The sequence below is a fragment of the Aythya fuligula genome, chromosome 5 (assembly GCF_009819795.1).
Source record: "Aythya fuligula isolate bAytFul2 chromosome 5, bAytFul2.pri, whole genome shotgun sequence".
Classification (NCBI taxonomy): Eukaryota; Metazoa; Chordata; class Aves; order Anseriformes; family Anatidae; genus Aythya; species Aythya fuligula.
Window position 1 is genome coordinate 10,847,301 of NC_045563.1, and position 142,907 is coordinate 10,990,207.

At 44.8% G+C, this 142,907-nt stretch overlaps 2 protein-coding genes across 3 annotated transcripts; one reads left to right on the forward strand and one right to left on the reverse strand.

Annotated features, from left to right (window-relative positions):
- Positions 1 to 17,839: 17,839 nt before the first annotated feature.
- On the forward strand, positions 17,840 to 112,025 carry CDC42BPB (CDC42 binding protein kinase beta). Of its 2 annotated transcripts, XM_032188912.1 has the most exons (37): positions 17,840 to 18,089; positions 45,109 to 45,200; positions 56,395 to 56,478; positions 59,938 to 60,033; positions 64,786 to 64,934; positions 68,369 to 68,462; positions 69,793 to 69,993; positions 71,887 to 72,135; positions 73,556 to 73,635; positions 74,645 to 74,811; positions 74,914 to 75,033; positions 77,072 to 77,205; positions 78,889 to 79,131; positions 80,644 to 80,754; positions 81,217 to 81,461; positions 81,637 to 81,742; positions 82,344 to 82,468; positions 83,399 to 83,504; positions 84,998 to 85,146; positions 85,627 to 85,721; positions 85,809 to 85,888; positions 88,526 to 88,615; positions 89,052 to 89,126; positions 89,535 to 89,640; positions 92,035 to 92,171; positions 92,756 to 92,895; positions 94,456 to 94,537; positions 97,952 to 98,168; positions 98,541 to 98,603; positions 102,118 to 102,714; positions 105,848 to 105,945; positions 106,048 to 106,132; positions 106,275 to 106,395; positions 106,485 to 106,602; positions 107,737 to 107,845; positions 107,938 to 108,008; positions 110,272 to 112,025. In XM_032188912.1, the coding sequence occupies exons 1-37, from the start codon at positions 17,912 to 17,914 to the stop codon at positions 110,401 to 110,403; spliced, it is 5,145 nt and encodes a 1,714-aa protein (XP_032044803.1). In that variant the 5' UTR covers positions 17,840 to 17,911; the 3' UTR covers positions 110,404 to 112,025. The 2 variants fall into 2 exon arrangements, with proteins under 2 accessions (XP_032044803.1, XP_032044804.1); XM_032188913.1 differs by lacking the exon at positions 89,052 to 89,126.
- Positions 112,026 to 116,219: 4,194 nt separating this feature from the next.
- AMN (amnion associated transmembrane protein) lies at positions 116,220 to 132,735 on the reverse strand. The gene is made up of 12 exons (XM_032189459.1): positions 132,693 to 132,735; positions 130,254 to 130,372; positions 130,078 to 130,122; positions 123,230 to 123,317; positions 121,989 to 122,224; positions 120,630 to 120,767; positions 120,417 to 120,519; positions 119,551 to 119,633; positions 119,092 to 119,278; positions 118,361 to 118,535; positions 116,446 to 116,548; positions 116,220 to 116,330 (listed from the first exon to the last, which is right to left on the reverse strand). The coding sequence occupies exons 1-12, from the start codon at positions 132,733 to 132,735 to the stop codon at positions 116,220 to 116,222; spliced, it is 1,431 nt and encodes a 476-aa protein (XP_032045350.1).
- Positions 132,736 to 142,907: the final 10,172 nt, after the last annotated feature.

A 142,907-nucleotide genomic window follows, 5' to 3' on the forward strand; every position in this document is an offset into this window, starting at 1 on the left:
CTGCTGGGGTGATTTATGAGCTGGTTTATGGGCACAGGCATGCAGCAGTGATTGCCCTCTCCTCTCTGCAGCGCAAGGCAGGCTGCAGCTGGCAGCATCCCAAGGGCTGGAGGCTCTGCTGAGGTCCCTATGGTGGGACCGTGATGGGGTCCTCCTCCAGCACAGCACTTGGCCCCGTGGGCACAGGAGACACGTCCTGGCCTCTCATGGGCAGCCAGGGCTTGAAAAATGATATTTGCAAGGCAGCTGCAATGTTCAAGGCGTCAGAGCTGCAGGGATGAGGGTTTATAAATGCTGCTGCTGGCTACAGCTTCACAATCAGAGGTCCTGGGGAAACAAGGGGTTTTGTCTGGAATTAACGTTTGGGGCTTGCTTTATGGTTCCAAGTCAATATGCTGAAATGCTTTGCAAAAGAGTGTCAGGAAAAAAAAAAAAGGCTCTGCAGACCAGTCATGCATTTAAAAAGCCTCATCCGTCAGGGGACTAAAGCCAAGTAATAATCCACTCAGCTCTCACTTAATTTAGGCTCGCTTTTAGAACAAAATGTGGAAAAGCATCAGAATACGTGGACTGCATTAGACGATCCAAGACCTCTGACTGCACAGGTCGCAGGCTGCAGCCCTTGCAGAGGCAGGGTTACGCGGCTGAACTCTGTGTCACTGCATCAGTCCGTGCTCCGTTTAGGCCAAGGATGAGCTGCTGTACCAAATGTAATTACCATCAGCACTACTCCCCTGGTTATTTAATACTGTTATTTGACTTATTGTGATGATTTTCAGCCTCATGAGAGCCTCTCTCTACTCCTCCCCTGACTTGTCCCCGTAAAAGGATCCCCACCCCAAGGCAAGGAGCAGGTGGGCTCTCCTCTGAGGATCACACTGCGATGCTGCAAATGGAGGGAGGTGTCAGCATCCCGATAAAATATAAGAAGTTGCCCAGGACAGACATGCTCCTCATGCAGGGAACAGAGCTGGCAAGTGTGGGGTTCTGGCCATCAGCACTGACCCTTTATTCAGAGGGGCAGCCGATGACAGCGCCGTGAGGAGCATTGGGCTGTGCCTTTTTCACTGGTTTCCATGGAAAACGCTGTCACGGGGGGGGTATGGGTTCATGTCAGGGGAAAAAAAGCCGAAAGATTGGTGGGAGAAGGTGGATCGTGGGGGTGCTGCAGGGAAGGAGCTGGTGGGGGTGCAGGGTGCCTCGGTGGAGGTGGGCTTCCACTCGCTGGCTGCCTGCGCTCAGGTGTGGCTGCCCCAGCACAGTGGGGTGGCAGGGCTGTGGTTATCAGCACCCACCCTTGCGAAGGCCCCTCAGGGGTCTGCCTCACCCCCAGGAACCCCCATCCCTCAGCCCCCACCACCCCAAGCCGGACCCCGCACCCCTGGGTCCCCCCGGAGCCAGGCACAGCCCCAAGCACATGTCACTAGAGGGCACTCGGGTTATTTTTTCCAGCAAGGCTGCGGTATTAATATTCCTAACATGCGCCCTGCTCCTGGAGCGGAGCGGCGATGTTCTCCTGTGGGGATGGGGAGGACTTTTGGGGGGCTGTTATGGAGCGGGACGGCAGCGCCTGCGTGCCACGGGGATGCTGATGGCAGCTGTGGTGTGCCCTGCGTGCCACCAGCCCTGCTCCTGCGTGCCAGCCTTCCTGCGGGTCCTGGGGGAGCCCAGCAGAAGGAGAGGAGCCCCAAACCCAGGCTTTCAGCAAGTGCTGGCTGCAGCGAGCTGAGCTTCAAGCAGAGCAAGAGCACGGCACCGCCAGCACTCGCTGCTGGGGCTGCAGGGGGCTCTGGGGCTGCGACAAATTCCCTGATGGCTCCAGCAGCGCCGGCTGAGCCCCCGGAGCAGCCGTCTGGGAGAAGCACCCGCTGCAGCCTCGGCCTCACCGCGAGCCCCCAGCCCTCGCCAGGAGCAGCGTGTGCCTCTCTCCTCCAGCTGGGCACGTTCCCCTCTCGCAAATGACGTCTCATTAGCTATAATGCCTCGTAAGCCGCAACTGGTATTCAAATCAAAGAGAAGGAGCGTATTTTCCCTTATTTACTGCCACTTTATTTGTACTGGAGGAGCAGCTAGAGGCTCTGATTGGGACCCCCGTGTGCAAGACGTAATGAAAAGATGGTCCCTGCCCCAAAGAGCTTCCGGCTTAATTACCGAACAAGAGACAACAGATGGATGCCCCATACAGACAGGGAGGAGCTCAAGGTAACAGGGAGACAATTATGATTAGCTTAATAAGCCACGGTCACAGTACAACAGCTGCCTGCCATTGTCACTAATTGTCACTCCGCTTGCTATGAAAGAATTTTTTCAGTTTAATCAAGAAACATGCTCCATCACCCAAGGGGCAGAAAGCCCAGGTATTTCCCTCCGCCTCACATCTCACTTCTCTGTGAAACCATCCTCCTGAGCCCACAGATCCAGGACATGTTGCTTCAACAGCAGAACTTGTGCAGGGCTCTCCCTGCCCCTGCTGCCTCCATCCTGGCCCTGGGACCTGGCACCAGTTCCTGCCCCTCCGCTCCCATTCCTGTGTGGCCTCGCGGTGAGTTGCTGGAGGAGCTGCAAAGCATCGTGCCAGCAGGACAAGGAGCAAGCAGCAGGAGCAGGAACTGCTGCTGGAGGTCTGGTGCTGTTCCACTACAGCCTGGCGGCTGAGCCCAGCACTCTTTGTCTCTGTCAGTCTCTTTCTCCTCGCTGTGGCTCAGCCATGCTGTAGGTATCCGCTTCCAGCATCTTTCATGTGCTCCGACACTGTGACTGTCGTAGCAAAAGACCAAACTGCTGGCCCTTTCACGGCTGAAGTAACCGTCAGGTTTTAAGTGGTGTTTAATTCAGTGCTGCTCCCAGCTGTAGCTTTCTGGAGTAGCCGTTTTCCATGTCTGCTTCTCCCGGGAGAGTTGCACTTTCTGCATGTCTACCCAGGCCTGGTCTCAGATTAAGTCCAGGCTGCAGCAGGCACCAACGCCCTGCGCTCCCCATGTTGTGGCCATCGTCCCTTCCCCTCACTGTGAGGAGCCTCAGACCGTCCCATCTCCCCTCCCCACATCACACACCCCACCTCAGCCTGGAAATAATGACCCATGGAGCCGTGCCCTGGAGCAGAGGCTCTGGGGCACCCCAAGAATTGCAGCCGTGTGCCTGCAGGGCTGTGCCAGCTCTGGGTAGCATCTCTGCTTCACACCAGGCTTGCTCTTAGCAAAGGGACAGAGCAATGAGCTATTTATTGCCCTTGCTGGCCACAGGCTATGGCTTTGCAGAGAGCTCAGCCCATCCTCCCTCACCTCCGCACAGCCACCGAGCTGGAGGATCAGACCGTGCCTGCCCACACAGCCACCAAATGCCACAGGCAGATGTTGGGTAGGTCTGGCTGTATCCTGCCTCGAAAAGCTGTTTTGGGGCACTTTGGTTTGTTTGTAGCTTCTTAAGAGCAAGAATCAAGCCCCTTTTCCCTTGCCCCTCAGATCACTCTGCATCTTTGGATACTCTCATCCATGCAGGAGTGGACTAATTGTCCAGGCTGCTTGCCTAGATACATCACTTCTGTTAGAGCAGCAAGCTGCCAGGTTTATGAGCATTAATAGCTCCATATTTATTCCACTATCACAAAAAATATAATACAAACACTCAAAGATTTTATGGTAGCTGTTGCTGAATCATTGCAGAGTGGAATAACTTCATTAAAAATTAGCCCGTCATGTTTGCCTTCTTGGTTATCCAGGGTTGTATTTCTTCCCTTTCCCAACTGGTAAGTATCAACATGACAGGTACAAGCAAGACAGGGGATTAAGGGCGAGCGTAATTTTAAAATAAAACCTTCTGTGCTGAAAACTGGCAACTGTATGGCAGTCAATCTGCTGCTGCTCCTTTCCCTCAGTTGAAGTGGGTATAAGTCACGAGAAAAGGAGGATGCCACAGGACATAGCAGTGCACTCAGTGCAGCCAAGGCCACTGAAGGAGATCTCTTGGGGCCTCGTAGAACTCAATGGTTGGAAGTTATTTCCCCATACACGTTTTGCACCACATGTCCTTGCAGCTGAAGTACCAATGAAGTGTGCCTAAGCAATGATACTCTGCCAGGATGGAGCTTGGTGCTCCTCAGCCTTTCTGCAGCTCTGCTGAGGGGAGTGGTTACAGAAGCTCTGGAAGTCTGTTGGTTTTCTCTACCCTGGGAATGCGGAGCTCATTGCGTTGCCAGCCAGCCCAGCAAAAAGGTGAGAGGCATCACGGGCAGCTAAAGGCGAGTCAGCACAGATTTTGCAGAGGTCAAAAATGCTTGAACCAGTCCTCAGAGTGAGACAGTATTCCCAAAAGACAAATGTCGTCAAATATATCCCCCCCCAAACCAACATAAACATGTATGAGAAAGAAGATACTGTTCTTTCTGAAGGATGCAGTAATCTATTTGAGACAGGGCTTGATGAAGCAGCGCTTCGGTGCCTTATTTACAATGATGAGACAGACGATGTGAAATGATGAGAAGTCTTGCATAACTAATTCACTGCAATGCTTCAAAGCTGTTAGTGGGATGATAGTACGAGAAAATAGAGTGGATATTTTGTGCCAAGATTTTTAAAAAGCACTTCATAAGGAGAAAAGTTAAAGATTAATTAACTATTGGCTGTGTTATGATAGTGGAATAAAGCAGCCACTTAGATAGACAACTGGCTTAAAACAGCTTATGAGGGGAGGCTGGGACATGAGCAAACCAGCAAGCATTTGATTTTAAGACTTTAATAATCTGTAATGTCTTGTATTTTTAAATTACTAGCTTGGAATATGAAATATTAGTTACCAAAATCTGCAGGTTAAGACAACAGTCAGGGATTTAATAAGTAGGAAGGGAACTGGTCTGCATGCAAGGCAGTTCTGTTCTGAAAGGCAATTGTGAGAATTACAAACTGGAATTTTTTGCATGGTTATATTTCATGTACAAGCAAGTGACATCTCTGTAACCACCTGCTTTGCAAACTGAACTGGAGATCCATGAGCATCAGTGGGAATATTTGTAGAGTCGGGTGCTTCTCAAAGTGAATCAGGGCATCAGTCCCTGACCCCAAGCCAATAAAGGAGAGATGTGCTTTAATGTTGATGACTAATGTGGAACAATAAATCAGGGAGAAATGCCAAGCTGCAAATAGCACTGTCATGCAATGCACTGCCAAGTATTTGGGAGTCCTATTCAGAAAAGTTTTGAGCTCATCAGCATTGTATGTAGCTGCAATAAAACTGGGAGAAATAAAGACATCGCTGGTGGTATTGAATGCAGAATCTGCGCCATATGGTCAGTGGTAAGTGCATTTTGCTGAGATTACAGCATGAAACGAGAGCAGTAGTTCCATAAATACTGTTTTAGGACTGGGCTAAATCTCATGAGGTATGGTAGGCTTATATGCTGCTCTTCCATTTAAGGGATCTTTAAGATGCAGTAAACATATGTTTCGTATAGGGTAGGCTGCTCAGGAATTTGACTGTTCTGGCTAGCGTGGTTTTGTCTGGGTACTGTTTGAGGCTGAGTGACAGGGGCTGGGAGGCAGAGAAGAAACTCACAGGCCATGCAGAAACAGGCACAAGAAGAGATATTAAAAATACAGCTTTTGCAGTGGGGGAGGAGAGTGGAGCTTGTGTGTCTCCGTCTGTGCCCAGCCTGAACCACAACAGCTGTGCTTTTGGATCAGGGCACTGCCTGAGAGTCCTTCAGGGCTGTAGGCAGCAAAACCATCTTAGGCTGTCTTGATTCCTGTGCTCTGGAAGGGCTGGCTGTGTCTCTAGTATCGGGGTCTGCCTCTCCCGGGTGTTGCAGTTAGATCTCGCAGTCCTTGAAGAGCAGGTTCCTATGTTCTCACACTCTCATTTTTTCCCTTTCTCCAAACTGGGCATGCAATTTAGGTCACTGCCAACCCTTCCATTATTGTTTCAAACCTCCAAGCCAATAAAAATAGCTCGTAAAGGCTTTCATTTTATCTCCACCACCCATTTTTCAGTAATTCAGCAGGAACAGCCTGTGCCCTGCTGCCTTGCTAGTCCTAAGTTTCCCAAGTGTCTTTCACATCTTCTTCAACATTTCTTGGGAAAACAGGTTGGCTGTCTGGAAAACAGCTGCTCGCTCTTCACCTTTGCCCACCTCTCTGTTGAGGAGCTCATTAAAGAGTTCCCTCTGTCTTTCTGCAGATGAATTCCTCATAACTAAAAGCTCCTGCTTTGTTCCTTAATGGCCATTTGCTATCTTCCCTTCACTGCCACCCTTAAAAATGCTCGCATACTGCTAGGACTTCTACTCTGCCCTGTCATCTCCAGCAAGCCACAAAATAAATGCTTTTGCTTTGTCCTATCAGACTTTTGCCCTCCCTTTTGGCCTTATCATGTTCCTTTGCCAGAGACTGAACTGGATTTTGAATGCAAATTATCCATCATGCTGCATGTTGATCTTCAGTTGCTTTTGTGCCACCCTCACCAAACATTCCCTGTCTTGTTTATATCTGGAGACGCTAACATCCTTCATAACTCTCCTACAACGCTCAGTCAAAACCCCAAGCTCTTCTTAGCATTTCTGTGATGTCCCTATCTAGAGCTGGGTTCCTCAAAGCCTCTGTGGTATTTCTACAGCTGTCCTTCATCTGGTTCTTCATCATGGAGGTATTTCTGTTATCAGCATTCCTACAAGCCCCTGTCAGAGCTCCCCGACGCCTGGTGTTCTGGTTGTTTCTTTTGTCAGCCTGAGTTCCTTAGCAACCTGTCTTCTGGTTATATGTCAGTCTTTCCCCCTGCACCAGCAATTACTGCACTCGATTTCTACCAAATTTGGCAAAAGCACAGAAATAGCAAAGACACTGTCTGCCTGCAAGTTCCGTGGAAATGGGTGATTTAGTAAAGCAGAGAGGTTCTGTTTTTGTACCTTCCCAGAGAGAGGGGCAAGCCAGGCTCCAGCCCTCTCCTACCGCCTGGCAAGCAGCACGGCCTGCCCAGCCTGCCAGGATGAGAACCCAAAACAGGTAGGTGGGAGACAGGAGGGGAACTGGGAGTATTGTGACTAGCCAGGAGGAAGTGGTAAATGCTTTGGCACGTTGCAAGGCTGGAGGATACAGGCACGGGAAGGGTGGGTACTCCAGCTGGAGAGCTGGAGGGGGGGCAGAGCTGGCTATGCTGCTGCGGAAATGCTGCAGACGACAAGCAGAGGAACGAGCATTAGTGTGTGAATCCAGGCCACACATCCACTGGGAAATGTTTCCTGTGTTCTGCTGCTCCCGAATCCTTTCTATCTTGGATCAATATTGACTAACTGGTTGAGGTGATTAATAGCGACCTGGGCTCTGGAGTTGCATGCAGCCAGACCACAGCTAGCTGGGCTTGTTCCCTCATAAGTATTCATAGCACAAAGACTCTTTTACCGTCTGATTGGTTTCTTCCTCTATTTTAGCACCGCAGTTCTCTTGCCCATTTCTTTCAACAACCTTGAGAAAGCTGTGAGATGTCAGTACAGTTCATAGACTTCACAGACTGCTATTTTATCACTCACTTCAGCAGTGACTACTGACAAAGCAGATACCACGCTCTCTTTTGTGTCCTGAAACAGCAAATTTATTTGCTGAGGGCTTCCAAACCAAGTGACTGCTAATAACCCAGGCTCACTATAACACATGCTCACACTGCGTATTAGCTAACTTTCTTCTATAAAACAGTGGGTTCACTCATATTTAAAATACAGACTTCCAGCTCCCTTAACTTTTGTATGGCTATAATACTCCTCTAGTTGTGATGACTTATTTTGGAGGCAACATGACCTATATCAGATCAAAACAATGTATGTTCCAAGTATTTAGTCCTTTTCACATCATAAGCCACTTGATCACGTTATAGCTAGTACTTTCCCAAGGTATATATGACTTTCTTACAAATCAGTTGTTTTATAAGAAAGAGATATTAAGCATATGCCCAGCCCATAGTCTAAAGGACCACAAGATTGCTTCTTAGCTGGCACCGTCCTTCAGTGTGACGGGGAAGGAGTCTGCTAGCAAAACTCATGGAAGTTTAGCTGTGTGCCCATGGGAACACAAAAACCCTTCTGCATGGTCATGCAATAACTAGAAAGGGCCATTTAAACACAATTACAGCTCATACTTTGTAATGAATGAGCCCACAGCCCTGCCTCAAGGTAGTGAAAATGAAGTAAACATTCACTGAAGCCTAAGGAGTTACTCTCCAGGGGAAATCCAGTAGGCAGGAGGAGACGCAGGCAGAACAGGAAAAGGTGTTAACTCGCAAGACATCTGGGCTTAACCTGAGCCAACTGCATAAAAATGTCACATCCTGTCCCATGCGGACAGGACAGCTGCTCACAGCAGCACCAACAAGCCAGAGGGACACGGCCAGTCTGACCAGGCCATGCCTTGGCAGGTCGGGGCCTGCTGCAAAACGCCGTATCTGCTGACATGGTGCTGGTGTAAAAATCCTTGGAAAGGTGTCCAGGGCTCAGCATGGCTCTGACTTGGGCTGCTGCCCTGTATCCCAGTGTGTGCCACCACACAACGCTGTCCTTGTGCTTTGAGGGGGCTCCAGCAGGATCCTGGAACAGAAGCTGCATGTTGCCTCGTGCAGCAATGGCTGCTCCTCTAGCAGGCTCTCTCAAGTCAAATGGTTTTGGAGGAACATTGACGGGTGTATAATACCAGTGAGACTGACAAGGTGGTTAGCATAGCACACTCTTCTTTATATTCAGAGCAGAGGATGTATTGGCCCTGCTGAGCAGTGGCTCATCTGGTTGTCTAACTCCGAAGCTTGGCTCCAGGGGCGATGTCCTCTCAAATCCTGCAAAAAAGCCACTTTCTCCCAGAAAAGATGACAGTTACGTGAGCCAGCAATGTGCCCTTGCTGCAAAAAGGGGCTGCATTAGGCAAAGTATCACCAGCAGGTCAAGAGAGGTGACCCTTCCCTCTGCTCAGCACTGGTAAAGCTGCACCTGGGGTGCTGTGCCTGGTTCTGGTCCTCCAGTATAAGGGACCTGGGCACACTGCAGAGTGCAACTGGAGGCTGCCAAGGTGCTGGAGGGCCTGGAGCACCTCTCCTGTGAGGGGAGGCTGAGGGAGCTGGGGCTGGTCAGTCTGGAGAAGAGGGAGGCTTGGGGTGGGATCTTACCCATGTCTGTAAATACATTGGGAGGGTGCAAAGAGCCAGGCTCTTTTTGGTGGTGTCCAGTGCCAGGACAAGAGGCTTTATGCACACACTGGAGACCATGTGGACTCCAGAGGGCCCCGCCAACCTCAGCCATTCTGCGGTTCTGTGATGCTGTACTGCAAGCAGCAAAAAAATCATGCATAATACCTAGACTCCCAGCACTGTCAAAAAGGTGACCTCGACTTTCTATTACGACAATGAGTGATTACATTTGGAAGCCGTCCCTGAGATTCTGCTTGAGCTGAAGCCTGCTGTGAGTACTTTGCATTTACTCTTAGAAACTACGCCCAGCTGGATGGTTCAGGGAAAAAAATGTATTTAAATTAGGCTTGTGGATTTGCATCTTAATCGTGTTATCATGATTAAGTAGTACCTCGATGTTACCTGAGGCAAACATAGGCTACACACCTAAATGAAACCTGAAATAGTCAACCCCCTTCTGCTTTACATATATTATGTCAGTTCAGATTTTCACATCCGCAGGGCAATTCATAGATTGGCAAGTGGCATCTTAACGATTGAAAGAGACAGCCTTGCCCAGGACAGGCACCAATTAATTACAGTAGCGATGGATGCTTCAAAATAATGTGTCCTGTTCCTGGACTACCACAAAATTAAATTTAGGCCTTGTCCTACTCCCAGCAAAATCAATAGCAGGGTCAGCTGGACATCAGTGGATTTCAATGAAGTTATGACAATTTCTACCAGCTGAAGATCTGCCCTGGGGAGTTTAGTTATTGACATCGTGAGCCTCTGCAGTTTGCTGCTGACTCCAATGAAGCAATGACAATTTATTGTAGCTGTGGATCTGTCCCCCTCCTGCTTAACGTCAGGAAGAGAAGAAGCCTCTCTTTAACCATTAATCCTCTTAGAAAGAGCAATCATGACTGCATGCTCTTCTGGGTTGTGCAGCCTGAGCACTCCGCCTGTGGCGATGGCCACTGAAGAGTCATCATTTCTGCACTCAGAGACGTCCCTGTTTCCCCATCACAGCTAACAGACTCGGAACAACAAGTAATAACCACCGCAGCTGCCTCCTCGGTCGCTGTGTGCCTGCCCATACATCTTGCAAGGGGGAAGCAGCTCTCTGAACCCGTGATTGCTTGCTGAATCCCTCCCTCCTGCTCCTCCCACAGTACTTGATGGCCAGAGGACTTCCAAGCCAAGAATTCGGGCTCCTGGTACCATATCATAGTCATTACTTGCTCTTTTGTCACTGAAAACAGGGCTTTGGTAAAGCATGTGTGAAGCAATAAAGTGTATGTGTGACATTGTCACACACAGGATCAGACACTGACTCAACCCCACGTTAGCAGGAATTGCACCCACACCCAAAACGGAGAGACTGCAACACTGTGTTTAGTCATGTCTGCAAGTTAAAACCCCACAGACGCAGCTCCTTATGGCCTGTAGATTGTTTCAGCATTGTACAGAGACAACCATACAGAGCATCTAAAAAGAAAAAAAAAAAGATAACGTGGGGACAGCAAGACGGCATTTTATTATCGAGTGGTTGAGGGCTGATGACTGCAGAGCCAGCTGGAGGCCAGTGCAGAACTAGAAGTTGTCCTTTCCTTCTCCTTTGCCAAAGTTAGTGAGCAAAGCTGGCTGCTACTTGTTCTGGGAGGGGGTGAATGCACTCCCACAAGCACCACCAGCCGCCACACAACCCCCAACCCGAATTAGCTGGTGCGTGTCCAGCTCTTCAGGGTCTCTCCTGACTTTTAGTCTCCCCTTCTCCTCCATTTCGGAAGGCAGTGTGACACCCATAGACCCTGCAGAGTCCCACTGGGTGCCACCAGCATCTACCAGAGGATGAGCAGCTCATCACCACTCCCTGTGAGGAGGCAGCTGTGAGGAGGGCAGTCAGGCCAGGCCAGCACTCACATTCACCTGCGGTGCTACAAAGTTTGGGTCTTTTCTGAATCACTGTCAATATTGCTAGAAATTGTGGAAACTGCTGGCATAATGTGTGAGATGGGGGGCTTCCGCACAGCTTTGTGAACACCAGGTAAGCCAGAAGCCAAAGGTAGCAGCATTGGTGTAAATCCAGCCTGTAATGGTGCAGCTAGGATCAGCCTACAGCTGGGGTGAATGCTTTGTTAGAGCAAATGAATAGGAGCAAAATGTCTTTTTCGCACATTGTCAGAAAAAAAGTCATTTTGTTTTTGGAAGAGGCTCTATTGAACAGGAAAGTGAGATTTACCCAGAGATGCCTTTCAGGGTATTTGATACTGAAGATAGTACAGTTATTTTATTCACTGCCCCAGGATACTGTGAATAAATTGAAGCCATTTTGGTCCCACCTCTGCCTTTCTGAACAGTGCCTGGAAATTCATAATAAAACACCAGCAGCCAAAGGTGGTTTGCCAGGTCACCATTACCGAAGAAGTAGAAGTGTTTTCTGCACACTATCTCCTGCTGCTTTTTGGACATTGTATAACTGTATTTTTTTCCTGAATGCTATTTAAGCTCTGCCTCTTATAAAACAGATTGGAATCCGTGTTTTTTTTTTTTTCTGATTTCAACTTCTCATTACCAAAAAAATAAAATATTATCTATGGATTCTCCATTGTGGAGAGGGAACCAGGGAAGAGAATACAGTAGAATTCACTTTATTATTATTATTATTATTATTATTATTATTATTATTATTATTATTATTATTATTACTTTGATTATACATTTTCTGAAAATCAAAGAGCACTCTGTCATAGAAGAATGAAGTATGTACTAAAGTAACGTTACTTAAAATGCAAAAATATTTCATTCAAAGCAGACTAGTTCTTTTCCTTGTAGGTAGATTTAGTTGTGCTTATCTCCATGGGAACACTGCTATTAAAGTCAATGACAGATTTTTAAAGGTACAGAAGAGAAGACAGACTGAAGAAGTTTTTCTTTTTTTTTTTTTTCCTATAGTCATTCCTCTCAAGACATTAAAAAAATAAAATAATAAAATGCAACATTAATTTAAAATGCAATATGGAAAACACTGCTACTCTCAGCAACCCAAGGGAACTAATCCTACAGATTAGCTAAGAAAAAGGATCACATTTCCTTTTTGCATATATCACCTAAAATTCCTCTTATTCTCCATGAGGAACAATACTACTTTGTGCTTGGCTGAACCATGGTGCCAGTGTATCTAGCAAAATAAATCATTAAATAAAAACCCACAAAACAAAACAGGATAATCTTGGTACAGCATCTACTCAGGCGCAAAAAATTGCCTCTAGCAACATGATGCTTTTCACACTTCAAACAAAGATTGATCTGACTGAGTCTGGCAGATGTGAGGTTGCAGTAACACAATACTATTAAATGACAAAAATGGCAACTATACAGATAGCAAAACGTGGTGCTGCTACTTGCAAGATGTTGTAATTGTTGACAAGTACTTCTTGTTGTTGTTGTTGTTTTTTATCATCCCTACTGCTTCCACCTCCTTTGAAGATCCCTGAAGTAGCATGAGTCTAACTGGTTTTTGTTTTGTTTTGCCAGTCTTTCAACATTATCACGTGCCTAAGCAGACTAAATCATGGAGCCATTGCTTTTCTTGGGATATTGTGGACTTGAAATCAGAACTGAAATAAAATTGAGCTGTTGTGTTGCCTCAATGCGGTGATGACATTCTGTTCCAGATGTCCGCAACAATGACCTCATCTAAAACTGCAATTCCCTGACACTTCAGTCATTTTCAGACAAATTCTGGAAAAAAAAAAAAAAAAAAAAAAAAAAAAGAAAGAAAGAAAGAAAGAAAAAAAAAGAACAAGTGGCCTCATAATGATTTTGATGGAAACAGCTGCCCACTTCAGTTAATGCTACTCTCAAGACGTGAATGGAATGAGAAGCTGGTTAATTTGATGTGATCCATTTCAGGCTCCTTGTATTAAACTGCCTGTAATTAGGAAACATACTGATCAATACCCATGATGGTTTCCTGAAATAGCAGCAGGGAGGCAAGTTCCCTTCTTTCAGGTGAACTTTAAATAGACATAAATTACCAAGAAAGAAAACAATATGAGCAAGAAAAAATATCGAGGAGGAAAAAATATGTTTGGGAACCTGCTGCATCTAGACTGGAAGAAGTGACAGGTTTGTATGGTTTCTGAGCCTGTGACAGCTTCTTGCTCATTAAATCCATCAAAGCAAACCAGGCAGAAGTGATGTATCCCTAAAAGAATCTACCAATACATCCAAGGATTTTTTTCTTCTTTATTTTTTTTTTCTCTTTAAGAAAGCACCCACCAAGTGCAAAATCTTAGGTGAGATTGGTGCGCCTCACCTTCACTTCAAAATATTGTGTTATACTATGACTGAATTCTAGGTATGTAGAAGAGCAAAGCAGAAGCACTGCCAGCAAATGCACTTAATGGCAGAATGCACTTAGTAGAAGGTGGCCTGCCAAATGGCTTTGCTGCTATTTTTTTTTTTTATTATTGTTATGAGAAAGCATTTTAGTGAAAATTGGAAACGAACAGACTCTCAGCTCTTCCCAGCACTTCTTCATGAGCAACTTCCCTTTCTTTCCTCCCACTTCACTCATCATCATGTGCGAAGACAAGAGCATCTGTGAAATCCCCTTGCTAAACTAGTCCATTAGCAGTGAGCTGAAGCAGACAGAGCTCCCTGGAAGATGAAGCAGAGTTCTAGCATCCGTCATCCTACCAAGAGACTTCGCCTTGAGAAATCTTGTGCTCACTTCTCACCATCACTAACCCCACACAGTCTCCAATGGCGACTTAGCTGTTGTTTTTAATATCGAGTATCTTACCTCAGTGCTCAGGCTCACATGATGAAATGTCATCAAAGACAGCCCCCACTGATAGATTATTTTTGGCTCCCAGTCTGGATGACAGCTGTAGATTCACACTGCTTTTGGCAATAAGGAATTTTTTAGAGTATTGCCAAATACAAACAGTGATGGAAAGGTGACAGTTTCCTAAAAAATAATTCCAGGAAGGAAACTCTACGATAACAAGAAGAAATAAACCAGTCATGTTGTTCTTAGTCAGATTTAACTCTTTCTTATATTCTACTTTTGAAATTTTATTACTATGAGCTTTCTATGATTTCAATTTAATTTTATTTTGTATTCTGAATCCTTGGAAAACTCTCTTGCCTCACATTAGTAAGCTTCTCTCTCAGCGAGAAATTCCATCTAATTTTCTTAATGAGTAGAATATATTTACGTCTTCTAGCTAGGTTTTCTAGCTGTTCAGAATCTCCCCTTTGCTAATTAATGTAAAAACGATTGAAATAAAAAGCAAATAAAGTTTGCAACTTGATATTTTTTCCTCTTTACCTAGAATTCTGTCTGAATGTGACAAAGTAGGTATTTGTGATGCCTTCACTTTTTTTTTTTTTTTTTTTTTAGCATGAAGGCCTTAATTTTTAATGAGAAATATTTGCAATTTCTGTCTGTAGACTTCCCTATTTCTTTATTCTTCTCAATTCCAAACTGATCTGTGGGTGGATTTTCCTGAAGTCATAAAGCAGTGACACAGCTATTTCCTGTTGCCGTCAAAATTCTGTAACAGAATTTCTCCCTTTAGTAGTTACTAAGTTACCTGGAGAACAGCCAAAAAGAAAAAAAAAAAAAGAAAAAAAGAAAAAAAGAAAAAAAGAAAAAAAAAAAAAAAAAGGAGAGGAAAGAGACTTAAGTTGATTAGTTCTGAAGGAACTTTTTGGTAGCCATATGGACTTTTTTCCTTCAGTTCTGCAAATCTGCAACGATTTCAGAAAATATATGTGAGAACTCTTTTGCTTACATTTTGTCTAACCAGAAAAAAAAAAAAAAGAAAAAAAAAGAAAAAAAAAAGAAAAAAAAAAAAAAAGAGGATCTTAAAAATCAGAACAGTTCCAGAAAAGGGGGCTGTATTTTTCCACTAAAATATACCACAGGAAAAAGGAACCAGTAAGATGGATCATTTAATTCATTTTAGCCAGATCACACTTATTTTTAGTATATGGAGTTGGCACACATGAGTAACAGAAGTAGAATACCTTCAGCTACATTTTCAAGCTTACATACATTTTTAATAAGTATACCAAAAGTCACTTTTCAGCTAGGTAGTTTTTTTGCAACTGCAAACCTTGCTGTGAAAATCCAGCTTTGTTTACAATACACAAAACTTGTAACCCTTCACAAGATTTTTTGAAATCTTTCAGCTAATTCTGAAATAACTACGGTACCACTCAAATACCTTTTCACATGTGGGTTCTATACACTAAACCTTCCATAGTTGTTAAAGCAGGCTTCAATATCATCTGCCATCCATCTGCTGTCTTCCCAGCATAGGACCTGATTCGTCAGTGGTCGGTGTAAGTCAGGAATAGTTCTTGAAATCCCTGAATCCTGCTAATGTAGAGCAGACCAAGAGGACTGGTAGGCAGAGAACAGCTCTGTCTTCATCGGGCTGCAGTTTCCTTTATACACTCTTTCTTGCTGAAGAAGGTTGTGATAATCACCATCTGCAGGAACAGATAAGAAGGGGAAAAAACAGATAACTTTCTCTTGTATTATTGTAACAAACTACTGGATCTTTAGAACTCTGCTCCATTACCCTGATAAGCTGTCCAAAAATGAGTCTCCAAAGTGGTAATAAGTGGAAAATGCTAAACTCTCATTTTAAATAAAACAGTAACACCAGGAAAAAAAAAAAAAAAAAGAAAAAAAAAAAGGATTATTAATATGCTAAGAATCCTGCAAATTAATGCATCTATGATATTAAACAGTTTGAGGTCAGGTGAAACAACTGTAACCAGGGAGAAACATAGAGGGAGAACAGTGAAAACTTGTGAAAGAATATGCTGTAATTTTTTTTTTAATCCACTGTGGCTTTTCTTTGTTTTAAAATTATATGTTCTCAGTGAAAAAACAATGATTCACAGTATCCTCTACTGAACTGCATTTTTTAGAATTAACAAGTCCCAACATGCCTATACCTTTTTGATCCAGGTAGTAGGTCCAAATGCACAGCATGCTGTTATTATGACCCAAATAGCTTTCAGATACAATAGGTATTCGGTGTCAAAGAAATATCAGACATGCCTGAGGGGCAACAGCTCCTGAAAACAGTATTTCCATAGTCACCTGCTGGACCTCTGTCATGTTGGCAGCAATACCTTCTGCTCCGTAATGCTCTGTCTAGCTCTGTCTGGCTGTGCTCCTGAACTTTTGAAAAGGGCAGCTCCCTGGATGAAGCACTGGCTGGGGCTGACCCTCAAGGTGATGGTCGAGATCATTCGGGTCTTTCAACAACCTCACACATCAGTTTCTGACCACGAAGAATGCCAGCAACTGCAACTTCTGCTATGCAAACTCCTGCCCAGCTCCAGCTCCTGGAGGCAGGAGGTTTGCTAGCTCTGGCAGACCCAGCGCAGAGCTGCCTCCCATCTCCATGTGATGATTTCAGGATGGAAATGAGGAGACCTTTCTTCTGAGAAAGAGCAATGAGGCATCAGAACAGGTTGCCCAGGGAGGTGGTGGAGTCACCATCCCTTGAGGTGTTTCAGGAGAGGTTGGATGTGGTGCTTAGGGACATGGTTTAGCGGGTGACATTGGTGGCAGGGGGATGGTTGGACCAGATGATCTTGGAGGTCTCCTCCAGCCTTAATGATTGTATGATTTTCAGCACACCTCGCTCCATCTAATCACCCGGGGAGACGAGCTAAGCAGAGGCATCCTTCCCAGTGTAGTTTTGCATCGGGACCTGACCGGCCACATTCCTAGAGAGGTAAACTCCCATCACGCTATTCAGCATCTTGCCTGGAGGTGCTGCAATCTCCAGAGAGAACAGTTCTCAGAATAAATTGAAATGCAATATATATATATATATATATATATATGTACATATTAAAAAAAAAAAAAAGGCACTTCATAAAGCTTGAGAGCCTTGCACCCAGCTCCTTCAGGTGAGCACGAGCAGTTGCTAACACACAGGTCTGTGCTCACCCTGCTGCCTCAACCACCAGCAAGGCACGGGGGCTGCCAGAGCTGCCTGGTGACAAGAGGGGTGACACCAGGGGGTGACACCAGGGGGATAACATCAGGGATGGACACCAGGGGTGACCCCAGGGATGGACCCCATGGGGTGACACCAGCCCAGTGGGGCAGCAGCTGCCCCCTGGGGGAAGCCGTAGCCTGGCAGAGCCCAGCTCACCCCCCAGACCCCCGCAGCCTCCCAGCAGTGCAGGGACCCCCTTAAAATCCCTCCAGCACCATGCCACGGCGTGGCGAAAGTGCTGCGCAGCCCCTTTAACCCCGTGGCGAATCTGCGGGGACGAACCCAAAGCCCGGACACCCCCACCCCAGCTACGGCGCGGCGCAGGGCCCAGTCCCCCCTCCCTCCCCTCCCTCCCCTCCGTGCGCCGCGCTCGGGGCGTGTCCGGGGAGGAGCCGAGCGGCGCCGGAGATTGCCGAGCGGAGTCGAGCGGCGCCGGAGATTGCCGAGCACCTCCGGAGATTGCCGAGCGCCGCCGGAGATTGCCGAGCGGGCGCGGCCCTTCCCTTCCCGCCGCCGGGGCGAGGCCGGAGCGGGAGCGGCCGGGGCGCGGCCCATGGAGCGGCCGCGCCTGAGGCGGAGCCCGCGGAAGGAGCCGCTCGGCCCCGGCGCGGCCGTGAGGAGGAGGCGGAGGCGGCGGGGCTGAGCTGAGCTGAGGAGACACGGCCGGGCCCCGTCTGTGTGTGTGTGGGGTGTGTGTGTGTGTGTGAGGGGGGGACGCCGGGCGGCTCGGCACCATGTCGGCCAAGGTGCGGCTGAAGCGGCTGGAGCAGCTGGTGCTGGACGGGCCGCAGCGCCACGACAGCGTGCTGAGCGTGGAGACCCTGCTCGACCTCCTGGTCGGCGTCTACGCCGAGTGCAGCCGCGACTCGCCGCTCCGCAGGGACCGATACGTCTCCGACTTCCTCGAGTGGGGTGAGCCCGGCGCCGGGGGGAGGCTGAGGGGAGAGGAGAGAGGGGAGGGTCCCCCCCCGGGGGTGCTGGGCCTCCACAGCCCCTCACGGCAGGGCTGGGCCTCGCCCCTTATATACACCCCCCCCCCTCAATATACCCTATGTCCATGGTGCTGTGGGCTCTGGGGGTGAGGCTGAGGGTGGAAGCTGGCCTGCTGGCTGCGGGGAGCCCCCCCCCGGTGCTTGCTGTGATCAGTTCGTGCTCAATCGGGCCCTGGTTTGTTCAGCTGGGGAGGCTGGGAGGCATAATGCACGGTGAAGGTGGCTGGATTGCCCCGTGGAGCGAGAGCTGGGAGGAGAGAGCCTCGCTCACGAGCGCGGTGTCCCGTTCGTCAGCTGTTCCGTGGCTGTACGGCTAATTGGGCTCTTAAGGATATCTGGTAAGAAAAAAAAAAATAATAATAATAAAAAAAAACAAACAACAAAAAACACAAAGGATTTCCTGCGGGAGGGGGGAAGGGCGATTCGCTTCAGGAGATGCAAATGTGTGTCGTGGTCCTGCCGGCCACAGCACCGGGAGGGAGGGACAGCTGGTTCTCCTTAATTTCTGTGGGGACCACCACTCTTTGTGTCACACTAACAAACTAAGAGGATTCACTTCCTGGACTCTTCTATTGACGTCAGTAATGCGATTGCCAACTGAATAATTAACCACTCGATCACATCTGCCCTGCAAGGCTGCAGCCAGGGGAGCATCGATTATTTGTTTTGTTGGGGGAGCTTTGTACGTCTCCTGCAAAGTGCAGGCTGGTTTTGAACTTGTTTTTGAGCTGGTCGATTGAACGAGCGAGCATCTAAGGGCTATAAACCGTGTTGGAGCAGGGCACGGTGCTACTTTTAGGGTAAAACTCAAGGGCAGGATTTGGGGCAGGCCAAAGAGCGGTTCGCTTTTCCTGTAGCACTGTTGGTGGCTGGGTCTTACAGCTTGATTCCCGTGTTGTCATTTTCCGTGTGATGGAGAGTCCAATTATCTAATTGTTTATAAAATTGCTTTTCCAAATCCTATTTATTGTGTTCATTGAATGTGAAAAGGTTACTGACTTGGTGAAAAGTATATCTCGCAATGAAAACAGTGTGCAGCTCTCTCTGCAGCGTGGGATTACCCTAGTATAACAAAGTGCCTATTCAATAAATAATTGAAATGTATGTGAGCTACCATCTGGTGCTGCAGAGTGGGGATAAAAGTTTATAATCCAGTCTCTCCGAGGTAAGGGGATGGGCCTAAATCTGCACTGCTGTGTATTTGGGTTCCATCAGCGAGGAATGCCCTTAAAAGCAATTAAAGGCCATCCCGTGTGTTCCTCCCTTTCCTTCAAGCTGTTGCAAGCAAGTCAATGGCAACGAGGAGACACCTTTTATCTGTGTCCTAATGCCCTCACAGTATGGTTCCACTGACAAGGAACTTGGTTCTGCCTGCAGCTAATAAGGAAGCTATCATGCCAAACACGCTAATCTTCCTCATGTCATGATGTGCAGTGCTAATTACAGCCTGCTTCTCTGTTAGGAGACAGGCCGGATTGATGTGCACAGGTTCTGCGCGCTGTTATGTGTCTGTGGCAGCATGAGAGTGCAGCTAAATATTTGGCAAATACTTTGAAGATTAGCGTGTTTCTTTATCGACGGGAGACAGGAGGAATTTCCTTCTGACAAAATGGAGACTTAGCGCCCACAATGGAAATCAGCCGCGTAGGTATGAAGGGTGAATTAAGCCGAGCAGTCTAACAAGCAGCCCTGTGCTATTTTGGGCTTAAAACTAGGCACGAGGCATCAGACGTGCAGAATTCCCCCCAAATGGTTAAGTGGAATTGTTTGCACTCCTGGCTGCCAAGAGGAAGCTGAGTTCAGGCACGGGTAGGTGAGGCAGAGGTTTTTTATCCTGGCTGCGGGGATGCAGAGGAGATGTTAGGGCGTGGAGTGCGGCTGCTGGGCCTGGGGACCGCTCTTCTCTGAGGGCAGCGCAGCGCTGCTCGGCTCCTGGAGCTGGTGGCTGCGAGTGGGGAGTCCGGAACCAAGCCCCACGTTCATCCCGTGAGCCTTGTGCCAGCTTCTGGTCAACACCTGCAGCAGCTCTGCACCTCGAGCAGAGCCCGGGGAGCCTGGGGTGATCGATCTCATTGCTTCTGTCCTGTAAACCTGGCTGCTGCTCCCTGGCAGTCCTGCCACGGGCTTGTTTCTTCCCAATCTTCTTCCTATTTGCTAACCAGAGAGGAGTGCAGGGTGTGGCCGTTTGCCCAGGGGCAGCTTGTGGCTTCCATCTCTTCAGCAATGTAGGAAGAATCTGCCATTTTAACCTTGGCAGTTGTTGCTTTCCCATGGCGAGCAGAGCTTTGAATATCCTAGAGTTTTTTTCCCCTGTACCAGAAGTATAACGCGCATATTTTCATGCCGCGTATCTCGGAAGAAGAGCGAGCTGAGCTACAAGCGAGGGTTTTGAAAGTCATTTTCTTCCAGTTCCTCGTGTTTATAACTCCTGTTGAGTAAGGCCTCGCCGCTGTATTGTTTGTATAATAGATACTGAAACGCCGCTCGGTGTTCTTGCTGGGAGCTGACTCCCAGTCTCTCACGGCAGCCCGGTGTCTTACATGTTCAGCACGAATTCGCCAGATCTGCGCGTGGTGTCATTTAAGCTGTTGCTGCGTGTGCTGCTTCTGGAGTGAGAGCTGATGAGGAATCTGCACAGCCAGCCCTGTTTATTCTAGCTCTGCTTCCTCGTTCCCCTCCGAAAGTCCTCGGTGAAGCTGGCCTGCTGCTGCCCTCGTGCCTCTGGGGCCAAATTCCTTGATCATCTCTGCAGGTCCTCGTAGCCCGGTGGGGCTGGCATCCTGGGAGGCACTGGGTCTGGGCAGGCTCACGGTGCCCTGGGAAGCCCATAAAGCCACCTGCGTGGCCCTACAAGCCTGTGGCCCTATTTCCTTGGCTGAAGCTGCCCAGACCCGCTGGTGAGGACTACCTGAGACTGTCAGCAAGCACAGAGGAGGGTTTGTGTGGCCTTTGGGCTTCCCTGGTGGATCACACTGCGCGCTGGTGCTCATGGTGCAAGTGGTGAGGTCTGTGTGCTGCTGAGCGTCCTCCTGAGGGACTTTTCCTGCAGCCAGTGCACCCCTTTCCCTGTTCTGCACGGCGAGGAGAGCTGTGGGGGTGGTGAGCTGGCACAGCTCAGGTCTCCTGCATCTCCTGGGGTCTCTCAGGAGACGCATCACCTGCCCCGTGGCTTTCAGGCACAGCGTGTTCCTCTGCACGGAGCCCGTTCTTCCCTCGTGCTGAGGGATCTCAGTCTTTCCTAATTCAACGCCGGCTGTACGGGAGCCCCAGGATGGCTGCTCCCAGGGCTCTCAGCACGGCGTTGGTGCTCATCTGACATCACCTTGTTTTGCAGGAGTTATCTCAGCGGGCTGTGGCTGCTGCTCGCTGCCCCTTGCTCCCAGCCAGCCGGGACTGGCACAACCGGCTGCTCCCTTCCCCAGCAGCTTCTGTCACGGTTTGCAGTGGGTAGGCAAGCGTGTTCGGCGCAGAGCCTAACAGGAACGGGCCTTATTTGTATTCCGAGAGCTCTTGGTGCCGCACAGCCTCTCGCCCCAGCCTTTGTTTCCCCTGGCTGTGTTCCGTGCCGCTGGCGCAGGGCAGGACGGCGCGCATCCCCACGTGGCTCGCCCGGCCTTGTCTCGCTCCCGGACTGTGCACCGGCCAGCTTTCCCTGTGAGATCACCTCCAAGCCCGTGTCAGAGTAGCCTGATGTGAAAGGCAGTGTTTGTTCTCCCCAAAATGGGCACACGGGGTGCCCCCGTGGGCTGCTCCTGCTGCTAATGCATGTTGGCCTTCTGCAGCCCCGCTCGGTGCGAGGTTGCTGCCCTCTGAGGCTGCTGTTCTGCTTTTGTTTTATTTTTCTCTGTGTTGCTGCTGTTGGTTTGGCCTTGTTTTTGCTTGTTTGTTTGTTTTTCCCCAGAAGAACTGACTTGGAGGGGGCCTGAAGCTGCGGGGAAAACAAAGAGGACTGCGGACGATTAGCAGGAGGAGGCCAGCTGGGCACCTGCTGCCAAGCCCTTGAAGACAGCCTGGTGGAACAGGCAGGCAGCGGGTGCTGCCCTAACAGCAGCGTGCTCCTGCTCGGGGGGAAAACGTGCGTGCAGCACGCTCAGAGCAACCTCTCTAGCCCAGCCTCAAGCTGCCGCTTTTGGGTGCGTGCCTCTTACGTTTGGGGCTGGGCCACAGGTGGGAAGCTGACGGGAGGGATGACCAGAAGGGTGCTGCCGTGCTGCTGGGGCTGTGATTCACGGCCTCGGGTCGCTGCAGGGACTGGTGCGTCAAGTTCTGCGCCTCGCTGCTGGTGGGGGCTAAGCCAGGAGGCTGGGACTGGGCTTTCCTTGTCCTCCCAGCTCCGCTAAGGGAGGCATGGTGACATGTAATGGGTGAAGTGAGAGGCTCGTGGAGCGGACTTTGTGTCAGAGGAGCTTGGAGCCTGTTCTCTCAGCTTGAAGGCGGTTGTATTCAGGTGTGTGGATGTGGACCTGAGGAAAATTCACGCTTCCTCAGCCTACGTTAGAGCAGCTTTGAAGCTTGCTGCGGGGTAGATGTAGTCCTCTGACTGCCGCAGACACTGACGTATGGGAAAATGCCCTGGGTAAGGGTGAGGGCACAACGTGTGGCTGATGTGGTGCTAGCAGGGGAGGCAGAAGCTGTCCTGAAGTGTTTTGAGATGACCTTATGAGAGCTGTCAGACTTTGAGCACTGCTTGTGAGGATCTTTTCTATGGCATATTTGGGTTATACCAGGAAAAGGTATCAGTTAAGAACACGGTGTGCTTCTTGACTTGAGGTCTGTTGGTTTAAATTCCTCTTGTTCTCTTGACCGCTTCTCCCCACGCCCCCATCTGCAGCAAACGCAGAAAGAAAGCCAGGAGGTGACCCCAGCCTCTCCTAGCCTCTGCCAGCAGGAGCTATGCAGCCTCTGATAAGCCTCCTGGGCACCAGAAGGTCAGCTTGCTTGGGTAGGAAGATAGCTGATGGCCGAGAAGTCTGAATTTCAGTCTGTGGCCCAAGTCCCTCTTCTTCCATGGGACCAACAAAGCCGTTGTGGCCCCTTGTGCTGGAGGTAGCAGCACGAGGGCGTGGGTGAGGGCCCATTGGGGCAGAGCGAAGCTACAGCTGCCTTGCAGAGGTTCTGGAAAGGCCAGTGGTGGTGGTGGCCACGGTTCCTTTGTGCACACTGCAGTGTGGATGCAGCTGGAGCCCTTTCCTGTTCCCCGAAGGCTTTCCTGTGGTCGGAGATGGGGCGCTGCAGCCGGGATCGCCTGGGTAAGGAAGCCTTTGACGGTCAGCTGGCAGGCACGCGCTGGCATGATCGCCGAGCCCTGATTTCCAGCGGTCTCTGCTGTCGAGTAAACAGTTTCTTTTCCTTTACAAAATGGAGGTTAGGATTAATTCATGGTAGAGCAGCAAAAACTGCCACGTTAGCTTTGCTAGCGTTGTAGTCAGGGCTAGTGATCTGAAGGCCTGAGGTTCAAAGCTTGCTGCTGTGTGCACGATGTTACAGTGCATCTCTTCTAATCTGCAATTTTTAGATTGGGTAGAATATCTTTAGAATATCTTCTGATGACTTTTTCTGTCCTATTTTATTCCGTGAGACGCTGGCATTGGATGCTGAAGGCGTGTTTTGACAGCGTGAAAGTAGTGTGGTTTGGAGGCTGGGACGCACATTGGCATGAGCTGTTGAAACGACAGCCATCCTGGGCAGAGCTGCTCTTTTGTCCCATAGAAGGAAGTCAGCGTTGCTTTTGTCCTGGGGATGGATAAAGTTGCTAGTAACGAGCAGCCGTCTACCGAGGGCTTGAGGAATTGTCCTTTGTTGAAGGCTGTGACCTATTTTCTAGTTAGATTCTGTTGAAAAGTCAGGACGAGGTAGGTAAGTCATTGCTAAATCTGTCTTCATGGGGAGGATGTGCAGCCTGTGCTTTCTCACTCGTCTTACATGGCAACACACAGAGCGCAGAAGTCGGGTTTCATAAGCATCCTTACATTCAACATTTCTCAGAACTGTTTCATTGAGAAAGATGAAAATCAGTTGCAATTCCTTTTTGCAGGTAATATTAAGCTAAAGTATTTTGCCAAGAAATATTTCATTTGCATCATTAAAACTCCTGTGGCTGGCACCGGTTTTGCGCTCTCGGTGCGGAGAAACTGCTCGGGTGGTGGTTTAGTCAGCACATTCAGCGCAGCGAGCCCTTATCATCTGAAGCTGAACCAACCTTTTTTCTTCCAAATAATTCACATGGGAGAGTGAGTCAGTTGCTTTTACACCTACGAGAAACAAATGGCTTCAGCTGTGAGTCAGAACTGAAGAGACTCGTTTCGTTGGCTTTTTTTAGCAAGTTGATTCTGCTTTATGGATATGTTTTAATGCATTGGTTTCCAGAAGTGCTGATCTATAGCCGAGATCAGGTGGGAATGTTAAACTGCTGTAGGTCCTTCACACTTAGGAGGCTTGCATTTTGCTCCTTGCTTGCAACTTGAGGTGGTTCATGCAAGTTGTTGGGTGGCTGTTACCAAAAGGAAGACTTGTAAGACTTCCCCAAGCAATTGCGAATGTATCAGAGCCGTTAACTGCGTATAGTGCCCGGGATTCAGAGTAACTTACCCGTGTCGGAAAAGATGAATAGGGTGATGAACCACGAGCAAGTTTGTTTGGGAAAGTGGAAAGGACTTCTTAAAGCTTTTTACTAGATTCTTGCCTTGATAATGCTTCAAACGGAGTTGAGGTTCGTTTTCTAAGTCTTTTGCAAGGTTCACTTGAGAATTCCAATCCAGTCTTGATGTAGTTGCCAAAGAGCTTGTATCACACTTACTAATACATCTGACTGAAGCTGTAGCATTAAAAAAAAAAAAAAAGGTGACTTGATTTAAAAAGCTTTTTGAGGTCTAAGAATTTCCAAGTGCATTTGGTCTGTGGCTCAACGTGATCTGTTCTTTTTAACTGTCTCCTAATACTAAAATCTTCCACTCAATTTTTTCACCAGCGTATGCAGATCGCCAGAGTGCAAGCTTTTATTTATAAGGACCTTTGTTCCCTGCAATGACTACAGCTTTCTGCAGTAGGAAGCTGCACGCTGTTTTCTTAAGCCCTGATTTTGCATAGAGCTCAGTAATCGTGTCTGTAGATGTACTTAGGGTGCACTCAGCTTAACGTGTGCATCCCTCTGTGCCAGTTGAGGCCTTAGGCACCCTCGAGTGCCTGAGATCTTAATTTCTGCCGTTCTTGTCATCAGGGTCTTAGGGCTGCAACCTGTGGTTACTGAACCATGGCCTAAAGCTGCAAACGTGATAGTGCCTCTGGACGCCCAGCCTCTCTAAAAGTCTGAGCTTTGGGATATGGTGGGGGTGTCTTCACTGAGCATTGGATAATAAAAATGTGTGGAGTTCGTTCATCAGGTGTGCATTAATGAAGGCTGAGATGCTGTCCTTACCTTGCCTTCCTGAAGTGCCACTAAGGACCGAATATATTTAGCTGCCTTTCCCAAAACAGCCAAGAGAACTGCTCAGAAGCAGGGTCAGTTCCAGATATATTCCAAATTCTTTTCACATTTCTAACCGTTCTCCCACATAAAAATAAGCAACGACGGTTGCTCTGTGAAGTCCAACTTGAAATGTATTTATGTCAGTTTAGGGAGAGATGCATATCTGGCATTTTTAGAAAAGTCTATAAAAAAAAAATCTGTCTGGATATTTAATCCAACTTAAACATGGGCTATTTTGTTCCAGTTCCCATCACAAATTTCAATGAAAGATAAAATAATAACGAAGATGAAACCAGTCTTAAACTCATGTAAGTTTATACGTGGAAGTCAGCCTTAAGGCAGCTGTTCTGGCAGTATTGGGACTGCGTAGGTTGAAGGATGTGGATCCATGCCCTTTATGTGTAACTTTCCTCAAAGTACAGCAGCCGTGACAGGATGTGTTTTTATGTCTTTGTTACCTGTACAGCTTCAAATTTGCCCTGCTGTTACAGCATGACTTCTCCTTTCTTAATTTTGCACGTTCTTTCCCCAAAGTTGGCTTCTTCGTGGAGCTTTTCCGTGTGCCCCCGGTTCTCTTGCTGCCGTGTGACTTGGATTATCAGTGCTGAGAGCCGGAGCGCTCCGAGTGTCCCTTATTTTCCTGTAATTAAGGCAGAGTAGAAACAGCAGGAGGGTGACTTCAGGCACGAGATCCTATTAGCATTTTGAAATATGTTCCCAAGGGTTTGCTTTTTAGGATGCAAGGGGAAGCTTTAAATTGAGCTCTTCTTGTCATAGGGTCAGTCGTTCTGCACCAGCCCTAAATTTTGTGCCTGCTGGCGATACTCTCCTTGTCTGGCATTTGTGCCAGGGGATGGACACGTATGGTGCGTGCTCTGCAGGCTCCTGGCTGCTCCCGGACTGGAGCCGAAGAGGAGTAGCATGGGCATTTTTTTGTGTATTCCTGAGGAAGATGGATGTGTTGAAGACTTTAAATAAAGGACTGGGGTTGCTGTTACGTAGTGTGCCATCATTTGAACTGTGTCAATGAGTAAGATGGGAGTGTAATTTCTGTTTGGATTCTGTTTTTTCGCTCACAGTTCTTTAAGGCAAGGGTGGGAGCTCACCGTGCCCTATCAGTGGTTCCTTTTAGGATGACTTTGCTGCCCTGGAGCTCTCTACAGTTTCTCACCCAAAAAAGGAAGCTCTGCTGTTGTGATTCAGAACCTCACCCGATTTGACTTATTACAGGGGGCAGGGAGGAGAACAAATTACACGTGCAAATGGCTAAAAGTGATCTGAAGGTCCTAAAGAAATAACTGCTAGCTGGCAGCCACTGGCTGTTGGGTTATAAAACAGGGGCAAAGGCTAGAGTTCATGGTAGGTGATCTTTCCATCTTTTTATGACTAATATGGTGTTTTTCCTGAATTGACAGCGTATCATCTTTCGGAACAGGCTTCCTGGGAAGCTGCAGATAAGTTAGCCTCTTGTGTCACAGGAAAGAAGCACAAAACCTTTCCTTCCAGACCAGCCTTAACTAGGAAAATGTCTTAGCAGCATGCTGTGGTGTTGCTGCACAGAGGAGTTCAGTTTTTTCTTCTTACGTAAGTGAAGATTTGCATTGCTAGTAAGCTCAGCCTTGGGTTTCCCGGACACTCAGTCCAAATTTAAGTTTGGAATACTGACAATATCGAATTGTTTTCAAACTGTGGTTTCTGCTGCCTGGGTACTTCAGATAAAATCATACAAGGCAGTGTGCAGTGGAGATGCCTCACCGGAGACTGTGTGAGGCCCATGGACTGTCTTCATCTTGCTCTTAGAAGCTTTTACTGGTTATTAAGGCAACTGAGCTGTGGCTGTGGCTCTGTGCTTCGTCTTGAGAGGTGGCAGGATTGACTGGGTTGGGCGTAGTGCTGTGCCAGCAAGGCTCAACCCACTCGTGTCTATACCCATGGCTGGAAATAAGCAGCTTGTGTGCACCCTGACATTGACTGCGTGTGATGTGAACTCTAAAAGTTTAAAAACAAACAAAAAAAAAACAAAAAAAAAAAACACTAACAGTGGGAGAATTCATTAAAAATATTTTTAGCAGTGGAGAATCTTTCAGTGCTCTTAGGAAAGTGCCTTGCAGGGATTACCTTCAACGTTAAAAGTGCACGTGTACCTGAGTGGCTCACGCCTGGAGCAGAAGTGTCCTGGTGGACTTGGACAGAATCAGAGCTGCAGGTACTGCGGTTACAAGCTTCCTGTTCTCGCAGGTAGCATTAAACATGGCAAAGGTTTTGTTTAATGTTTCAGGCCCTTCTGGAGGGTGGGGATGGCAGAGATTACATTCTCTATACTTAGCCATTTGCATACCAGAGTTATTTTTCCTTCACCCTGTGAACCTCACAAAGTTCAGTGCAGGCACAAAGTCTCACACTGCAGAACTGTAAAAGCTGGGGAACGACCAGCCGGGGAGCAGCCTTGCAGAAAAAGGTCTGGGGATCCTGGTAAACACTGAGCTGAGACAGGCAGTGGTGCATCGCTGCAGGAACGGGGGCTGCCTCTGTGCTGGACTGTGCCAGGAGGTTGAGGGAAGTGGTTGTTCCCTTTACAGCACTTGTGAGGCCAGCTGGGGACTGCTGTGGCTACTTCTGGGCTTCCCAACACAGAAAACACATGAGCAAACTCAAGTCTTGGAGAAAGCTGGGGCTCAAAACACACGATGTGCACAGAAAGGCTGTGAGACCCGGGCTGGGTGAGCCTGGAGAAAGGGCATCCAGCCCCCAGGAGGAGGGAGGATGAGGAGACAGACCCCTGGGAGCACAGCAGTGGTGGACAGGGGCATTCCCCCAGCAGCTGGATGGGCTTTGGACAGGGACCTGGAGAGCTGGCAGAGCCCCCATCCTGCAAGGTCCCCAACCCACAGCTGGACCAGGCTCTGAGCAACCTGCCTGAACTTTGACGTTACCTCGCTTCTGAGTAGGGGGCTGGACTCGGCTCTCCAGAGGTCCCTTCCAAGCTAAAATTATCCCAGTTCTGTATTACTGATTTATTTTTTCCCCCACATTAGTAAATTTATTTAACATCATGGCTGCTTGAACACAAAAGAGTTGTTCTTCAGGCCTTTCAGAATGAAAACAGAAATAAATGAAATCCTTTTTTTTGTTGTTGTTGGCAGATAAAGTAGTTCAAACAACTTGTATGAATGTACCATTCATTTTTTTTTTTGTAATTTAAAGTGTTTACCATGATGGGTTGGCTTTTTACCATGTAGACTGAATACAAGTATTGACAAACTTTTAACTAAATTTTAGGCTTGTAAATGATGAGAAACTGAACTAATTTTTGTCTGTGGTGTTCTGCCATTTACTTAATAAAAGGAACAGCTTCCTTGTTCCTGGAACAGAGTTACCAGAACAGGTTTTAAGAACTTTGAACCTATGTTTTATGTCAATTGCTTTTCTGAGAGTACGGTTTCCTTATGTCTAGCTGTTAGTCTTGATAGCAGCTAAAGGATTTTAAAGTCTTGTCGCGTGTAGCTATGAGAAGCCTGCGAGCCCTACGTGGGCATGAAGATTACAGGTTTAGCTGTTCTGCTGGCTGTGAGAGCTGTATCAAAGGGATCTGTCTGTCGTATTCTTCTATCTGACCAAGCTAACAACAGGATGAAATCCACCTTAAAGCTGTAAAGATGTCCCCTTGTTTTAGTTTTCCTTTGTAAAATAAAAACCTGTAAAACTTGCATGAAGTTGGACTTAAAGTATGTTTTTCAGTGCCGATACTCTCAGTGGTAGTGCATCAGCAAACCAAAACCCACAATAACAGCTTCAGTGTTAAAATCATATCACTGTACGGAAAATAGCACGGTAAGTACTGTTGGTGGGAAGGATAACAATGTGTAAAGGAGACAGAAAACAAGAACTGATTCCTTTATTAGTAGTGTGTCGTAAGTGGTGTTGGAGTGTACTAAGTGATGCTTGACTTTCCATACAGTGAACTTATGTCCATGTTTATGAGTTGGTTGCTTACAGCTGGGAATCTTCCCCAGCTCACAGGAACATGACGGGATTTCTCAAAATACCCGTGGTTCCTGAGTGCCTGGGAGCCTGGCAGGCATCCCGATCAGCGCTATGTGGGTGTCGGGGGCATTCCCTGACGGCGCTGCGTGCTGCGATGTGATGCTCCATTACCCTTCTGGGGCAGGGGCTGTGCATGTACGTGAGCAATTGATGCTGTGTGTTAATCTTCTAGAAGAACCTTTTAAAAGTCTTGTGTGGCTGTTTCAGATGCCGTGGTTCAGTTCTCAGCTGTGCTCGTGTTTGATGCACAGAAGTGGTTCGCAATGTTCCAGTTTCAATGTACAGCTTCTCTGCCGGGATGTACCTGCACACTGTGCAGATACCCTGGGAAAAAACACGAGTGAAGTAATGACAATAACATTTTCTGTGCCAGCTCTTGCTGCATAAAACTGCTGAGAAATGTCATCTTCCTCCCCTCTTGCCCTTGATTTCCTCTTCTGTTTCATTGCTGGGAATTTGTATTTCTTGTTTACTCTTTGCATTTAGAGCAGCTGCCTTGCAGGGATGTCTATGAAACAGCCCCGCACGCTCATGTCATGGCTGTAAGCGTGCTTGGCCTCGCCGATTGTATCATCACACATTGGTGCTGATGGCTCTTACTTTGAGTGCGTGCATGGTCGCCACAGCAGAAAACAATACAAAGACTTCCCTGGCAAATGTGCCCCAGTAATTCATCTTCAGAGCTCTCTGTGGAGCTCTAAAATGGGTGACAGCTGGTGGAAGATAATGGATTATCTTTCTGCAAGATAGAAGCATGGGCAAGACCTACTTCTTACTCCAATCTCCTTGCCCTCATCTCTCCCTTCCCCCTCGTGTCCCATATAACACTTAAGAAGCCGTCCTCTCTATTTTCTGAGGGGTTTAGGTGGGGAGCGTTGTTATGGCTTTTGTGTAAATGATTCGTTGGCAAGGAAATAAATTTAGCTGTGTGTAACAATTCATGGAAGAGGAAATCAACGCTGTCTACTTGCAATCTTTTAACACTTGTCCAGAAATAGATTGCTGAGGAGTCGGAGTGTTTGAATGAGAAATTGCAGTGTTAGAATCAAAATAAGCAGGTACCTCCATTAGAAAGGGCTGGGGAAAGCACGCTCAGTCTGTGGGTCAGTATGCTACAAACAGTGGTCAGCCCAACCATCTTTATCACTTTGGGAAGTACCAGGTGGTCTGGACTTTAAGGAAAATCTTAAACTGAGGTGATGTGCTAAACCATCTGATAAACGAGACTTTGAAGGGGTGAGATGAGACCGGTGGTACTCAGAAATAGGTAATGACTGAAAGATTCTTACTAGGCTTCTGAGGTTTTTTGGTGTGCTGTGATTTGTTCGTGTAACAAGGCTGAGGTACCAAAATGACTTCTTATTTCTTTGAAAATGCGTTTCTTATAGGGCAGTCCTTCAGAAAAGACCAACTTCTTAGATGTTGACTTCACGCAGTACAGCTGTAAATGTTCCTGGCGTCCCTTCTTCCCTTAAGATAAAGCTGAGCAGACAGGCAGGGGTGAGCTGCTGACAGCAAGCACACAAACTGCTCAGCTCTTAGGAAACAGTTCATGAAACAGTTCGACACAGCTGCTCCCGGTGCTTATTTTTAAAGACCTAATAGAGCTAGGTTTTTAAAATGATGCTGATAGGAACTTTTTTAAAAAAATCAAGTTATTAAGGATAAAGATCTAAGCTTCAAGAAGCTACGATAAAAGTAAAAATTGCCTGGCTGCTAGGGTATAAGCTTTACCAGAAGAGTAGTCCTCAAGACTTGAAGTCCTTTGCAGGGGGGTTGAGGAACAAAGATGAGCTTTATAAGTCCATTCTTCCTTCCGCTCAGTGTGCCATGGTATCTCTTCAGAGATCAGTGTCATAGCCTTGTGGTATGTACCTGTCTGTAAGAGCGAGATTGGAGCTTTTATGTTATTTCAAAAGCTGTGAAACTGTCAACAGATTGAAAACAGCACTGGTGAGACTCATGTCCTTGCTGGATTCGCAGTGGCAACCTGCAGATGGGATGGCGTGTTACCAGATGAGCAGTTCCGTGCATCTCTTTCACGTAGGGTAAAAAAGGAGATGGTAACTGGTATAAACACTGAGAATCACAGAGATGGAAAAATAAAATATTAAAGATTATACCTCTTCCAGATTTCTTTCCATTAGAAACTTCCAGATCTGTTTACGGAACAAAAGGGTTACGTGGCCTCAGCTCCGCAGCGCTAGCATCAAAAATGAGAGCCTGAGCTGCAGTATCAGGGCTGCAAAGTTTGAAAATCTTTAGAAGATTGTGGTTTGGGACTGAATGCTTTCTTGAAGTGAGTCAATACAAGTGGAAAAAATTACTTAAGAACTAAAACAATCACTGAATGGGCAAAGTAGCCAGGGTTTATTTAGATGACATTGGAGATAAATTAGTAAAGGAAAATATTAAATTCCGTGTGGAAAAAGAGGGGAAAGGAATGGGGTATTGCTAAAATGTCATATAAAGAAAGAGAAAGCCAACCATTTGGTTTTTCTCTGCGTAAATAGTTGACTTCAGTGTCTATGCTAGTTTGCCCTTACTTCACAACATCTTAAAATATTTTGAAGACTGGCTGAAATTCCTTCTTGTTCTTCTGCTTGTGGTCTTGTCTTCTGCTTATGTTCTCCTCGGAGCCCACAGTCTTTGTCAGATCTCTGGAAGGAAGTTAATGTGTCTGTGCTGTTTCCTACTCTGGAAATGTTTCTGTGAGCCCAGCTACACGGGTAGGGCTCCCCAGCTGCGTCTGTGCTGACCTGCAGGTGCTCACCCTGCTCCTGCACTGGAGCACGCAAGGTTTGGGTTGTTATTTTCAACTATTTGTAAATGAAGAGGTTGAGAGCCACCAAAATAAAGACTGCAGTGTAAATAAAGATTTGAGATTCCCAGCCTAGCACAGGCTTGTTCTGGACATCCAGTACCTGATTTTGCATTTTCAAGATCAAACCCAAATCTAGATGGGTTGTAAGTGGGGATGGCAAGGCAATTCTCTGCTTAAATGTGTTGAAGTAAATCTTAGGGCAAAAGGATTTGGGATGCAGTGCTCGCTAAACAAAGAAGCCATGAGAATAATCTTTTAAATTCAAGTAAAGGGGAGAGTTGAAAACAGAAAAGTGGCATTTGAAAAGATAAGCTAGAAGCAGAATGTTCTTTCAGATGCTGTTTCTGTCATTAAAGCTTGTGGGGCTGATCCTTAATTGATAGGTCTGCCTTGAAAAGGTGAGGAGCAAGGCATAAAGGAATGGCATAAATAATTACAGCTGAGTGCGATGATTGAAATTCTTTTTCCTTTTTTAACGGATGTAACTTTGGTATCAGCTAAGGACGACAAACAGATTTTCGTTTCCTACTGGCTTCAAGCATACACAAGCAAGAGGGCTGACAGCCTGCTCGGAGACTGACCGAAATCATGAGACTGAATGGAGAATTCCTGAAAAATAACACAGCAAAGATCTTAAGAAAAGACAGGGGTAAAAACACTAAAATGCAAAAGTCTGTGTTTTTTTGGCACATGCATTATAAAAGGAAAGTTTATTCAGTGTATTGCGTGTAAATTGTGAAGAAGAAAGTTGTGTGGGGGTAGGTGCCAGAAATGTACGGTGTGGGGTAGAGAAGAAAGAAAATCTTCCTGACTGTACTAGAGAGAGCTAAACTTAGAAGGCCTGGGGACTCTGAAATGTCTCTTGAACAAGGCATGGTGTTCTTCTCTTTAGATCCTTGTTCTGTAGGCTTTGCATATGTATGATATGGTAAAGCTCTTCAGTTCTAAGACAGTCAGACTAAAAAAATTCACTTTAACTCCAGGATTTGATTTCTCTGCCTATCTGGTTTAAAGGACGATGAGAAATTTTGAGCTTGTGTTAAATGGGATGTGTCTAATGTTTTATCCAAAATGTTTTCTTTCAGAGCTCTTTAACAAGTATTCAGAAACAAACAAAAACAAATAAAACCTGCAATTCTGCAGGCTTCTCAGTTTTCTGTTGTCAACTTTTGCCTTTTTTGAACCATGAGCACTTAACTAAAAACCCCTGTACTGTTTGTTAGTGGTCCACCTGCATTCCTGGAGATCAACACCTAAAGCCAGATGTAGCATCTCCTTATGTATTTCCATTAATTTTTCCCTGTGATATCCAGGCTTCTCAGTCTTCCCTGTAGCATATGGGATGCCTGGGGACAGCTGTAGACAAGCTTTAAAACGTGCTGAGTCCGAATTGGACATTAAGGAAAAGGTGCTTGGCGGAATCAGAAGTGGTGCTCTTCCCAAGTAACTTATGCAAATAATTGATATTATTTACAAAAGATAAATATTGTCTTCTTCGGGGGAGAATAGTATTGGGGGGAGAGGATATGGGAGTGTTGTGTCAGAGGAACGCATCTTAAGGCTTAAAGATGCAGAGAAGGTTTTCATCGTGCCTTGCAAGTCTAGAAGAGTTGTGCTCACCCCTTTCCGCTGCTGTTACTGGTGCTCTTCGCCACGTCCAGACAGAGGTGTTGAAGCGTGGAGAGCCTGGGGTTTGTGTAGCTCTGCCACCAGCGAGACATTACAGTCTGAGCTTAAATACTGGCCAGTTGTGCTTCAGAGCAAGAAGGGCTCCGGTTGCAGAGTTCGTGTCCCAGGGACAGCATGTTGGGCTGTGGGGTTAGTGTAAAAAGCAGGTGAAGAAGAAAAGCTATCTATAAATAGTAAAAAAGCCTCTCTGAACCTTTCACTACAATGCAAAGCAAGTCTTAGCAAGAGACTTTTTAGTATTCTCCTCAGATTTAAAGGTAATCCCCCTCTTCTCTGCTTTGGAGAAACTTGAGGTACTCGCCCCTGGCTCCAGCAGTTGCTTGGCACACGTCTTTGTTGCCTTTGCGTGCAGCAAAAGTTTGACTTCCACTGACCTCTTAATGAGGTCCGGGGTTCTAAGGACGTTCTGAACCGGGGTGAGTAATGTTGGAGAAAATGTCCTGAACGTTGCTGCCGTGGAGAAGGAAGTGGGAGGACCAGAAAGCTGTGCCACACCTGTGCTTCACCGAGGTGCTGTCGTCTGCGCTCTTTGTATTGGAGGGCACGTCAGGGTGGTTCTGTGGTAGCACAGCGGCCTTGAGCCATCAGAAACAAAACCAACCCAAGCCAGGTGCAGCTCGGCAGCACTGAAAGCTGGATCTGGTGCCTCGTCCCCTGGGTCTTTGCTTTCCCTGATGATTGTGTTGGTCTGGATGAGAACTGAAGTGTGGCAAAAAGTGTCACTGCGATCCCACTGCTCCCTCACCCAGCCTTGCGTGCAGTGCCAGGGCTGCTGGATGGAAGGATGGTTCAGCTCATCTCAGACTGTGCTATTTCAGATGATGACCTCTGAAAAAATACCCTGCAACCCTTCCTTTTACTTGCTTGTCCTGCTGTATTGGCCCAGACCCTATACAATGGTGTCACTGAATGGCAGTGCTAATTCAGTTTGCTCAACTACCTGGAAATGTTTCCTGGGAGCTCAGCTTTCTGCTGGGTTAGGGAGCAGAATCGGATGGGTGAGCCCTGACCTGCCAAATTTGTTCCAGCTAACACAGGGAGGAGAGCAGGGCTGGGCAACTGCCCCTCTGGGTGCAGGGCTCTGGGATTGCCTCACTAACTGCACTGAGCTGCACCTGAAATTCACTCTAAATTTATAGGCATAGAAAAGCGGTACCTGTAAGGTGAATTTCTCTTCTGTTACTGCCAATGTGTGTGTGGGGGTGCTTTGTCAAGAAGAGCTTATTAATAGAAATGTCAAACCTTTATAATAAGAGAGGTGGCATGATAGAGAACCAAAGTAATGTATGAATTTTGCTGTTATATAATGTATATGTGAAGTTTTTGGTTACTTGAGAGCGGCTTGTGTATATCCGGAGAAAACAAACGATAAGTATATTTACTGTAAATAATTGATAAAATGCTCCTTGTCGTGGTAGATTTTCCCTTTAAAATGAAATAAAGCCTGCAGTTGGAGAGCTCAAACTTTGCTCGTGTGATGATGTAAGGGTTGTTTCTTAACGTGAATGTGTAAGCTTCTATCACAGTGTGGTCATCAGATTGGAATTTTTATTTCTTAGGAGGGTGTGCGAGAGACTGGGTTCTGATGCAATTTAGTTAGACTCACCGTTGAAATTTGGGAGAGCTCAAATTTGAGATTTTCTTAATCTTTAGTCTGAGACCATCAGAAAAATAAGTGAGAATGCCAAAGGGTTTTTCTGAGTAGTCATAACCTACAAAGTATTCTACAAAACTTACTCTTAACTGCTTTTTAGATCATTCATCATGCAGGAAAATCAGTGGATTTTAGAAATATTTACAACTTTGTTATGGAATGAGGGAGATTGAATCACTGATATTTTACTGTTTGGAACTAGTTGCTCGCACCGAAACATGAAACATTTTTTTCCATTACTGCTGAGCTTCAGTATGCGATCTCAGTTTGCTGCAGCTTCAATCGCCTCTCCCAGCACCTGCAAAATCTGGCCTCGGAGCGCAGCACCATTCAGGTACCTAAACAAATAAAGCTGTATTGTGTTCTGTAGTGTTTGCTGTCGCCCTTTCCTTACAGCGTTTTGACGTGCGTCTTGGAAGACCCCATCCCCATGTGCTGCAGGGTGGCCGGGAGCAGCCTGGAGTACCCAAAAATGGCCATTTTGTCCCCGCAGCCTCTTCCTGCGGCCTGCCGCTGGTGCTGCAGCTGTGTGTGAGTCACAGGGGGCAGGAGGGGATGGATGGACAAGGCAGCTTTCGCCTGGAAACGTTTCCTGGTTCGACGTGCCACGTGAGCACTGCGATGAGCCAGGCAATGAAAGCAGAGCACTGGTGGGAAGGAGGGACTCCTCCGGCGGCAGAATGGGTTTCCTGGATTAAAGCGGTCGTGCAACCCCCCCGTCAGTTGTCTCAGACGTCTGGGAGGTCAGGGAGTTAGTGTCTGGGAAAGGCTCATTCAGAGAGCTTGTGTGACTCGGCGTGCGTGTGTTTTCTGGGCTGGATCTGATCCTCCTGAGGAAAACAAAGTGAAGATGAAGCTTAAGAAGGTGTTGGTATTAACAGCTGGTTAAGAGCAGAGCAGATACTTTATTGTGGAATGGTGATCTTTTCCTCGTATTTCTTTACAATGTTTAAAAGGAAGGAAAACACCATGCTTGAAAACCTCATGAAATTCAAGTATGAAGCAAAATGCAGTCTTTCAGTCTCCTCAGAAAATCACAGCGTGCAGACATTACTGGGCTGCTGCACAGCAGATCAGTCGGTGAAGTCTCTAAGGCTGAGGAGGCCGACAGGCTGCCCGCGGATCCATCTGTGTGCTGGGAGAGCTGGGACCCTCAGCCAAAGGTTAGGGGGTCAGCAGGGCCTCCCTTCTCCCAAACTGCCAAAGCTTGGAAAGAGATGCGAAAGGTGGGCCTACAGACTGCAGTCAGGAACATGATTTCTCCAGGAGCTTTATAATTCTCATAAGAGGGTTGGGACAGGCCTTAGTCTCTCACGCTACTGACTTTTTGTTTGTTTTGTTTTGAAATGCCCTGGTTATTACTCACGCAGGTGCAGGTTTTATTGCTTGGAATGTGGCACCCGGTGTAGAAAGGTCTGTCTGTGCCCCGATACGTGTTACACATGGTGAAGCTGCACCAAGCCTTTGTGGATGTGAAGTCTCTTTAGGTTTCCCAAACTAAATGCTCTGCCCAACCATGTATTTCTTCAGTTTTAGCACTGACAGTTCCATCTGCCAGCATAAACTTTGGTACTGGAAAGACCCCTGCCTGATCTGTCGTGTTGGCATATGCCGTTACCTTTAGGTCTGATTTGCGTGCGGTTTTTGTTTTACCTGACCGTTATTTTTCCATAGGTGAGCTACTGCCTTTATCTCTCTCTATATCTGTAGCAGACGGTCGCTGGGTGTTTGCTCTTGCACGTGTAAGCCAGGGCGTATTTCCCCTGTGGCCTGCGAGAGCTCAGGTGCTGTCTGGCTCTCCGAGGAGCACGGCTGCGCTGGCAGGGGTGGTGCTGGCAGTGCCTCCCGTCACTTGGACCTCGGTGTGCTCCTCGGTACTCGTCTGTGCAAACCTCGAGTGTTCTCCTTGGTGTTCGTTCCCTGTAAGCACGAGAGGCGGTGAATGGGCCAGCAGGGCAGCGAGCCAGCTCCTAAGTGCTCCTGGTGGCATTCAGCAGCGAGCTGGCAGTGGGAGCGATTGCTGCCCGTGGAGCCCTTCTATGTGCTGCTTGCTTTTGGGGCTCGCCGCACAAAAACTGCGCTGAATGAATCGCAGCGACCACGGGTGAGGTTTCAAGGTAAATGCCTGGCTCTTCAGCCAGCAAGTGCAGTGATACTAATGGGATCAGGACCAGTGCTGCTGCTCTGTTTTTTTCTTCAGAGCACTTCCCGATGCCATTACCCTTTAGCAAGGAGGATAAAGCGAAAACCTTTACATCTTTCTTGTAGATAGTTATCCCAAACGAGTATACAAACCCTAAATGCCAGGATTAGTGCTGTGACTGATGAAGCCCCTCCTGCAGCATCCTGCAGAAGCTCTGCAACGCACAGTTCTGGTTCATGCCCCAAAGTGATGACTGTTTTGTCCATGTAAGTCTTTGAGGATTTTGCATGTGACTGTGTAACCCAAATCAGTCCAGGTGCCACCAAGGTACCTGACTGTAGGTGTCCAAGCACTCTGTTTTATGTATGTCGGAAGCCTTTCGGAAAACAAAGCAAACTCCCTAATTACAGCCCTGTAACTTTGTGCGCTCCATCTTCAGGAAAGAGTTTCTTTTGTGTGCTGGTTTTCAGTTTCATAACCCAATCTTAAATTCCTTAATAAACTCACTGCTTATTAATTCTCCTGAAAAGTACTGGCAGTCGGCCTCAAGGAGGTTCAGGCTTCCTTGATGTGTTAGCACAGGTATTTATGACGAAGTGCTGCCCAGCCAGGCTCGCCAAGTCCTGGTGGCCTTGCTGGGGGACCGAGGGGCCTGGCAGCGTGCGGAGCAGCAGGAGGCTGTTCTGCGAGGGCTGTGAATGCCCCACCGTGGGTAAGCAGCTTCGCTTCGCAGGTGTTCAATCCAGTGGAGCTTGTGCTCGTTGATAACCAAAGTCTTGCACCACTGGATTTGTTTGGCTAATGAATGTTGAGTGAGCGATGAAGGCTCAGATCACTGAGCTGGAGCCAGGCAGAGTAAGCGATGTGTGTGTGTTAGAGATGTGGGAGGGAGGGAGGGCATGGCAGGGGTGAAACGCCCAGCAGAAAATGGCAGAGAACACAAAATGTGCCACCTCTGTCTGTAAGGAGCAGAGCTTTGTACAGCACAAGTTTGGCTTCCCATCTATTTGCGATCTACCTCCTTTCCTTGCCCTTCCTACTGTACTGCCTTCCCTTTCCTGACGCTCCTTTCCTTCCCTCCGACGTGTCAGTGTCCCCTGCTGTACCTACAGCTCCCTCCGTGACCAGGGCCAGCGAGGTGTGTCTGCTCTGCAGCTCAGTGTGTGCTCATTGCCCAGCTGTACACCTGCGGCAGCCTTTCCCATCGTGGGATGACACTGTGGGCATCTTTCCTATCACCACTGGTGTTTATAGAACTTGGTATCTTTGGAGAAGTTAATATCCCCTTTACCAAACCTCATTAAGTGTCTTAACAGGGATCAGAAGTTGCTGAGGAGGAGGACTGGGCTCGGATTGCCAAGCAGCGTGCTCACATACCGTATTTCCTTAGGAAAGCAGCCTGACAAAAGGCACTCACAGGGCTGGCTGATAAGAGGAAACACTGCACAGGAAAAGGGAGGCAAGGATCTGTAACTGGAAGAAACGAAGGCTGGAGTCAACAAAGGATGGAGGAATTAGCAGAAATTTACACCTCTAAAATAGAGGGAAAATCACACAATCAAGCGGCGAGAGGATGGTACTGCTTTAAAAGGCGAAAGTGTGGGTTGTGGCAGGTACTTATCAGCCCCGGGAAGCTGGTTGGGGCTACCTGGGTGTGGGTATCTCTCAAGACAGGTCGACGAGCGCTAACTTGTTGAACCTGTCAGCCTGCTGTTTTAGCAGCAATATCACAGGAATGCTGCTGCTTTGAGGAGGGTGCACAAAGGGCAAACGAGTTGCTTGATTTCTAGAGCCTAAGTTAGGAGGTGGTGGAGGGAGATGGTAAAACTCGCTTCTCTTTCATGTGCTTTCTCCAAAGAAAGCATCTTAAATGAAATATTGGATCTGCCTGATGGCACTGTGGCTCCACAGACAATTACCTGCGACATCTTCTGTTGTTGTTTTTTTTTTTGACATTAATATTTTGCAATTCACACGGTTTCCTACCGTGATGTTTTGTGCAGGGAGTGAGTAGATAAAGGGAGTGTGATGGCAGATGAGTTTCTGTGGAACAGATGGTTTGGACATGCCTTCTGGGCAGGTCTACCTGAACGTTATCATCTCGTTATATAATGGCTTAAAACCCAAAGCACTCACAAGATCAGTTCTGAACTGCGAAGCTCTGGTGCAGGGCAGTCTGCTATAGGGATAGGCTGTCCAGGGAGGTTGTGGGATCTCTGTCCTTGGAGGTGTTTGAGACCTGACCAGAAAAAAAAGCAGCATACCCATACCCTGCTCTGAAGTAAATAGAGATTGTGACCTGAGCGAGGAGGTTGGTCTAGAGACCTCCCGAGGTCCCTTTCAGCCTGAGTTGTCCTGTGTTTCTGTGTGTTAGTTCCTTACAGTTGTCACATTTATTTGAAGCTTGAGGTTGCCAATTACAACAAAACATCAGATGTTCCTGAACATTTGGCAGTTTCTACTCGGTGATTTTTGTGAGTCTGAATTTCTGGGATCTTGCACTGCCAAACAAAACATGCACCAGTCCTCAAATCAGAGCTGCTGGACTACTCCACTGAAGCAGGAGTTATCACAAACCCAGGGTAGTTTTGTTGTCCGCTCCAACATAAAGGTACAAGCTGCTCTGATTTTGGGCAGTAAATTATTAACACAGTCTACACAGTTCAGAATTTGAACAGAAAGTACAAATCCAAAACATATGTCAATGGTTTTTGCTTTTAACCACATTCTAGCTTGGAGAAGGTTGCCCTATTATTTTTGAGCAGGATGTTGACAGTACTGCACCATCCTTCCCCGAACCTGCATTTGGAAATGAAATCTTGCGTGTGCTTCTGACCTTGGTGGTGGTAGCAGAGCACAGGGCACCTTGGCTGTCACATCGCATCATCGCTGCTGTCCTTTCCTGCAGCTTCTGGGCCTTCGGAAACCATTCCACCTGGAAATGTCTTCTGTCAGGTGGAATAACACAAAGTGACTGCGGTGTAGATGTACACAAGAGACCTAAATCACAAAGCTATTTACCTATGACTGGGCTTCAAATTACATTTTCAAATTATTCAAATTGATGTTTCCTTTCTGCGCAAACAAAACATCCTAGTCCCATCTATCAGGCAAAGAGGAGAATGATTGGAATATAATTTGTTTGTGGGTGGAGAATTTATGCCTTTCGTACATACCTTGGTTTTCAGTGAAGAAATAAATGTTGGCATTTGGCTTCCATTTGTGAATATTGATCAAAACATAGACCATTAATGTTTTGTAATACAATTCTTGAAAGCAGACGTTTCTTGGCTCCTTAAAAATTAGTTTTTGTTGTTTTTTTTCCTGTGTGGCCTTATGGAAAACACCCGTCTTCCAAGCAAGTGCAAATACAATAATGCAAAATCAGCTTGAGAGCAAAGCCGGTGCTGCATACAAATACATGGCACGCAGAACGCCTGTCCCAAATGTTGATCAGAGCCTCAGTTGTGAATAAACAAAGTCACGCAATTACTCAGAGCTAGTGTTACCCTGACAACAGTGTGTATATATAACAAAATTTAGTGGTGGCTGCCAGTAAAACCCCCAGTACAGTTAATGCTTCTGTTTGCCCAGATGAAATACTTTCAGAAAGTTTTACATCAGCTCCAAATCAGAAGTCCTGCTGTTAATATTGGGATCAAAACTAATCAGTAAAATGTAATTATTCCTTCCAGTACATGGAGAGAATTCTGCTTTGAGTTCAGTATTTATAAAATAGTGATATGTAAAAAGAAAAGCTCGAGCCCTTTACCAGTTACATAGCGGTGGGTGTATCACTTGGCATCATTTTGGCAAAGGCAGCCCATGGGGCTCTTACTTTGTGGAGCAAGTTTCTGCTGCTTCAGTTTTGCCTGGTTTGTGCGTGCTGCTGATCTGGGTGTTGGATGGGTGAACAACAGGAGTCCTGAGGGGAAGCAGGAAAGCAGCTTGGAAGCATTTTGTGATTCCACTCACTAAGAGGTAAAAATTGTGCAATGCAGTACTTGAAAGCAGCAGGCTACGTGCTGCTGCAAACAATGGTCTTCTCCCAGATCTCAATAAAGTAAGCATCAGTTTGAGAATCACCGCTTCATTGCCTCCTCTGGGCTCTGATTTGCTGCCTAAACTCCGTTTTGGTCTCTGATGATGGGATTCTGTGGAAATTTGGTTCTATTTTCAAATTTTGTTTCCTTTTCAGAAGCCTTAGATACCTTGACAAAGACCTGCCGTTGTCCTTTTTGGGGGAAGTGCTATCCAGTGTGTTATCCTTCTGTGTGTTCAGCTCTTCATGTTTGGTGCTGAACTTCCCAAGAGAGTTGCCACTGAAGTGGTTGTGTTTCTTACCACCAACATTTCCTAAATAGTAAAAGCCAATGTTGATGAAGTGCACAAACAGCCTGTAAAAATAACTTGTTTTAGGAAGGAAAACTTCTTTTCATTTGCATATGTTAAATTAATTTTATGTGGTACTTCGCTGACAAATGAAGATGGAAACAGTGGGACTGGCCTAGGACTTGTGGTCTTGGAGTTGGGATGGAGGGGCAGGGGGAGAGGTCTGCTTGTACTGAAGGATCTAGTGCCCAGAAAGGTAGGAGTAGTGCTTTTTCTTTGCAGTCACTATTTCTTCTTTTTGCTTGAATTTGAGTCCATTTTATGCTTGATACATAACGAATATTTATTTTAAAGTAGAAAAGTAATTGAATTTTCACTTGCTTTAGTACAATTTAATGCATTTCTAAACTGAATCCCGGTTCCTAGCAAGGTGAAATTTGGTATACTTCAAAGCAAGGGAAACTAGAAAATAACAGCATCACCCGTTGACAAAGTAATGAAAATGTAAGAAATAAAGAAATAAGGTTATTTTTTAATGTACGAGACAGCAAGCTGAAACTTGTGTAGGTTTGTGTTGGCCTGCTTTGAAAATTACTTGCAATTGATTTGCAGTGGCAAGATTTTTTTTTAATAAGTACTTGCACCAATTACATTGGGTTTCTGTTTAGTGACTAGAATTTTCATTAAAACTGGATATTAAAAAAAAAAAGTATCGCTTACTATCTTCCACAAATAAAACTACTTGATTTCATTCCTACTTCCCTTGAATTGTAATAAAACCAGAAGGTGGTGTTCTGCTCAATTAGTCTGATGACCTGTGTTTGCAATAGCAATCCGTACCTTGGGTATGAAATGTTCACACTTATTTTGGGTCTGTAACTGCATTTCTTCAATCCCTCCTGATCTGATGGAAGGGGAAAGAGGCAGAACCACCTTGGAAATAATTGATGTATAACACGATTGTTGGTAGTGGTGCTTCCTTGTACAGATGTCAGATTAGACCGATTTGTGGGTTTGGGATGATGATAGTCTGTTATCCCCTGTGGGAGAGACTGGTGGGCATCTCTGCCCTAAGGAAGAGGAGAATCGAGTAGGTTCCTCATGAAATTTCACACTTTTTGGAGAAACCTGAAGTTATCCAGTGAGAGGGGAATTGCTTGTGGATGAAACCTTTTCAATAACAGTTCTCTCAAGAACAGAGAAGAAACATGGCTGTTCTTTAGCCAGGGTATTTCTTCATTTTATTAGCTGCTGTGAGTTTGTGCGGACAAATTTTCAGGTGTTCATGCTTTGACTTCCTATAGAATCCGTAATTGAGTTCAGACTTGTGTGGCTCCTGTGCATTTGTAAGGTTTGGTTTGTTTGTTTGCATCTGAAATACACTGGCAGTCCAGTGCCCTCTTTTATAGGAGTTCTGCTTGGTTTTTAACTCATTGGTTTATAATCATAATGCACGGGGAGGTAAAATGGGAGTCTGGGTGGAATTACAAGTTGTAGTTCGGTGCAAATGGAAAATGTTTTTAAAACCTTCAGTCTTCTTAGGCTGGTAATGTTTGTGATTCTGTGAAAAGAACATTTTTTTTGTGCTTAATTAGATGTGTAAGCATTCCTTGTGTATACACCGTACTTTTGCACAATTCAGCTGGCACCACTGTTCTTTCTTATTGATTTGGTCTAACAATTCACTATTTATTCTGATTATTAATGATTATTGTAACGAGTATCTAAACAGTAATGCTCTTTGCAGAATATGTGAGAAAGAATTATGAATTGATAAAGATCTGCAGGTATCTGCAGGTACAGCAGAATGTATTGGCTAGATGCTTTGAGAAATGTGTGGAGTCCAGCAGGACCACTATAGCAAAGTAAGTGTAGGTCAGTTAATTGTTGGACACCTTTCAGGCTGCAGCCCTTCAAGACTTGTTCTAGCTGAGATCTGGCAAATATGATTCTTGTTTTTTTTGTTTTTAATAGAAAAGATAATTCAAAGTAACAGATTATGTAGAGTTCATTGCTCTTGAGCAGACAGCTATCTCCTGAAAGCGGGCTTTTAAGACTTCAGTTTGTAGTAACTGAAGAAATGAAAAATGAAAGTGAACTCTGCTTAAGAGGAAAGTTATTCCAGTAGCCGAAGGATAGCATGGTTTTTTCTTTAGGGTTTTACTCATAATGAACGAGCTCTTCTCCCATTTTTTTGGTCCTTTGCTGACTCGTGAAACCCTAAAGAAAGGCAGGGTGGCAAATCAAAACCTCTTTCTGAAAGACTTTGCACTTAATGGAAGCAAGGCAGAATCCCAGGCTGAAGCTGATACTGGCCATCCATATGTTAGGGTGATTTAGTAATGGAATCTATAGCTTTCTGCTCACAAAATAGGGGAACTTCAGCTTATTTCTGTCTATCTCATGCACAGCCCTCCTTGATTGCAGCTATAGAAATGTCAAGTCTGTGTGGTCATGTAATCACTGCTAGAGTACTTGGGTTGTGGCTCACAGCACAGTTCTTGGTGGTGGATAAATATGGTAGATAAGCTAACTGATAGCAGAAGGTGGAATCTATACAGTCATAAGCCAAAAGCTTCAGTATTCATAGGATTCAACTTTTTTTTTTTTTAAATTCTAAATGTTAATTGCATTCTGTAATGAATGTTTTTCTTCTATCTGTACATTCTAGCAGTAGTTGGAAAAGCGCACTAGATATACTGCACGTACTGCAGACTTCTGTTTTATGGATTACTTTGATTTATAGGATTTTTGTTAATAGAGTTTTCCTTTTCTTTTCCCTAAACAGCAAGACCATTTACGAAGTTGGTAAAGGAGATGCAACTTCACCGCGATGACTTTGAAATTATAAAAGTGATTGGAAGAGGTGCATTTGGTGAGGTAAGATAATCTTGCTTTCAGTTGTAGCAATGCAACTTTTATCAGTTGTGCATCTGATTTCTTGGTGCAGTTGAATTTGCATTTGTCCTAAAGACAGAAGATTCACACAGATATATTAAAACACTTGCAAGTGTGAGATGCTAGCAAGGTACTGCTAAAGGGGGGTCCCTTTGAAGAAGGTTTCTCGTGTCCAGTTCTGCCATCGATGTGACTAGCTAATTTTGACTTCAGAGCAGCAAAACAAGTGTCTCTTCAATATGTGCATGAGCAGGGTGGTCCCACCTAGCAGCTGCACAGCTGAATTTGGGATATCTTCTCCCACTTGCCATATGTACTCTTCTATACTGCTATAATTTAACACAGAGCTGGGCTGCTTCGATGGTAGGAATGAGGAGGCTGCTCCACCCATCTGCCTGTCTCTGTAGCAATCTGGTAATGCAGAAAGACGCATTTGGCTGCCTCAGAGGCTGTTCCTTGTCATCTTTGAAGATCAAAGGCTGCTGGATCTGTTTTTTTGGACAGCAAGTTGAATCATGCTGGGATGATAGGAACGCCTTGTGTTTTGAGGACTCGCCAGGCCCAAGACCCTGGACTGAAGCTTTACTTCTTAATATGCTTAATGAAAGTCTCATCAGTCGCACAAATCTGAGAGGGCTTGCCACTACCACAGCATTCAGGAGCATGCCCCCTCTAGGAGGCGTAGGATGCTCCTGGAGAACCTCAAAGGCAACCTCTCAGCATTTAAGTACACATAAGTAAAGCTGTAGCTGTCAGCAAAAGAGATGATTAAGTAGAGGATTTCTGGAAGGAAGGAATTTAGCTTTCTTTCGGGAAGCTTCTTTTAAGTAATACCACATCAAGTCAAATGCAGTGACTGCCATTAAAGGCTCACTTGGGCCCATTAGCACTTGATTACAACTTTGCTGCCAGTGGCTAAGGCTAGGCTTCCTTATCTTCATCTGGTGTCAGGAACGGGAGGGTGTGCTGTGCAGGGCTTTCCTGCCAAGCACGGTGTGGCCATGACATGCCAAAATTTGCAAAGGGTTTGATTGTGGGACAGGGGTATTGTGAGTTGATTGTTGGACAGTGGTATGGTGGGCAGACCAGAAGCTGACCTAGAAAAATGGCAGGCCCCTACTTAACCTGGGTTGAGAAAGCAGTGAGGTTTCTGTGCATGTGTGTACTTGGTAATAGCCTAAAATTCTGTGGATCTGTTCATCTACTTCAGGGACTGCTTTTGAAGAAAGTGAACACCTAAGGCAGGCAGAAATTAATGTTTCAGGAACATCTCCTAATCTGTACCATTCTCCAGCAGTGTGAAGTAGTTTGTGTGTAGTCACTGTGGACATAGCTACTCAAAGAACTCGAGAGTTTTAAGTAAAAAGTCCAGATAAATCCTAAGGTCTTGACCTGTGAAACAACAGTTCACTTTCTAGTGGATGTTGAACTCCAGGAGTTGCAACATTTGTTACAAAAAAAAAAAAAAAAAAAAAAAAGGAAGTGTTATCTTAGGGTAGTAGAAATACTGCATGACAATCAGTTGGTTGTTTCATTTAAGTGTTAGGTTTTATCTGGAATATGTTATTTGAACATGGCTTTTAGGCAAGAATAGTTCTGCAAAGAGTTCACAGTAAAAAACAGAAATTGGAAACAATTTGATAAGTCCAAGGCAGGGCTGAAAGCTACAAATTATGTCTAGAAAAGAGGTCTGAGCAAAAAAATATATTGGCCAAATAAAGGGCTTAGAAAATCAAGGCAGTAACAGGTAACTGTCTACATCTCCATTAGTGCTTTGGTTCAAAGCAGTAGCATAGCACACTTGAAGACAGTGCCCCCAGTTACTGCAGAATGGTTTTGCTATGTGTAAATTGGATTTCTTTTGGAGGCAGCTAAATGAGAACCTGTGTTCCAGGTGTGCACCAAATGTGCTTCTGGCCCCAGTGAGTATATAAGAATCAATCATTGTTTTCAACTCTTCTAGCAGCTTCAAAGCGTGTTTAGTCCAGGAGACCAGACTAGATACCCTCTGAAGCAAAATTCCTGAACTGCATACAGTGTAGATTGTAAGGCTCAGCACAGGCTACTTTGATGTCTTGTTCTGGTCCTGCTGTGCCAAATTACTAGCTGTAAGTGGCTGCGACCACTGATATCTAAAGAATTTTAGATTAGTGTTTTGGCAGTTTGTCTTTTGGTGGGATTAGAAGTGGTTTCTGGATCTTTTCAGAACCAGACTTGTGAATGCTATAGCTATCAAAATGATTTCAGGACAAGGGAGCCCTTTATAGTGGCTTGCATATGGAGCCAGTATTAGGAATGCCTTTGCCAGAATATTCCTCTTAATCCTAAAATCAATGAATATGAAACAGTAAGCTCTTTTCATATTGCCCTGTAACTTGGACACAGAAATGGGACACGTTTCCTGATGCTTATTGAAGATTGAGGGGAGTTTTGATCTCTAGCAGGAGATGGACTATGTCTCAGAATGTTTCTGAAGACAGCCTTGGACTTAATTTTTAGACAAAATGCTCATACAAATGTTAATAACATAATTTCCTTCATCATGTCACAACAGTTTTCTTTTTAAATTATTTCTTCATTTATCTTTCTTTTTTGAGGTGTTTGCTGTGGCTTATGGCTTTTGCATGCAGAGATCACCGTCTCATGTCATGGTCTAAAGTTTTAAAGCCTTGTTACAACATCAAGGGAGGACAGTTTTTTATGGGACTTAAATCTGTTCTCTTCATAAAGATGCTCTTCTTCACTTAGGGATTTCCCCAACTGAAAATCTCAATAAAGCGGCAGATGAAGCGTGTATATGAACTTCTCAGAGGTTTCTGTTTATACTTGTTAGGGGCTTTAGGGTGACCTTTCTTAGCTTTGGATCAAGAGTTATAGGGTATATATAAATTTAGAAATTCTGGGTGGAAACTTGTGTTAATGCTGTTTGGGATGCCTGAATCAACAACCTCTCTCATATTCTTTCATTTGGAAAAGCATGAAATGATCAAAGCAACTGGTAAATTCTACACCCCCCCCACCCTCCACCCCAGTGGAAATGAAATTTCACAGAAGGGAAATGATAAAACATCTTTAATTTCATCCTTGTGTCACAGCTATGAGTAGTCACAAAGTCAGAAGAGTTGGTTATCTGTCGATATTGCATTGTCTTTCTCATCTTTTACTTAACAGGTTTATGTTTGTACCAGCTCGACACTTTTTGATCAGTTTAAATTGATTTTAAGTTCACTGTACTTTAATCCCGCTTGCCAGAGAATATTTCACGCTTTTTGCTTATGAATGAATCCTTTGACCCTTGTGCATAGTAGGGTGCTATAACTGTCAAATATAGGCATTATAAAATAGCAAATATGTGAAGGTTGAAATTCCATAAATAAGAAAATAAAATCTAGGTTCTTTAGAGGGCCTTGTGCCATCTGACTTGTGTAAAGCAACACTTCAAAAACTGAATGGGGTGCTGTAAATAATTTTGGTGTGGTACATCCATACACACATAAGAATGGTTATAAATTAGTTGATGGGATTTTAGTGTTATTTAGAAGGTTACTCTTTCATTCTTGATTAAAACAAGACCAACAACAAAAACTATGCTTACAACATATTTATTGAAGTGCATAAAGAATTTAATCAGAATTAAACTAGGCATATTCCTTGTAGAAATAAGTAGTTTAAATTAAAAAGCCGAACAGCTAAACAAGCCAGACTTCAAAAAGATTGAAAACTACATTCCATTCTCCTGAATGTGTGCAGCAGCTATATCCACAGTTTAGCTACTTTAGACTTCTTTGAGAACCCCAGGGGCTTTAGTCTTAGCGAAGAACTTTTGCATAAATCAGTAGCTTTGAAGAAAGATGGCTTAAACGGAATGAAGATGTAGCATCAGACAGGATCGGTGATTGATTTTGCCACACAACACATGAGACACATGCTCCTTGACCGGAGAGTGGGTTGAGATGGCATGTGAGTGTGTCTTTATGAATACAGCAGCATCTAATTCAAGGCAGATTGATATAATCCCCAGTGTGTAACTTTACTGTGAGTGCCTTTTTCTTTCCTTTTCGTTTTCAAACCAGCAGAACTCAGCCTGATTCTTTACACTTTTTCCAGCAATATGAGAAGAAGAAAACAACTGGTAATCCAAACCCACCTGAGTGGAAGTTCTGAGAGCAAAGGAGAGTTGGGAAAGCAAGTGAAAAAATATTTCTTAAAGTTCTCATTATTATGCTAAGACAAAAATAGCCTAGCTCAGGACGTAGAGATTTCTTCTGTAGCCACCTGCCAAAACATGCAGTTCTCCTTTTCTCATAAACTTAGCCAGCTACTTTGCATGCATGGTAAACTGCATGTCTGAATATCCTTTACAGGAATATTTAAGGCTCTGAGTCCTGGAGTCGCTGGCTTGAGAACATCATTACATTTTTTCAAAAGTTTCGTAGTTATAAAGAAAAGTTTCAAATGATCTTTGAGTGCGTGCTATTCTTATGAATAGTATTTTAATTTGAAATGTTAGCTATGAGAAGAATAAACTACTCATGGTTCTTGCCCATCTCCTGCAGTGTACACACCTGGTGTACACCCAGGAGGCTGGAACGTTGTCATGAGTGCCCACACATTGCTTTCACTGTGGTTTTTGGGGGATCATGTAGGCAGATGGTTCAAGTGCAGAGGGGCAACCTCCATAAGGAATAAAATAATAGTAGTAGTAATAAATTAAAAAAAAAAAAAAGAACAACTCTGAATTAAAATCAGAACTAAAATGTTTGTAATCTTAATTCTGGGTTCTATTAATAAAATTAATGCAGTGTCCTGTCTTGATGAACAAGAATGAATATGCTCTGTAGGGTGAAGTTTTTGTTATCCACTGAAAACATACCTTTCCTAGGAGAAAATCTAAATAATACAAGAACAGAATGGAAAACTCCTCCGGTTTTCCGGTTTTTAGACTTTTAAAAATGCATTATATCTGTGGTTTGAGATTTGCATGTGGCTGGCTATTCCTTCTGTCTAGAAACACTGCAGGCCATTAGTTGAAAGGAAATCCTGTCCTGAGATACTGGGCTTCGTGGCATTGTGCCTACCTGAGAAACTTCGGGCAGCCTTAGATCTGCTTTCTGTGTGCTTGGCCTGTATAATGTGGCTGACACCTCCTGGAAATTTGGCAGCACGGGACCGAAACAATCGCTTTCCTTCCCTTGTTTATTAGCAAGGACTTGTTTCAGTGAGCAGCACTGCAGCGGAAGGGAGGAACCCTTTGGTCTCGCTTAGCACAAAAATAACTAATATTCTTAAAGTGCCCTGCTTCGGTAGGATTTGCTACTGATAGGTTAGAAATACATTTCCTATAACTGCTGCTGAGTGCAGACTCGATCCATACGGTGTTCAGCAATAGCTCTCCTTACCTCTACTCAGTGTGCTTAGTCAGAGCCTCAGCTGGAAGCAAGACCTGTCCAAGTGCTGCCAGAAGCAAATCTCTCATTGCTGAGAGAAGGGGATAGGACCGATCCCGTGTACCACAGGTTTCTGATGAATTGCTTGGTTCCTAATGGGAAATGCACTGGTAGGAGCACAGATAGGCTCAGAAGTGAACAAGCAAGAACTAACCTTCCTGTTGACCATTACCCTTGGCAGTAAGACACGGTGCTGTTAGGGCCTTGTCTGTGTTGTAGTCACAGATTTAGGGTGCTAAGTGTAAAGTTTTTGTCTGCATCTAGAAATTAACATGGAATGTGATGAGCCTACAGATTGCAGCTGAGGCTGTCTCACCTCTTCAGGTGCTTTGGTAACTGGCATTGGGAACCCACAAGGACTGTGCCTCCCTAAATTAACTGAACTCACAAGCAGAGGACACAAGGTACGGCACTGCTCACCCAGCTGCTCAGACTGCAAGCATTTAACACGTGATGTCGAAGAAATGTTTAATGAGCTTTTCCTGTTCTGTGCCATGCTCTTCACAAGCTATTTTCTGAAGTGGAAATGGACAGAGAAAGGAGCTGGTTGGCTTTGAAAATGCTGCTGAAAGAGGCCAGTGGGCGGCTGTGTGGTGGCAGCACCCACCTGCTATGGAGCTGGACGGACAGACGGGACAGACAGACCTGCCTCATGCTGCTGTGCTTGGCTGCGTGCTGGCTGCTGAGGAGCACATCTGGGTGTTGCTCAGGGCCACCTTTTGCAGACTCCTTCTTGCTGGCACTGATTTCTGTACAGCGTGAAGGTCTATTCCCGGTGAGAAAAACATGACTTAGTTTGGGAAATGTGAACCGCGGAATGCGAGCCCTGCAAAGATACTGCTTCTCATTTAAAATGTAAAATAGGCATAAAAAACCTGATAAAGCAGTCCAGACCAGTTTTTCTCCATGCTGCAGTACTAAAACTGTTAACTAATGAGCTATGTATCAAAGACTTCTCCTGTCCAAGAGTACTGGGAAGATAAAGCAGTTCCTGCAGTGTGTTTTCAGTAGGTATCATCCAAGGTATCAATTGCGTGAGGCAGAAACAGGAGTGTAAAAGTGGCACCTACGAGCTTTAACTGAGGGAAATGTCTATAATATTCAATTACGAGTCTGGTAATAAGACATTACAGGTAAATTGTTTACATCTGAAATGACATTTTGTCTCTTCTGGTTGAAAGGCTTGTCTAAAATCCCCACTCAAATTTCTAAAGCCATTCCAAGTTCCTGCCAAAGGTTAATTCGTGCAATTTTACATCATTTTATCCATGTAATTTTATTGTCCATTAGCCTAAGCAGATCTTTCATCATCCTTATTAGTGGTGTCCTTCCTTCCAATTTTATTGGTAGGTAGCAATCATAGCCACTTTTTAGCCTTCCTTTTTATTTTTTTTGAACAAGCAAAGCTTTTTCTATTCCCGTGTTAATATGAGAAGCTCTAAATACTCCTCCTTCTTCATACCTGCTGTGTGTGAAGTTTCTCTCTCTGGGTTGTGGCTGTGCGTGGAGTTTCCAATGATTTTCTATTTCTGCAAGGCAATAACGTTTACCCGTCCCTATACCTATCGTTACGAGCTTGCAGAAGGACTGTAGCTGTATGTCTGAGTTCATCTCCTTTTCAGGTGAGAGCTTTTTGTATTTGAATTTCACCTTGTCCTCAAGGGCTGAAATTTTAGGATTAAGTTTTACATGAAAGTTTAACATGCCATGAGCGTAAATAGTGGTAGGTAGCTTTTTCATATTTGTCTTGAAATTAATGCCAGCATGGTTCCCAAGAAGTTAAGCATCAAACAATCCATGGGTTCCCAGTCAAAAGTCTTTTCGTTAACTATCTTAGTTGCTTTCTGGAAATTCAGCCTTGCATTTAAATGATTTCTGCAGTTTCTTACATCATGCTTGCTGTTCGCATAAATTTGTAATTTGATGCTGCTTGCTAACATTGGTCATGTCACTCAGAGGTCAGAGTACAGGACTAGGAAATCTCATGTTTGCTGAGGCTGATTTGGCTCGGATTCCCACCCTATAGGCTTCGTGGGGGCAGAAGAAAAGGTTTGGTTAGCTTTGCACGTTACAGCCCGAAATGCCAATATCGAATGGCTTTGGAAGATCAGAATGCAGCAAAAGGCTTTTATGAAACAATTTGAGAAGCAAAATTCTAGCTCTTGCCAAAGTGTAAAAAGGTTATTTCAGTTATATTGGTTCAGTTTTATTTTATTGCAGTACAAGGAAAGCAGAGCTTTGAGGCAAAAAGTCCTGGAAGAAAAGGGATGGTGGAAATTAATACAAATCTGATGGGCTGTTGTGGCATGCGGTTGTCATGCTGGACTCTCACACTTTCGCTCCAATTCTCATACTTTTTTTTTCCATAAATAAGTCTGAAGAACACTTAAAAGAAAAAAGGTTGTACTAGCCTTGGAAATAAAGGGCAAGAATCATAATTAAATCCTATTTTTTTTTACAGTGTGTGTACAAAGTACGCACTTATTCAGCCAGTGATGCTCTAAACCTATGCTTAAGGGAGCAGCAATGCTTTTGTTGTGAAAGGAGGCATTTGTACACATCTGTGTCCTGTGGAATACCTCTGAACGTACCTCTGAAGATTTTTCTTACGATGTAGTGGATTGGTGTGTACTATAGAAGCAGTCATATTTCAAATTTGACATCTTGCATGGTTAGCACAACTGCAGTGTAAGGGATTTTTGTTTGCTCATACAGAGTAGACATTGTGGTTATTTTAACTGCATTTTCGATATGCCAGAGAAAGAGGAGTTATTAGAAAAGCAAGAAAAAACGAATATGCTGCAGCACCTCTGTAGCAACCAAAGTATTGTATCACGAACACAATCTTAGAAGTATTGCTACCTGATGGACAAAGTAAAAGCTTTTCCTCAAGTTAACTTTGTGCTTTGTGGAGCAAAGGCTGTAAGTTTGTTTTTGTGTGTGCGTGCAATATTATTCTTGGACAGCAGTGAGGTTTTGGTGTTCTCGTGGTAGTGTTTATTATCTTAAAAGGTGAATAAATCCTGATGATTCAAATGAACCGGAGAGTCAGGACTAGTCAGGCCAAAAATCCGTTGCTTTTCTGGGATATTTTCTTTACCTTTCGAGTTCTTTTTCCATGTAAAAACACCTGCTACTTTCTATTTTCTTGGGGATTTACCCATTTTGCTGCATGGTTCAACGCTTTTTTTCCACTGGCACAAGAAGCCTCTTGTCCCACTGCTCCCCTTACAACTACAGCATCGGCGTGTTTACTGATGCCATCTTCTGATAACCACTTCAAGTGAAAATGTGAGTCAACGCTCCTTTTATTAATCCCACTTTTTCTTCCACAGAAGACAATTCCCCTCCTCCTGAAATTTTAGTCAGGTTTTTTGTTTTGTTTTGTTTTGTTTTGTTTTGTTTTTTTAAGCGGTCCTTTCAGTTGAAAATGACGGCACTGATAAAGATGGCAGCTGGGGAATAGCTGAGCAGATCCTACAGATTTGACTCCCTTTTCTTTTTTCTTTTTCCAGGCTTGTTCTCACTTACTGCTTTGTCTTAATGTTTGCACAGCTTCGCAGTGCCCTCCTGGATGCCAGGCTCACGTCACACCTTGCCAGTTCAGCACAGAGCAGTCTCTGAGCTTCCCCTGCCCCGCAGTGCTTGCAGACAGCGATGGCCTTAGATAAAACGTAATAGATGTGTATCTGTCTTCTGCTTTGTACGTAGATGGATGAGCGATTCAAGCCTTGTGTTTTAATGAAACTTGAATCTTGCTTCTTCAGGGCTTGCGAAGCTCAACTTGTAAATCACTTCTGCCCCAGAGCTTTTGTTTTTTTTGCAGCAGCTCATCGTGTGCTGCTGCACCCTTCTCCTTCAGTGGAGACAGGGTTATTTCCCAGATGGAGACTGGGGTATTTCCCAAACGATCATGTTGTGTATGAAACAGAATTTAACATCTATAGAGACTGTGTCAGCATCTTGCAGTTTCTCAGAGCTTTTAATGTATAGTTTAACTTACACTGTATCTTCAGCTGTGTCAGGCAAATGATTCGATTCACTGTAATTGGAGAGACTGTTAGAGTGGGTTTGAAATAGAAGGCTGTGACAAGGCTGGTACTGAAGCTAAACATCTTAGGGCATTACCAGCATTGCAGGTCAGCATTGAACCCTCTGATACGTGCCCAAGGAACCTCATGTTCAGGCAAGACTCCCATTTGTACTCCCCCATCCCCTGCTGCAGGAGCAGTGTCTGCGGGAGCTATTTGCAGACCAGGAGAGGTTGAGGTGCTGAGTGGCTGGGGATAGTTTACATGCCGTACAGAAGGATTCCTCTTAGCACTGTATTTAGGGCTAAATTCCCGTGTCTTCCCTATCATAGATAGCTGCTGGTCCTTCCATGACAGATTTCCATTGCATGACTGTGCAGCTGTGTACGAGAGGCAGCTCCTCCGTTGGCATGAGCTGCTGAGAGGAGCCTCAGGCGCCGAGGGGTGGGAGGCTTCGCTATCTACCTGCAGAGCCAGGTGTCTAAACGGGGGGATCTCATCCCTCTGCTACTGGAAGGGCAGTCTCCCCCATCCTTCATCTGGAGTTATTTTAGGGTAAACCCCAGGGAGGAACTCTTCCCTCCTCAGGTCTTGTGTTGATCTCCTCGATGCTCAATTCCAACCTTGTTTCAGAGCCAGCATCTTGGTGGAGTTTCTGCATCTCCTGAATCCCTTACAGATAGCGGTCATAAAGCAACAGAAGAGCAGAGCACGACGTGATTCCTGGTACCGCTCCCACTGCTACTCAGAGCTCTGGTGGAAGCGATGAAAGCCGATAGGTTTTGTGCTTCTGAAATAGGCAAAACAGGAGCGGCAGAAATACTCAAGCGGTCCCTGTACAGTCTTGTGGAAAAGTTGCTGTCCTAGTTGTCAGTCTTGATTTTCTTTGCCAAATGTAGGAATTTTATGGAAATAATAGCTTTACTACAAGAAGAATTAGTTTTGTTCTTGCTCTAAGTACAGTCTCTGCATTCCTAGGCCTTGAAGTTTTTGTATTCCTCAGTTTTTCTTCCACTGTACAGCCGTATGAACAACTGCTTGTGGTAGGCCGGTCTAAGCGAGTGACTTAATACAGAGGCTGCGTAGCAAAATGCTTCAAGCAAAGTGATGATTAAGTAAATGAATGCTGGTTTTTTTTTTGCTTCTTTTAAAATATCTGCATACAGTACACAAAAGCATGTTAATTTATAAATATCTTTCAAGTTTCTGAAAATGGGAATGTGAAAACAAATTAGTCAAACGTAGTGTATTTCTATTGACAGCAGCCTGCCTTGTTTTCTAAGGCTGCCCTTTGAAAAGTTCCCTGGCTGGCCGAAGGCGAGGTGTTAGGAGCATTCGTTGTTCGTTGTAAACAATGCAGCTTTACTCTGCATCTGCCTAGGAAAAGCTTGGTGCCCCTCCTGTATCGTCCCCAATGTGTTCCTCATGAGCAGTTGACCACACACGGTGTGTTGTGCTTCAAGTCCGTAGTATTAATGGAAGAGGAATACAGAGGGAGCACAGAATCAAGCTGAAATTTATTGGTGTGAATTGATTGCTGATGGCTCTTTAGTAACTGGCTTCATTAACACCGTGTGAACATTAAGCTGTTTAAATACTGTATTTCTCTGACAGTACTTTTGTGTGAAAATTAAGCTGTTTAAATGTTGTATTTCTCTGCCCATGCTTTTGTTAAATAAGGATATCTTATTATTGCAGGTTGCAGTTGTTAAAATGAAGTGTACGGAGCGCATTTACGCCATGAAAATTCTCAATAAATGGGAAATGCTTAAAAGGGCGGAGGTAAGTAATGTGATTCTCTAAGGCAGAGAATTTTAAAAATGTCATCAGGAAAATTACACTGAAGCTCTTCCAGATTAGAAAGAATTATTTTGTGAGCCTAGGAGCTTCATACTTTTTTTTTCTTAAGCTGTTTTAATGCAATCAAGTCTGACGGTCCCTTCCAGGCATCTGTTGTTCTCAGCATTACCGTGTATTCGTTCACCAGACAGTCTGCCCTAGTTCTTACCCTGAATTTATTGGCCAGATTTTTGTTTACAGTAAAGGCAAGTTAAAAACTACATGAAAGCTGAGATCGGTGCTACTATGACGTTCACAGCTGCATACAAATACATTATGAAAGGATCTTTTTTTTTTCCTGTTGTATTCAGAAAGCATACATTAAGGAGCTTTGCATCCTGCAGTTTGTAACAGGATTTATGTAACTGGTAAAACTGTAACTAAATACTTTGAAACCACAGATTCAAATTGTAAAACAAATGTGTTAAGAGGGTAAGTCTGTTTAAAAAGGGTGTTTTTGATGAAAGGAGATGTACGTTGTCACAACAAATTATGTAAATGCGAATGTGTACTTCACAGATTAGGCAAGGACCTACTGGGAATGTGCCATAACTGGTGTACTCCTAGAATACCTCCTCTTGCAGTGTAGTAGGCGAATGTAACGTTATATAAATCAGCAGTTAAATGAGCAATAGATGTGAGGGGAAAATACGTGTATTGCATCACTCCTTGTAGCAGTTTTATGGAGGGACAAAGGCTGGCTGCTTGCTGAGGACTAAGCCTGCTGACACTTCCCTGTCCTATTCTTCTGTCCCCTTCCTGACACCTCCTCCCCCTCCCCAGCCTTCCTCGTCTCTCCCTTCCTTTCAGTGAGTCAGTTCCACCTCTTTTCCTGTGAATTAATCTCTTGGCTCTTGTTAAGCCCCGCTTCGCCACTGCATTTGGCTGATTTAGTCACACTCCGTCCATCAGCCCGTCCTCTCCTCGCAAGCAGTGCAGCCGCTGCTGTTGGGCTGTTCTTTGAGCTGTCAGGAGAATTCACGCTCCCGGCTGTGCTGCATCAGTGGTTCTGTATGAAGCCTTTGCCTGCACCGGGGAAATTGGGTGCCATTTCAACACAGATTTCAGTTGGGCTAATTCATTGCTCAGCCTAGAATCAGTTTAAATCCTAAAGTGCTTTTAGGGGGTTCCCAGACTCTGGTGGAGATGCAACTAACGCTGGCTTACTTCTGTCATTTTTAGAGTGACTTAATTAAAAGGTCTGGTTAAATGGCTGAAACTTTATGCAGAGATGTCCTGAGGAGAGAGCTCTTTCTTTGCAAATTGTTGTCTTCAAATTATGTGACTAAATCCTCTTACCTCGTCAGGCAGGCTGGGACCTGGAAGAGTATTATCTACCAAGAAAGAGCTGTAATGAGCAGTAGTTTTCCCAATACACAGTTAGGATAAGTAACAGTCCAGCCAAGTCCTCTTCCTGCTGATTTCCCCATCTACAAAGAACAGAAAAGGCAGCTGTCTGCTTTGCTGTGCCCCTTTGACATTTCCTGTTCAATTTGTTGGCTTTTTTTGGCTTTCCTGGGTAAGCAAGAGCTTACAACCTGCATATCAAGTTCCTGAAATGTTTGGGAAATTAAAATTTCACAGATGTGGTAGAACTTGTTCGTTTTTCAAATGAAACCTGCAAGTATACAAATGCATCTTAAGTGGGCAGCTCCACTCAAAAGCAGATTTGAGGTGTTTTAGTATGTGCTGAGTGGTCTAAGGAACACGGTGTTATGCTGGTTCATGGAATATGAAGCATTGGATGAGATTAAACACAGCAAAAAGTTATCTAAACGCTGTGGATTTGTGTACCGGCTGCGAGAAAAAGCATATGGTTGGAAGCTACTGAGGTACAGGAAAGATTAGCAAATATCAGCTGACATCCGTAAATGGGTTGCAAGCAAAAAAAAATAGGCATGCCATTTATGTTGATGAGGTGGGCCATTTGTATTCATTGTTCTGACAACAAAATGCATAGTCATTAGTGTGTTACTGCTCACAGTTCCAAATAAATCCTGACTAGCTAATTAGGTAGCCTGTCATGCTTTCTCAAGGCATGTCTCAAGGCATTTTAAGCCAGTGTAAGCTGAAAATGATAGTTTCGTACTTTGAATTCAGGATGCAAAGTGCTCAGGAGCATTACTGGTTTGGAAGTGTTCATAACATTCCCTCACTATTTGAGGTTGCGCAGTGAACTGGATCAAGGAACTGATGTCTTTGAAAATAAATAAACTAGCTTTCTGTGTTGGCAGCCTCCCCAAAGAGCGGTGCCAGAACAACTGAGAACTGCTGCGCCGTGGTGCTGAGGGCAGGGGATTGGATTACTTGGAGCTGCTGTTGCTGCCAAACTTTTTTTTTTTTTTTTTTTGGTGATACTTTGACCTTGCATTCGTAAACCTTAAAATCACTCTCAGTTAACATTTAATTACAATACGCATCTCTTTGCACCAATAATTACTAACTTTACAACATGACCTCAGTATGACCTTCTTCTGTAGAAACATAAATTGACTTTTGCTTCCTCAAGGGGAAAAAATGGTTAAAATAATTTTATGAGATGCAATTGATATATGGTGAGGCTTCGGCTTCCCAAGAATGTTCCTTTCATAGTGCGTTTTCTATGACATCTGGACAATTGGCAATGACAAAAAATGAATTCTTATCCAAAACCCAAACACTTGAATCTGCAACTACTGGATGCCATAATAATGGCTTTCTGAATCGACAGTACTGAAAGAATCCCAAGGTCTGCTTCTTGATAATACTGATCCGATCCAATAAAAACATTATTTTTATTAAGGAAGAGATTCTTGAAGGTTATGGAAGGTGGTTTTATGTAAAGATGCTGAGAAAACACATTACGCTTGCTTCCCTGAACTGTTGCAGTATGCTATTCGAAGTAGAAGAAATATTCTTGGAATTGGAAATGTATTATACTAGACAAAGATAAGGCAGTAAATTTTGCTTATTTCCTGTCATGTTTGCAGTGTCTATAGCTGGAACTGCAGTGTAAGAAAATTAAGATTTTGATATATTTTCATATATAACATTGTGATATATTTTCACAAGGGTCTTTTTCAGAAGAACCAGATTTGCAGTGACAAGTTATCATTTTTCTAGCTTTTAAAGATATATGATGGAACAAAGATTTAGTGTTGGCTTGGATTGGTTTGTGTGTTTTCTTTTTGGTGTTTTTTTTTTTTTTTTTTTTTTAAGGTCGCAGTCAGAATTAGAATGACTGAATGCATAACTACAAGCCTGCAGAGATTCCTTGGCTTGTCACTTGTGCAGACTAAATTCAAATGAATAGGGACCTCTGTTCAGTAATTTTAGATAATCCCATAAAACATCCATATATATTCATCCTGTGAAAACTACTTGTTGATGTTGACAATGGCTTTTTCCCCTTTCTTCCTTTAGACAGCTTGTTTCCGAGAAGAGAGAAACGTCTTGGTGAATGGAGATTGTCAGTGGATCACTACGTTGCACTACGCCTTTCAAGATGAGAACTATTTGGTACGTTTGATTCATCAGCAAATAAAAGCTTTATGTTATGAAAGAACTTTATTTTTGGTACATTTAAGGGTATTGCAATAAATCAGTCTACCTCATGCCTTCCAGCAGTGTTTTGGCATTCTTGTTTTCTCCTTGAAGAAAGACTTCAAAGGACTGACTGTAACTGTAACAGAGTGAGAAAGTCATGTACTATGGTCTATAGAAGTTTAGCTAAGCAGCCTTTTAATTAATCTACCCTTGTATAAAACGTATCATGTTTAAGTTTATATTTTTGGATAACATTGCCATTAACTAATTTATTAAGAGAAATAGTAACTGTGAAAGTAAGAAAGATTTTTACTTTAAACTTTAAAAATCATGGTTTTGTTTAAAAATGGCAGAAGTAATTTCACATCTTATTTTAAAAGCCTCAGGGAAAAAATAATAGCCAACTTCATAAAAGTATTTAAATGTTTTTGAAATCAGTAGATTGGTCATCTCTATAGTTTGAGAGATTATAGCAACCCTTTGTAAAGTAATTGCTCTTATTACATGTAGTGATGATTACTGCCTAACTGTTGGGTACTAGAGCTGTAACATAGAAGCTACATTTAGCTTTGTCACAGAAGTCAGGGAAGTGCTGGTCAATGAGGCTCCTACACACTGGAATGTAGTGAAACATCCAGCTTCCACGTGGTACCTGAGGCTGTGTTAGAGAACCTGCTATTTCTGTGGCAAAGAACATAGTCGTAATGCAAAAGTTTTCAGCATCTTAATGCTTTCTAGATGGCACAACTAGCAAGTCATGACTATAAATAATGAAAAAGCTTACCAATGAAAACCTGCCAATGGGTTCAGGAATGAAGCTTAAGAAAGAGTTAAATACCCAACAGTTTTCAGAGGTGCTGAAACAAAACAAATTATTTTGATTACCACCTTAAATATAATTTCACAATGTCAAGCACATTTTAAGCACACTGGGTCTCTATACCTTCATTTCCAGTCTATTTCCATTTATTAAATACTTTGATAGATCCTGATTTTCAGTCTCTCAAAATTCAGTTCTCTGACACTTTCCCAGAAAGATAACTCACAATTTCAAATTCCTTCAGAACGAGCCTTCAGACTTCTATAACAATAACCTACAACACCCTGTAATGTGCTATTTCCACGTAGCATCTGAGAATGGAGCTACCTAAGGAAAAAAATGTTACCTGTAGTAATAGCTAGCAATGGTAATGAGAGTACAGAGAGGGATCTAGTGTTGCTAATGCCATTTCATGAAAATCTGTTCCAAGTAAGCTACAGCAGTATAATATGCTTCTTTTCCCCACATTCTCAAAGGCATGGAGAACAAAGATGTTGAAGTTTCACTTGACAGCAGAATTTAGACAGCTAACATCTAATTAAAGATCCAGAACTTAGAAAGCAACAGCTCTGTGTGGCAGCCAAAGTCAGCAGCTTGCCAGCTTGCCTGAGGTCTGGTACTGCATGTGCTGAGCTGCTGCCTTCCAGTTCGGTCTGTTACTCAGCATCCACCTCATGTAAATGTCTGGTACTAACAGATGAAGTGTGTGTGCATCTCAGTCGCTCTATTGTAAATGATGCATGAAGAAAAAGTGAAGTTGACAAAACACATCAGGAAGTGGCTTTCATCCAGAAACCTGGGCTGTGGTCCAGGTTCCCTTCCATACCGTCTTAGTGGTTTATTTGTCCAGGGACTAAAAGATCTCTGTTCAGACCTCTGCTCAGCTTGAACAAGTTTATAGCTACATTTTTCCACATCTCAGAAGAGTGTTGTCACATTACAGAACCTGGACAGGTTGAGGTTACTTTTTGACTTTGCTGATTATCCTTGATCGTGTAAAATGGAACACAAAGCTAAGAAGAAAATGAGAACAGACAACAGAGCTTGGTTTCCCAACTGGAAGTGGACATCAGTCCTCTGAGAGGGAAAGCTCTAGCTTCTTTGTATCTGCTCCCAGTGATGTTTGTGCATTATAGCTCATGATTCTTAAATGCAAAACCACATAAGGTAACCCTGAAACAGAGAGAGAATATTGGTGTCTTCCCCACACCTAGGGCTTTGCTATCCTTGTCTAGCTGCATGAAGAAAGACTTCAGAATGAGAGAGAAGATGTTAAGACAGCAAAGCAGTAGCTGCTCTTGAAGAATCTAGAAATAATACTTGGGGTTATATTCTTTCTAATATTAGTAGAGCATTTGATGATGCAGATCTTAAATATAAGCATGAAACAAATTCAATAAAAAGTATATGTTCTGAAGTTTCATTTTCTGGTTCTGCTTCTCTAGTTTTACACGTTTGAGGCAAATACATCACGTTGTAGTGTGTTCTGAACAGTCGAGCCTTAAATGACAGTAGGTTGAAATGCTGGCATGACTTTTACTGGTTCCTAGAAAGATTTTTGCAGAAACAGTTTGAGACAAGATGGATTAAGTCAGCCTTTGGTGATTCTACTGAAATAGGGGGTAGGTGAGACATAGTCCATGCGTATTGTAAACATGCATGAGACCTGAAGTTCATAATCTACCCCAGATTGAAATCTGTGAGTTTTCCTGTGATTTACCAGAAATCCTATCAAGAGGGAAATTTTTCTTTCCCAATTTTGTTCCTGAGTATTCATAAGAGTATTTAGATGCCTTTTTTCCCCCATTGATTTCCAACTACTCTTCCTGTACAATGCAACTGCTTTCCAGGAAGAAAAATATGTCTAAATGTGTCATAATACCCTTTAATTTAACCCAATGTGAAGAGCGAAGTACCACTGAGCAAGAAGAGGAAGATATGGAGGATGAATAAAATTTGATTTTGTTACAGAAGAGGTTCACTGTGTTCCTCTGATCCAGGCTCCTCATTTCACAGGTCGGCTGAGTTCTCACTGCATTACGCATGCTGTGGGAGCTGAGAAGCAGGCACTGATGTCTCTTTGACAGGCATTCCATTTCAGATCCCACAGAAGGCTCTGTAAGCTCTCTTAACCTTGAATTTCAAGAGAAAATAGTGTAATACAATATCCCTCTTAAAACATTTCTGGTTCCTGTCTGTAGCCTTTCCTTCCCAAACATAATTGTTGTGTGTATGCGGTGTTCCAACAAACATTTAAAATTCCTTGTGGCGTTGTGCAATGCAGGCTGGTTGGTTTCAACATAAATCATGAAATTTGCCTGTCAAATTAAGCTATAATGATACGCAGAACAATATCAAAACGTAGGCCTTTTGGAGTCAGTCTTGTAAGCCACAGCATCATAAGGAAATGGGTAATGGTGCGCTTACTGTTACTTGGGGTTCTCTTCTTCTTTATTTTGCTTCACTTGTGGAAGAAGAATCGGTGGCAGCAACACTAGACCCTAAGTTGCTTTACATTGAGGAGAAAAATAAGATAACTGCTTTGGAAAGTTAGTCCCAGAAAAAGCAAAGTTATTTCTAAAATAAAATATCAAGGAATGGGAAGCATGGAACAAACAGGTTTAAGACTAGTGGTACTAAATAAAGTCAATATATGCTGAGTGATGGTCTGGAGTTAGGTGCATATTGCTAGGAAATAACTGAGCCCACTCCCTGTTTTGTGGTATGAAAACCAAATAGCAACTCCAAGCCCTTTTCTTTCACTTGTTACCTGTATCTGTGTTGATTGTTTCAATAGATAGAATAATGGTTGATTGCCCTTGGAAGCTATTTCCTTTTTCACTGAAATCCAGTCACAAGAACCCAAATGTTTGATTCCTAAATCTCCTGCTGCTGTAGTGCCTCTGGCTTGTCATGAGCCTCCCGGCCACGGTGTCCTGAAGCTCCTGCCAGCTCTGTCATGCATCCGTGCTGTGGCATGTGCCAAGATGAGTGTTTGAGGATGGTGGTGTGATAAATCCTACTTTTGGAACCTCAAGTGGTATTGAAATGGTACCAAAGCTAAAACTAGTAATGAGATGTTTAATTTAGACTGAGCTGCATTGATCTAATGAGCACTAATACTTTCCAGAGAAGTTTTTAGTGAAATTTTAATCAAAATAATGTTTGGAGGAAGAGTGCTTATTGTTTATTGCTTCTATAAAGAGTTTACCTCAGCAGATACTTATGTTATGAAATATTACATGCTTAATATAAATACTCTGTGTTCAGTTGCATACTGCTGCTCCCATTTTAACACCTGATAATAGATGTGCAAGTCAGGCAAAAAGCCACTTGCATAAATTAAATTTCAAAACGTTAATCCTTATTGTTTCCCATTCAAAAATGATTTTATTTATTAAGTGGCATTAAGTATTTTCTGATCATGTTAGTGTAATACTAATACTCTCACTTTTTTTTTATTTTTTTTTTTCTTTTTTTTTTTTTTTTTTAACTATTTCTTTTAAATATTTTTTTCTTACTATCCCTTCTGGACATTTTCAGTTTAAGTGTCGATGACCTACATTAATTTTTGGTGATACTGTTTTTTTTTGTGTGTGTAACGTTGTAGTTAATACAGAGATAAACTCACCCTGATTTACTTGTTTGTAGTTGCTCTTTCTCTCTAAACTTACGGTAAGGGTGGAATGCTGATGTATCGTTATTACTGGAATTATTAAAGGAATAAGGTATGCTTTTACAGTGAACAAGCGTAACACAGAGGATTACTAATTTTAACTTCATTTCATATGGATAGAAAAAAATAGTGAAAGTCTTTTTTTCCCTAGCAGTTAACTGATGAACTTTAATTCATTTCCTTAACAGCTGTGTCTCAGTACATAACTGCTTGCTTTCTCCCCTTCCAGTATCTAGTGATGGACTACTATGTTGGTGGTGACTTGCTGACACTTCTCAGTAAGTTTGAAGACAAACTTCCTGAAGATATGGCAAGGTTCTACATTGGTGAAATGGTGCTTGCTATACATTCCATACACGAGCTGCATTATGTGCACAGGTAAAGTACCATCTCGCATGAGAAAAAAAACACATTTACGTCTATATGAAATTAACCTTAAAGGTATTACTACCAATACAAATGGGCGCAGCAGCCACAGGCAAGCTACAGTGGGCACATGCTTACTACAGACTGTATAATAACTGCTATAACATTTTAAATACCGAACTCTGGACTGATATTAAAAGCAGTGGTATTCATCTAACCTTTCACTAAAGCTTTTAGTTTTAATAGGACTTCTTGACTAACTCTCAGTTCTCTTCATGAAATGTGCCTACTGTAAGGCCATGATAACAGTGAATCTGTTTACCTCAGCTTATCCTCAAACTGATGAATTTTGTTAAGGGGGGGGGGGGGGGGGGCATGGGCCTGTCTAATTGTTTCTACAACACAGGATGCATATTTCCAGATCAGTGCCTACAATCATGGTAACTTAGGTGGTGTTCTGAAGCAGTTAAAAATATAACATTCCTTATTCTGGGTAAGAGAAAATAGGTCAGGCAGGTAAAGCACACTTCTTTTTTTTGGGTCATCTCTCGGGGCGACTGTCTCAGAAGAGCTGTTAGTAGTGCAGGGGTGATGCTTGATAAATATTGTGTCATTTCAAGAATCTAGAACAGCTGAGAATTTCTATCCTTGGTTTTGTTTTCAGATTTAGAAACTGTGTGATATATCAATTAGAAAGCAAAATTATAATAATACTAGAAACCTTTGTGGTTATATCTTTATACAATGACCTTACAGCTTAATTTCAGTAACCAAGAAGTTAGAAAATGTTAAGTGTGAGAGTAGTGATGTTTTTCAGTTGTGTGAAGTCTGCTTATGGCCATACAGGCAGGTTTCTGAAGTCCCAGCTCAGGAGAAGGAGGCTTCATACTGTTTGCTTGGCAGGGAGATCTTAACCACTAAGTCCCTTTACCTCTTTATGCCTTAATTTCTAACTCCATAAAATACAGACAGGAATACTCCTGGGGGTAAATGTGGACAATATGCGGGGATGTTAAAATGGTACGGATTTGGAGAAGTTCACTAGAGGCACTATTGCACCCATTTCCGAGGAGTGGAACCTGACCAACATCAACTTTGCATGGGTTGAATGAATGTCTCCTGTGGCAATGGGAACGAGCGGTTCCAAGGCCAAAGCATTGGATGAATAGGAGATGTATGAATGCCCAAGAAATTACTGCTTGGCAACTGCAGTGGATTAGGAAGAAGCATGATTGCTCTGGGGAGGACTTCAAGGACCCTTTAAAGGCTTATATGACCTGTTAGCTGTAGATAGGAAACAGTGGGGCTCAGAGATGAGGCATTAAGCTTTTCTCAACAGAAACAGTGTTCCCTTAGGCAAGCGAGACCTGAATGCAAAGCAGAAAAGCAGAGATGTGGTGGATGAGATTGGCTCATGCTTCGAAAGGCACCGTGAATGATGTTATTTGAAAACCAACAACAACAAAAAAACCCTTGCATAGTTGTGTGGAAGTTTTAATAGTCCTCTGCTCATACTGAGCTTGACTCTTACTTATGGGACTGTAAGGGAAATCTGTACAGGCCTTAGAACTGAAATGTATGGAATAAATTTAACAATGGAAAATGGCTAATGAGTTCATTGGGAAACTGTAGTGAAATGGTCTAGTTTTCTGGGTTAACAGTTATTTTTCTGTCCTGTAACAAGTAAGTATGCATTTAATTTATGTTGATAGGCACACATTAGCATTGATATTTTGTCTTAATACTGCTACTAGTAGCAGCATTGATGAAGTTTCAGTAATAAATTTCAAAGTGTTACCCCTTGGTTAAAAAGTAGCAATTCAATTTTGTGTTGGAAAAATGTATCAGGATTTTTAAACATATAAGGACCCTTTGTTAAACCTATCTTGACTTTTTTTCATGTCTGCTCAAGTGTGAAATAGAATTAGCAGCTGAAAAAATAGACATTGTCAGCATCCACCTCTATGCAGCAAGGTGTTTTAGAGCATGCTTTTCATCTTGTTCCTACTAATTCAAGCCTCTTCCCCTCAAAGTAAGCTGAAGCTAGTGTACAATTCTAAAGTTTTTGAGCAAGTGTTGGTGACACTTGGAACTTCCCATTTGAAAAGAAATTCCGCATTCTGTGGTGCAACAGGACTGGTGGGTTTAAGATAAAGCACGTGTTCTATTTATTAATAACACAGTATTATTGGAATATATATGGTATCTAAAACAAAAACCCCAGATTTGTTGGTTTGGTTATCTTTTTTTGGCTACCTCAGTCAATATTTCAAAATGGCGTGGTGAAATGCTGGCATGTTGTGAGCTGGTCCTGGGTGGTGTTGGCTACGGAAAGGGAAGGACACTGGTGCAAGTTAGCTTGCAAGACTTGGATGTTCTCATTCTTAGCCTGCAGAACTGGTGTGTACCTGGCTTAGTTTTACTTTCTGCCCTTGCTCATCTCTCTGCCTTTCTCAACATATTGACTTAGTGCTCTGAAAATAACACTGTATATTTTGAGGCTATCAATTAAAAAAACATGTAGTGGGCATCAAGACTGTCATTATTAAATTGAATGTCTTTGTCCATCTTATAGTTTTACTTTACCTTGTGTGAATTTGAGCACAAAGAGGTAAGAGAAAATGTAGTTGGTGGACTAAATTTAATTTACATGCACTAAATCTTTTTCGGCTGCCTTCTTGGTATCAAAAATAATATTAAGTAATGAGCTACAATGACATGGAAATCTTAGTTCCATGTCACGTAGTAGCTTTAGCATGCAGAATGCCATCTATAACTTGCTGTGTACATGTATGAATAGCAATGAAGTGGTTGATCCAGGAGATTTTCTCCCATTACTGTATCCTATTGAAACGTCATTGCCCTGATCCCAGAGCTGGGGGAATTCAGTGCTCTGTAGAGTAACTGCTGCATATACACAGGATGCAAATGTCTTCAGGTACCCATAGAAGCAAATATGTTATGCAGTAGTATATAGACAGTCTTGAACAGCACGTGAAAAATGCTGGACAAAATTTAGAGAAACAATGATAAATCTTTCTAGATAAGAAGCTGTAAGTTAGCTATAAATCTTGGCAAAAAAAAAAAAATCAAATTAAAAAATTGCCTCTTCTCTTTTATCTTTCTTGCCCCTCAAAAAGTATATTAGGATGCGTATAATCTTGAAAGGAGGTTGATAAGGTAAACTACCTATCTGTTAGTTGTACCATTCTGCATAACTGTTCTGCTTGATTATGGGAGCAGAGCTCAGCTTTGATGGGCTGAAAATCTGATGTAATCTGAAGCTTCAATATTGCAGGCAAAGTTTCAAGTCGTCAGGAAGAAAGGGTCAAAATAAAGAGATTACACCAGTGGGTACCCAATATAAAACTGTTATTTTGATGCAATCTGTACAATCGGAGCTCATACTTAGTATTTAATTTTTTCACTTTTTTCTGTTATGACAGGGACATAAAGCCTGATAATGTTCTTTTGGACATGAATGGCCACATACGACTGGCAGACTTCGGGTCCTGTCTGAAAATGAGTGAAGATGGCACAGTATGTATGAAGCAAAATTAAATTGCATTGCTGGTAGTGGTACCTTTTATGTGAGTTGCTGATCTTAACTCTACTACATGTTATCAGTGTGCACCAAGGAGGTGTGATAGTTTGTAAACTTCTTGGCTTGCTAAAAATTGAGGGAAATGTGAAACTCACCACATTTATATAAAACACTTTTCCCTCTTCTTGTTTTACAGGCTGTAAAACAAGTTTAAGTTATTCTTTGCAATGTTTTTCTGTCTTTCACCTTTTTTCCTACTAGTGATTCAGTTCTCATGAGATATTTATGAACTGGCCAAAGAGCCTGTGCTAAAAAAGGATAAAAATTTGATGTTATTTATGCACTGGAATCATGGGTGACCAGGAACCTAGCAGTCATGACAGATTTAAAGTAAAAGTAATCCAAAATGAGCACATACTTACTAAGTAGTTTATTTTACATGCCTTTTACAAAAGAAACAGCAATACTGTGGTAATTTGCTATCTTGAGTACCAGATAGGATACACTCCTAAGAGTTAAATTGCTCATGAGGTTTTCTGCTCTCCCTAGTTCGAGGTGCTTCTAAGAGTATCAATTCTGCCAAAATGCAGCATGTAATATTCACTGGGTATGGCACAAACTCCAGGTTCTGGTGACATTCTGTAGTCATAGAATGCCTCGTAAGGATTTACCATATTAAAAGACAGAATAAATTGGAAGGAGCCATTGTAACTCCATTAACCCTTAGAATGCATTCCTAGAGTTTACTTTTCTGCCACTGCCCTGATGGTCAAGGCTTTCCTACTACTAGGACACAAGGAAACTAATTACATTAATTCCTGTATTTTATCCACAATTATGCTATATAAGTGTTAAACCAGTTTTGAACATAGTAAAAAATAGGGCAGTACTTGCCCTGGAACCTTGTTTTACTATCTTCAAATGAAACTGTAAAACTTGAGTATAGAGCTTGAACTCCGTGCTTTTTCTTTTTTCATTTCAGCTTCTGGCAACCAATTGCAGTTTTTAAGTATAAAAATACACACACACACATATATAAAGGCAAAACATTTTCCTGTCTGTCTGCATTCTGAAAACAGCTATGACTATTTTGAGTGTTTACTGTTTGGAGAATAAAATGTACTGATTTTATGTAGAAGTGGACTGAATCGTAGTCTGTTACTTTCTGAATATCATCCTTATTTTGTTGCTGTCATTTTTTAATAAATGTCTTCCCTTCCCAGAATAATGTACTGATGTATCTGTTTGTAGAAGTACTAGTGTGTGAGTAAATGTTGCTGCGAGAACCTGAAAACTAACCAGAACGGTGTTTGCTTTATTTTCAAGGTGCAGTCCTCGGTAGCAGTGGGTACACCTGACTATATCTCCCCTGAGATACTGCAAGCAATGGAGGATGGAATGGGAAAATACGGACCTGAATGCGACTGGTGGTCACTGGGTGTCTGCATGTATGAAATGCTTTATGGTGAAACACCCTTTTATGCAGAATCCTTAGTGGAAACATACGGGAAGATTATGAACCATGAAGTAAGAAATAAATACATTCATCTTGATTTTAATGTTTACAGAGAGACTGATGTATCTTCAAAATACTGCTGTGGGTGGTAGTTCATTGCTTCTTTCATGGTGATTTAGAACCATATCTAACTGTAGATTTGTTAGTTCAGTTTTTAGGAAAATTGGCATCCCTGAACTGTAGAAATCGAATTCTTTGTTAATTTAATTTTTTTTTCTAAATGGTGATCTTCTTCTTAAAAAATCTTTAACAGTCTTCATGAAACAAAAATTAAAAACAACTCTTATGTTAGGCCTATTGAAAGTTTCTTCTGGACTGCACAGGAGAAATGAAGTAATGCATTACATATGCAGCTGTGCACATTTTGTCACACTGCTAATCAGTACAAAAAACGGAAACAGACAAGTCAACCAGTGTGGACATGAGCTGCATGAAGAACATGAGGTCAGGGGAGAGTTGCTCAGAATAGAAGTGGCATAAAAACACGAGCTTTTGAGCTGCATGAAGAATGTGAGGTCAGGGGATTTTGTCCAGAGTCAAAGTGGTAGAAAAGTGTTGAAACTTCTGTGTGCCGTGTGAATTATTATTAGAGTAATTATACTCTAATTATATTAGAGTAAGAATTAACCAGTTCATGGTGTCCTTCTGAGAGGTGTGGTAGGAGTATGTGCTTATGGGTGTCCTCTTCTTAGCTAGCCAGAAGCTGTTGTACAGGGAGTGCTGCTGCATTTTCTTCCCAGGTTGAATGTACTGGTGTTTACAGTGCTGTGCTCTCACAGTGAAGTAGTGATGGATAAGACATGAAATCCTTCCTAGAGCTGACACCCTTGCCGTGATCAACATTAATCTCTCTATTGCTTCAATTTCTTCAATGAACTAATTGGTGGCAAGCTTTTCTGTACTATGTTAGAAATATGTAACCAGCTTGTGGGTAACTGCTGGCTACCTAGCTGTTAACCTGCTTGCAAGGATGTTTAAAGCCATTGCCCTGCAGATTTAATATTGCAATCTCATTTGGACACAAAATCAATGTGATTTTATGTTTTTCAATGGGCGTTCTAAACTTTAATGTGAATTATGCTATTTTGGTCCCTAACGGTCTGATTCTGCCCTTGAAAAGATGTATTGTACAACGTTAAATATTGTATAGTCTTTTATTGAAAAAACAACAAACAAGAACCTTCAATATTTTAGCTTACTACTACTTCCATTATATAGTCAAGAATTCTTCCCAATTTTATCTAGAGTAACATTATGTGTTAGTGGGAAGTACATTTCTGGATCTTTTGTTTGAGATAATATAAATCTTAGTGAAATTATATTTTGATAGGAAAATTATAGTAATATTAGTAATTATATTTTGATATATAGTAGTTAGATTTTGATAGGGAAAATGTATAAATTAGAAAAATACATCTTTAATTATAACAGTGTTTTGTGGGGGATTGACTAACATTGTGGGTTATTAAGAGCTGAAATAAATAAAATCTCAAGGAGTAGACCTTCATGAGATCAGTGGATCTATGACTAAGAATACCACTGAGTGCATGCCATTATAGCATGATCTTTAATGTACTGTAGTGTGTCAAAACATCTGTCCGGCTTCCAAAAAAGGTTTGCTTTTCATAAGAGTTACTGTACTCACAATTAGTTTCAAACAGATCTGTGTGAAAGGAATCAAGAAGTGATTACTTGCCCTCAAAATCCATTTTAAGACAACAAGTCTATCACTGAATGTATTGTACTGTGCTCTGCTGCTGCTGCTCCCTGGGACTAGAACAATGTCTGCCTATTTGTTTCCAATTTTGTTGGAGTAATTTAGCACTTTCTTTTTCAAATCACTGTTGAAATCTACGGAATGGATTCATTTTAAAATGTCTCAATTTTTATTTTTTTTTTTGCAGGAAAGATTTCAGTTTCCATCCCACGTTACAGATGTATCTGAAGAAGCAAAAGATCTTATTCAGCGACTTATCTGCAGCAGAGAACGTAGACTGGGACAGAATGGAATAGAGGATTTTAAGTCTCATGCATTTTTTGAAGGACTTAATTGGGACAACATCCGAAACCTAGAAGCACCTTATATTCCAGAAGTTAGCAGTCCGTCTGACACCTCAAACTTTGATGTGGATGATGATGTTTTAAGAAATCCAGTGAGTCTTTTATTTTAATATTACTACTGCAAGTCTGCAACTTCGCTGCACTGCAACTTTGCTGCACTGTTTTAGGGATATGGTTTAGTGGGGACTGCTAGCGTTAGGTCAGAGGTTGGACTCGATGATCTTGAGGTCTCTTCCAACCTAGAAATTCTGTGATTCTGTAAGGTAGTAGTGAGAACTTGATTTCAAAATTGATGCGTGCCTTTTGTTTGTTTGTAATTTTTTAAGTAAAAGGAGCAAATAGAGAGTATGTTAATAAGCTGTGCGAATGAAATAAGATTTCTTCTTATTATTTTGTTCTAAATTCTAAAAAGCCATGAGACAGATTCCTGAGTCTAGCAAATTTAGTTGTACTTTCTTATGGATATGCACTGTGGTACAATCTTACAGGAACAGGTAGTATTCTTATTGCAGTCATAATGACATCAATGGGCAAATGAAGATCCACAAGCAGGAATGCTCTGAGAAACTTCAGAAGAATGAAACCCCACTAAACTGTTGTTATTTATATCAGAACTGACCCAGTTTGTCAAGTGTTACCATTAAGAAAAGAAGCTCACAATTTCTGAAAACCCAGAATGACAAAGGGTTGATTTTTTTTTTTTCATGTTTGGAATGACTTATTCAATGCTAAAACAAGAAAAATAGCACGGTCAGTCAAAATGAAAAGACTTAGGCAGGAAAAAAAAAATTACCTTTACAAGAATTTTGAATTTATTTATTTAAAATTATTTTGTTTTATTTGTTATCAACTATGAATAACATCTGTCTTCAAATAAGTATATATTCTTCATGCAGCTTGTAATAGCAGCAGCCCAGGTGAGAGAACTCAGATTGCTGCTACTTAAGTCACTTAAGAACCAGGCGGCTGTTTGGGTGTGGGGGCATTGGTGTTCTGCTCCTCCATTTCCATTGTGTTAGTAGTTTACGAACTCCTATCAGGAAGTGTAGGGAGTTTTCATGGCAATTTGTTCATCAGCTTGCATTTGAAAAAATGAAGAGCTTTTTTGGCTTGGTTTTTGATTACCTGGCTAGCAGTAACAAGAACACTAAAGAAAACAGCATGCATTTTCATGCCAGGTCACTTTTAATTAGGAACTTGGAAGTTTCGGGTTTTCTTTTAATGGTTGTATTGTGCTTTGAACTTGTTGAAATGCTTCCCTTTCAAGTGCCAGTTCACAAAAAGGAGGCTCCTAAATTCAGGTCATTATATTAAGTGACCTAATCTGAAATAAAGTTCATACAAGGACAATGGAAGGCTATGCAGTGAAGCAGAATTGCCAATTGTGAATTGGTGTCCTCTAAGAGAAGGCTTTCCATCAGCTGTTTTTTCTAAACTATTACGACTAAATCAAATAGCTTTAGTTCTGCATGGGTTCTCTTTTGGGTTTTCATGCCTGTTGTTTTTATGCAGGAAGTGGTGCCACCAAGTTCTCATACAGGCTTCTCTGGATTGCATTTACCATTTGTTGGGTTTACATACACAACTGATAGGTAAGCAAAGGACATGTTGTTCATTAAACTTGTTTCCCAAATACAGCTAATTCTAGGAAGATGTCATTTTTATAAACAAGTAGAAAGATTGATGTCTGTGTGTCAGTGGATTAAATCTTTATCCCATTTTTTTCATGTGAACGTGTTTTGATTATGCTTGCCAAGATTAAATGCTTCTGTATTTAATTTCCATTATTTGAAACAAATTAAATTTAAGGGACTAGATTTGTCACGTTAGGTGGGTATAAACTTGCTTTTCCTGCCTTAAGAGGCTAAAAGCAAGTTCTTGTCCATGTTGTGTGTCTGCCAGAAACAATTCAGGATTAGTTTATTGCTCCTAAGCCTTGTTGACAGGCAAAGTTAATATACCTTAGTGTTACTCTAATTCAGGTTCCTGATTTTCAGATGGTTCTGAGCACAGACAAAGCTAGCTCACTTTGCCAATCTTTGAAATGGAAGTAAGCCTCCATCTGTCTTCAGAGATCCCTCAAATACATACTTGTGCCTCTGTGTGGTTATTCTGTCCTTTTTGTTATTCCCTTGTTTCCATTTGCTGAGATTTATCTCCACGATACTGTTGCAGAAAGGACCCAGTGCACTCATCTTTTTCAGGGTAAAATCACATGGCTTAACTAAATCTATCCAACTTCTGGCTTTCTTTCTCAGCTGTTTCAGTGCAGGTACACATTCCATTCTGCTTCCTTTGCTGTCAGGCAGTAACTTTTGACAGAGGGAGTTAATGTTTTTAATCATTCAAGCAGTTTGTAAAGTGAACATAAATCAGCATCATTAAGGTCCTGAATGCAAGTATCTTAATTCTACACCAGCATACACAGTAGCTAGGGAGTAATCACTATATCTACCCTGACTGTTATCTCAACAGTAACGACTACTGTGCTAATTGTTCTTGTAAATTTAAGGTGCATATTTGGTGGAATCCCAGCGTGTCGCTGCTGTAGACTACTGTGAGTATTTATTAGAATATTCTAACTTAGGTATTTGTTTTCAGCTCTTTATCTGACAGAGGCACTTTAAAGAGTGCAATGCAATCTGACACTGTAACCAAAGACGTGGATGTACAGCGTGACTTAAAGAACACTTCACAAATAGAGGGTTATGAAAAGAAAATAAGGAAATTAGAGCAAGAAAAGCAGGATTTGAACCGAAAACTGCAAGGTTAGTCACTTACATTTCTTTGGGTTCTTAGTTCTTCTCATTAGGAAGAATTGGAATGTATTTTATTGAATAACTTTTTTTCCTTCCTTTCTGGATTTTAAGAATCTACGCAGACAATGCAGAGCCTCCAAGGTCCAGTGTGTGTTACAGTAAATACGAACCGTGATAAGGAAATAAAAAAATTAAATGAAGAAATTGAACGGTTGAAGAACAAATTAACAGGTAAGACTCTAGCATGATTAGTGGCAATTATAGCAAGGCAGCTTAATGTTAACAGTAGTAGCAAAATACATCCTTTGGTTTTGCAATAATTACAATTAATGTTATTGAGGTATTTAAAAAAAAAAAAAAAGTTTTAAAGCCTTGTTCAAAACTAAGAGGCATTTCCATTTTTCTAGGCAAGCACTTAACTTTTTCTTCCACTTCCTTATCCTGACAGCATATGCTAGTGTGGGGAGTCTAGAGTACAATGTTAATTGCCATAAAAAACTTGGGAGATCCTGTTCCCTTTCTTTTTTGGGGGTATATTTTTGGAACAGTTTTACTGGAGGCATATGTAAGAGAGAACAGGGATAAAAGATTAGCTGCCCTTTAGTAACATTGGAGGATAGGTTGGGGTAGGGGGTTATATGATAATTCACATCTAAATGTTTCTGAGCTCCTGCTCCCTTTGTGTTTCTGTCTGGTGATGCATCAATTAGGAAGTGTTGCACAAAAACAAATACTGGCATCTGTCCTGAGAGAAGGCTGACTCATCCCTATCACTGAAAATCTGTTGCTTGACAATGCTATTAGTTTATGCATACAAACCTCCTGTTAGTGTCTGATTTTTAAGAGGGAATCAGTCATAAACTAAATGGTAGTTTTGAATCCTGATGACTTGGCTGCGAGGTTTATAGGGGCCTGTATTATCTAGTGAGGGAGTTCAGATGCCAAGTTGCTGATGCCCAAAACCTCCAACTGTTGTCTTCCATTCAGGAGGACTTGGGTTTTTTTTCTTTTCTTTTTTTTTTTTATCGGTCTTTTTTTTTTTTTTCTTGCTTCAAATTCCTAATACAATCTTAATTCATTATCTTGTTTTGTGTGTCAGTTCATTGTCTATCACAACTGATAGTTTTTCTTACAGTTTGGCAATATATAACACCCTTAAGTACATCTGCTGTGAAATCAGTGTTGCTGAGTGCTACCCCTTCACCCCCCCCACCCCCTCCCACCCCCCCCCCCCAAAAAAAAAAGTACCATCAAAAATCTATTCTTATGTATTCTGTAGTAGGTTTGTCAAAATGGTTAGATTAAGGTGCCGCTTCTGCAAATGGGTTAGATTTATCCCGTTCTTCAGCCTATTGTGTGCTGTTATATACTGAAAACTAGCAGTGCAGTCTGGTTTAAAAAGAAATAGCATTGGTTCATGCAGAGTGGGAGGGAGTTTAGCACAGCTTTTGTCCTAAAATGAGAAAATTAAAATTACTTTAATCATTACAGCAGTGCTTGGGATCTCTGAATAGGTAGGTCTAATTTCCTGTTCTGCCACAGACATCAATGAAACTTGAGTGATACAGTTATTCCCTGTGCAATTTCTTATTTATTTGTTTAAAAGAAGTAGTAATTAAAACCAAATGGAGAATGGCAGTTCAGTTTCTTACCAGCTCTAAGACTGAGCAGAAATATAAAAAGGTGGTTAGTCTTCTGTGTGTAAAGGTGATAATTTCAAATCAAATTTGTTTTTTGGGTTGTTTTTTTTTTTTTTTTGAGACTAAAGGGAGAACTGCCAGGAGAATATACTGGTAGGAATATGGACAGTTTACGTCTTGAATCTGCCTCATGCAGGATGGTATTGCCTTCCCAGATTGTTAGCTCTTATCTACTCTAGGAAATAAATAGTCCTTTCCTGTCTTGCTGGATGCACTAATAACTGTAGTCTTACTTGTCATACAATGAAAACTATTTAGGAGACAAATTACTAGGACTGGAATTCCAACAACTGAAAAAAAAAAAAAAAAAAAAAAACTCTCTGCTAAGGCTTTTTCACCTCAAGAGATAAGTCTTCGGGTGGTGTGATTTTGTGTTTTTTTTTTTTTGTTGATTTTGATATGCTGAGAAAATTAAGTGGAGCTGTCAATGCACTGAAATTACCTTAAGCTGTCTAAAAATGGAATGGAGAATTTAATTTTCCAAGCAAAGTTATGCCATTTATTTAAGTAATGTTTCTTACTTGGTATAAATTTAGGACCAGTTGTCTTTATTATGTATTACTCTGCAGATATAAGTAAGCTGGAAGGGCAGCTTGCAGACGCAGTGGCTTTTCGGCAAGAACACGAAGACTCTATACATAAGTTGAAAGGACTGGAAAAACAGTGCAGAGTACTGCGGCAAGAAAAGGAGGACCTTCATAAGGTGAATATGGTTAGAAATGGTCACATAAAATAGTTCTAGAACAATTTTATTTTGATTGCTGTTTCAGCATTTGGAATGTTGCTTTTCGAAATATATTGAGATGTTAGTGAGCCCGTTAATCTCGTTAGCGATACAGTTGTTTTCCCAGGTGGCACACTTTTTGAAAGGTGATTGACATCTTACTAATTTTAAGTGTGTTCTGTTAGATGGGAAGACCACCTTTTAGTACTGACTTGTTCACTATGTTTATATCTTGGAAGACAACTGCAGGTTACATCCCCAGGTAGTGACACAAAAGCTAACAGACTGTATAATCACAAAGCTCAATAGGATTTGATTCGCCCAAGAAATACGTATGTTAAGTTTGAAACTGCTTGGGGATGGGAGGGAATTTTCTAAAGAATGGCTTTAGTTTAACTATTTTTTTTTTTCAAGATACTTCAATATACCCAGGAGTTAAATTCACAGATTTATGGCTTGTTGTCAGTTATATAGATGCTGAAATATATGAACGAGTAAACAGAGCTAAGTCACTGTGCCAGCTTGAGCCCACTTATTCTTTATAATACCAAAAGGTTAATTACTGCTTGAGGATGACTTTCATATCATTGCTAAGTATACTTACTGTTGTGTAAATTACACTTTTATTTGCTTCCTAAAATGTAACAGAATGCTATGTTAGATCACCAAAATACTTTACAGTAAAGTAAATAGGAGCTTTGCATATACTACCTACTGCTTTCAATAAAGCCAAAAAAAAATAGCTACCTGCGTTCAAATATCTGTTTTTTAAAAGATAGATTAGCCATATTGCTCATGTGGCATTAGGTGGACCAAAAATAATCCATGGGTCAAAATTTAAGGGGCTTTTGTCCACTGGAATTTAACAGCCTCTCCTCTGTTTGTTACCAGTGGTCAGAGTTATTTTCCGGAGTATATGAGTAGCAGAGAAGGCAAATCTCTGTGCCTCCTGGTTTGTCTACATGCCTTTTTGGAGGTTAATGAATGCTTCTGCAAGACTCCTGCTAATGGCAATTTTTTTAATGTCTCCTGGCCTGTGTACATTTCTTCTGTTGTCTAGTTTCATGCTTTTTTTTCACTGGCAAATGATTTTATGTAAAGCATTTAATTTGTATTTTAATCTTGTTAACTTATGTTAACTATTAGCTGTAAAAAGAAGAAGCTTTTATACTTTCAATTAAAGTATTAGAGCTTCACAGTTTGTTCTGAGGAATCTTCCTCAGTTTTCTTAAGAACTTCACAAGATTTTCTGTAGCAGCTCAGTGCTGGTAACTGTTTGACAGTTCCCCTGAATGTGTCGTCTGCTAAAACATTCCTTTGAGAAATATTACTATTGTGCAGGTACATGGTGGTAATCTGAAATTACATTTCTTAGCGTTGAGAGGGGCTTGTGAAGTGAGATTTGTATCAAAGACTTGTGGAATAGCAAAGGTCCTCTTGGAACTGCCATCCTAGAAGCAGAATAATTGCTGTCCTGGTATGCTATTGCAGCTGTCTAGCCAGAAGAAATTTGTGTAAATTAACTATTAGCAATCATATTTAGAAGTTATCTGAGAGGCTTGAATTTTCAAGTCATGCTTTATGTAGGTTCACTTCCTTTCTTCTTGGAAAGAATACATAGAACTCAATTATTTTTTTTATGTATGTATTTATTTAAACCAGCAACTTGTAGAAACCTCAGAGAGATTAAAGACACAATCCAAAGAACTGAGGGATGCCCACCAACAGAGAAAGCTAGCAGTTCAGGAATTCTCTGAGCTCAGCGAGAGGATGGGAGACTTGCGGTCGCAAAAGCAGAAGCTGTCCCGGCAACTTCGCGACAAAGAGGAGGAGGTGGAAGTGAGCATGCAGAAAATTGATGCTATGCGACAGGACATCCGTAAATTGGAGAAAATCAGAAAAGAGGTAGCTTGATTAAAATCGCTAAGAATAACATTTTCACCTGCTGCTTGTCTGGGATCTCATCTGTGATTGTATTGAGAAATCAGAATCATAAACAGGAATTTACTTTGTCTATAAGAAATTGCCCTGGTAACTCTTCCATATCACTTCACTGCAGTTCACAAATTTGATTCTTGCAGGCTTCAAGTCATAGTCAGCTTGAAACCTAGAAAGCTTAATGCCTTGATGGACTTTGTTGGAGTATTCTGACTCCCTTTTCCTTTTTTTTCAGATGATTTTTTCTTGAGCTTAAAGAAAGAAAGGTGATACAGCCTACATAAATTTTTCCTTACTCTTTAAGTCAATATAGAGAGTAGCTGGGTAATAACTTGCTTACAAGTAAATTTCTGATTACTATTCTAGGCAATTTATGGTTTTAAATAAGATGAAATGGATAACTGGATAACTAGAAGGATGCATAAGAAACAACTATCATGGTTAACGTAGTGTTTTGATCACTTAAAAACACTCCAATTTTACATGTTCTGTGAGTGAACTTCTGAAAAGGAACGTGAGTTTTCTAAACACTACTAGAAATTTACAAGCAAATTAAAGGGCAGACTATGAAAATGAAGTAAGAGGTGAAGTTTCTCAGACCTACCTGTGAATAAGAAGTGGTACTTAACCAGAAAAGGCATAGGGCTGCAGCACCATATTTGAAGCTGCATTCTGCCCTTCTGTCTAGAGCCTATTCAAGTGTTGTTGCTTATTCAGTTAAATGTTTCCGTGAAGGTCTTGATAATGTCTTTGTTCTTGGAAGTTCCTCTGTCCTCCCTTTCCTAACATATGTATCAATCTATTCAGAACATAATCTGTAAGTTTGTTATCTTGGTATACAATTCTACATACAGCACTTTTAAAAACAACTTTCTTAGTTGAGTTTGAGTGCAGAAAAACAGATTTTATTCTGCCTTGGCTGCATAGTTGCCACTAAATTGTCTTTCTGATACAATAAGCTTTTTGAAGTGGATAAATGGATGATCAAGCTTATTTTGTTCCATAATTGCAAGGTACAAGTGCTCAGTGTTCATATTTGAAGTATTTGACAATAATTTGGCTCAAAGGTCAAGATTTTAAACTCTACTGCCTTAGGAGATACTGAAGCATGGAGCTAATCTGTAAATGTGGGAGACTTTTTTTTTTCCCCACAACCTCAGTGACTTTCGACTGCTGTTTCCTTCTCTTAACGTTGCTGGAAGCTGTGCAGTTATCCCTCCATATATTTGGTGTGGTTTATATCAGTACAAAAAGCCATTTCGAAGTAGTTCCACTTCGAGACAGACAGATGCCTGGATCACTGAAAACAAAACATGATGTTCTGAAATCATTGTTATAGTGGTGTAATGTAAGATACAAATAAGAAAAAATTGCTGTTTTCAGGGCCCCTGAAAGTTCATTCCTACATGGAGATGAAATGAATGATACAGATAGCAGTATGTTGTGTTGAAATGACTTAAAATTATTTTGATTTTATAGCTAGAAGCCCAGCTTGAAGAAGTTGCAGCAGAAGCATCAAAAGAACGCAAACTTCGTGAACACAGTGAGGCCTTCTCCAAACAACTGGAAAATGAACTGGAAGCTCTGAAGGTTACTTAAGGGCTTGGGAGGGATGGGACATTTTACTCGTTAAACAGGAGTTGCAATGTTTTTACTCCAACTGTTGATACCCATGGGACACTTTAAAAGAAACTACAGCATTACTAGAAACCTGACCTGCCTAACCTAATTAGATTTATTTTTTTTATTGAAATACTTTAATATTGTTTAATATCTTGTTAATGTCTTCAAAATGTCCAGTTCTTAAAAATTCTAAGCAGCTATTAAACCAACATGGTATAAATTTATCTCTGCAGCAGCATTTAATCTCTTAGGGTCATGAAAGCAGAGCAGTTGCTTAGGGGGTTAAATGCTTGAAGAACCTTTTAAACCTCTCAGACCCCAAGCAAAATTTTTCCCAAGTGCTACAAATTGGATAGTTCTAATCAAAATAATGGTCCTAAAATATAAAGATCGTAGTCTTTTCCTGATGGTTTCTCTCCTTCTCTTCAGCTGAAGCAGGGAGGCCGGGCAGCAGGTGCCACACTAGAACATCAGCAGGAGCTTTCGAAAATGAAGTCTGAGTTGGAAAAGAAAATCTTATTTTATGAAGAGGAGTTGGTCCGGCGAGAAGCATCACACGTTTTAGAAGTAAAAAATGTGAAGAAGGAAGTACATGATTCAGAGAGCCATCAGCTTGCACTGCAGAAAGAGATCATGATATTAAAGGATAAATTAGAGAAAACAAAACGAGAGAGGTATGTTTTGGGATGGGATTGGTTAATCGAGGATTTCTTTTTTGCATGTACTATATTGCATGGGTAACTGTAGAGGATGGTATTTCACCTTAATTCTGTTTATTCCTCTCTGAAAATCCCTGTCTACGGGTTCAGCAGTGTTACAGTATACGTTTCTATTTCTTGTTGTCTTTAGGCACAGTGAAATGGAGGAAGCAGTAGGAACAATGAAGGAGAAATACGAGCGTGAAAGATCTATGCTTTTGGAAGATAACAAGAAGCTAACAACAGAAAATGAGAGGGTAATTATTTTAGGAAACACTTAAGCAAAATATAATTCTCGCTTTGCTACTTTCTGATGTTGAAAGTGTACTTATTGATCACAACGGGATCGGTAAATGTTCAGGCAATATCTTGAGTAAAACGAATGTGGTTCTGGCCATATAAATGTCAGGGATCTGGATAAATAGTAGCTTTGTTCTTTGCAGAATTGATTCACGCAACTCAGAGGGCACCAAGAAGTGGGCACTTCCAATTTCTGTTAGGGCTTCACGTAGAGGGAGACATTTACTGCCTGCCTCTCTAATGGCTTACAGTTAAGCTTTATTCCTCACAACAGCCTCTATGCTTTTTTGTTTGTTTTGTTGTTTTTTTCCCCTCTCCTTTGTTTTGGATTGTTTTGTGTGAACTGGCAATGTGCTCTTCTGTGCTCAGGAGTTAGTCTCCAGTTCTACAAAAGAAAAAACAAAGAAAAACTATTTCCTGTTCTTTGGTCTGTGTTAGAACTTCCACATAGCCCAGCACAGTGTTATTTGTTCAGATTTTGTATGTGTGTAGACATACACATATGAAAAAAATGTGAAACTGACATAAGCCACAGGTGAAATTAATGTTTTGTTTCAGCTTTGCTCCTTTGTGGACAAATTAACAGCACAGAACAGGCAGCTAGAAGATGAGCTCCAAGACCTAGCAGCAAAGAAGGAGTCTGTTGCTCACTGGGAAGCTCAGATTGCAGAAATTATTCAATGGTATGTACTGCTTAGAGATCCAGATGGCCACTTTCAACTTTTGAAGTATTGATTGGGCTTTTTTATGTTTTGCCAGGCACTTTCTGTGTGTCTGTGATCAAAAAAGTGTGGTGCTTCTGAGTGATGATGATGCTGTTTCTCTTTTTGCTTTGCAATATAGCTGAGTACATTTAAAGCATTTAGTCTTAAACTTCTGAGTGAAATTGTCAGATACTATTTAGTGCAAGATACAAATTTTGATAAGCCTTATCATGAAGATGATTATGATTTAAAAGGTCCATGATAACATATAGAACCCCACTAGCTGTACAACACAAGCATTTGCATTTAATTCACAGGTCAGTCTTTCCCTCTTATTTTCTGAGTTAACAAAATGTATGCAAGTGTTTTCAGCATGCAAGACCATCAGGTCACCTGTACGTGTCTTCTGCTGGATGAAGTTGAATGTAGTAGCCTGGGCTTTGGAGAACAGTGATTTTTAATGAGATGAATTACTAATTGCTGGCTAATACTTGTGTGGAGTGGCATTTGAGCTACTGAGAGGAGAGGGGCAAGGTGCAGAGAATCATAGGGTACACATACTTGCCCTTCCAGTTGTTAAAGGAGGACTTAATGGTAGCCACTATAAAAAATGAGCAAGTGATATGCAGATAATTTTCCAAAGAATAACACTGAATCTCTGCAGAACTCTCCATGATAACAGGAGGAAAGCTTCAGTTTCCCTGGCAACTGCCACAATCAAGAGAATTGGATACAAAAAAAAAAAAACTAAAGCAGGCCATCTGAGCTGTATTCAGTTTTTCTGCTGGGAAAGTTTTTCCTGCTCTGTCCATATCTGCTATGTTCCTAAATCTAGTGCAAATGCTAATTATTTGTTGCTGTGAACCATCAAACAGTTCAATAACAATTTTTTTTTTAATTGCACAATAGGGTAAGTGATGAGAAGGATGCTCGTGGCTATCTCCAAGCATTAGCTTCCAAGATGACGGAAGAACTAGAATCTTTGAGAAGTTCCAGTCTGGGCTCACGAACACTGGTAAGAAAATAGCAAGCATTTGGGCTGTTCTGGGTATGTCTAAGCAGCTGTGTTTTTGGTGTCAGCTACATTCTCATCAGTATCTGTTCATAACCAGAATTTGTTTCTAATGAATCCTCTGCTCTCCTAGTGAGTTATTAGTTTTATCTATTTCTTTTGAAATCAATTTGGGTCATATAATCAGAAGCTGATAATCACAGCAGTGCATCTGCTATCACAAACTGCTTTACACAGTAGAGAAGAAACAATAAACCCTTAAAGGGGAGTGTGGAAGTGTACTTCACTTCATTAGATGCAAGTAAATATTTTTAATTGCCATTACAGTGAGATTAAAAGTACTTTATTTTGTACAATTATTTTTGTATAAATTTTAACAGGTTAGTATTGTTACAAACTAGTGACATGAGAGATTGTAGCTTTATGTACACTAAGACCTGCCATAGTTTTTTTCCCACATAGTAGTAAAAAGGCTTCCCAAAATTCTGTAAAAAAAGAAGAGAGGTGAAGTCCTCATAAAGCATGGTTTCAAAGAGAAAACTGTTTTGCCTTGGCAGGCATTAAATACCTGCAAAGCCACTTGCAGCTAGGCTCAGAAGCCCACGTTCCTAAGCAATGTCAGTCAGCACAGTCAAACTGCCATGCAAAAAGTCAATTTGCTGCTGGTTTATATAGATAAAAGTTACTTGTCGCTTCCAAACGTGATTAAGAGAAAACAAGAGAAGATTGACTTCTTATGAACTTTGCCTACATCTTAGAGAGACGATCATTATGTTGATAGGTTTAATAGGAAGAAAGATTGGATCAAATGCAGTTGGCCCAGAATAAAGAATGCTTTCTGTTCTTTGTATTACAACTGGTTTTGTAACTTCAGCAGAACCTGATCTAAGGTAATTATTTCTTAACGTAAAAAGTGGCTCTCATTTTCATGAGTGTTGCTTGCAATTTCACGTGTGGCTAGAGAGAATATCCATTAGAAAACACTGAAAATGTTGTCTACATTGAAAAATGCTTGGAAAAGCTTGGAAAATTAGCTTGTGGTGGAGAGGAATTGCATAGTGTATGCAGAAGCATAGTGTATGCTACTTAACAAGCGTGTGAACTGTTTAGGTGAACGTTCTAGATTTTTAGGACCCAGGTTATTTCACTTTCTTCACTTTTTTGCTACTCTCATTATGTTTTAGGTTAGTGTGTTTGACATTAACTATTTACATTTATATCAAGTTTGAAAGTCCAGTATGTTACAGTATGTCACCATGCAAGTTTTATACTCTTTTTAGTATAACCAAAACTAGCCATTGTCAGTGAGTTCTCTATTTGACAGTCACAGTTGCTGATACACCGTTTTGATTTTAAAGATGTTGTTTTTGTTGGCTTAACTGTTAAAAAAAAATAAAATAATAATTTCTTAATTTTTGTGAAATAAAATCTATTGATTGATTTACATGTATCAGAAATAGTGTTCATAATTAATATTCAATAACTTATTGCAACAGGATCCACTTTGGAAAGTGCGGCGCAGTCAGAAGTTGGATATGTCAGCGAGGCTGGAATTACAGTCTGCCCTAGATGCCGAAATTCGTGCCAAACAACTAGTTCAAGAAGAGCTACGAAAAGTGAAAGATGCAAACATATCTTTTGAAAGGTAATGAGGGCTTTGGTTCTGTTTAAGTTTTTATACGCTGCTCTAGACTGCTGGTTAGGATAGTTACAACTTTTTTCCAATAACCCCCTTGTGCCTGGGATTTGGACTTTGCCAGAAAGATCCTACTCTACAGACTGCACATTTCTTACATAGTCAATTATGGCTAAGAGCTATTTTTTCGTAGACTAACTGGAGAGCAGACATATTCTTGGGAAGAAAAGACCAAACTAGTATTAGAATCATTTTGTTTGGCAAATATCTGCAGTGTTAACAGGAATCTTAAGCGCAGTCTTCACTATCCAGCCACATACTGAGGTGCCTTACTAGTGAGATGAGGAAGCGAGATATAAAATCAGAATAAAAGAAAAATATTTAGCCCTTCATGCACCTCCAAAAAAGGTGTTTCTTAAAACTATGAGACTGACATTTTTCTGTTTGAAATGTTTGAGATTGTATTTTGATCACATTTTGTTGCTGTAGTAAATTAAAGGAATCGGAAGCAAAGAACCGGGAACTGTTGGAAGAGATGGAAGGCTTAAGGAAAAAAATAGAAGAAAAATACAGAACAGATTCAGGTAATTAAAGTTACTGTATTTCAACAGAATTCTAACACAGCCTGTGGTGTTGCATTTTAGCTAAGTCTGTTATGTTTTGGGTTTTAGGTCTTAAACTTCCAGACTTCCAAGATTCCATTTTTGAATATTTCAACACATCTCCTCTTGCACGTGATCTGACTTTCAGAGTGAGTTATTACACAAATTAACTACAAAAATGTGATAGCCGAGTTATATTTTTATTACTGAAAAGTAACCCTTGGGCTCTACATGGCAAATTTGTATCTGGCCTATTAGCCAAATTAGTGGGACGTAGAATTGGATGTCCAGTAGGTGTTGGATTGATTGGCATTTTGAAGAGAAGCTAGCACCTTTGGGAAATACTCCCAAAAGTTCTCATTGATTATTTCTTATTCTACTTTCTTTCTTTGTTAATCTCAACCCTTTAGCTGGAAAATACACGTTCAGGTTGTTTTGGAAGGGCTGGCACACCCTATTGCAAATAAGGGATTAAGCGCTTTACTGTTGGAAAATACTAGTTAATATAAAGAAAAGTATTCACTCAGTTCAAAGGGCATTTAAACAGATATGTAAAATTGTTGGCTCCAGTTCTTAATGGGGTGGTTAGAGTAGAAGGGACTGGAAAGAAAATCAGAGGACCCACAGATGTTGGTATTGTAAGTGTACTGTGACACACCCTCTGATCCTTAGAAAACTAATCATACAAATTGCAGCTCCAACTGGGTGTTTCACTTAGAAAAGTTTGTGCATTCCCTGAGGAAGCAGCTGTTAGATGCAGCATTGAATCACATTTCCTTACTTCATGAACTCTTGATCCTTGAGGATTTTCTGGGATTTTTTTTCTTCAAAACACATGGATAGCTCAGGGTAAAACCAAGAGCTGGAACTGGAAAGAATAATCTGTTATGTTTATGGAGCTGAGTCAAAGGGGCTGAGGTTAAAACCTCATCAGTCTGGTTAGATACTCTATCTGAAATGTGTGCTTTCTGGTCTCTTTTCAAATTGTTATTGGTGCCAAAAAAGAAAGCTTAAGAACATGCTGTGGTATTTGCATATGCATACTTCGTGTATGCACTGTTCCCAGTTACAAAACATCCACGCTGGCTTTCTTGCTGAAGCAGCAAGATGAGCTATGTGGATGAGGTGGAAGGAGAGAGAGAAACATGATATATACTACTGTCTGGATAATAGCATTTATCTACAAATCTTAATAGTTCAAAACTTTGTTTTAAAAAGCACCAAATACTCTTCAAATAGTAACATGTACGATATCAAGCCCATAACTAATCAAGATTCCATTCTACAGATCCAGCAATAAATACATAGTCTGTGAGAACACAGGTGGCATTTTCTGATGAATTGCGTTAAAATTCCTGATATTGTATTTAGTGATAGCCACCAACAGTTTTTTCACATGTACACATAAAGATAATGTCATATGATCTGGGTTCATTTAGTTTGAATGAATATCATTGGCCCATATAAAACATTTTATTTAGCTAGCCTACTAATATTCCATCTGAAGTTTTTCTGTGGGTGATAAGTGATCGTTTTTATCCCTCATATCTGTTACAACAAAGGATTCTGTTTCTTCTTCGTCTACATCTTCTCTGCTAGCCTTTTGGGAAGAAGTAAGTTCTTGCTGGTAGTTTTGTCTCCTTATTTTGTTGTGATCTCTCATAGTAAAAATGGCCTTCTAAAACTAGACATTTTGCTTCATTAGTCTCTCTATAACTTAATCCACTAAATAGTGCTAGCTTAGTTTTCTTTTAATACCTTTCTACAGGCTTGTTATTTTAGATTCTGTCTATATGACTAAAGCTAAATCATGCCTTGCATTTTTAAATTGTTCATATTACATAATGGTATAATTTGATCTTCATGGCCCAGCCCTACCAATCAATTCATAACAAAAAAAAAGCAAACAACAAATATCTGAATCTATTTAGTGAGCTAACTGAATTCGAGCCATCTTCCTGTCGAAACTGGCTGGGAAGTGAGTGATTCATTACTCATTGCCTTTAGTGCTAATTACATCATTTAGGTGAAGTCTAATCTGATGTTTGTTAATCATGATTTTCACGATGTCCTCAGAGTACAGTAATACTGCTTCCACACCCAGCTTCTTCAGCTGTGGAATTGTAGCATGCTTCCCCCTTGTGCTGGCAATTAGTAGTTGCTAATGTAAGTGTGAAATTAAAGCTTGTAATGGATGCTAGTGTTAAATTCGAGCGAAATGTAAGACAATATGATTAAGACAACATGGTTATTTTTGATGATAGAGGTGATAATAAAATTAGTGCTCATTTTGGAAAAAAAATAATTTTAAAGATTTATGGTGTTACATGAAGAATTTTTCTTGTGGTGGAATTGGCAGCTGCTGTCTGCCAGAAAAATCCTAGGGTGGTACCAAGCTACCAAGAGAAAATGAGCTATTTTATGGATTATTGCCAAGCTTCTCAGACATCATTCCATACCCTCATGCAAGAGGATGGACATAGTCTTTCTGGGAAGAGAAGGCTTTATCCTTTTTTACAGGATTTATGCTGCCTACTACTGGGTTTTGCATTTCAGTGCTTCCAGCTTTACAGCTTTTCCATCAGGTGGCAGGGTTTGTTGTAAGGAAAGGTTTTTTTCGGAGTGGAAAGTTGTTAGATGTATGCATACAGAAATGAATATTTTCTCGATTTATTTTTACAGTGAGCTGTTCATTGTAGCTACCCTGAAATTCTAAGCTGTTGGCATGAGAACACTTCATCTACTCTGTGGTATCTAATTTATCATGTTTGATGTCACTTTTGCAGACCAGCTCTATTAGTGAGCAGGAAACGCAGGGTCCCAAATCAGAAGTTTCACCATCTACTTCAGTTGTAACTGCAGAGCAACAACAAGAAGTAAGGGAACCATTATTTTACCCTGAAGAGTAATTCAGTAGAAAGTCTCTGTCTTGTTCATTATAAATATATATTGCAGCATTTGTTTTGAAGAGGCAGAATTGAATGTTGTTTATGTGTAACTTGTCAGTGTTAATTGCATCTGCTTTAAGGGGTTGCAAATGAAACCTTTCTGTTGGCTCTGTGTATGTTGATGTACCTCATTTTCATATGTTTTCTGTAATGCTGCTTGTTTGTTAGTGTGCAGGCTTTCCTGTGAGTGCTTTAAAACACAATCTGTTTCTGCTAAATCAGAATGGCAATGTGTATGACAATTAAATTTCCAATAATTTTTGAAAAAAAAAAAAAAATCAGAAAACGATAAGCTTTGCCACCCCAAGATTAAAACAAATTCTTGAAGCCTCGTTTTGCTCAATTACAGTTTTTTGTGATTCAGGAACCAATTCGGCTTCAGAGGATGCCTGCAGCTCCTTCCCCCACCATTCAATCCATTTCTCTAGCTGTACCAAAGGTAGGGGGACTGTACTAACCTTATTCTGAAGAACTAAGGAAAATTACCATTTATAAATTAGTCATCTGTGTTTGTCCTGTTTGGGTTTGTCATATGTTGTTTCTTTGTTAGGTCTCTGGTTTTACTCAAATGTTACCAAATGCAAGCTGAAGGGGTTTAATTTGTCAAAAGGGGTGACAGAAAAAATACTTGGTTGTAGGATTTGGTTTTAGTGTCTTCTGCAATTTAAAATAATAAATACTGCTGTTTTCTTGCAGCACCTTTTTACAAGCTGCAATTATTTAAAAGCCCAAGTTTTATAACATGTGCTCTGATACATTGGAGGGTGGAGGGTGAATGGAGGTGTTTGCATTATCTAAGTACAGAAGTTGAACTGTTTTTCTTGTTTGTCCTGAATGTATCTTTCAGCCTAAAGCTCACCAGCTCAGTATCAAGTCATTCACAAGCCCTACTCAGTGTAGTCATTGCACCTCTCTCATGGTGGGATTAGTTCGACAAGGTTATGCCTGTGACGGTGAGTCAGTTAAACTTCCTGCTTTTTCTGCAAGTTGTCCACCCAGCCCCACAAAGTTATCCCCAAACACTAATGTATTTTAAGGCAGTCCTTGGAGAAGGAGTGAAAGAGAGGGGGTGGCTATCACTGAATGGTTCTCTTTTTATTTCCTTTTCTTCTTTTTCTCCTTTTCTTTCTTTTATCATGGTCAAAAAATTAGCTTAAGCTCTCACGGTTCCCTTTCTGTCAATCCTGCTACCATTAGTGATGTTGTAGTGTGAGTTGAGCAGGGAGGTGGGAGTGTTTTATGTCTGTATAGTGAAGCACAAAGATAACAGGGTTGCTGTGGTAATGTATGAGTCCTGATCATAAACCCTGTGTATTGGGGAGAGCATTTGCTAGGCTTTTTGGTCTATAGCCAGCCTTACTGTCCATTAGGTTTATTTAAAGTGCTTTCTCTGATGCCTGTGTCACTATTGAGTTCCATGTTTGAGTATATGGGGGTATTGTTACATGAAAATGCTTCTCTGTATCATGATGAGACACAGGAAGTCGGTGAGAATTCCACATATCTGTTCAAAACACTATAAATAGTTTAATTGTATTTCTTTCCCCCGCTTTGTTCTTCCTATGACACCCTCTCCACTGACACTTCCAGCATCATACTCAGATTGTATCATCTGCCCTTAGGTGCTTCTTTCCTGGCAGGTCTTCGGGCAGTTCTTCCCCAGAAGCACCTACCGCTCTGCCAGCACTTGCCCTGGGGCTGCGTTTTCTCTCCTGCTGACAGTACTGAACTCTTATTTTGCACTTTTTCCTTCTTTTTTTCCCCCCCTTAGTGTATCTATCAATTTCACTCTTCTATTCTCATGTGTTTTCATTAAGCAGTGCATCATTAGTTTCTCATTTGCCTCCCCTACTCCAGATCTTGATAGCTACAGAAAAAACTAGAATCACCTTGACATAAGAATAGAGATGACTCCATCAGAACAAAACTTGCCATGTTCCATTCCCAATCACTTGCTTTTCCCACTTCCTCCTCTTCTCTGTTGCTGGAGAGTGCAGTAAAATACAGTTGTACTTTCAGAGCCTGTGGACCTGACTACATCACGTAGATTTTCCCTTTTCTTCAACTAGTGTGCCTTGGCTTGCACAGTCCCAGTAATTATAATGCCTCCTGAGAGAGCTGAATTTATTATCTGGTCATGGGCAGCACCTACAGAGCTTTGTGTGCATGACATTATGGTAACCCTCGGAAGGCAGTGCTCCCTCTGGGAGCAGGCTGCATCTCAAAGAACAAGCCAAGCAGCCTGCCCTGCCCTGGGCTACCTGCTCTCCTGGCTATTCTGAGTGGCATCATGAGCAGGTTTGTAGGCCAGTCTGGCTCCTGCAGATGCATGCTGTTTCCAGCTGCCATATTTTTCTGGACTCCTCTGAGCCTTGGTAAATACAGAACTAGAAGTGCACAGGGTATTTGACACGCTCACTTCTGAGAATGTGGTTGGGAGGAAGCACAGAGCAGATAACAGTGCCATGCTGCTGTCCTCATGCCTCCCACGCCTACAGGGAGAAACACAGTGGATGGGTCAAAACTTCCAAAATCTCTGTAGAAAGATCTGGCCTGTGAACTGTGGGTCAGGTGCCTTCCTGTAACATGTTACCTCATCCCACAGTTCTGGAAGTCTGTCTTAAGTGAAGTGTCATATATGCTGGGCTTTATGTAGTCCTTCCAGATGAGATACTGTATAAGCGAGTCCGTTGTCCCTTGCTGGTGCACCACAAAGTGGTGTCAATGGTAAGAAGGGACGCAAGATTAGTGTAGGATACATTTGCTTCTTATTTGAACTCTGAAATGTATACATGCCCCGTTCATCATACAGTATATTTCTGCTTTGTTATACATTCAAGGCTGTTGCCTGTGTTTAATTCTTTAACGCTTTCTATTTTTTGTCAATTTAGTTGTACTTTTTGTATCAGTAGACTCTCTTGCATAATTACATCCTATTAAACACCTACTATGCTTACCTTGTCTCTTACCGCTGTCTAATAATTTTTATTCCTCCCTTTATTAATATATATTCTCTTCTGCAATTGGGTTGGTTGCTTCTTAGCACCACTGGGGCTGACCAACTCCTTTTCCTGCTGGAAAATGCTTTTATAAGTGGCATTGAGGTGTGGAGTCACTTCCTACTCAGGGAAGCATCAGGTTTAAAAGGGCACATAAAAGCACCATGGAGAGTCTCCTACAATATCTAGGTGTGCTCACTCCTTTAGCATAGTGGGCTCCTGCTATGTTTGACTGGCAATTTCAGTGTAATTAATTAATTTGCTGCTTGTAAGGGTAGACTATGTTAATCTCCTGTTATGATTCACTCATACATGCATTTCACTGTGGATTTTCTCTTTTGTACTTAGTGTGTTCATTTGCATGCCATGTTTCCTGCAAGGATAGCGCGCCTCAGGTCTGCCCTATACCCCCTGAGCAAGCCAAAAGGCCTCTTGGAGTAGATGTGCAAAGAGGAATAGGAACTGCCTATAAAGGTTATGTCAAGGTAACAGCCTTTTTGGTCTTGGGGAAGAGAACAATACTACACTTAGGCAGCTTGGAACCTCTAAGTATGTTTAAATGTATCTCCTAAACTGGGCTAAAGCCTTAAGGCTTTATGTGCCATCTTTGTAACTTACTTAACATTAGTTGCATTAGATGTGGGAAAAAAAAAAAAAGTTGATTTTATTACAGGAGCTAAAGGTTAGTAGCTAAAATGTTCTTAAGTCCCAGGGGGGTGTAGGGAGAAGGAATTTTAAGGAAAAATTTCTGCCATAGTTGATGTAAACATAACATAAAAGCAAAACTGCCCTACCGTTTTGGCATTTGTGTAATACACAGGCCACATTGTTTATCCTAAAGCTACATAATGTATTTATTAAACTGTAACAGAGGATGTTTGAGCTTAAGGGAAAAAAAAATGATTGCTTGATTATTTGATTTTTTCACTCCATTTTGAAGGGCAAGTAAAATGTGTTCAGTTTCCATTGATCAAAGTGTGGGCTTTTTGAAATGTCCCTGCTTTCTGTGTATACTGCATGTGCTTACCTTTAATAAACAAGTACCTATTTATTATGTATTTGTACACAGGTTCCAAAGCCTACAGGAGTTAAGAAGGGGTGGCAGAGGGCTTATGCAGTTGTTTGTGACTGTAAACTCTTCCTATATGATGTGCCTGAAGGAAAATCCACCCAGCCTGGAGTTGTTGCAAGTCAAGTCCTGGATCTCAGGTTTGTGTTTTTCTGATAGGGTAGAAACCCTCTGTATTTTTTTCTCTGACAAGACTATTTATTTATGGTATGCAATAAATTTTTGGATCATAAGAGCTCTGGTCTGAGGAAACTCTATGTTCTGAGTATAGACACCAGCTAAATTTAGGCTGTAAGAATTGGCTCAGCAACAGTAAGTCACTTAAGTGCTTTATAAGAAGTCACTTGTACGGGCACTAATACTTACAGTATTAGCATGCTTCCTCGTAGAATTCCATATTTCCAAATGGGAAACAAGTAAGCTTTGGTGGATTGGTTCTTCCCCTGCACTCAGACCTAAACAGTGAGTCACAGATCGTCCCATAGTCAGTAATTTCATGAACATTAGAAACGCTGAAGCAGCCTGCAGAAAGCATCAATTAATTTGTAATGCAAGTGGCTCTGACCCTGCCTTCTCACAGGAGTCATTTTTTCATGGTGAGCCATTTGTAACACTGAACACTGCCTACAAAAGATCTGAGGCTTGCATTCATCAGAGTAACAAAGTTTTTAAATTTTAATTTACAGAAATATTAAGTATATTACCTTGTATTACAACACACTCTCTCTCTGATTATGAAGTTTACATTCATAAGCACATTGATATTTTTTTTTCAGACAGCAGTACCATGGGGTTGCAGCAGTACTGCTGTTCTGTTCTGTTCCCACGTTTATTCTCTGAGAACTGTCAGTGTCAGTTCTCTGACATGCTGGCGGCAGGAGCAGAAGTGTGGATCTACTGAAAATAACAGCGTTCACATCAGTACATTGCTTGAAGCAACTCAGCCAGATATTATACCAACTGTCCTGTGCTTTATCTGTTTATCGTAGCTGCCTCTTTGAGGCTGTCTTCTGAAGGTCCTTAGATGTTTTAACAGACGCTAAGTACCACGACTAGGAATTCTAGCATGGGCAAGTTTCAGGCATTAGTGTCATCTTTGCAATAAAATTGGCAATTATGGTGATCAACTTGGTCAAATGCACTTTAAAAGGGCTTGTGTAGACAAGCTCTCTGGGGTGGAGCACTCTGAAATGCAAAAGTTGTTCTGTTGTCTGTTTATTTTACTGTAATAGAGAATAAAATCTAGCTGTTTTGAAAATCCTTATTTGAATCCCACAAACTATAATTATGTTGCCAAGAGCTTTTTATGTGATTTTTCTCTTTTTCCAAAGGCCCCTCTCTTGCTACACATTGAGGTATGAATTATTCATTTCTAATGTGTCTGCTGGGCTGGAAGAGCAATATTCTTGCTGCTAATTGTAGAGTAGGTGTGGTCGGTAAACCAAAACTACCCAAGGCCAGCCCGCTTCACTTCAGGTGGACTGAGTTACACGTACTGAGTGCTGTAGAATCATAACTAAAGCTTGCAAGTTGTTTAGGTTGAGGACAGTTATAGCATAACAAAGCAGTGCTCCCAGTTGTGACCTCTATGCAGTGTTGAGAGATTGCCTACTATTGAAACAGTTGTGATGCCAGTTAGATTTTGCTGAATATAGTCAATGTGTGCATGTATGTGATGCTCTTGTTCTCTTTCTTACTAGAGATGAAGATTTTTGTGTCAGCTCTGTCCTCGCATCAGATGTAATACATGCAACTCGTAAAGACATCCCTTGTATATTCAGGGTATGGCTATCGATTTTTACTATTAAAGACAGTACAAATTAAACACCACTATTCTCTTTTTATAGTGAAGTATGGTATCCACATTTAATATTTTTTAAGTTATGTGAATTCTGATTTTCCTGATTGCAGAAGTATGAAGATGTGTAGAAATGTGCTGAAACGTGTACAAAAACATTATGATACTCCTCTTATAACTGAATTGTAAAGAGCAAAGTTCTGCTTTTAGTACTTCCTTGTGTATAAAGTTTGGCATCTTTTTTTTTTTTAACTTAATTATAATTCAGTTGCTTTAGTACATTCATGTATCGTATTCTGTTGGTATTACTGGATCCTGTTTTTTTTTTTTTTTTTCTTATTAGATTTGAAGGACTCTAGCTCTGGGAATTGATGTTGTAACAAAGTAGGCTGAAGCTGGGGTAGTGCTTGCTGATTTTATTTTACCTTGTATCATATAAAAAAAAAAAATCAAAACTTTTTTCTTAAATTTCATTTTTAAGTATAGTAGGGAAATACTAAAATAAGAGAAAAGAATTAGCTCAGATAAACTCATTGTTAATGTTTGTTCACTCTGAATGCTGTATTTATTTTCAAATAACAGGAATATTTTTTCTAATTTGTATGTGAATTATACTCAATCTGGAATTTTAAAATATGGGGAAAAGCATGTTAATAGCCAATATCTAATCCCTTGCGTTTGAATACAGAAATTCTCACTGTTTTCAGCATCTCTAAACCTCAGTCATTTGGAATCCAGTCAGGGGAACATGCAAGCCAAAGAGCTGACAGTAACATACATTGCCAGTTACTTGGTCCTGTGGAGTTGTATTTAGGAAATGTCTTGGCTATGTGAATGCTACAGTGGTTTTGCTTTTTTTGCCTCTTTTTTTTTTTTTTTCAGAAATACTTTCTGCAGTGGATTTGTCATCCTTTAGTTTACGACCACTCTTACCTTCCTTTTCCTAGTTTCTAAATGTTCTGTTTTTATTCCTGTCTGCCTGCTGTCTTTTCAAATTGCAGAACAGTGCAATCATTTTAAGAAAAAGGCATCTATACAGCTTAGCTTGCCTGACGTGCTGCTCTATTTTCTGCTTGTACTTTTTCTTAAATACCATTCCAGCTAAAAAGCTTTTGTCAAGTAGTCCCTGTATAAGAATATTTGTGTGATGGACACGATGAAATGTCTCTGGAGTTTGATCAGATTATCCCCTACTAGAGAGATTTGAGGAATTAACTAGAAGTCTGCTGGATATCCGTGTATCAATTTAGATATCCTGTTGACAGAGACCAGAGAAGATGCTGCCAATGTCCACCTCTTTTCTCAGTTTTATTCCCTTCAGAAGAGGAAATTCCTGCAACTGAAAACCAGTGATATCTGATGCAAGAGAGACTTATTTTCTTAATCTCATTTAATTCACCCTGAACATCACATCTCTTAGATAGAATAGCTTATACAGCAGTTAAAACAGTTACTCCACATCATCTGTATAAAATATGGGGTCCTTCTTTCATATGTGTTATTTTATGTAAGACACGGTCATATTGGTAGCCCACCAGAAAGACAGACTTTCGTTTTCTGTTGGCGGACAATCCAAAAGAAGCAACAGATTGCTGCCAAACAATAAATTATTGCCACCTCTAACCCCCCACAAAATCAAGAGGAGAAAGAACACATCTCAAACTCCAACAATCTCTCCTTGGTAACTGGTTTTAAAGCTAGGTCGTAGGCCATCCTAGCATCCAGACATTGCAGTCGAAGTGCCATCCATCATCAAGAACTGTGTAACTTAAATAATAGTGTCCCTAGTGGAGTTCTTTTGTAAGTTAGTAATAGTATATGTTATTCAATATATATTCAATGAGTTAATGAGTAAGTAAGTTGAGAAGACTTGAGTTACAGAGCAAATACTGGATTTTTGTATCATGAATAATGTTGGGGTAACTTCTACTTTTTACATTGATTGCATGAAAGATGCTACCTTGAAAAAATTGAGGAGTGTTTCATGATGGTATTTCACAGAGAAATCCTTGCTAAGTCTGGTGTGGGTTGCTTTTTCTTCAAATTTAGAAATATTGTCCACTATGTCTGCGTCAGTCTTTAAAATATCCTGAGCTGTACTTAAACACGTACAGTTTGTATGTTCATCAAGCTGTTGAGCAAACTAGTCAGTACTTTACCTACTGCTTTTCACTTTCATCTTACTTTTGGAGTTCTGTCTTTGATGTACAATTATCCCAAGCATGCTTTCAGATGATTTTCTTCACAGTGAACATTCTTGCTTAATCTACCCTTTCAGGAGGTGTATGTTACCTAGCTCTACCATATCACCCATGTTTTTTTGAATTTTCTCATCAAGGCATATAGGTCAAAGGTTTTTTATTCTGTGTATGACTAACCCTCTGTTTGGCTCTTTTTTTTAATCTTTTGCTGTTTTTTTTTGTTTGTTTGTTTGTTTTGTTGTTTTTTTTTGTTTGTTTAATGTTTAACCATTGTTATTCTCCAAGTCTGTTGTGAGGGCTGGTACTGGTTGATGCCCTCTGTGACTGAAAGCATAGTTCCCATGCTCTCACAGTTCATATGATGTCTTCATAACAGACACAAAACTAATATTAAGAATTAGTAAGTGCTTACTTTGTTCAAAAGAAAGTTCCTGGATAGTTCCCATACTCAGGATAAATTCTGCTTAGAGATCTATAGGATGGTTTTCCTGAAAATCAGATGAAGCCATTGTGATTTTTGTTTAACTTGGTACTTGTGAAATACTGAGAATGAAGTACTTGTGCAGTACTTCTTTCTGAGAAAAAGCATGTTTTCCTTCAGAGCCTTCAATGACGATAAGATTTCTTCTTTTCTCTGGACAAGTATTTTGAAAACTAAATGGCAAAATCAAAATCTAGACCTGATCATAGCAATGTTAGTGGGTTTAAATGCTCAGAAAGCATGTTTCTCATTTTTCACAAGGTATTAAAAGACGGTGGGGAAAAAGTATGGGACAAATTATAGTGTGTATATGAAAGTCCATTTCAGAGAAGGAAGGAGCCTTTCGGTTGTGTCCATTGGTTGACGTGGTAAAGGAATGTAGAATTCCTTGCCTGCATTTTAGGATTCAGAATGCTTAAGCAAGACTGAGTATTTTTAAACAAAACCACTGAAGCTTGTGCATTTTTTTGAAGTGCTGTGGCCATGTTAGGTATGTGCTGAGCTGAATATTGCTTCGGTACATTACGGCATTGTTATGAATAAGTGTACTTTACTTGCGTGGTTCTGGGAAGCAAATAATACTGACCAAGCAGTTACCGTATAGGTCAGAGTAATAGTGACAAAGTTGATGTATCAATTTATGTATGAAGTATATAATAATGACAAAAAGGGCTCTTACAGCTGTTATTAATTTTGCTTTCTCTGTCTGTTTAAAGGTGACAGCTTCTCTCTTAGGTTTGCCATCAAAGTCTTGTTCTCTACTGATCCTGACAGAAAATGAGAATGAGAAAAGAAAGTGGGTTGGAATCCTAGAAGGGTTGCAGTCTATCCTGCACAAAAACAGACTGAAAAACCAGGTTGTGCATATTCCACAAGAAGCCTATGACAGTACACTGCCTCTTATTAAAACAAGTTTAGCTGCTGCTATTGTAGGTATGTTTGTTTTAACTTTTATAAGTGTGTGAGAGTAGCTGAAGCTTTTAGCTGGGCTTCTGTAGTGAGAGCACTGATACCTTGAATTCCTCAGCTGAATACTTTCATAGGGAAAAACGTTAATCCTGCACTGATTATTCAAATTTTTCCATCCACTTGGGGGTAAATAGTGATTGCTGAACAGATTGTTTTAGCAGTATATATCTTATACAGCATGCTTTTGACAGACTACATAAACTAAAGTAAAATTGATTTGCTGTTGAAAATCTTTGTCCATAAATGTTTCCAGCTGTTCAAACAAAGCAGGCTACTTTAAAGATACGATTAAATATAGCTGAATTAATAGCCTTTTTCCCCCTTTTCCTCATTTAGATCGAGATAGAATAGCAATTGGTTCAGAAGAAGGACTGTATGTGATAGAGGTGACCCGTGACGGTAAGTTAGGCCGTAATGCATGCAGTAATTATATACAGAATAATGAGCTCCATAACTTTTAGTGCTGTTTTAATATAGGTTACACAACAGCCCTTCAAGTACGGTAAGTATTAAGCACTGAGTTAATTGATGAGAATCAAAAGTGAATGTGAGATATAAACACTAATTTGGTCATTATCATTATATTCAGTTGACTGGCTGAAATTAAAGGGACAGGTTAGCGGGCATATTGACACGTTCTCACCTTAACTGTGTTTCCACAGCAGGTAGTGAAATGCTTCAATAATCGGAGCACACAGCAGCAGTTGATGGACAGTGAATTATCAGTCACTTACTAAATAGAATTTGAATCGAGTGAGGGAAATTTGGTGTGGAAACTTGTCCTAATGTGCACCATCAGACAGTTCAAACTGACATAAGTAGAAGCTAAACAGTTAGTGCAAGCAACACAAGAGAGTTTAAGACATTGGCCATTACGAGATGTTATCCGTGCCCATGGAAGGGGGTTGAAAGTAGATGATCTTTAAGGTCCCTTCCAACCCAAACCATTCTATGATTCATTAAGGCCACTGTGTGTCATCTATTTCTTCCAGCTGTTAGAAATTTGACAACTACTCACATTGTTTCTGACCAGTGATGGCCGAAGTAGATTCCTTGCATGTCTTTCCATGATCCTTTTTGTTCCCTGAGCCCATGCTTCTTGCTGAACCTGCTCTTTTCCTTCCTGTTCTTAATAGACTGCCCTCTACTTTAGGAAGAAACGGTATCACTTTTAGCCTGTTTTATCTGAATGCTTGCTATGTCCGCTCCAGAAATTCACACAGATGTGTTCCAGGTGCCACAGTGAAGTGAATGCTGCTTTAGTCACTGATCAACACAGGCTTACACCCCCAACACTGAATTATCAAGAATCATGGATAGGGAATAAGGGAAGCATTCTTCCCTTTAGCCTAATTGTACTTGCACAAACACAGATAACTGGGAGACATGCCTTGGTATGGTGGGGAAAGCCAAAAGGGCTACTAGCAAATGAGCCTGGGGATGGGTAGAAGTTAATCCACATAAAATGTTATTTCAGATGTGGAAAAGTAAAGAAGGTCTGGTTAATTTTGCAGTGCATTTTCTTAACAAAACAAGATACTCAGTGACTTCTTACTGCAGGATAAAACAAACAATTTGAGTCAAACTGAATATATAGAACATATTTGTAACAAGCAATGCAGATTTAAATCAGTCTACTGCTACAAATATTCTTCCAGGTTACCATTGGAAATATTTATTTATTTCTCTTTGCTTTCAAAAGCAGCCAAACATACCTTGTGATATCCATACTTTAATGCAATTACTGACGCAGTCTAAATTCAGATAGTACTCTAAATCCTTGCTTTTAGTGGTATAAGAACTTAACAGCCTTGGCTAACTGGTAGGATTGTCTCTAACAAAATACCTAATGCTTTCTTCACCTATATTTATAGCCTCTGAGCTTAGGTTCTTCTGTTGTCTTTAACCTTCTGGGAGTTAATGATGGTGAGGTCACTGATACAGATTTGTAAAATGAGAACTTTCACAGTCATTTTTCCAGAGCTGCAAACTCCTGAAATATCCCTTTGACTGTTTTTAGTCATTGCCTTTCAAATCCCCAAAAACATAGTTCTTTATGTTTTGATTTGATGGAAGAATGTGATTTCCCTTTTTCAATGCAATTTAGTTTGGTTTGCAGTCATGTGAAAACTTGCACTTCAGTGTAAAACACAGCAGTGAATATGGGCTTCTAAAGTCTTACTTGACTTTCAAAATAAAATGAACTAAAAAAAAAAAAGCCAGAGATGTGGTTTTGAGGCAAAAAGCAAACTGTTATTGCTTCCTCTTGCTTAGAATAACCCATTGCCTAATTCTAGGAGAAACTGCTTTGCACATGGAGACAACAGATACTTGAAATTCTTTTTAGCAGTAATAAATGCCATTCCTTTGAGTAAATTTCCAGTGGTCACCATTCTGTAAATACTTAGATATAAACATGACTTAAGATGCAAGTAATTCCAGAGATTCCAGTATAGCTTCTTGCACAGAAGAAAAGTATACATTTAATTTGAAAGGTCATTTCATAAAGAAACAATTATCTGCATCACCATGCCGTATGTAAATATGAAAATGAGTTACTGATTTTGGTTTTAAGTTAAAAGCTGTTTTCCATGAGTTTTCTGTGGCCAGTTCCTGTGTGTAATGACATTTTTATAAATAGTAATATCTTCGTCCGGTTATAGCAATTGAAATTTTCAGTGTTAATTAACTGCCAGCTGCTCATATCGAAGGTCTTTGGTCAGGATATCATTTAGCTTTTGACAAATAATCTAAACTGTAAGTTGGAGTTTGAACTAGGGAAAAAGAACTTTCTCCATGGCAAAGTTCCAGCAGTGGGTTATTTCACAGAGCATTTCTTCAGACGTATCATCTGTTTGTGCAAGTGTGGGGGGAAGCCACACAGCATGAGGATTTGTAATCTAAACAGCCAAAGTCTTGCTGTAAATTTACAGCAATTCTGTAATTCGGCTAGGCCACTTGACTAATACTGGGAAAAAAATGCAAATAGTTTCCAATTGATATTTATTTTTTATTACCGTTCACAAAGATTTTGAATTCATTCGGCTAACAGAAAAGTGAAAGTGATACTTTGATATAATTGACTTAGGCATGTTATGTACTATGCTTCCTAGTTTGGGATTGTTTCTGTTCTGTTTGTACCCCATGAAATGCTCACTGCTTTCTTCAATATGATGATAGACCTGCTATCCCAAAAGCAGAACAAGTTGTACCTAACCCTGTTAGGTGCTACTGACCCAATCTTAAATTCTGCAAACAGTGAAAACTCCCCAGCTTCCATAGGTAACCTAACCAGTCTCAACTGGGAGAAAGCTTTTCCTAGTGTCTATCCTAAACCTTTCTTGCTACAGTTTAAGGCCATTCCTGCTTGTCCTTTCTGCAGCACACGCAGCATTTTTTGCCTTTCCCTATAGGTAGTTAACACGGATAACTGTATGGCTTTGTATTTGGAAGAGGCGTTTGCCAACACTACAGTGTTCTGTATCCCAAGTTCTCAGCGTTAAATACTTCATATTTCTTCTGTTTGCGTTCTGCTAATTTAGTTTTACTCCCTAATTTACTCAAGATAATGATGTTTTTCCTGAATGTGGAACCAGTTCCAGAAGATGTCCTGTCTTGCAATGAGTAGATAGTACAGATATAAGAAAATTTCAGGAAAAATATATTTTAAGCAGCCTTTTCCTGCAAAGTGTTACTGAGACTGTATATCAATAAAGAGTTACAGGAACACTCTGGTTCAATATTAGTTCTGAGAATTAACAACAGAGCATCAAATGTGTGTAATAAGTGCTCTTTCTTATCTGTTCTTGTCTCTGTTCAGATTTATTTTCAGACGTGGGTATGTAATGGTGCAGTATTTCCAGGCCTGATAGTTCTATTGTTTTACTTACAGTAGCTGTCGTTTCCTTTGCAGTGATAGTCCGAGCTGCTGACTGCAAGAAGGTGTACCAGATAGAGCTCGCTCCCAAAGAGAAGATCATCATCCTCATCTGTGGTCGGAACCATCACGTTCACCTCTACCCCTGGGCCTCTCTGGACGGATCAGAAGGAAACTTTGACATCAAGCTTGCGGAAACTAAAGGCTGCCAACTGATCACAACTGGAACACTAAAGAAGAGTTCTGCAACTTGTTTGTTTGTGGCTATCAAGCGACAGGTTTTTTGCTATGAAATTCACAGAACTAAACCTTTCCACAAAAAATTCAGTGAAATTCAGGCTCCGGGAACTGTACAGTGGATGGCAGTGTTCAAGGACAAGCTCTGTGTTGGCTACCTGTCTGGGTTCTCTCTGTTGACCATCCAGGGAGATGGACAATCTATAAACCTGGTAAATCCTAATGACCCCTCGCTTATGTTCCTCTCACAGCAGTCTTTTGATGCCCTTTGTGCTGTGGAGCTCAGTAATGAGGAATACCTGCTTTGCTTCAGCCATATGGGAGTATACGTCGATTCGCAAGGTCGAAGGTCACGCATGCAGGAACTAATGTGGCCTGCAACTCCTGTTGCCTGTAGTATGTATATGTTTTTCTGTTGCCATATCCCTGTTGCCGCTTTACTTGTCTAAAAATAATCAGCATGTATTCTATTTTGCTTTGGTTTGTCTTCAAATATCTACAGTTGAAGTTGTGATGAGTTAACAGGATACGTATCCTGATGGTAGCTTTGGACTTGGCAGTCTCTTGGGCTGAGATCCTGGAAGCTGCAAGAAAATGAGCTCTGTCTTGGTACAGGACACAGAAGAACTAATAATGGAACGCAAAATAACTTCTGCAGAGAATAGTCCTGGTTGCAGGGCAGTGTAAGACTGCTGCTTCTGTGAAATTCTGTCACGGTTTTTGCTCTAGAAAGCAGAAATGTCTGGTTGTCTTTAGGACGTCTTCTGTGTCCTGTATTCAAAGCACAATAGGAAGCTGGAGATCAAATGTGACTGCGACTCTAAACGTTCATAAGGATAACAAAACAGGAGGTGAAAATACTGCTTGTGGCAGCTGGTTGCAATTTTCTCTTTTTTTGTTGTATTTTGAGGGGGAGAATTTCCAAAAATAATACAGGCAGGTGAAGGGTGATTTTTCATGTGCTCTGTTCTTTTCAGGAGCGTTGGTTTATCAGCCGGTGAGGACAGCAGCACACGTGGAACATTTTTCAGTAGTCAGAGGCAGTTCATGATAAAACCCAGCTTTCTGTTTGGAGCTCAAATAATAATTAAAGTGGTTTGGGATGATTGAAGGCAAGAAATATCATTTTGTTTAAATACTACACAGAGCAATTAGGTGTTCATTGGCTTGATTAGGTCAGGTCCAAATAGCAGTTTGTTTAATTTTAATTGTCTTGAACTGAAATTGTTTGCTTGCTTTACTCAGACCTAGTTCTCTACAGAAGTCTGAAGCGAAGGCCCAAGGAAGCAATGCAGTTGCAGATTTACTTTAAAACACCATTAGCCAAAGCTAATGTTTCCTTTTCCTTTATCAGCTTTACAGTTTATTGTATTTCAGCAGACTAGCCGTGCTAGTTAATTGTTTTGTCTGCTATTATTAGAAGCTGGTCTTTCTGTAACTATTTTATAGCATTCTTGTACCGCACGGTCCCAAGTGGCATTGGCCTAGGTTGTTCTTTTTAATAGAAATAGCAACGTTGTCCACTGCCAAAGGAAACTGGATTATTTCCCTTTTCTTCAGCCTTGTCCTTCCTCAGTCCTGGTGTCTGTCACTAGTGATGGTGACTTTTTAATCACAGAGTGGCTCGGGTTGGAAAGGGCCTTACGGATCATCTAACTCCAAACCCCTGCTGTGGGCAGGGATGCCACGCACTAAATCAGATTGGCCAAGGCCCCATCCAGCCTGGCCTTGAACACCTCCAGGGATGGGGCATCCATAGTTTCACTGGGCAACCTGTGCCAGGGCCTCACCACCCTTACAGTGGACAACAGGAAGAAATTCTTCAATCTAAATCTCCCCTCTTTTAGTTTAAGACCACTCCCCCTTGTCCTATCATTATCTACCCAAGTAAAGAGTTCTTTTCAGTCTTTTTTTTTATAATCCCCCTTTAAATACTGAAAGGTCTGAGGTCTCCCCAGAGCCTTCTCTTCTCCAGGCTGAACAGCCCCAGCTCTCTCAGCCTGGAGAGGAGAGGTGCTCCAGCCCCCTGGTCATCTCTGTAGCCCTCCTCTGGACTTGCTCTAACAGCTCCACATCTTCCTTGCGCTAAAAGCGCAATAACAAATATAAATAATACAAATAAGAAGTAATAACATTTTTATTTTAAACTCTCCCATCAGCTCATCAAAGTGGCGGTTGTTCTGTCCTTGCTGCAGCTTCTGCTGTAGGAAGAGGACCGTGTTGTAAAGAGATTTTAGGCTATGCTGGAGAACTTGGCTCTAGGGTATTCAGCCACATGTAAGGGGAGGCCGAGGTCTGTGTTAGCCCAGTCTGCTCCATGATTTTGGGCAGCCAGCTAAATGTGCTGGGTTTAGGCACATGTTGTCAGCTGGAGGGTGGTGCAGCACAAATGCTCAGCTCAGGTCTGGAAGCTGCAGCAGAGCCGAGCCCGGTGCGGGCAGGAGGTGCCAGGTCCTGCAGGGAACCAGCTGAGGTCTGACCAAGCTCACCAGCAACTGGCTGCCTGCTGGCCTTGGCTGTGAGCAGGCCGGGCAAATGTTTCCATCTGCTGCTCTGCAGTCTCCTTTTTTTTGGATATCCAAGCCAGCCATTGCCCCATATAGCAAGCAGCTGACCCTATGTCCCTTCTGGGATACATATATGTGAGAGCTGTCCAAAGACTTCTGTGAATGAGTTTTAAAAGCAGCACTAAAACATCATTTCAGTTCTTGTAAGGAGATTCTCAGATGCACTGAGTGTCCTATTTGGGTTATTTTCCCTTTGTTTATTGAAGCAGCTCTTGGTACATCTCTTCTCTACTAAGTCCCATAAATTTCTAGTAACTGTTCTTTATATCAGGACACAGTCATTACATGAGCAAAAGCATTTGATATGAAGCTGTAGGGATCTCTGCTTTTCGTTTGACCTAAAGTAAACTTGTCTGCGGATGCCTTTTATGCTTAAAAAAAAAAAAAAAAAAAAGAAAAAGAAATGGATTGTGAGCTTTAAGCATTGTGACATTTTTGTTAACCTGATGAAAGCGACTCATACATGAATATCTAAAACTAGATAATTGTTAGCAAAAGAGGAAGGAAGTTCAGAATAGAACTGCATCAGGACTTCATGACCCACCTCCCAGATGGTGACCCTCTTTTCCCCTGTGCACAGCAGATGTACAGTGAGTTTGTGGCTTCCGAAATGAAGTAATCTGCTTCTATAGAAAAGCCAGCCTCAGTCCTACCACGTAACAAATTTATATGCATCTGAAAACGTCAGATGGCTTTCGGCAATTTCATGAAATCATAATTTGAAGATTAAAAATACTGCAAGGGTCAAACTTAAATCTTCCTGTGATGCTGGCAATTGGCGTTAGCAAAGCTGTTGTTGCAAAAATATCTGTTTGAAAGCGGGCCTGAGAAAAACAGTGATGTTTTACAATGTAGCTCACAAATAGAGGAAACTTTTGACTGTTAAAATTTGTGCAAATAGGTGTCAGGTATGGACTTCTGAAACCACATTAGGGTTTTCTGTTTGTTTTTAATCTGTGCAGGTTGCAATTCCTCATATGTAACAGTGTATAGCGAGTACGGTGTTGATGTATTTGATGTTAACACTATGGAATGGGTTCAGACTATTGGACTGCGAAGGGTAAGTACTTTTCTGTGAACACAGAACTTAATTCCAAATGAGATGGTTCTTGGCAGTGTATGCTAGGCTGGAGATAATTTTCTTTCTCCTTCCTCAAAACAGATCAGGCCATTAAACATGGACGGCACTCTGAACCTCCTGAACTGCGAGCCACCGAGACTTATATATTTCAAGAACAAGTCTGCAGGTGAGTACTGAGCAAGGGGAGAAGTGAAAGAATCCATCTGCCTGGATAATTTTAAGCAATGTCACCTTTGCATGAGATGAAACTTGGATACTTCTGGATCAACATGACTCTAAGTATATAAAATTGCTTTGTGCTATTACAGCTGGAGCTGTTCTCAGTGTACCAGAAACGTCTGACAACAGCAAAAAGCAAATGCTTCGAACCAGGAGCAAGAGAAGATTTGTATTTAAGGTTCCCGAGGAAGAGCGATTACAACAGAGGCGGTAGGAATTTAGTCTGTGTGTAACAGGTTGTACGTGATGGCATGCAAAGATCGGGACTGCTAATAGTAAAAATCACTCTGCTCTTTTAGGGAAATGCTTAGAGACCCTGAGCTAAGGTCAAAGATGATTTCTAACCCAACGAATTTCAACCACGTGGCACATATGGGACCAGGAGATGGAATGCAGGTTCTCATGGATCTCCCACTGGTAATGCACATTTGAAGGGGAGGGAGACGTATGTGTGTTTGTAATTGCTCAGGAATACATGCAAACATGAGCTGTGTAGGGTTCAAGTATCAATCTACGTACCAAATTCTTCTAATCGTTTTGAAAAATGTAACCCTTCCTTATGTATCCTTTAGATGTTTCTAAGTCCTGTGCAGAGAAATGCTATTAGCTAACTTAAGAATGAGACACTGAAAGAAACAGAGATCACTGCCAGGAACTTATTAGCCGTTTTATAAATAATCAGTCTCTCCTCCTTCCTTTTGCTTGTTTGTCATCTTAAAATAACAGAGTGAGTTTCCTTCCCTCTCATCCCCTTGGCATTCTGGTCTGTTATCACCTCCAACAGGCTTTGAGCACATCTTTCACGAGCCCTGTCCCTGTTGGTACCCTTCTCCAGAGTCACCATTCCTCACTGCAAGGCTTCTCTCTGCTTTCTTCCTCTTCCTGTCCCTCCTCCGCTTCCTTAGCGAGGGTAGGAGTAGCTGCACACAGTTAGGAACTGCACGGTGTGCTTGTGGCACTTGGACAATTCTGGAAGAAAAACAAGGAGGGGGGTGAATGCTTTGGAAGACAACCAAAACACGTGTAAGCCGTGGCATTTTACAGCATTACTTTTTGGTTTGCATTTAACAAATAGAGCATTTTGTGAGCTATTTGAGAGTGAAATCCACAAGAGGAAGGTGCAAAGGTACGCTTTTACGCTGTGTACCTTTCATTTTATAGCTGCTAGTCGGGCTTTTTCTTGTCCTTCTCGGCTGGCTCTGATGAGGATAATGCATTCATCTTTCAGCAGGAGGAGGAAGGAAAGCAGAGCTGTTGGCACGGTCACTGCCCCTTCATACCAGGGTTTGCTGGCTGACAGGTTCCAGTGGCTCCTGTCTCCAGCAGGTGGGAGGAGTGTCCGGTGGCTGCTGCAGGGCTTAGTTCTTTCTCTGTCTTTCTCAGGGTTTGTGTCTGTTTCTGAGAATATGTGGATGTAGTCAAGTAAGTTCAGAGTTTTTTCTGCCAATACTGGGTTGTGATAGCATCAAAAGCACAGAGTTTTTATCAGTAACAGCCCCTCGTTGGATAGCTGTGGTTGTTGGCTAACAAGGTGTTTCATTTCATCTGTAGAGTGTCTTACCCGCTGCACAGGATGAAAAACCATGCCCATCTACAGCCAACCTCTCACGGCAGCAGCAGCAACAGAGAAGCAAAACCTATATTTCTTGGCCCTCATCAAGTAAGGCTGGGAGCAATCTTGTCAGCTCTAAGCCGTAATTGATGGCTTCAGCAGGAGATGTAAAACTGCCATTTTTGCTCCTTTCTCTGCAGGTGGCAGCGATGTGGGAGGAGCGATGCCTTCCCGAAGCATGTCCGATCCCGACCAGGAGTTTGACAAAGAGGTAACATAGCTTTTATTAAATGGAGACTGACAATATCCTGTTGCTGTAGATTTTCTTCTCCCAATAAATTAAATAGCTCAGAAAGTACTTCATGAAGACTGTGTTCTTTATGGAGATATATTCCCTCTGCAAATGTTTTCTCCAGCATGTAATAGCTGATTGTATGCTAGATAAGCCAGCACTAAAGCAAAGCTGTGAAAAGATCTTTTTATGGTGATATTTTAAGAAGTATTGTGTCCTGGATTAAGCTTTGTAGACAAGGCAATTTTGACTAATTGATAAAATGTCCTCGAAGCTCCTAGAAATGTTCTCTGGGCTATTAGCATAGAATAGGAAAGTAATACCACTTGTTAAATGGTTTTCTGTGCTCCCTTAAGGAAGACTTTTTGTCTTGTAACTTGAGAAGGAATAATATTTTAAAATATTATGTAATCTGTTTTTAGCAAGTGTGAAAGCGTGCGCTGGTTGGCAGTCGGCAGCCTGAAGATGTTCTGGCTGCACAAAGCTGGTGTCCCTAAATCTGGATGATGTTTTTTCCCCTTGATTTATCGTGGGTATAGCTTCTTGTAAGCTTTGTTCAAGTACTGTCTGCGCAAGATAAGTGTTAGGAAGTAGCACTGGCAAACTCCTGGATCAAGATCCTCTTTTTTTTTTAGCGCCCTGTATAACGTTCTGAATTTTGAAGTGTGGTGACTTAGCCTTTTCCTGACACCAGACCTTTACAGAATGCCTTCGTACATCCCAAGTCACAGTGTTTGCCCAGACCTCTGAGCCACTCTGACTTCCTTTGTCAGAGCATTAAAAGCCCACTTGTCACCATTAAAGCAAGCATGTTAAAATGGGAATGTCTGAATATGGGCATTTTTAAAACTGTCTTGATTTTCAAAGGTGCTTATGACAGACTCTCCCAGTTGATTTTGTTGTTCTGTGGCATCCTTCCCAAAGTCTGTTACGTTTTGAAATCTAATCGCTGTTTGTAGGCACCAGCAGTGGTAGATGGAAAGGGTTTTTTTTACAATGTTTTTGGTAAACGTTAGAATTCCTTGGGACATCTTAAATTTCAAAAATAGTAGTTTGTAGCCTGGAGGGTCTGATGCCACCTTCTAGTTCATACTGCTTTTCCCAATGGTTTGTGACTTGGTCACAGCATGAGCAGGTTTGTGTTAAGATAATCTCGTTATAAATGGTCTTACTATTGCTTGAGGCATGCAAAACCTTGTAAGCAGCATTCTTGTAGGATGTTACCTTTCGGTATATTTGCTGTATATATGTTTCCTTTTTTAAAAATAACTTGCTGTAGTGGTACCGGTTTTTCCTGTGCATAAGCTGTGAATTTGTTCACTGCTCAGTGTTGTAACTCCTCAAAATAGTGGGAAACTTGCCAGCCATGTTGTTGAAGTGAGACCAGTGTGTGAAGGCAAATATCCAACATCCAATCTAATGCTGGGAAAATAACTGTGGATAGAGTGCCTTTATTAGTTATTGACGTAGGGCAGCTCCAGTAAGTATATTCTGTTTCTGGATCTGATATTTGGCAGCCTTCACTCTTTTGTCAGGCACTTCACATGCTTGCCTTTGTTGCTGGTACTGTTTTGTAAACAGTTTGTGTGCTTGCTTCCTTCCTTCTCACCAAGCTGAAGATGATTTGACTGTAATTGTTTACACATTTATATGGGCAGACAAATGTACTCCTTTGCTATAAAAATCTCTTGGAAAAAAAAAAATCAGGCTGGTAAACGCAAACTAACAATGCACAGATGGATGCGTTCTGTCAGGGAAGTTTTCACAGAGTCACAGACTTGTAGGGGTTGGACGGGACCTCGAGAGATCATCGGGTCCAACCCCTCTGCCAAAGCAGGTTCCCTGGAGCAGGCTGCCCAGGTAGGCGTCCAGACGGGCCTTGAATATCTCCAGAGGAGACTCCACAACCTCCCTGGGCGGCCTGTCCCAGTGCTCCGTCACCCTCACCGTGAAGAAGTTCTTTCGCATGTTTTGCAGTGGCTGAAGTAGAGGAGCCTGGGATTTAACAATTTCCACATGCTCTGCCATAATTCGTGTTAGGTCAGGAGGTCACCTTCAAGACTGCACTGAGGCCCGTTGAAGATAATGAAAGTATTTGCATTAGCATTTAGCTACGAAATGAATCTAATGTGTGCTGCTTTGTAGGCCTTGCTCTCCCTAATTTTTCGAGTGCCTTGAAAGCTTTTGAGCGTAAGGAATTGTTTTTTAAGAAGTGTAATTTTTTAATGTTTCTCGTTAACAGCCTGATTCAGACTCCACCAAACACTCTACTCCATCCAACAGCTCAAATCCAAGTGGTCCCCCAAGTCCCAACTCTCCTCATAGGAATCAGCTGACGTTAGATGGACTGGACCAGTCGACCTGTGACGCGTAACACTACAGCTCTCGCCGTTCCGGCTTCGACCATCTACTACTCCACGGAGCATTCAAGAGCAGGGCAAAGCTGTCTCAGATGCTAGTGCCAAGACTGACACTGAATCTCTAGTGTTGTACAAGAATAATTATATATCCAGATTGTAGATACAAACTATTGAAATGAAGAAAGTTCTTTACTAAATAGCGATCAAGCTTTTTATGCGGAATTGTTCACTGTTACGGTTGATTCCTTTCTGCACAGCTGTGACACAGTTGTATTGCATAGGAGCATTTAAGGCCACCAGTAAATAGTCTTATTCTTATGCTGAAGAAGAAATAGAGAGATACTGATAATGTTGCTACAATATCAGGAATATTATTTTTCTATAGAATGATGTAATGTCTCATTAGCAGGAAATCCTTTTAGACACAGTTTGGACCTCTGAATAGGAAATGCGAGCAGGTCTAGTTACATCCTCAGAAAAATACACTTTTCCCTTTTTCCCATAACAGCTGGTTTCGTAAATCTTAAGGAGAATGCTAGGAAGCTGTAGGTTGTTCCCAACGTCGGTAAGAATCACCAGGAAGTCCAATAAAAGTTGGTTATAGCTTTGTGGCCTTTTAATTCATTTAGCCATTACATATTCAGCTGCATAACAGTCTTTCTACCTTTCTACCGACTTTTTAGTCTTGTACATAGGACTACTACCAGTTATCTTTTACCCATACCCTGCTTTTTAGTCCTCATCAGTCAGCCGTTAGTCAAGGCTTTTAAAATATTGGTAATTACTGCTGTGAAGAAACTTTTACTCCTAGTTCCTGCCTATCTCCTCCTGAGAAGTTTTCTCCTGAATTTTTTGGTGTAAGGACGCACTACATTGTTTAGCTAGCAAGCCTTCTTGCGGACACACTGCCCTTGAAGTCTGCTTGACCTAAGGGACTCTGTCACACTAAAACGTCGGTCTGTTCATTGGTTACCAAAGTGGAATGTGAAGGATGTGTAACTGGGGGTGCTGCTTTTCTCATTAATTGTATCCTCACCTGCATGAAGACCCCATGATTATTAATCAAGTATTGATCATGTAGAAAAATGCACAACACACTCCTGTATATTTTGCTATGGCCCACGTGCAGTGGTGATGTTTTGCGTGTATATTTAATCTCATGCTTCCATGTATTATACATTTAGTAATCAAAGGTTTGTGACCATGTTTCATTAAAAGCTTGTAATTAATTCAGTGGCTGGCATATCCAGTTTGTCATTGTCACACTAGTGTGCCTTCTGTGCCAATTTTATGACAGTTGGATGTCACTTATTTAAAATTTGGTTTAAATGGGCTAATGATATACCAATGGCTAATGTTCTTTTCTGAAACACTGTATAGGACGTGCACTTATCTTTAGTTTAAACTGAGTGTTCTAGTCAACATTTAATCCTGTTACGTTAAGTGTTCGACAGTACTTGCTCTTTTTCTCAGATTATTGATAAAGGGGCTCAGTTAGAGCTGGACACTACTGCTTTGGGGGTTTTCTGGTTTTTACTTTTTTAATGTAAGTCTAAGTCTTTGTAATTATTGAATTGTGAGAACATTTTTGAACAATTTACCTGTCAATAAAGCAGAAGAGGGAGGTTTTAAAGTTCATAGTCGTCTGTCTTGACATCTGAAAACAGTCCCCCACTGGCGCTTGCTGTCGTCTTGTGGTAAGTTTGCTTTGTCTACGTGAAAGTTTTACAGAAACTGAAAAATACTTTGAAGCTCCATTCCTGAATGGATTCTTCCTCTCCTACAAGAAGGGTGTGTTTCTGCACGTAAACGCATGTTCGGGAGCAATGGCAGGCCTTTGGGAGGGTTGCAGTATTGAAATCGTGCCCTCAGTTTGTGCTGGAGTTGCCATTTCATCAAGGCAGCGGCCCTGTTGATTCGTTTTAAATAATTCAGGTCATCATTTCCTTATGGCCAAAGCACAGTGAGGAGGCCGCAGGATCCCAAAGAAGCACTTCAGAACATTTCAAGGACTGATGGCATGAACGGTGCCCCACACATACCATGGAGGGGTTGGGAAGCTCCCCTTGTGTGTCCTGGGTGAGTGTCCCTTACCCCTACAGGCTGCCCAGCTGCCTCCTGGATGGGCTCTTGGTGTCTCACCCATCTTCAGGTGAACAGAGGAGGCCTCGCCGAGTATTTTGGCTGTGGCTGCTCCGTGTTGGCCAGACCTGGGCAAGGCCAGCAGGCTGCTTGGCTGGGGAAGCGGTGCCGGCACTTTGCTCTGGGGAGGTGGGGGGAGAGCTGGCAGCAGGCTCGAGCTCTGTGTGCCAGGAGCCTTCCCACCAGCATTCATGCTAATCAGCCTTTGACTTTTAAAAAACGTTTCTACTGCTCTTGAGCTGATTTTTCTCCGCACAGTGAGGACTTCAGATGACAACAAAGTCTTTAATTATGGGAGTATTAAATCATAGCACTCAGCAGTGCCAGGGCTTGGTTATAATTTAAGCAGGAGAACGTTTCTAGAAAAATAAATGAATTGCTCAGTGTGAATACATTATTCTTCTTTTTTTTCCCCTCAAATCTGTCTGAGCAGATTCCTCCCTGAGGTCCCCACCACAGCCCTTTTCACATCTCCCGTTCCCTCGGGGCTCCTGCTTCTGGTTACCTTAAGAGTCCTCCTGAGCCCTCAGGAGAACTTTCAGTAACGTGGAAATTCAAGACTCGCTCTGAAACGCTCCTCTGACGCTGCACTTTCTTCTCCCTGGAGGCTGCCAGTCTTGGTATCACAAGCGAGGAATTCGGTTATGCAAGGAATGAGGATAATTCAGGCTCTGCCCGTTCCTCTGCCAATTCCAGCCTCATGGCAGTGTTACATCGGGTCCTGCTGGAGGCGGTGACGGGCCTGCCCCTCACCAGGATGCTCCGGTCACTTCCAGCACGGGTCCTCGCCACGCGGGGCTGTGTCTTTTGGCACACGGTCTGGTGCCACTCGCTACCCGGAGCTACACAAACCTGCCAACACCTCCAGAGCACAGCTGTGCTGAGAGCAAACAGCTTCCTAAATGGGTGCAATCTGCCGGGGTGTGTGTTTGTAAACACTCGGTGTTTGCGCGCTGCGTGCCTCGCACTGCTAAGTCACAGGGAGGGGACTTCAGCGGGGAAGCATCTCGCTGCTTCCCTCAGCCAGGTCGGGCAGCCCTGGGAGGAACCAGGTGCACGCAAATCTCACGGAGCTGCCAGCAGCAGCCGCTGCAAAGCAGCACACGGCTCCTGGCATGGAGCAGCCCTTTTCCGAAGGCCGGAGAGCTCCTGCCCTACAGCCTCGTGCTCAGAGCCAGCCCCACCTCGGTGTGCCAACCTCCTGCGGGTGTCTGTGGGGCCCTGGGGTGACGGCGGAGCAGCCACCGCTGCGGGACGATGGCACCGTGCCGGCTGTGCGGGATGCTCGGCCTGCCCGTGCCGGCGGGGTGAGCTGAGGACAGCGTGGAGCAGCGCGGGACGTGCTCCACAAACAGCAGCTGCAGTGCTGCAGCCAGCCAGGGGAGGAACACGAACTCAGAAATCAGCCCTTCCCCGGCCTTGCAGTAAATATTTTCCCTGCTCCCCGATACGACGCAGCACCTTTTTTTTTTTGTCACCTGACAGCACGGGGGAGGCAGCTTTATGGGTTCGGTTTACCACAGCCGAAGCCCCCAGGTTTTTGCAGCACCGCTTCCCGGTCCCTTACGCAGCCCTTGCTCTGCGTTCCTGGGAGGAAGAGCAGGAGGAGCCCCGAATGCTGATGAGAGGAGATGTCCAGTGCGCCGCTGGCCACAGCAGCTTCGCCTGCTCCTTCCCTCCAGGGGTGCCAAATCGCACCCCTTTAGCTGCTGCTACCCCCTACTAAAATTAAATAAAATAATAAAATTTAAAAAATGCATCGGGCCTGGGCTGTTTGCAGGCTCTGTGACATTTTGGGAACCAGCACCTGAGCCCAGAGCTGCGCAGCTTCTGCACAGGGCCCCTGCAGCAAACCAGAGGTGGGCATGGCCAGACGAGCTGGTGTCCGTCAGCACTCTGCAAGTTGCTTTTTCTTCTAAAACCCCAGGAGCCCAGGACTCGTGAGTGAGCTCCCACCACTGCCACTAATGCGTTTTGCATTAATGTGTCGCAGCGCGGACCCCGGCCTCTCAGGCCTGAGCACGACAAAGCCATGGGGTACCCAGCTGGGCCGCGCACAGCCTCAGCAGCAGAAACCACGGCCCCAGCGCGCTGGCTGCCGAAGATGCCTGCGCATTAAATTCCCTGTGAATGCAGGGTCCCAGGAGGGACTCCCACGTACCGAAGCCTCTGCGTTCCCCCACCAACCCCTGGCTTTGCAGCCCCACGGGCCCCGGTGTGGCAGCGCGAGCGGCGCTCGGTGCTCTGCAGAGCTCCCCCTCCCCGCAGCGATTCCGCGCGAGCGCACGGACGGCTCTCCTGAAGGAAAAGTACAGAACGTGCTCGGCTCGCCCACTGGCAAAAAAATCGATCTCTGCTTTAATTAAAGCCTCTATTCTAAGTGACCTCGAGCTGCTAATGCGTTTTAAGAATGAAGCCTGGCAAGTAGCAAACCCATGCGCCCAAAAACAGAGGGCTGACGGGGCGCAGGCCTGTGCTGAGGGCAGAGCCCTGCACAATTTGCCTTCTGCAGCATCTCTGAGCCCTCGTGATGCTGGAGCAAGAGGCCCAAAACTGCACAGGGAGGGAAACGAGCAGCAAGACCAGCGGGGCTGCCTTGGGATGGCCCCCAGCCCCTGCAGAACAGGACAGGAGCGACGGGCTGCCTGGTGCAGCACTGCGCTGACCTCAGCGGGGGAAAAAAACCTTACTAGAAGAGCTCCAGTCACTTGCAATGAACTGATGTGAAAGAGGAAAAAAAAAAAAAAAAAAGCACAAAAACACTCGGAAGCACAGCAGAGAACAAACACTCCCCCCCCCCCCCCCCCCCCCCCCCCAGCAGCAACACACGGGGCCAGCAGCTGCTGCAGGCGCTCTCCAGGCACCATGGTAACAATGCAGCCACAAACCAGCACCCGGGCTGGATGCAGTGTGCTGTGTCCCCACTGTCCCCTTCTTTAGGGCAAGGATTTGAGTCAGGGGTGGTGTCTGAGGGCCCTGTGTGTGCCCAACCCACCGGTGGCAGCCACCACAGGCAGCAGGCAATGGCTTCATCAGAGCCAGCTGCGGTGTTTCACCACCTCTCACCCCACCTCAGGGCTCCAGTACAGCTCACGATGCTTTCCCAGGCCTTTGAGAAGGGATTATGTCTTCCAGAGACTTGAAGAAAATATAATAAACTTAAAATAGCTACTTCCTTGTGGAATATGCCAACAAGCCCTACTGAAAACCCAGCAGAGTGCAAATTTGCATAAATCTGCATCTATTTCCATCATTTCAGGCTCGCTCAGTAGACCCGCTCTGTGAGGAACAGGTGCCTGACTCCGTGAGCACCTGAGGGAACGGGGCACACCACAAACACCACCGAGACCACCCCGTGCCACCGCTGCCCCAACCCACATCAGCGAAGGGCCCCGTCCCCAGGCCACATCCAGCACGGGGCTGGCCCCGATGTAGGGCGCTCAGCACCCCGTGGAGTCAGACCCCACCTCGCCAGGTGCCACACGAGACCCAGCACCCAACCGGCCTCATGGCACCGACAAAACGTGTGCCATGTGAACAGAGGTGACACCAGGAGGCCGTGCCTGCGTGGCCGAGCCCTCACGGCGAAGGTTTGCTGCCATTTGCTTCACCACACGGCTGCTTTTATTCAGAGGGGCTCCGCTGCTTGCGGCTGCCCTCCCAGCTGCCCGTGCTCAGGGCCTCGCTGTCAGGTCTCGGTCTCGCTGGGGTCGTACAGGGGGTTGAGGTAGAACATCGGCGGGGCCTGGGGAGCCAGCTCCTGCGGCGCCTCCTCCACCGAGCCGGCGTCCAGCGGTTCCTGCAGCAGCAGGGGAAGGAAAAGCGAAGGATGGGGAAGGGAAGCAGCACCCCCAGCAAAACCCACCCAGCACAGAGCCCTGAGCACCCCGTATCCCCAGGCAGGGGCCACTCACCACGTCGAACATGGGGTTGTCGAAGCCTTTGTCACTCACTGGCTCGGGGGAGGCCGCGTCCTCTGCTTGGTCCCGGAGGCGGTGGAGGCGCAGGGGGCACGGCCTGGGGACAGACATGGTGTCACCCTCAGCACCCCAGCCCCGCAGCTCCCTCCCTGCTCACCCCCAGCAGAAATGCTACTGATACACGAGGCAGGTGGGAACTAGGGGTAAAGGTTTGGGTTATGGTTGAAAGGGGACATTTGTGCCCTGTCCCCGGGGAAGGCTGCACGTTGGGCAGAAAGCAGTGGGCCTGCAGCTCCGGGACCTGCCCGCAGGTAGCCGTGTGGTGCTGGTCGCCTCAGTCACCGCTCACCTTTCCCAGGCTAAAACAAATTGCCACCGAGCTGCCACCTGTTCCCACTGCAATCTCAACAAGCACTAATCACTTTTTATCATTACTTTTACCATGTTATCATTTCATCTCCTTAATCACTACCATTGCTTTCATTAGATTCCTTGTTACTCTTATCCTAAGGGTCCCGGTCCCATGCCAGGTACAAGGCTCCACACGTGTCACCGCAGCCCAGGAGCCCCCCCAGCGTGCTCACATACTGGAATGCTGGGCTCTTTTTGGTGGGAACAAGGTGAATTTGTTGGTTTGCTGGTGGCCAGGACAGCTCTGCTGCATGGAGCCAGACTCCATGTGCAGCCAAAAACGCCCTCATGGGGACTCGGTGGCTGCTGGAAGAAGACATCCAGGGACAGGCTGACCATTAACCCACAAGAGTAGGGAACCCAACCAAAAACACCGCCTCTCTACGTCCCTGCCTCCAAATTCACCGCAGCCCAGCAGGGCAGCCTGGGGGGAGCACCCTTGGGTCACCCCCTCCCCAAAACCCCACCGGGGGATGTTCCCTGCCCCGGAACCGCCCAGGGACGTGCCGCAGGAGCAGGGCGGCTGGGGACACAGGCTCAGCCCATCTCCGGTAGCTGCACACCCTTCCCTCCCGCTGCTGACAGAGCGGGTTTCGCAGGCCTGTCCGGCGTCCAAGGAAGTGTCAGTGGGATATAAATCATCAAGGAGCAATTACGGGGCTGGGAGTTTTATTTAGAAATTAAACGGAGGCTCTGCTTTATGGCTGGGCAGCGTTATGCCAGCACGTGCCATGCGGCGGGGCAGCGTCCCCGGCCACCTGCTCTGCTGTCAGCCCACGGCACAGCCAGCAGTGGCCCTGGATCCTCATCCCCTGGCAGGTACCAGCGCACTGGGCACACACAGATGCTCTCAGTGCCCTCAGCATTATAACGTGTTTGGGGTCAATCCCTGCCACCCGCAGTCAGGGCAGTGGGGCGAGCCATGCTGATAAACCTGTGAATCACCCCTTGCCTCGTTTAATCCATGGGGATGAAATCCAGTCCATGGTGCCTCTCTCCCTGGGGCAGCGAGGTGTGGGGAGCTACAGGCCAAGGTGCTGCAGGCAGCCAGAGCCTGCTGTGGGCACTGCCTGATGCCAAATGTCATGGGGAAGGGGATGGAGACACGGGTGGTGCCCAGCACGCTGCACAGCACGCAGGATGAGCATGCTAGGGGAGAGCTGCGGCTGCTTCCTGGCGCTGCTGTCCCCTCTCAGGGCTGTTTCAGAGCTGTTTTGCATGGCTTTGATGTGGTTTCTATTTAGAAGCTGGCAGCTACAGCTCTCCATCCCCGGCAGGCTGCAGGCAGAAGCCTACAAGGATGGGGAGATCTCCCCAGGCAGCAGGGGCAGCTGTGCCCAGCGGATCCCTCCTGGCCATGGAGGAGGCTGTGGCCACGAAGCTGCCCTTCGGCCACCTCAGACCTTCCTAGCAGCCCTGTCTGGGAGCCAGCAGAGCAGGACACAGCCTGCAGGTCACCAACATCAGCTGTACGCTGCTGCAGAAGCCCTGTCCCTACCTCAGCTTTCCCTTTCGGTAGAGAAAGAGGATTCCTCCCAGCACCAGGAGCCCGGAGAGCAGCCCCAGGACCGTCCCCGCTGCGATCCTCCTCGCCGCGCGGCCGCCTGCGTGCCCACCGAGGGTGCTGCCAGTGGCCACCTCCATTCTGCTGCTCGAAATGCCAAGTGCTGCACCTGGGAAGGAGCAGGAAGAAAGGGGAGAGGGCTGGAGGGGGAGAGCTACCTGCACACTGCCCCAGGACACATAGGGCAGAGGAGCAGGCACAGTAGGGTCACCCATTTTAGCCCCATTCCCTGATAAGCAGCTGATAAACAGGTGGGATAAACAGCTGGGTGGGCTTAACCAGGATGGATCTGTGTGGGTGTGGACCCACAGGGCTGTGTGCCTGTCCCCCAGCTGTGATCTACATGCTTTTCTGCCTCTTACACCCACAGGCCAGAAAACAGCTCTGCAGAGAGGGACCTGGGTCCTGCAGGCACCAGGCTGGCCACGGGCAGGTAAGTGCCCTCGGGGCAAGGATGGGCACAGGTTGAAGCACAAGAAATGGGGAAAAAATAAGTTTTATTTCATGGTGCTCCACTCACCACTATGATTAAAACAGTGAAACTTTGGGATAAGCAAGGTTCCCTGAGGAAATGGTGAGAAAAGCAGTGTGTGTGTTGGGCCCTGGTGGGGGTGAGGGGGGTTGTGAGTGCCCCGGGGACGTGTTTTAGGGGATGGCAGGGTTACCATGCTGTGCTATGTCGCCCACGAGGTCTGTGGCCAGCTGCTGTGCCGCGGTGCCAGCCTGCTCTCCTGCCCCACCATCGACCAGCACGATTTGGATGACGGGCACGGAGCCCCGCGGGAGGAGTCCCAGGAAGGTCTGGGCGCTGTGCACCTTGGAGATGGCCATCTGCACGCCTTCGTACTTGGGCTTTCCAAAACACAAAAGCCACATAAAGCCCGTGAGAGCGCTGGGCAGAAACAAATCCCATCCATAGGCAGCACTGATGGACCAGTGAGGACCACATCTAAATCTTCACGTGAACCCAAGCACAGAGCTGCCATCCCTGCTGCTGCCTTCTCCAGGGGAACCCCCTGCAGCCAGCCTGCAGCTGGCAACATGGCACACCTGAGAGGCCGAATCTGGGAGGAAAAGCCTCCAAAACACTGGGGACCGAGACACCATGCAACGTTGGGACGTACCAGGCTGAGCCAGGCTTGTACCACTCTGTCCTGATACTTCTGCAGGTCAAAATCAGGTGTGAAATCCAGGGTGACAACAGCTCCTGTGGGCCAAAAGCAGACAGACAAGCAGTCACAGCCAAAAACAGAGCGCTGCAGCAGAGGCACAACTCCAGTTGCCCCAGGTGGCACCCAGGGACCCCAACACCTCCAGCCAGCTGGGTCGCACGGGGCTTGGGGAGCGGAGCAGCATCTGAGCAGCGCTGCCCGGAGAAACCTTGCCTCCTTCTCTGGCCTTTTCAGCAGCTGCTTTGGGTGAAAGGCTTTTGTTTGGCGTCGTATTTCCAGCGGGAAGCTCTCCCCTGAAAGCTTTCTCCCGCATACACCCGCGGGAAGCTCTGCTTTTAGCGGGGGCTCAGGGCTGCGGTGCTGCCGGGGCGTTGGAGGGGAGGCACAAAGCAGCGGGTGCTCGTGTTCCCTCCGTCGCTGCCCTGCATTCATCAATTCAGATGTTTTCCTCGGGAACAATGCTAGCAAACGTTCGGAGAAATATGAAATTCCCCTAATGGCTTTAAAAGGCTCTGCTTTTAGGAGCGTACCAGGGAAACATATGGTGCCTTTCTAATGAATTCGGTGCGACGCACCAAATGCCCAGGTACAGGCACGTATGAAGCACTGCCCTGCGGTGCCTGCCAGGTAGGTTAACAAATACGTGCCCGCAGCAGAGGGAATGCTCTCGCTCTGCACGTTTTTATCTTAAATGAAGCGAAACAAACTTGCTGCTGGAAAGGTGCAAAAAGGGTACGCTTCCTTTGCCTGCTGTGCACTGCACAAGGTGTGACTGCCGCGCTGTGACCCCCGCCGGGACGCTCCAGGCCCCCACTCACCGCAGACCCCGCAGCAGTGGCCGAGGGGCCGCAGGGGGCTCTGGCAGGGCAGCGCCGGGCACCCCGCTGCCCCGAGCAGGGAGGCGCAGATGCGGTGTCCGTCCTGGAGGAGAGCAGGGCAGCGTCAGTCCCTCGTCCCCCTGGTCCTTCCCATGGGGAGGAATCACCCCATTCTCCCAAAACACGTCCCCAAATTTCACCGGGGGGACTCACCTGAGTGTTCCCGCAGGCGCAGCCGGAGCTGTGGGGGCAGCGGGCGCCTGTCACCTGCAGGGTGCCATTGCCGTGGAACTGCCGTGGGGCCAAGGGGCCCCCCAGGTACTCGGCCCAAGCCTCGGCGCTGCTCAGCTCCTGCCCGGGAGGAGAGGAGGAGGACGATGAGCACCTCCATCACCGCCTCCAGCAGGCAGCCTGCAGCAGCCACACAGCAGGGGAACCCTGCAAATCGCCCGCTCTGGCTTTTCCAGGGGGGGCAACAGAAAAGTCTTGTCCAATTTATCTTTATTTTTAAAGGACCATAAATAAATCATGAGAATTTTCCCATTCTGCCTCTTTCCGCTGGGCCAGGGAGCTCAGTTTATGTGGTTTTAATTACAGGGGGAAGGGACTGGATAGGAGGTGGTCGCCTTCAAGTCGGGGAACATCAGTGGGCTTGGCTCAGCACATGCAGAGCTGGCCTTCCCAGCCTCGTCCCGCACAGCCACCCACACCCTGCACCCGCTGCCTTCCCCAGGAGGCTCTTCCTGACACATCAAGAGGATTTCTCAGTCCTCGGGGTGAAAATACCCTGCGGGCAGCAAGGAGTGGGCTGGATGGAAAGGGACAGAGTTGTCTTTCATTATAAGGTTGGATTTTGAGAAATACGAGATATACACAAACATACAAAGCGTTTCTCCATCTCATCACTCAGTGGCTGCCTCCACCCCACAGCACTGCAGCTGTCAGGGGGGGTTGGTGGTGCAGGATTGTGCCCCTCAGTGCTGGGGGGGTCCCAGGCATCAGCATCACTCCAGCACCCACCTCAGCATCACCCAGACCCCACAGATGAGCTCCATCGGGGCTCTGGCGCTGGCGGCTAGCGGGTTTCCTGATGCCTGGCCCCGAAATGGCTGATCCCAGGCAGCACAGCAGCAGAAATAATAAATCACTTGCGAGATGTCTACCGCATCTCCCACTTCTGGAGGCAGCGCCTGTGTGCTGCCGCAGAGGCTGTGATCTTCAGCTCCTCCGAGCGCGAGGGACGGGGATTGGCATCTGCCTGGCCCGGAGCGCAGCAGGCTGCGGGCGTTCCTATAATTATCCCCCCGATCAATTAGAGAGCGGCACGGAGCCAAAGCTGGGAGACAACTGTCAGCCCGCGGGGCACATCCAGGCTGCGGGTGGGAGGCGGGCGTCCCGGGGGGCTCTGAGCACAGCGGTGGCAGACACGTGCCTGGGCCAGAGGCAGCCCCTTGGTGGCACAGTGGGGAGAAAAAAATCTCCAAAGCCCTGGATCATCCGCTGCCTGGTGCTGCACCTCCCTGGGGATGCGGTGAGGAGGTGCTGAGGACGTTCCCCCCAGCTCCTCGTTACCTGTCCCATGAGTGAGATGCTCCGGAGACGGATCACTGGCTGCGACGAGTCGAGGTTGACACGGAAGGAGGTCTCGGGCTGGAAGATAACATCGTCGTACTGGCACGGGACTCGCTCCTCGTCCACCGAGAAGATGCGCCCGGCTGGCTCCTGGCCCCCAGCGGGGGACACATCCTGCCACAGCGCGGGGTCGAACCAGGAGCGCTGCTCGGCGTCGGCAAACCTCAGCACTGTGCCTGGAATGAGTGAGAGGAGAGGTGGAGAGGTGGAGTTACCCAACACCCTGTCTCTGGGTGGGTAAAAGTGGTGGGAAAACAGCCACCAAGCCTGAAACACAGCTGAATTGGGTAAAAACGGGTGTGATAATTCATGTCCTTGATCCTAAGCAAACTGGCAGAGCGGCAGAAGGATGCCCAGCCCTGTTCCCCTCGGTGGACAACCCCAAAACCAGAGCACCACCCTGCCGTTAGCCACGTCCCTGCTGGCCATGCCGTGCCCCGCTCCTGCTCCCCCTTCCCCAGCAGCTGAACCTCCACCAGCTCAGCTCACACGTGGGGATTCAGTGCCTGCAGCGTGTGCCTTCACTCTGAAGCTGTGCTTCCAGGAATTCACTTGGGAAAGTGGCCCCAAAACACCCACTGCTTCCCTGGGAGCATCCTGCGGCCGGCAGCCAAAGCCTCGTGCAAGGCAGAGGTCGCTTTCAGAGCAGCTCTGATTCTGGGTGAAAAGTCCCCATCTCTGGGGCAAGCAGCACCGGGGCAAACAAGTGGCACTGCCCAACCCAAACCTCTACCTCGCTCACTGTGGTCTGAGAGCCACGGCAGGCAGCGGGATGTCCGAGAAACCCCCACGGATGCCTGTGGGGCCCAAATGGCCACGGCTCGGTGCTGGGAGGCCCGGGTGTGCAGCTGGTAACCGGTTTCCTTTAGAACCGCCGTGGCAAAGCAGAACGAGGGCTTTGATGTGGCTGCATGCTTAATAGGCAGGGTGAAACACAAACAGCATTCACCTCTCCGCTCCGACTTCAAAGAGCCCCCCAGGATAATTACTGGTTGAGCAGACAGGTGATGGAGCAGGAGAAACGAGGCGCGGCGTGAGGGAAGCCATCAAAGGGCAGGGATTCAGCGGGGGTGAATCACCCCACCACCAGGTGGGACAGCAGAGGCCGTGGTAGTGCTGCTGCTGCTGAATTCGTGTGGCCGAGCGCGCGTTGCTTGGGCAGCCAGCCCGGCACGAGGTACCTGAGCCACATCCCGAGTCCCAGCTGCCGTCAAAAGCCGCGAAGCCGGCGCCAGGTGCCAGGAGGAGCTCTCCATTCAGGGGGAGGAACTGGAGGAAGGGATTAAATCAAGAAAAGAGGAAAAGCCAGGTTAGATTTCCAGGGTTCCCTCCTCCCCTGGCACACACAAACACTCCCAGTGGCTCCAAAATGGCTTCGTAAATGCCATGCAAAACCCAAATCCTGCCTGCAACGCCCAGAGGTGGCACAACAGTGAGCTCCCTATGGCTGTCGGCTGGGCAGCGGGTTTATTAAAGGTTTAAAAACAAAACAAAACAAAACAAAACAAAATAAAACAAAACAAAAAACAAACAAACAACAAAAAAAAACAGTGGGTTTATTAAAAGATAAGAGTTTATAAAGATGCACTACTAAGCAACCGACTCACTCACAGCGCGCCGCTTATTCAGCCCAGCTCGCCTCATTTTCCATGCACAGCTTGCCAGAGGAAAAGCTGGGTTTTCCCCCAGCATTTCCATGCGTCAAGGGCTGAGTCATGTGCGAGGCTCTGCCCTCCTGCAGCTCAGGCCGTGGGGACGCAGCATCGCTCCCACCAGCCGCTGGGAGCCCGCGGGGCCGCGCCGTGCCTCTGCAGCGGGCCCTGCGCTGGGGGAGAGGCACGTGAGATGGGATGTTGGGGTTTCATCTGCTTAATTGGCCTGTAAATATGCAGGGGGTTGGAGAAAGCGAGACCTGGGACAGATGGCAGCGGGTGGCTGTGACAGATCTCTGTCCTGGGGGAAGCTTCGCCCGCGGGTGCTCGCGGCACAGAGCTGGGAGGCTCTGGGCTCCTCCTGCCCCGAGGATATTTGCCCACGGGTGCTGCTCCATGAGACCACGGGACGGGTAGTGCCTAACCAGGAGCTGCACCACCGTGTCCTCCAAACCTCTTCACTCTTGAGGAAAGCCAATTTTTCCAGCACGGAGAGAGGCTGAAAGGTCTGCCAGGATGAGAATGGCAGCGTGCCCTCTGCCTGCAGATGCAGAAGCTGTGTCTGGTGACATTTTGAGGGACTTGGCCTGCTTTGAGCTGGCCAAGCTCTGTGCTAGCAGCCTCCTTTACCAGGCCAAGCACTGGGCTTGTTTTCCATGAGCCTGCGGGCTGCAGCCCTGCATGACTGTGCCGAGCGGGCCAGGAGGTGTCTGACCCCCAGCAGCTTGTCACCAGCTGGTCCCTGGTCTCTTTCCCTGGCTGCAGAAGGCAATGTTGTTGAGTTTTGCTGCTAGGTTGAGACCACCAGGTCTCGTCTCTGCCCCCTGCCTGGTGGACATCTCTGTCCCCAGGGAGGTTTCCAAGCACTTTGACCACGGCTGTGGCTCAGAGCACCCCAAACACCCCAAGGTGGCCACGAGATGGTTTGTTCAGAGCATCACAAATTAAGGAGGGGGAGAAAAAAGCTGCAAAGGCAGCACTCAGATGAGTGTGTCCGTACATTTGTAATCTGCATTACTCACACTGCTCCCGGGAGCGATGCGAGAGCATTTTGTACGTGCATTACACCCGCAGCAAAGGAAGGCAGCCTGGTAAGGACCACGGCTGGTTGCAGATCCACACACACAAACCCAGTGACCCGCCAGGTCCAACATCACATCCCCTTGCACATGAGAAAATGCAAGAAGAGCCCTGCACTTTCGCTTCCCAGCAGGAGTTCCCACAGCAGCAGCTGCATCTGCGTCTCGTTGCCCAGCACTGCAGAGGTGTCGTGCACCCACCCCTGCCAGCCTCGTGGGCAGGCAGCGACGGGGCCACTGCTGCTGGCAGCAGAGCTGGGCAAACCCTCCCCAGGGGCACGCGCTGCTGCCCAGAGCATCTGGGTTTGCCAACGCTTTGCACTTTGTCTCTCCCCAGCAGAGCAAAGAGTTAAGCAGCTCGGCTCACTGCAGAGGCCGAGTGGAGACGCTGGTTGGGCAGTGGCTTTCTGCATTTGGGAGTTTGTATAGGAATTACATATAGGCTGGGCCCCTCTCCAAGTACATTTTGAACTGAGCAATGACATGTACCAAAGGAGCAGAGCCAAAAAGCTGGCAGTTTCATCTGTTTTCCTCGGCTCCTGCCAACCCGTACTCCGGGGCCGTTAATACCACGAGCCTGGAGTCCCACTGGTTACTTCCCAGCCCTGACACTGGGAATGGCTCACCTCCCTGGTCTCCATTATCAGATGTAACGACAACTGACACACAGCCATCATTTTTCTCATCAAAGTCAGAAAAAAAGACCCAAAAAGATGACAGGATAGACCCCACCTCGCTCTCAGCCATGCCACGCCAGCACGTTGATGAGAACAACTCCAACTGCTGAGGTGCAAAAGGGAGGCAAGGGGAAGGCAGGGCAGGAGCCACATCCCCGCATGTCCCTCCTGCAGAATGACCTGAAACTGTTCCAACCCAAAGGCAGAGGCCCGAGAGGGCAGCTTTGGAGATGTGCTGGTTGTACCCAGCCTCTGGCGCGTCCCGGCAGTGCTCTGGCAATGAGCATGGGGTTGAGGTGAGCACGGGAGCAGTGCCGCGTCCATCAGCACAGGGAAAAGGGGACGCATCTGCCAGGGGGAAAGGCAGGAGGGCAGGCAGCCTCTGGTGCCTTCCTGCCGCTGCCTGTGGATGGGAAATGCGGGGGTTTTCCCCCTGCCCTCGGGGGCCCTGAGTGCCGCCAGGTGTGCGGGCTGTTGGGTGGGATCCAGCAGCGAGGCACGGGGCCAGATTCATCCACAGGTAAATCCCGGGGATGGCCCTGGAGAGCTGCCAGGGCTCCGCTCGCCGCGGGGTTGTTTTGTTTTGTCAGGGGCTTCCTTTGTGTCCTCTCCTGCCCGGATGAAGCTCACACCTGCATCCTCCAGCTCGCTTCCAAGCCCGGTGCTGCTGTGTCCATCCTGACCCCGCTCTTTCCCCTGCTCCTGCACCTGGAGCATCCCAGCACCACTGGCCACTTTTCCTGGCCAGCTCCTGGCCCATGTGTGGCTGCTGCCCGGGGGGCTCCGAGCCTCCCTGGGCAGAAATGGGGTGTCCTGGTGCCTGGGCAGAGGGACGAGGGGACACGGGGAGCATCCTCACTGTTTTGCCCAAGAAGTGAGGGCAGGGACACAGCTCCCATGCCAAGCAGCCGGTCCGTGAAACGTTTGCACCTGCGGGAGTGCAAGTCAGGCTAAGACACTTGAGCTATGGCTGCAGACTGCAAACAGAGGCTTAGAGCTATTTACAAATCTACTCGGGATTAGTTCAGCTCATTTTTCTGAGCTCCTCTCCTCACCCAAGGTCAGAGAGAGACGGAAGGCGGCTGGAGCTGCTCGCCGAGGGACGGAGGCGCGGAGCCAGAGCTGCCCCAGCACCCCCTCAGCCCGCGAGCCCCCGGGGTGCTGGCACGCTGCGCTGCTCACCGCGGGCTTTGCAGCTCCCTCCTGCTGCAAACGAGCCTGCAAGGAACAAATAAACGCAGGGAGGTGTCAGCATGAAGGGCTGCAAAAAGCTGCTTCGCTGCACCCCTTCCTCAGGCAGCTCCTCCGCAGGCACGCTGCCGGGGAGCAGCCTGCAGGGGCTGGGCTTGTAATTAAGTGTCCTCACACACTCACACACACACACTCCCATAAATTTTTTACCTTCATCTCGGGAAAAGAGAACCCGTTCCCTTGTCTGGGTCTCGTTAACCTGCGTTGCCGCGCTTTCGGAAGCAGGGGGAGGGGAGCGCGGGTGCGTGGGCCGAGCACAACCCATTGCAATTCATTAGAGCCGGCGCCCCTGGAGAGCAATTGGCATTTCGAGATCAATCTCTGCCAGGAACCAAGCAGGAGCATCCTGCAGCAAAGCCGAGTACATTCTGCTCTCACAATTAGGCAGCTAAAAATAAAACACCGGGAGATGAGGGCCTGCTTGGACCCCGGCTCCTGACCCTCCCTGGGGGTTAGGGCCCCGGAGGGGTGGGCAGGGACAAGGTTTGGGCAGCTGGACCTCAGAGGTTGTGGGATGGGCGCTGGGACACAGCTCGGGTGTGAGCCCACCCTGCGGGCAGCAAGGTCCCAGGGGGACAATCCCACCCCATCGCCTCCCTACAGCTCGGGGTGGGGACGGGGAGGCAATGGGGTGCGATGAGCGGCCACCAGCTGGGTGCAGGCGTTGTGCTAACTGGGCAGGGGGCTCTGGGGGCTGAAGGCACCAGAGATGCCCAGGACATTGGGGTTTCCCCCCAAGCAGGGAGCAGCAGGGAGCAGAAGGTGATGTTCACTGCGCCCTGACCCTGAGACCACAGGAGGCTGCGCTGCCCACGTGGCTGAACCTGACTCCTGGCCCCCAAAATAGCAAGTGGCATCATCCCTGACCCCGCGCGCCGGCCCCGGCCCCGGCTGGGGCACGCACTGCTCGAGGGCCCGCGCGGGCTGGGGAACGCCGTGCCCGGCTTTCCCGGGGGCATTGCAGAGCCTGCAGCCCTTCAGGGCCAAAAACAGGGCCAGCACCCAGGGGTGCAGCTGCACCCGGGTCACAGCACCCGCTGCGAGGCACAGGAGCAGCCCCACAGCCACAGGCAGGGCAGGGGGTGCTGGCTCTGGGCCCCCTGCCCCTTGCCGGGTCCTGGGGTTTCGGTGCCTTGCTGGCACATCAGGCACTGCCGCCCCGAGCACCTCCATCCTTTTTTTTTTTTTTTGCAGATTTACCCTCAGGCACCTCTGGAAGCCTGCTAAATACTTATCTGCATCTTTAGGCAGCTAAAGACCATAGAAAATCCAGCCTAATAGTGATGGTTACGCTTCAAAGTCACTTAGGCTTAAGCTGGATTTGGATTTAGCGTGGAGCTGAGGTAGAGACCCGCTCTAACCTTCAGAGCAAAGGGACAAATGGGACAGCGAGGGGGCCTCCCTTGATGCTGGGGAGGTGGGCTTGGTGGGTTCGTGTCCCTGCAGCCCCAACCTGACCCCGACAGCTCCGGGGGGCTGCGGGGCGCTGGGCGGGGGCTGGGGGCTGCAGCTCGGCCCGGAGAAGAGGAGCAGCGAGCACACGGCTCCACCAGCCCTGCACCAGCCCCAGCATCTCCTCCCCTGCGCAGTCAGCACCGTCCTCATGAAAGTCAATGAGAGCCGAGCCCCTTCCCTGGCCACGAATTCCCTCCTGTGATGCTATAGCAGGCACCGCTCGCCTGTTTCTTTATTTTTTATTTTGGCCAAAGGCTGTATAGCATCTCCATGGCGACCCCAAAGCTTAATGTATTCCTGCTGATTTAAGTGATTAATTCTGCGGCGCGGCGAGGCCGGCATCCGAGCAGGTGCAGCCCTGCCTGGCTGCGAAAAGCCTCGAAACCAATTTGCTTCCGAACGACCCCGCTGCCAAATTTCACGCCGTCCCCACAAGCGGCCGGGCAGCTCAGGTGCTGCATTTCGGCTTCTTAAAAATCCCTCGTCTTGGCAACCCCCTTATCACCTGGTGAGCACGGAGCACGGCAGCCAGAGGGAGATGGTGGAGGTGAAATTACAAAATTGAATAGCCAGGTTTGGGAACTCGATGGGACAGCTCACTGCAAACGGGGATGCTTCGAGGAGGATGGAGCTGCGTGCTGGGAAGCCGTGCGATGCTGTCAGCTGCCCAGCAGCAGCTATTGCAAAGGGCTTGAAACCCCCACCGGAGCCTGGCCTGGTGCTGGGGGAGGATTTTGGGGCCACTCGCCCCCAGCTCTACCTGGAAACCTCCAGCCAAGCACCAGGCAGAGGTCAGCGGGGCTCTGGTGCCGCAGGTGGGATGGTTGGTGTGACGCCGGCCTCTCGCCTTTGTTCCCAGCGCATGGCCAGCCCTGGGTCTTTTTAATTTCGGCTCTTTAGCTTGTTTTTGAAAGGCTAATGCTGTAATGAATAATGCTGCTTTGCAATTATGCACTTCGCAGTCCTCTGATGAAAGTACTTTAGAAATATTATACATTCATCTGTAAGTAAAATAAAATCTACTGGAGTGATATTTTGCTCTTTTCTTCTCTGGGTAAATTCCACCTCATTTATTACATTACATTTGTTCGTATTTCCCAAGTACATTCCTTCCTTCCAAAATTCATATGTAAAATGCCACGTAAATAGAGTAACTCCTCCAAATATTTGTAGAGGGATTAAACGTGGCGCGTGGCGTTATTAAAGCATCAAAACTATTAGCGGGGTAGACAGCCCGCACAAATTACGCGACGTAAATTTCAAGGGCTCGTGCAGAATTAATGGCTGAGAAAAGAGCAAAATCCTGGGTTTTTGCTGAGCCTAAAGCCCAGAGAGAAAACTCTGCCGTGGCCACGTCCTGTTTGGTGGGACGCCCCAGCTGGGCTGGCTGCAGGTGTCGGGATGGGCTTCTCTGCATCACAGCTCAGCGTCGTGCCCGTCTCACCGCCTCCGGGACAAGAGTGCCCGAGAAAAATAGGGAAAGCGATGGCATTTGAAAGGAAATTTCTCGAGCAACATTTGGGGATTTCCCCGAATGGCCTGTTTTCATTTCAAAGTGTTTTCCTGTCAGCTTCACTTAGCCTCAGCCCAGGGCTAGTGTCTGCTCTGCACCAGCCGCGCCGTCAGCCGGTGCTTCCCGAGCAGGCTGCTGCAAGGAGCTCAGCGGACAGGGCTTTTTTTTTTCCTTCCTTTTGGGGAAGAAAACTTAATTTCTTCCAATGGGTTTTTGGGACATTTCACCCCCTACTCCCCCAGATGAAAATAAATAAATGAATAAACATGGAAATGGGCTTTTTGCTCCAGGCTTTCTGCACGGAGGAGCTCAGGATGCTGGAGCTGCTGCCCCAGATGAGATTTCTCCGTGGGTCAGACCAGACCAGTGCCCCCCACCATCCCCCCGTGGCACGCTGCTCACCATCTCTGTCACCACATGGGGAGACCCGACAAACACCGAGAGCACCTGGAAGGAAAGAGAGAAATAAAAACGAGTCTCAGGGCGCTTTCCATGGGCAGGTAAAGGGCTTGCCAAATGCCCAATGTCATTTTGCAAATAAATACATAAAATAAAAAGAAAAAACTCAGCACTGATACCTTGTTCTTCTCAAAATGAATCACGTCGCTGGCACACGGGACCCGCTCTTTATCCCAGTTGGACGCGGTTTCAAAATTGGTGTTGGGAATCCACTGCTTGTAGGCAGCCCTGGCAGCAGCTGGGAGGAGCAGGGAAGCAAATGTGACCCGGGACCCCTGGGGAGATGTCCCAGCGAGGGCCAGGCCCTCAGAGGGTGTCGCAGCCCCTGGTTCTCCCACGGTGGATGCAGGGACGGGGTTTGCAGCCCAGCTCGGTGCTGTGCCCACCGCCCTGGGCAGCCTGCCCCAGTGCCCAGCACCACGGGATGCTCTATGGGATGCTTCGACCTTTTCAAGCTGGATCTGGGGATTTTCTGCCCATTTTCAGCCTCTGTGTGACTGCAGGTCCGCAGCCCCACTCCTCCTGCCCCTGCCTCCTCTGCAAAAGGGATTTTTTTTTTTTGGCTGAGTGATATTTTTTTACCCAGCCAGGAAGAAATACAAATAAGAGAGAGGTACTTCACACAAGAGACAAGGCAGTGAAGGCCTGCAGGCAGCGGGTAAGGATGATATATACCACCTGGTACCTAAGCATTCAATTCCTTGTTTTCTGGTGCCTTTAGGGCCCCAACCCATGAGGCGTTAATAAAATACAGAGCCCCTGGCCTTGGTGGTTCCAGGAGGTGAGCGCACGGAGCCAGCAGGGCCAGGAGGAGAGGGCAAGAGGAGAAGGGGGATTTGGTACAGCCTGTAGCACAAAATATTGGCTGGTTTCATATATTTGGTGGGGATTTGCTTGTGTCCCAGTGCCTGAGGTCCCACCAGGCTGGGTGTCCCCCAGCAGCTGTCCCCATGGGCTGCCAGGCCCCTGGTGGTGTCGCTCACACCACCCGCAGGGAGGGCCCCGCTCGCTGAGCTGCAGGAGGCTGGTTTCCACCCTAATCCCCTCTGTTTGTACAAGAGCTCCGGGAGCATCTGCCTGCCAGCCTGACATTTCCCAGGCTTGGCTGGGAAATTCGCATTCACCTGGAGATGATTCTCAACAGCCTGAATTAAATGGCTTCGGGAAAGTGATTTATGAGACAGCAAGGAGGGGGAGAAAAAAAAAAAAAAAAAGTAAAATAAAAAACCTTTGCTCTTAATAGGGTTTAATAGGGTTCATCTTTTCCTTAGGAAAAGGGAAAAAATAACAGCACTACGGGGTACATACAGAGTAGGTGGTGGAGGGGAGTGGGCAGAGGAGGGGCAGGAGCATGGTTTGGGGCTGGAGGTGGGGTGGGGAGGGACCGAGGGGCCACGGGGACCCCAGCTCGGAGGGGAGGGGTCTGGATGGCTGTGTCTGGTGGGGAAGGTGTGCTGCACAGCCCTGCTAGTCCCAGCGACCGGGAGGAGAGCTGGCTGGTTGTGCTAAGGAGGCTCTGCAGAGGCTTTATCAGTGTGTAATGATCACCTTCGGAGCATAATTGCAGACTTGCACTGGCTGGCTCTGCCAGGGGCTCTGCCGAGACCATTTATTGTACATAGCCATGGCCGGATGAGGAGGAAAAAATATGTTTTTAACCTGAATGGAAGGCGTAATGCACTAGCAGGCACCGGAGTGTGGGCACGACCAGCTGGGGTAGGAGGGGAGCAGAGGGGCAGGAGTCACATCTTCCAGCTGCCTCAGCACGGGTGGGAGATGTCCTGAGACACAGCACGGAAACTTTCCTTCCTGGCAGTCAAAGGGAGGTTAGGGCAGATCTGAGGTCCTCGCTGGCTTGGAGTCAAAAAGAGCTTAAGGAAGGAAAAAGCCCCCAGATAGCCACTGCAAGCTGCTCAGTCCATGCTAGGGACCCGTGTCCTTCCCACCCCAAAAAGCTGGGTTAAAGCCATGGCAGGAAGGCTCTGCCAGCCCCACGGCACACACACCTCATGTTCCCACAGCTGTGAGGTGTTTTGTGGAGCAAGCCCGGGCTCTGTGTGCCTGCCCGGCACGCTGCCCACCGTGGGGCCGGGGCTGTGGGGCCGCAGAGGTTAAGCTGGTCCCGCACAACCCTCTTTTCCCCATACAGCTGTGCTGACGCATTCCTGCACCCTCCGCAGCCCGGGAAATATCAGCGTGCTATTTAATCAGCCTCGTCTCCAGGGAAGCGCAGTCCTTGAACATCAAAGCGACATGCATATGCAACAGAAAATGGATCCTGCAGTGCGGAGCTGCTGGCTTCGAGCGGGAGCAGGAAAACCTGAGCTGCAGAGGTGCAGCGAGTGCCACACGCAAACAGCAGCCTGGGCTCCCAGGCTGGTTCTCCTTCCTCCTCTTTGTCCAGCTGGAAATACATTTTGCTCTTTGCATTACAAACACACTGCGAGTGACACTGCAGCTCTGCTCCGAAATAGGATTGCTCAAGGACACCTGAAAATGGGGGAATCATCCCTCAGCCAGCCCTTCTCTACATGCAGCCAGGCCCTGGGTGTACTCACCAAGGAGCTGCAGCACACCGAGGAGGAACAGCAGGCTCCCCATGGCACTGCTGGCTGCTGCTGCTCGCATCCACGGCCCTGCCCGGCCGGACCTTGGACTGCACCAGGCACGTGATGGGCTCAGCCCGCGGGAGGCTGCAGGGCGCGCAGCGCTGCGGGAGGCAGCCTTCCCCCAGCCCCGACCACAGCCTCGGCCACCCCGGGAGCCAGTTTGCTCTCGGCTCCTCTCCCAGGCTCCTCATTTTCACAGCATCCCCAAGGGAGCCTGGAAGAGCCGCTAGGGAGCAAGGCGAGGAGGCGAGAGCAGTGGTGGTGGCTTCTGGTAGGGGGCCGAGAGCAAACTCACCCCATGCACTTCCAGTTCCCCCCCCCCTTGCAGAACCCCGTCATTACCATAATGGTCTCTGTGTATTTTCAATTAGCTCCCTTGGAAGAGAGCAGCTTCCAGCAACAACTTGTAATTGCACTTTGGCCACCAGCTGACTCGCTCATTACCTGGCGCGCACCGCGCAGCCCCACGCTGCTTTTGTTGAGGCTGCCGGGGGTCGAAGGTGGTGGCGGCGCCAGCACAGGAGGAGGAGGAGGAGGACAAAGGTCCCCACCATCCCCAGTGCCCCCACTGCCCCTGAAAACTGTCATTTTAAGGAGTCTCAGAGCCTGTGGATGGGTGTTTTCTCCTCCATTCATGTCCCCATGTCCCTGTCCCCACTGGTGCCACAAACACCGCCCGCTGACTCGCCAAGCGAAGAAGCTCTCGAGCAGCAGCTCCCAGCCTGGGCACCAGCCCAAACGCAGTCAGCACTTTCCACGCAGGCAGGGAGCTGGATGCCAGGAGATGTCCTCGAGGTGAAAGGCTCCCACACTCATTACCGCTCACAAATCACTCCCTGGGGATCGCTGGGTGATTGCTGGCTGCGCTGAAATCTGTACTCTAACGGGCAAAAAAAAAAAAAAAAATTAATCAGCGATGCTCAGCAGGAACAGCTTGAAGAAAGGTCCACAGCGCGCAGAGGGCAGGGCACACGCTTGTCCATGGCCTCAGCATCCCTTGGCGTGTATGAGAAAGACAGGAGAGGAGAAACCACTCAGTCCCCATGCAGAGAGAGGTGCCATGAGACATCAAGGCCGGGTGGGGTGAGCCTCCCCTCGCACACAGTCTGGGTTCACACATCCCTGATTTTGCTTTCTGTGTCCTGTTTTCACTCAGCTCTCAGGCAGAGATCTGGGAAATTTTGCCTGACAAGGGACAGGCCCCACTCCTGCTGCTCTGGTAGGATGGGGAAGGGCAATTACAGGAATCCGAGCAACCCCCTGGTATTGGGACAGCTGCAATGTGGCTACAACATGACTCCAGGAGGAACACAGAGCATTTGCACTCCTCTGCCCCAGCTCGTGCTGCTGCTGTATCACCACGACGCAGCTGTGCCCAAGGAGCAGGCAGTGCACCAGGAGGCGCTGAATGAGGGCGAGGCTGGGGTCAGGCAGAGGCACAGAGAGAGGAACAAAGATAAAAGGAAGCAGAGATCGATCTCCAGAAATGAAAGCTGCTGCCCCAGCCCAGAGATTAGCACATTTACTCCTTGCTGCCTGCCAGTGCAAGTGCTAACTGCCTGTGATCATCGCCGCTCTTGTGAGACCCCCGCCTGGAGCACTGTGCTCAGCTCTGGGGCCCCAGCATAAGAGAGACATCGACCTGTTAGAGCAGGTCCAGAGGAGGCCACGAGGATGATCAGGGGCTGGAGCACCTCTTCTAAAGAGAGGCTGAGAGAGCTGGGTTATTTAGCCTGGAGAAAAGAAGGCTCCAGGGAGACCTTATAACAGCCTTCCAGTACCTAAATGGGGCCTACAGGAAAGCTGGGGAGGGACTCTTTGTCAGGGACTGGAGTGACAGGACAAAGGGAAATGGCTTTAAATTCAATGGGGGTAGGTTTAGATCAGCTATAAGGAAGAAATTCTTCACTCAGAGGGTGGTGAGGCACTGGCACAGGCTGCCCAGAGAAGCTGTGGCTGCCCCATCCCTGGAGCTGCTCAAGGCCAGGCTGAATGGGGCTTTGGGCAACCAGGGCTGGTGGGAGGTGTCCCTGCCCATGGCAGGGGGGTGGAACTGGGTGGGCTTTAAGGTCCCTTCCAACCCAAACCGCTCTGTGATTCTGTGGTGCTGCAGGGACGCTGAGCACTGCAGAATGGCAAGCCACACACAGCAGATGCTCGATTTACCCAGCACTGAATTATAAACTGGTATCAGAGCCAGAGGTACCAGTCACTTTAGTCATTAAACCCAGTGCCTCTCTGAATTCCCCTGCTGTACAACCACATCTCTTCTTGCAGTTTACAAGTGATTGCCTGTAGCAGAAATAAGAAACACAGGGAGCTTTTCCTCCCATGGCAGTCCTCAGCAGGCGCTTCTTGCCTGGGAAGGGAGCCCAATGATCGCTGAGGTGGCACAAAGCACTGATGGTTGTGACCATTGATCCCTGAGGTGGGTGATGTGCCCCCGACTCCCTGCAGCCCTCCAAATGGCCAAGCTGCAATAACACCACCCCCAGAAAACCATTTAGTAGAGACGAAAATTACTCTGTGATAAAAATAATAGCAGGGGCAGATGGCACAGGATGAGACACCACGTGAGATTCTCATTTATCTGAGAAAACGTTAATGTCACAGGTGTGACAGCACAATGTGCATCCCCACAGCCCATCCCTGGTGGCAGGGGAGCTGTGCAGCAGCCAGCCAGGGAGCTGAGGCCAGGGAGCTGAGGCCGGACATTTGGCCAGCCCTGGAGCCCAGGCGCCATGGAGCTCAGCTGCTGTGTGCCTCCAGCAGCCCCATGGCCGCCTTCCCTGTGAGCCGTGGGCAGGAGGAGCCGGCCAGAAACAACGTGCTCTCTGACGGTGTCGAATGAAGAGGAACCATCCAGCGCTTCATGTGTAATCACAGAACGTCACAAGTTGGAATAGACCCACAAGGGTCATCAAGTCCAACTCCTGGCTCCACACAGCACCACCCAAAAATCAGCCCCTGTGTCTGAGAGCGGTGTCCAAATGCTTTAACTCTGTCAGGCTCGGTGCCGTGACCACTGCCCTGAGGAGCCTGTCCCAGTGCCCGACCACCCTCTGGGTGCAGAACCTGTCCCTAACCCCCAGCCTGACCCTTCCCTGTCCCAGCTCCATGCCGTCCCCTCGGGTCCTGTCGCTGTCCCCAGAGAGCAGAGCTCAGCGCCTGCCCCTCCGCTCCCCTCGTGAGGGAGCTGCAGGCTGCCATGAGGCCTCCCCTCAGCCTGCTCTGCTCGGGGCTGAACAACCAAGGGGCCTCAGCCGCTCCTTGTACATCCTCCCCTCCAGACCCTTCACCATCTTCATAGCCCTCCTCTGGGCACTCTAACAGTTTTGTGTCTTATTTTATGTTTTGTGGTGCCCCAGACTGCCCGCAGTGCTGGAGGTGAGGCCGCAGGGACTCAGAGCAGGCCAGTCCCTCCCCTCCCCAGCCAGCAGTGCCATGCCTGATGCACCCCAGGGTGCAGTTGTGCCCTTCTGGCTGCCAGGACACGCTGCTGGCTCATGTTCAACTCGCTGTCGACCAGAACCCCCAGATCTCTTTTCATGGGGCTGCTCTCCAGCCTCTGGTGCCCCAGTCTGTACAGATATCCAGGGGTGCCCCTTTCCAAGTACAGAATCTGGCACTTGTTTTTGTTAAACGTCATACTCTTAGTGATTGCCCAACCCTCTAATCTGTCAAGAATTCTCTGCAAGGCCTCTTTACCCTTGATGGAGTCAATAGCTTCTCCCAGTTTAGTGTCATCCACAAACTTATGGATGGCATTGGGTGGACAGCTTAGCTTGTACATGGTGCACGGAGCCAGGGAGCCTGAGGTGAGCAAAGGAGGAGGCTGGCGCCTTCCCAAGGGATGCGGTGGGGCATTGTGCTCCACTGGGGAGGTTGGAGGGGCACAAACTCTTCCTAATGTCACAGGGAGAGCAACACCTGAGTGTGGGTGATGATGGATCAGCTATTTCAGACTGAGGAAGAAAGACAGGTGGGATGCCAATGGCCATTTGAACTCAGAAATTGCACATGCTTACCTTGGAGCCTCAAGCAGGAGATCAAGTGCTCCCTGCACATGGGCAAGGAGCAGCTACAGAGCTACATCATGCGTGGATTTGGGATCTGAGCAACCTGGCTTGATTTTCAAGTCCTGAGCCAATGCTCTGCCAGACACTTTTAACCAGCCTTCTTCATCCCCGTGTGCTCAGAAAAGATTTATTTTTAAACCCTGATGTTACAAGCCCCCACCTTCTGCCCTGAGACACCTTCTAAGGGGGCAATAGCTGGGGACCAGCTCAAGCCTTGCCTGCTGGCAGTGGCAGGGGACACTCTTAGAGGCACCTCACCAACCGCCCTCAGACAGATGCTGTTTTTACCAGCCAGGGCTGATTGAAATAATCTCCTCTGCAGGAGCTGCTGTGTTGGCACAAAGCAGCAGTCGAGCGTCCATAGCAATGTCTGCAAACAACTCCTGCCTCTAATCAGCTCAACCATGCTGTCAAAACACAGGTTTCCACCAGCTGTAGCCGGTACCACAAGTTGTGGCCAAACACCTCTTAATCCAATTTGCAGTCCCTGTGACCAAAGCCATTCCCATGGAGTCTCATCTGCATTTGCCAGCCTGGCCCATGGGCATTCAGCTCTCCTTTTGTCTCCCAGGATGAGCCATTTTCGATTTTCATGAGCCCACATGACACACAAGAGCAGGAATCACGTTCCAGCATCAGCTACTGACAGACTCAGCCCTGGTGGCCACTCCAATGGACTGAAGAGCTGGGGTGGACTTGCCCTTTCTAGGTGCCAGTGTGACCTTACAATTTGCCTAATCAAGGGTATTTCTACGTCGTGATCTCTCCCAGGGTGCTTTCCATGTCCAGCTTCTGGAAAATTAACAGCCACAGCAAAACTGTTTTGCCAGCTTGCTTGGTTGAGTCACCCCAAGGCTCCAGTTTTGGTAGTTCTGGCAAACTTCCTTCTGGCAAACTTCCCAGAGAAGCAAGTGATCACAAAGGGTGGCAAGAGAGGACACGGGCCATGGCCTGTTTAGGCAAACAGCAGAAGTTTGGCACCACACAAGGACAAACCAGGCACTATGCGACAGTGACAGCCTTCAGGGCTCAACCCAGCTGCGCAGGAAGCAACCACACAGCTGAGTCATGGAACAACAGCTTTGGGGAAGGAAGGGGGCGATCACCTCTTTCACCACTTCTTTTGACCACCGGCTATTTCAGCCTTCCTCAAACAATTCCAGGACTTTGACACACCAAAGTAGGCAATCCTGGTGAGCTAGGGAGTTTTCAAAACCTTCCGCAGGGCCAGGAAGTCAGAGGCTTTAAAAACATTTATCTTTACCAGGCAGTAAGCAAACCCAATGCTTGAAATGCTAGAAAACTTATTAAAACACATTAAAAAATAGCAATTCCCCTGCAATTCTCGCAAGTGATGACCCCAGCACCCTGTCCAGGTCTGGGAGATGTACACGACTGCACAGCACCCTCTGTAGACCACACCAGGAGCTCTTCACCCCGCTGTCACCTGCTGCTCCACACTTCAAGAGCTGGCACGCCGCTGTTGTCACCCGAGGCAATGCATCACCTTCCTGGGGAAAGCACGCCACAGAGCTGGAAGGTGCCTTCCGTGACCTGTCGTGCAACAGAAAGCACCTATAAAACCTTATTCTTGTCAGGAACAGGGTAGTGTATCACTTCTATTATAATTCATGACTGGGGGAAGGAGGAGGAGGAGGGAGGTGAGGAGAGGATCCGTGTTTGCCTTTGTGTTGAAAGCAATTTGCTGCTTCTCCACCTATCCAGCTGCACTGTAACATTAGGGTCAAGTCTGAACAGCACCATGCAAAATATTTGGAAAAAGAACGAGCTCTGGGGATAGCAAAGATTGCTCTTCCTTATGAAGGCTCTGCTTGAAGGTAACCCACTAAGTTAAAAGACGAGGAAGCTCGCCCTCTTTTTGTGCTCCACAGCACGGTATGAAGAGCTTTTACTCAGTGTGGCCTTGAGTGCTGGCTGTGGGAGTTAAGAGTGGAAAATGCAATGTGCAGGGCAGGGCATGCCAGAGCATCCAGAGTCACTTACAAGTGACTTCTCTCAGCAGCAGAAGGGAATATCCACTTCAGTCCCACTGTGTGCAGCCAGAATTGCTTGTCTTAGCCACCCTACCCTCTCACCCTGTCCCCCTTCCTGTGTTCACCTTTTGTCTGGTCTCCCTATTAAAAATAAAAAATAAAAATCTCAGAGCGCACCCACATGCTCCAGGCTTTCCCTCACATTTAAACTACCTGCCAGCAATGCGGGCAGCTACTGGGTAGGAGAGACCAGTGCAATGCGCTGTGCTTCACACACCACCCCAGGAATCTGCTTCCACCACCACACCAAATTTGAAAGATGGTGGAAATACTATTGCTTCAGCCACCTCAAAACACCGTGTTACTTTTACAGACTGCAGTTATCCATGATTTCACACAAACCCCCCCCCAACCCCCATCCTCAAATACATTTGAGTTGAGGAAAAAAACAAAACAAAACACTAGCGACATGGGAGAACAATAAAAAAAAAATCTACGTTTTAGGACATTCAAGCCACACTCTCTCTCCCTTCACTCGTCTATCTGGAAAAGCAAAAGGCACAAGGGCATGAAAAGCCATTTCAATTATTTCTACTCCATTTGCTTGAGGACTCTTGACATTGATGTTAGAATGAGCACCATCGCCTGACCTACTCTAACCGAGTTATCGCATGGAAAGTAGGACTCTGATAACATTTATGGCAAATTTCCTGCAAAGAGGAAGGGAAATGTCATAAGGCTGATCAGGTGTGCAAAGCACTGAACAGCCATGGTATCAGTGGGTACACAGAGGAGAAATGATGTGTCTTTATACCCTGTTTGCGAGACAACACCAATCATTCAAATTCAACACACCAGTTTTTGTAAAAAATATGATTTACTACTTAGATTTATTTTTCCTTTAATAACACAGTTTAGCATTTCAGAGTTTTGCATTCTATACTCTTACACACTGTCCTTGTTTATTAGCATTTAAACACAAAAAGACATAGCAAGACCTCCAAACACAAATAAATACAAAAACACAATATACAGTAAACTGAAATACAACATAGAATAATGCTATTGGGAAATTAAGACATGTTGCTAATTCTCTTTTTTTATTATTATCTTAACAACATGGTTATTGCTGAGCAATAAATTATACATTTTAAAGTTGTTTTTCCCCCTAAAAGAAAAGGACGAGAACCACTGGTTACCAGATCACTTGCACTGTATCCTTACAGCTATTGATAATTAAGACAGGCAGAATATACACAATCAAATGAGGTTGGCCTTCTTTGGTCTTTGTTTTTGATCATAAAACTGAACACAAGTGTACCGTTCACTGAAGAGTATGAGATTAAAGAAATGGTTACACAAGTTTTAAACACATTAATTTGTACATTGTTCTTGATCACTGATGTCTTTTCCATAGATATTTCTTACAGAATTTCTTGGAAACAAATGTCAGCTTTAGTTTTCCCGATTATTATGTTGTTCCATGCATCTTAAAGGTTATCCTACTTGTCTAAGAGAAATGGACCTACGTCTAGTCCACCGTCTCCTAATAGGGTATTTTTCACAGCTCTCTAGTCACAACTAAATCATTGGAGTTTTATAGCTTGTAGAAAAAATCCTGAACTTTCCTTTTTTTTTTTTTTTTTCTATAAAACTGAAAAAATATATTAACTGAACAACAGCTATAAGAAAAACAAAATAGGTGGATCACATGATGCATCAGCAACAATGGAAGCTTGTACCTTCCCATTCCACAAGTACAGATTATACAACTCTCTGCCAGTGACGCAGGTCATAGTTGGAAGATGTGTCCTTTCAAAGGTGAGCTATTTTCAAATCTGAAGCTCAGAACACTACGCAAGAAAATGACCCTTACGGATGGATAATGCTGGTTTATCTCAGTAACCCTTAGACAGAGTCAAATTTTATCACTACGCATCGCACTGCCAGCAATGGAGCGTGTGAACACCGGCATCGCTAAGAAGTTAAAAAGTCCTTGCAGAACTGGCAACCAAATTAAAAGCTTAGTTCCAAAGGACCAAAAACACGAACACCACACAGAGACGACAAACCCTTCCCTGAACGGGCAGGTAAGTAAGCCACAGAGTTGGGATCCAGATCTGAATTTCACATCAAGGATGGGATGTTTGGATCCAGGATTTTGGTTCAGGTGCTCCTCTGTGAAATTTAGAACTTATTTGAACCCTAAGGAACTAATCCTAACTTGGAGGGAAAAAAGATAAAACAAAACAAAACACAGCCTAATATCTACACTAAGATCATGAAATGGAAGACAGAAGCTGCAGTCTTGCCTATAAATTAGAAGAGAAATAGGAATAGTCAGATCCCTTATGTCTCGTGTATCTCTACTCTTCCAAATCTTAAGAGGATGTCCCTGAATTGGCATTCCAAAGTTTTCCACAACCTTCATTATCTGGTGCTTCTCAGCAAAGGCCTAGATTAAGAGGCAGGAAAGATCAATTAAGCCCTCCGTAATTTGGTTTAAAGGAAAAAAAAACAAACAAACAAACCACAAGAAAGAAATGGTCAGTCACACTACAGGCTGGCAGAACAAAGATTAATCCACTTGAAAATGGTATTGTTCTCCCTCCTCAGCTGAGTTGTCAGCTGGGGCTTTGTTGGGCGATTCTCAACACCCAGAGCAGGACACAGGTTTGCTGCTGTTACTCACGCGTTGTGCTGGCCTTCCCCTCTGCAAAGCAGTCAGGTCATTAGCAATGTCTGGGCTGCCATACACACACAACCCCAAATCACGACAGCTTGTATGTTTAATTCTAGCCCTTACTGTCTTGATGTGGGCCTTTAAGGTACATCAACTTGTTTTTCAGTTCCTTTGAGGGGCAAATGCATTAATAATTAAACCTAGTGATTTGAAGATGACACCAAGGAACTGGAACCTCTCATTTAGCACTGGCTCCAGGAGATCCCTTTTGTCACATCTCATCCTCAGTTTCCTTCTTCCAGAAGAGGAACAGCACTTGCTGTAAGAAAACATTTGCAGATGCAGAATACTCATTATCTCTGTACAGAGCACTAGAAGCTACTCTCAGACAGACTGAACTCCAGAACTGAGCAATTTTATTGCAGTAGCTACAATTCCTAGGTCAACCAGAACCACAGAGATACTGACTGAACAGGGCAGGAATTTGAAGAAGGGATCCAGCTTTTTTATCTTTTGTTCCCAAATTAAAAAGAAAATTTGAGTTTGCAATTAACAAGTTGCCCATCTCTCTGCTAGTTTAAAAAACAGGAATCTCCTAATTAGCTGAGTATGAGGAAGGATGTGTCCTAGAGGACGTTCCAAGGTCTCCAGAAAGGCTAAGCAAATTGCTCATTTTCCCCGTCAACAAATGGTTTGTTTGCTATGCACAAGCCTTCAAACCTGGAAGATGGGAATCCAAAGTTTGCCCTTAGCCCAGACCTTCCCTTAGCAGCAGCAAGTTGTATTTGCACCACTTGATCAAGTATGAACTGAGGGGAAAGGGTTTTGTTTCACCACTTCTACATAAAATAAAAGACTTTGCATATATATGTGCATGCATGTCTGTACGCATATGTATGTACCTACACTGTGAGCATTTTAAAGAGCAAGAACTAAGAGATTAGGTATGCAACCCAAGAATTTTTCCCCCTCACCTATTTGTATATTTGCATAGTTAAATCATAACAAGGCATCAATACTGCAGTAACATTTTTCATTCTTCTGCGGTGCAGGCAACTTTTCTTGTCACTCCCTACACGCTTCTGTCTTGGACCAAACAGCACCAGTGTTTTAAAAACAGAACACAAAGAAAAAAAATAGAATTCAAAAAATATCACACACAACAGAAACCCTGCATTGTTGGTGAACTGCCTATTACGGATGATGGAATACAAATAGGTGGTACCTTTTAAACTCAACAAGCCAAAATCGTGGCAAGCCGAGAAACACGAGCGATACAATCACAACCTAACACTCATGGGTTCAACACTTAAATTACAACTAACACAAATCTCTATTATCTTTGCATTTGAGAAATTCACCAGGCACAGAAACAGGCACATATCTTCAACTTCTCCTTTTCCAAGTA

What these genes read in the sequence shown, in the direction of transcription:
- CDC42BPB (XM_032188912.1), top strand. Translation starts at nt 17,912, where the DNA reads ATGTCGGCCAAGGTGCGGCTGAAGCGGCTGGAGCAGCTGGTGCTGGAC. An exon ending in ATTGCAGAAATTATTCAATG is followed by an intron (nt 82,469 to 83,398) that starts GTATGTACTGCT and finishes ATTGCACAATAG; the next exon opens with GGTAAGTGATGAGAAGGATG. An exon ending in CTGCAGAGCAACAACAAGAA is followed by an intron (nt 88,616 to 89,051) that starts GTAAGGGAACCA and finishes TTTGTGATTCAG; the next exon opens with GAACCAATTCGGCTTCAGAG.
- AMN (XM_032189459.1), bottom strand. Translation starts at nt 132,735, where the DNA reads ATGGGGAGCCTGCTGTTCCTCCTCGGTGTGCTGCAGCTCCTTG. An exon ending in GCATCTCACTCATGGGACAG is followed by an intron (nt 120,768 to 121,988) that starts GTAACGAGGAGC and finishes CCTCCCGGGCAG; the next exon opens with GAGCTGAGCAGCGCCGAGGC. An exon ending in GGGCGACATAGCACAGCATG is followed by an intron (nt 118,536 to 119,091) that starts GTAACCCTGCCA and finishes GCTCCTTCCCAG; the next exon opens with GTGCAGCACTTGGCATTTCG.